Here is a 144,179-nt window from a genome sequence, read left to right as displayed (position 1 = left end):
CCCCTGTGTAGGTGGAACTCCCTCGGAGCGGAACCCCCTGCATACGGCTTCTGAAGTCTACATCTGGAAAGAGAAGTGCCCGACTGACTGAATGTCACACTGACTGACTGACTGACTGACTGACTGACTGACTGACTGACTGACTGACTGACTGACTGACTGACTGACTGACTGACTGACTGACTGAATGACTGACTGAATGACTGACTGACTGACTGACTGACTGACTGACTGACTGACCGACCGAGTGACTCACTGATTCACTCACTCACTGATTCATCAACACACTCACTCATTAACTCACTCGATCACTCACTCACTCATCCACACACTCACTCACTAACTCACTCGATCACTCACTCACACACTTACCCATTCACACTCTCGTTCACTCACTCGCTCACTTACTGAGTCCGTCACAATATACCAGCCGGAACTCCTGGACCTCTCGAGACATGAAATTTTTGAAGTACATTTGTATCGTGGAGTGAGGACTCACAAAGGCTGAAGTTTTGAAAATAATATCCTTGACGGAGTAAAAGCTAAACTATGTTTTTGCGTGTCCCAGATTATCTCGCGTGCTAGTTCTAATATCGATCAGGTTTTTGGTGATATATTGCCACGAACCATGTTTTGGGTTTGTTTATTTATGTTCTGTTTTTCCGACCGGCTGCGTTGGGCTACATTATGTAATCTGTGTTATCCGTGGGCCAAGTGAAGCGCATGTTCCATTCTTTATGCCGCACGTGTTATCTCCTTTGATAGGGAGAGTGTTTCGAACTAACGTCACCAACCTAAAACAATCCCATTTGGTCTACAGTATCCTGGATGCAATTCGACTCTTCGAGGAACCCTCACGCCGAGAGATAAATGCCACAGAGTAGACGCCGCGACATTCGATTAACCGACACTCGCCTGCGCACGTCACTTGATGACTGCTGCTTCGTCGGCCTGTGTATTTTTTTAGTTGTCAGGGGAGCACAAGTTCACTCCAATAAACTTGTTTTTCTTCAAGACAACTGCGTCGTCTTCGGCTTCGTGACATTTGGTAGAGGTGCAGGGTACATTGACCCTCATCCCTCGTCAAACATAAACAAACAAACCCAAAACACGGTTCGTGACAATATGTAATCTGTAGAAACGTTTGAAGAGTAGTTATGGTATGGCCCCAACAAACTCCCATACGGCGAGTGCGGTTGAGTGTGAATCGGTTGTATTTGCGGTTTAGTGATATATGATCGGTACTTCGATATGTTGAATTGATCTATGCTGAGAAATGTTACTTTTACAAATCTGCAAGAAAGATATATCAGCAATTTTCCTTATATTCCTTATAATTTTTCTTATAAAAAGCGTAGGATTTGTGAAATTGCACCGCTAACCGAGTGAAGACTCTTATAGGGGATATCAATGCCCAGCCAAAGTCAAGTCCCTGGACGCTTGAATTTTTGAAATACAATTCTAACACGCTTTTTACCCCCATATGTACGTCTTTTTTTGCACCTCTGAAAAAGCGAAAAGGGACAATATATATCTTTACAAAATCCTCAAAATACAGTGGGATCGTTAAAATATTGATGTGTTTTTGCTGCCGTATATAATACATATGAATGTCTAAAAGCTGGTTTCTAATGTTTTCCCTTAACCAACGCCTAATAGGGCAATCATGGTTTAAGGTATATTACTTGCTTTTGCGGATTTATTAATACGTGCTCAGCCGTTTGATATGTGCAATTGATTTTTGCTTACGAAAGGTACTCGCTAAATTTCCCGAAGGCCTTTGCAAGAATTTGTACGAACGAATGCACAAAAAGACGAGTAGGATTTTCTAAATTAGAACCCTAATCCAAAATGCTGGTTCAAGAGTTATCAAATTTGTTCAATCGGTTGAGGAGCTTAAGCAACGTCTACATTTTGTTACATTTCCGCGCATTTGTGGCCAACTGCCTGGTGGTTGAACATCTAACAAGGACCTTACGCAGAACCTCATTTCAGTGTTCCGTTCGATTATCCGTCTCCTTCCGGATGCTATGTTCCCTTTCTGAAATCCAGGATGTTCTGCCTCTGGCACGGGCCCACTCTCCTATTTGTGATCCGTGCCTAGGCCACGTTTAGTACATGTAAAACAACACTGATTTTCACGTCAATTTGTAATTTGTTATACCGGACGTTCTTATCTTCGCAGAAGCTATTTGGCCTGTGGGACAATCTAAAAATCTATACCAAGGCCTTCCCTGCCGTCAGGCAGTTCTTTGATTTGATTGATTGGGGGGTTTAACGCGCCGACACAACGCAGGTGATGAGGCGCGCCGTAGTGGAGGGCTCCGGATTAATTTTGACCACCTGGGGATCTTTAACGTGCGCCGAAATCTCGTACACACGGGCGTTTTTGCTTTTCGCCTCCATCAGAAAAGCGGCCGCCGCGGCCGGGAATCGAACCCGCGACCTCGTGCTCAGCAGCGCAACGCCTTAGCCACTGAGCCACCGCGGCGGGTCAGGCAGTTCTTTACAACCGCGAAAATATACGAACAAAAAAAAATTTGGCACAGCTTGAATTAGTGGCGCAAGGCTGCAGAAATGGAGGAGCTGGGGGTGACCTACCGTCTTCCGGTTTTGCTACATGTCGGTAGGTTTTGCTAAGCTTTGCTCAGTTTTATTAGGGTTTGCGATGTTCATGCTAGCCTAGGCTAAATGTTGAGATTGAAGCCAGCTTTATCCGGATTTTACAAGGTCGTCACAGTCGGTCCCCCACGCTGACAGCGGATCTCAGGGGGGAAGAAGCTAGATCGACCCCGAGCTGCGTTGTTTATCCGACCTTGCACTACTAATGCAAGCTGCGCCAATTTTAGCGTTTTAGTATTCCAAGAAAGGCTATTACCTTAAATATGTTATCGTGAGGGGTGCGCACACACATATGACCCTTACGCTCACTCCCGAGCACGCGCGAACGACGGCTTCACTGTTATAACACGTATCTGCGGTGGTGCACCCTTCTCAGGCCGCGCAGTTTTTGTTAGTTCTTTTTTTTTAACGACACCGGACCCAGCTCAGCTTAAACGGTTCCGCTGTTGAGAGCATAAAAGAACCCAAATAGGGGAACCGCGCAACACAAACCAAACACAAGAAGAAGAAAGTGGCAACCACGAGCGCCGACTTACAAATGGCTTTATTTTTCGGCTTGTCACATATATATGATAACATTAAAGATGAAAGAAAAGCAGAAATAACACGAAAGCTGGAGATAACCAAACCAGTCGTCACGCTTCACCGACGCCATGGGCCACAAGCACTTGCTGAACTACTGAGGGACAGAAAATTACTCTCTTTCTGCGCGAGGGACAAGGATGGTACGCTAACACATTTTTCTTTGTCGGCGCTCTATTTGTGCGGTTTTCATTATTTATCTAGTTATTTTATCTTTGTGTTTTGAAATGACCTGTGTTTTTGAAAGATTGGTGCGCAGCCGCGGCAATCCCGACAGGGGACACCAAAGTGGCCACTAGTCGTCTTATGTACACCCCGCAGCAAAATAAGCCGGGCCACTCGAGCGCGTGGCAAAATGCATCTCCGCGACATCTGACTGCACTTCTGGTGTCGAGACATCCATATGCGCGTGCGCGTCCAACCACGCTCGCTGGCCTGTATTTTTTTTCACTTCAAGCACCCAAGCTGATCACATTAGGCGTTTGGCCATAGGGGTCACTTTCTTCGCCAACATGCCTTGCTCTCACTCACTTCGAAGGAGCAGTGTGCGTTGCTAGCTCTGCCCCGATTGTTGAACAGATAGCCTGTCTTTCCCGTCTCGGTGACGATCTTGTGCCTCATATATCCCATCGCGTCTTTGTATTTTTTGCCTAGAACATGCAGTGTGTTGGTAACTAAAAATGGGCCCACCAAAATGAAAAGAAAAATTACGCGAGAAGTATATTATTTGAATACTGTGGGATAATAAGTCACCTTTCCAAAGTTCTAAAGCAGGTATGGAGGAAAAAACGCGAGCAGAGATGTGTGTGGTCATGGGTTTGACAACAAAAAAACAGAAATAGAAATAGGTTGTGATACGCGTTGAATTGATTGACACAGACACAGACCGACCGTTTCGCGTTTACACAGCGAAACAAACGCTATCGCCCTTAAAACTAATATATCAACATCTCGTTGCGATGCGTCCTTTATCAGAGCCAGGTAGAGAAAAGAAGGCTGCACTCTCGCTGTTCATTGCCGAAGTGTGTCCCAGCGGGACGTGTTGAGCACGCGAAGTTACCCCTAGCGGCAGGCGCTCAATGCTATCAGCTTCGCCGCTTGAAGCGAAAGCAAAGATATGGTTGGTCTACAGGGGTTGGATGCGCACGCTCACATCGATGTCTCGACACCAGAAGTGCAACGTGAGAAGTCGCGGCGATGCATTTTGCCTCGCGTTCGCATGCCCCGGCTTATTTTGCCGCAGGGTGAACGTTATAGTTACGTTCTTTTAATCGTTCATTGAGGCATCGTCCAGTTTGACCTACGTACGTTTTCTCACCGGTCAGCGGAACGGAATATCAATCAATCAACAAATTTCACCCACAAAGCAAAAAGTACGCTCCGTCGAGCCGGATTCGAACCAGCGACCTATGGATATCAGTTAATGCCTTCTACAGTCCACCGCTCTACCAACTGAGCTATCGACGGGCACGGAGGAAGGTTTTCGCTACTTTTTGCCCGTTTTCGCCGGCGAGGGAGGAAGTATAGCACGAGTCAGTGGTAATCTACACCCGGTGTCCTTGAGGCGGGCGGTGCCGCCACGCAGATTGCACGGCTGCCGGCTGCATAGCGATTCATCGCAGCCAGGTGTTTCTGTTGCTATTTGTGCCTTAGTTTCTTCTGCTACACGCTTGTATCTTGTATTAAGTAGTGTTTTATAGCATATAATGCCTTCTTTATCATTCAAGCGAGCTGGCGGCTTTAGCCACTAAGGCACGATGACGCGCCAAGCGGGAAGATGCGACAAGCATACCCACGCCCTGAAGTCCAGACTTCGAAGAGGAAGACATGTTATAAATAGAAACAGGGGTAATAACAAATATGTAATAAAGATTTTCAATCATTTTAGCGTGATTTCGCAGCTTTCCCGTGAATAATTCGACTTGCCCAACAGAAAATATCATCTGCATTTTCATATGCAGCAAGGAACTATGTTGCTATAAGGTTAAACAAAACTTCAGGTGAGTAGTCGCTAATTATTCATAATGGCGTACCATGTTATTCAAGACATGTTACGCATTTATCATGTTAAAATGTGTATTTCGCATTTGTTATTTCCGAACTCGTTGCCTAAAGAATCGATCTTGCCCGCGCTGCTCTTTTACAATCAATTTAATGAGAAAGGGTGGTAAATAATTAAAGCAAAAAGCAATGGATAAATGCCGGCAGTCATGCTGAGAAGGTTGATAATCCCTCCACGGAAGACGTGGAAAGCCATGGGACTACGAAGGAAATCTTCAGACTTGGAAAACAGCATAACTGGCTTTGCACGACACGTGGTGTATATATTGTTCTTTAAGGTTTGAAATCTTTAGAGATATTCCGCTATAATACGAGCGAACATCTAAAGCAAAACCACAAACTACAAATTACAAGTGAGACTGGATTGACCCGACATAAGGCAGTTCAAAGCACGTTAAAGTCGGAAATGTGTGAAAAAAGAGATAAGAAAGATGAAATAAATACCGGCTTCAATGAATCTCAATACAGTTCACCGCCCCATCGGCTGACTTTAAGCCATTGTGGCATCAGGCATTGTCGTAGCTGCGCCTACCGCAACAGCTGCACTTGATGACGTTTACGGCATGGAGCTGCGCGACGCTTGGCGGCATCCCCGTCCCCGTCGATAGCTCAGTTGGTAGAGCGGTGGACTGTAGAGGTGTCTCGCTGGTATCCATAGGTCGCTGGTTCGAATCCGGCTCGACGGAGGGTGTTTTTTTTTACTTTTATTACTTTCAACGTTAAATTCTAGGGTTACCCTAAGTCGGCACCACGCCGACAGTTTACAGCGTTTTCATCAGATTCCAGTGCCTTTTTTTAGAACAGTGTATCAACGACTCCTCTTTTGAAGACGTTACAAACTTAGCTATCGCAACACGAGCCGCCAGATACACACACTATAAAGGAGCAAGCCACGCCTGTTTAGGTAGGATCTGCGTGTCAGCGGAACTAGCTCCTTCTTGCATTGACTACGCTGTCGACGCGGTTGCTTTGTCGCATCATTGTTTCGTTTCCGTCTGCGTTGGCGGGAAAAAACAGCGGCAACCAAGGCTTAACTGGGATCTTTGGAAAATGAATGATAAGCTGTTAAAATCTGATAAGTTCCAAGCCACAGTTGTTGCAAGAAAAACAAAACTGGTAAATTCCGGCAACCAAAACATCGTGGAAGGGTGGGAATCCTTTAAAGGGACCCTGCAACACTCTTTGAGCAGTGCAAGTAAACCTGCGCGACGTTTAGATTACACTGCCAGGAATACCTGAGCCAAATATTACACGTTCACGTGAAGCGGTGAGCGCACAAATCGATGTGAAAGACGCGGAAAAACCAACCTCTCTCTCTTCAGTTGTCCTCATTATGCAACCCCTGGCATGGCCTAAGGGACGTCACATAGGCCATGGCTGCCCGATCGGCTGTCACTGGTCAACTTCGCGGCTAAATTCTCCCACTTCCTGAGACAGGTCTTCCTGAGACCTGAGACAGACTTCTTCCTGAGACAGACTTCCTGAGACAGACCACTTCCTGAGACAGACTTCCTGAGACCTGAGACAGGTCTTCCTCAGGAATCCTGAGGAAGACCTGTCTCAGGTCGAAACGTTGGAAATAAAATCTCCGAAGAGCGTACTTCTACTTTGTGTGTATATATATATATATATATATATATATATATATAGGGAGTAGTAGAACTTTGAAGATGGTAGAGAACACAAGAGAAGAAAAACTTCGAACAAGGTAAAAGCACCGTTTACCTTGTTCGAAGTTTTTCTTCTCTTATATATATATTTATATATATATATATATATATATATATATATATATATATATATATATATATATATATATATATAGGAAATGAGGGGCTCGTTGAAAATAACACAGAAATAAGGGTTGGCAGTCGAGAAAACCTCGGAAAGCAAAGGGGAGGATGTGGTAGATCATTGAAACAGATTAAGAATTTGGAAAGAAAGAAAGAAAGTGAAGAAAAAATGCCCGCCAGGTGGGATCCGAACCCACGACCTCCAGAATACCGGTCTGGTGCGATAACCACTACGCTACCGGCGGGGCGATTTTCCCATTCACTTTCTGGGGTATTTATGTTAGGTATGTTTGTTTCCTGTGCTTGGGGTGGTAGCCAGCGCCATTCGGACAAATCGGGGTGAAGGGGACCTTCTTTTTAAACCCCGGGTCGTGACTCGAGTGTCTACGACATGTCCAGGTCGTGGGTTCGGATCCCACCTGGCGGGCATTTTTTCTTCACTTTCTTTCTTTCTTTCCAAATTCTTAATCTGTTTCAATGATCTACCACATCCTCCCCTTTGCTTTCCGAGGTTTTCTCGACTGCCAACCCTTATTTCTATATATATATATATATATATATATATATATATATATATATATATATATATATATATATATATATATATATATATATATATATATATATATATATGTGTGTGTGTGTGTGTGTGTGTGTGTGTGTGTGTGTGTGTGTGTGTGTAACTAAACTGTATAAAATAAACAATAAAAATTGGTTAAACTATAACAGAAGTGACGAAAAGTATTTGTCTTGTGACTTTTGGTTGTGACATCACGATCCTCAGCTGTTGTTTGTCGGATAGGGCGTCCAATTCTCCACGCGCAGCCCACGCGCCATCTACTGCAATCTTTCATTACTGTTGAACAAATTGGAATGCCGCCAGGAGCTACAGTTGCGCGGGCGACAGCAGAAGACGGCGTGATTTGTTTCTAGAGTGGATGTAGTATTTAATCTGCTGTCGCGAAAATCAAGCGTCCATCTCATTTTTAATAACGGAACACTAAATCTCCCTTATGTATTCGTTTTGCTCCTCAGATCTCTGTACCATTTTTTTGCTTCAACCATGTGGACAAATATAAACTCTGCCACTTGGTCTAGACGCTTAAAAATTGTTGTGGGTATATACATGTCTCGTTCAACTCGTGCATCACTTTGGCCTAGCAGCTGAATCGAGTGACAGGCAGACAAACAGACATGCAGACAGACCAAAGCTCCGCGTTAAGTAGCCCAAGAAAGACTATCGTGTTTAAAAGCTGTGGTACGCAAATTAATGTTGCGCGCCATAATCACCCGCAGGAAAAAGGTATTCCCAAATTAATTGTGGGCACCGGAATCACCCCCAGAAAAAAAGCTAACAGCGGCGGAAGGGAAGGGTTCTGAGAATGGGTGGCGGGCCGCCGAAAGTACTAGACGCGTCTGCTGTAAGTCGCCGGGAGCGCTAAGCTTTTTTTCGCTTCGCTATGAGTGAGGACGCAGCGGGCGCTAGAAGTTCAAGGGCGAGAAAGTATGGAACAGCGGAAGAAACATGAGCAGCCGGAAACGCCACTCATCGTCACCGTCGTAGCCAAGAGGGGCCCTACGACAGCAAAAGGAAGCTTCAAAAGAAATTTCAGCTGCAGTTTAACAGAAGGCCGAAATGGCCATTCGCACTCACATTTTTCTTCGAGGGCTCTAAGTCTCCGCTGGAATTTTTTGTAGAATTTTTTTTTGTTTTCCCAACGCAAACTTGAAAATAGAAATGGGCGGCTCTCGCCTTGCAGAGAGCACAACATATGTCCTGACCAATCCCTAGGGTGGACTTGTTCATGTAATTAAAAGCGCTCGTACAATGTTACGCAAACTGTCCATGTCACGAATGTTTTTGTGGGAAGCTTTGTGTTATTTAGAATAAATTGGGAGGCGCTCAAGCACTCAAAACTGTTAGTGAGTAGGCTGCGGGGACTACCCCGAAATATCACAGGTATTTTGCTTCCAAACAGTGTTATCATATCGCTTGATTGATTAACGAGAAAAAACCAAGCTATTTTTTTTTTCAAATCATGCTTGCTCTAGATACGGTAAATTTGCTACACCTTTCATCGCTTAACCACTGTTCATCTACAGGGCCTCGCGATAAATAAGAACCTACCAGAGCAACCGCGCTTAAATACGAATAATCTTCACTTGCCTTCGAACAAGCGCAAGTAAACATGACACGTTGGCATTTCGCACTCACACAACGCCACCACAAACACACGCGTGTAATTTCATTAGCGTATCAATTATTTATTGTTCACTTTTACGGAAATACTCACTGAGGCAAGGAATAAACACAAAATAAAATTGCTTACATCGCGCGCAAGCAAAAAGCAACATTATACAATAGTTAAAGATAGAAGCCCAACACAAAGAAACACGCTACATTTTCAAGATGGTGATGGACTACAGACAGCGAGGCGTCAAGGTGATTGGGGGCACACTACTCCAACCTGATATCGTGCGAGCAACTGGGGAGCGGGGATACAAAAACAGTCTATACGTTGTTGGACATTTTGAACTAGGGGTGAAAAATAACCAGCTTTAATGTATAGCCGGTGAAGAGGACACACGTTGTTTCACTTGTTGTTTCGCAGAAGCCAAAAATATTCCGCGAAGAACAAACACACAGTCATGTCGTAAGTGCCCTTGAAACGTTGTAAATCCCAGAAATTGGAATATTTCAACAACATTTTATAGAGTGCGCACAACGGAGTATCCGGGAAATATTTGTTAGCTTTATCAAGTGTTTGATACCCAAAACAGGCCGAGGTATTGTGAAGAAGATACAAGAACAACTCTGCACATGCGCCCAACCTAGGAGACGGAAACCTGTATATATAGTGTCACGTAGCCAAATACGACGCACTTATCTTAGAAAAAAAACAAGTTTATTGGAGCGACCTTGTGCTCCCCTAACAACTCAAAGAATACACAGGCGACGAAGCAGCTGTCATAAAGTCTACGTGCGCAGGAGAGTGTCGGCGAATCGAAAACCGCGGCGGCTGCTCGGGGATATTTATCTTTCGGCACGATTGTTTCTCGAAGCGTCTGATACTACCAGAACACTCAAAATCAAAGATTACTCTAGGCTAGTGACGTCAAGGCCAAACACTTTCCCTATCAAAGTAAGAGAGCCCGTGCGGCATTCAAAAGAAAGGAAAGGGTACGTGCACTTTGCTTGAAACACTGATATCCCAGCCGGGCGCCGCGGGATGGTAAAGACAGAACAGTAGTATACAAACACAGTGCATGGTTCGCGGCAATAGCAGGACAATAAGGCAGGTGTTACTTTCACCGTACCTACAAGAAAACTAAGATTTTAGGCAGTGCATTACGTATGTACAACAGCTATTTAAAAAAATGTCATTTTTATTTCTAACCAAACAACCAAACATGTGCGATCCATCCACCCAGCTGAAATGACTAGGAACAATATTAGGAATAGAAATCAGCTTGTTTATATCGCTAATTGCTGTGTTCGCTTTATGGTACAGTGTGTTAATGATGTGAATTGGTCTGCTCTCCTGTACGACATAAGAAGTCAGTTTTAGAGATGAAAACCAACCTTCACGCTTCGTCGCTGCGGCTCTTTTTTTTATTACTAACTTTATTTACTGAAACAGAGGAGAAAGTTATTTTTGTAAAGCCGAACTTCGTACTCACCTGCCTGTTTCTTCGTCCTCAAGTGATAACCTCCCGACATTTCTGAAGGTAAGCTTGTCCGGCAGGACACTACACAGGCTACCACGCCAAATGTGGTCCTAAAAAACTTGCCTCTTTACTTATTCCATAATATTCCATAGTACACACTTGAGTTTTACGGATTTCAACATTCAATCTTTCTAATTGCGCATGGCCGTCCCTCTGAAAATTGAACCAAGATGGAGGATATATACAGTGGTTTATTTCCAGTAGATATCTTTGTCGATAAGCAGAAGGACCAGTGATTATGCGTGATTGCTTGTAAACTAGAGCAAAAGTCGGAGGAATTTCAAAGGTGACAAGTTTAGAAACTTCCATATATAAACGTAAAACGTACAATTATATCAACGAGACATGAACTATTATATTCGCTTGAAGGTGCTGCGTGATCAGGCGTTCCGAAGGTGGGTAGAAAGCTCAAGCAAAAGTACGTGCACTAAAAGCTGCACATGCTGAGATACTGCCGACGATTTCCCAATGCGTCCTCCTCAATCTTCATAGATAATCTTTGCTCGTCGCCGTTTTTTGTGTCCATTGGAACTCGTGAATACAGGGTAATTCGCAGCGAGTGGACTACAAAAAATTTGAGCACACGTTAGATTATACCCGTAATAAGTTAGGCACACCCAACCACACTACCGATGTTGTATCGAGACAACAATGGCCGCAGCTGCTAACGCGGCAAAAGCCTACAACTAGATTATAACAATGGCTTACCCTAACCGATCTTACCCCAACAATGGCTTACCCCAACTACCGATGTTCTATCGAGAAAACAATGGCTGCAGCTGGTAACTGCAGCAATCGGCCATCTCAAAAGCCTTCAACAAAATTATAACAATGGCTTACCCCAACCGATGTTCGTATAACGTAAAATAAATTGCGGAAATGGTTTAATATTTTGTTCTGCTGCTTTCGACAGCCCACACTTTCTGGGAATGCCCTTAAATGTATTCCCGACAAACAAGAGTTTATTCGCAGACAACCGAGATTTTTTGTGTCGTTAGATCCGTCTGTCAAACCACACTGCTCAGTGCCGCTTAATTTCCCTGGAAATACCGGCTACTGAATATGAAGTTTATTAAATACATGTTATAATAGTTTTTTTTCGAATTCGTCTTCCCATTCTCGGAGTTATTAGTTGTAGTATGGCGATCAATGGTTAGAACGTTGCGGTAACCTTTCACCCTCGATAATAGAGAGAACTTGTTGAGAATAGTCGACCATGACACAGCTGCAACACCGTGGCTAACCTAATAATTTGTGGAAAACCGTTACGCAGCGTTTGTTCACACGTGGTGGGTATTTTGAAACTTACAGCATGTTTCTCAAGAAGTACGGTTGATTACCAATGGATTAATTGTTGCCAAGTGGTCCGCGGATATGTTTTTTTACTAAACGCTATCTAAGTTTAGCTGCCGCATTTCAAGCTGTCATTACGAAATACCCGGAAATTCAAAATTTCAAAACAGAACACGAGTACAGCGTTGACGCATCCGGTAAGAAATACCCACATAACATTGGAAAACGGGCGCGGGATAACCATTTTACCCTCATTTAAGTGTACGGGACCAACTCTCTTCTTGCGCTGAAAGTCCATCCCGGACTCAGAAATAGCCAAAAGAAGCCGGCGATGCTGCTGCCGTTGCGGGAAATTTGGAAGCATTGTAGCGACCCGGTGGTACATCTGTAAACTTCCGCGGCCCTTTACAAGTCCTTGCTGAAAGGCGATGTACTCGTCATAGCTGCAGCATGGACGTACGTAAACGTGCTTTCCTCGGTGAACCAGCCGATAGCACCCATTTTTTCCATCAGCACGAATGCACTCATTTCGACGCGTGTTGGTAATAAACGCCACTTTCTTCAGAAGGGGGGTTTCCAAATGCTCAAAAGCACGCATATAAAAACTGATATCCACACACGGGAGCACCCGCCTTGCATCTAGAAGCTTGTCCAATTCTTGAATGTCTTCCACTTCACGACTAAACCTTGGTGCATAAATATCAGCGGTGATATGTGACTGAAGATAGAAGCCAGCAATGAGGGTCCCAAACATCCATAAACTAAGCAATGCCTTCAAAGTAGCTCCTGTGGCATGAAGCGATTTGGGAGACCGCCCCAAGAACGTTGAGACTAAGAAGGTGATGATTGCTGGCAATCTGTTAGGATGGTCGCGGCTGGGAACGCTAAGACTAACAAAAATGATGGCGAGTGCAAGCACGAAGAACATGAAAATCAATACGACCAGATTGGCGCTGTCTTGCGGAAGCGAAGATCCCTTGCCAGTTACAAAGCGTGTAAAAAAGCATATATGACAAGGTGGGTACATTGCGTAAAAGTAAAAATTGAAATCTCGTCTTTTGAAGAATGGCTTCGGTTCCACGTTAATATCGGCATATCTGCTCATGATCACGTCGTCACCCGCGGGTAGAATACCGTAATCTATCTTGATTAGAGAAGTGTTCAGGACGGCGTACGCCTCCATTAATGCAGCCACCTCCGGAACTGCGTCCACGAGTATGCCAGAGTGTGCAATCGTAAGCTTTAGATTCCTGGGGTACTTTTTGGCATCTCGTTCGCGAAGCCTGAATACTTCCGAGGCAATGAAAGTGTTTCTGCGGGCGTGGCTGCAATCGGAAAATCCGTTCACCGGTTCGTCTACGTACGTGGGTGAAACAAAAACAACCTGACATGCCACCAACGGCGTCTTCGGAATCCAATCGAACGACTTATTTACTTCCTTTGAGATCACCCAGTGAGTTTGAACGGCGTAGGTAGCAATTTTCTGTACAATATCGGGAAACCCTTTGGGAATGTTTAGAAGCCAAGGAAGAAATATGATAACTTTAGAAAGCCGTCTTTCTTGCTCCCAGAGAACGTCCGATAGCGTGAACTGTCCTTGGTGAAATCCAGTCCACAGCCGGATGGGTTTCGGGAGCACAGAAATGTAAGGTGCAAGAAGCTTCGAAGTGTTTCCGAAAGCTGCTATTGCAACATACTCCTGGTCATTGAGGTTGGCCATGACGTCGAGCACAAGTGGGTAAAGCTGTGCGTCCGAAATACTGAACCTCACGCACAGAACAAGGATAATAAAAAGCATTTTACACGCTTTGGCCTCGGTCCCTCGACACCATGCAGCCTTATATTCTGAAGCCATTACCCCCTTATGCATTCCTCCGCCTGTCTTCTCTCAGCGTCCTTGCCTTTTGTGCTGAATATTGAAGTTTGGGACATGTGCACGCTCAGGAAGGAGGAAGGATCGAAAGAAAATGTTTTATTAATGCTCCCCTTTCCTAGCACTGCGCTAGCACTTCGTATTTTTAAGCAAATGAAATGAATCGATTCGGCTGCTTTCAGTGTTTCAGCGCTTTTAGGGCAACGAGAAAAACAGTCCCCGGGAGTGATGGCTTCCACGCACCATCGACCCTCCAGGTTTCAAGACATAATGATGACATTTCCTCGCCAAACGTTTTAGGCGCCCATTTCGATAATGAATTCTTCAATATGTCGTTCCTTGGGGCACCACTGTAGGAGTCTTCGGACGGACATGACATCAAAACTACTTACTGATACCACGCCCTCTGATTCGCAAGTTGAAGTGAAATGCGTTAGCGGGACCCTGGAGTGCGTTAGTTGGTTGATGGTCTTGAAAAATCGTAACACCGCCGACAAAACCGGGTGAAAGAACAGAAAACACGCAGAGTAAAGATTGGCGCGGATTCTAACGGTTTATTTTTAAGCGTCCAACGAATTTAATGCCCAGAACAATACAACCAAATTTGTAGAATATCAAATCCACACGGAAAAAATAATGCCGTTCCACTCAATGTGAAAGCTGTCGGAAGTGCACAGTAGTGATTCGCCATAATGGGATCTAGCGCCGTTATACGTTCACTACTACCACCCAATGCAATTCGAATTTCCCGCCTTCGCAGTGCTCGCGCGCCCCCTGCCTGAAAATGCGCCAGCTGGAGTTCTGTTCTTTTTGTCCTTGCTTTCCCTCCCCCACGTGCCGGTGTTGCACTGCCAGTTTTGTTCGCCTACTCTCGTAAAAACCAACCCAACGACGTCCCTAACTAAATGAACGCGGGCGCTGCCGGTTATTTCGTAAGTTTTGCCCGAAATGTACCTGCAGTTTTTTTGTTTTTTTTGCGCTAAACAACCGGGAGATATATGACAAGCACCAGCGGTTCACCAGTTGCGAACGCTTATGACCATATAAACCGCTGTGCTTTCGCAGCCGCTGTGGGACGCCGCGACGACAGCCGCTACGACGGAACGCCGTGGTGCTCTCCTTGGGTCCAGCGAGCGCGCTACAACAAGGCGACCACCTAAAGTGCTCTGCACTGAAAAGCAGTGACGCGTCTGAGCACTTGATTTTTTTATCACTCAGAGACCATGGTGGTGTGCCTATGCATTTTTCATACGCTTTCTTTATGTAATAGCCTTTTATTACACGCCACGTAATAATATTACACGCCACGTAACAATATTATGTGCGGAGTACCTTGGGACCGCACAATGTCCGTCCGCGTCCTTGTGCATAGCATTTACAATGGCAAAAGATGACACAGCCACCCGCAAGATTCGAGCCTGTGTCTGGCAGACCAGACATACGTAGTGTCTGTCTCGTCGGCTGACGAGCGACGATAAAAGCAACGACGGTTGAAATCTTGACTTTGTTTTGTTCGGTTAGCTTTATCCTTAGCTGTGACTTCGTCGTGTGGCGGCCACTCCGGTTGTAGGGTGTCTGGCATCTTCGGCACTGTCGTTTGATGACGTCGGCCCATTAGGAGCTGCGACGTGCTGTATCCGCTCACTCCTGGCGTGTCGCGGTACACCAGAAGCGCCACGTGTGGGTCCTTGGATTTTGTGAAAAGATCCTTCATGGTCCGCACCATGCGTTCTGTCTCGCCGTTTGACTGTGGGTAGCCCGGGCTGCTCATGATGTGATGAAATCCGTAGGTCTGCGCGAACTCGGTGAACACCCGTGATGAACATTGCGGGCCGTTGTCAGACACGAACACATCAGGTATTCCATGTTGGGCAAACGTGCTCTTGACAGCCGCTATTACAGCTGTGGGGGTAGTCGACGACAAGCTGATTCGTTGCGCTGCTGAGCACGAGGTCGCGGGTTCGATTCCCGGCCGCGGCGGCCGCTTTTCTGATGGAGGCGAAAAGCAAAAACGCCCGTGTGTACGAGATTTCGGCGCACGATAAAGATCCCCAGGTGGTCAAAATTAATCCGGAGCCATCCACTCCGGCGCGCCTCATCGCCTGCGTTGCGTCGGCGCGTTAAACCCCACAATCAATCAATCAATCAATGACGACAAGCTGATTACTTCCGGAAAACGAGAATAGTAGTCCACCACGATTATGTAGTGAGTTCCGTCAAGTTCAAACAAGTCGGCGCCTACACGCTGCCATGGCCGATTTGGAGTCGGTGTTGCGATTAGTGGCTCCGAACGCTGAACTCTAGTCTGAGCGCATTTCTGACACGATGTCACGAGCTGCTCAATTTCGCTGTTAAGGGTAGGCCACCAAACTGCGTCCCTTGCCCTTGCCTTGCACCGTCCAATGCCCTGGTGGCCTTCGTGGATTTGCTGAAGTACCTCACGGCGCAGCAGGCTTGGAATAATGATACTGCGATCTTTGAGCAAGAAGCCATCGCACACTGTGATGTTGCCTCTTTCCTTCCAGGACTCCCTTAGATGAACTGGAACGTTTGAGACGTTTTCTGGCCATCCTTTCTCACAGAAGCGGAGTAGCCCAGAACAGATGCCGTCTTGCGCTTGGTGCTTGCGTAACGCATCCATGCGGGAGGACAAGAGGTTGGCAGCTGCTGTAACGACTTCCCCGACGAATAGCTCGATGGAGTCTGTCTGCCGTTGACTTCGCTCAGGACCGTGTTCATGAATAGGAGCCCTTGACAGCGTGTCTGCCGTGGCAATCAGCTTGCCAGGGACGTAGAGAACAGTGAACTGATAGCGCATGAGACGGATTCGCAAGCGCTGGATTCTGGGTGGAATCATGTCGAGTTCTGCTGATCCCAGGAGCGTGACTAAAGGACGATGATCCGTTTCGACTTAAAATGCGATACCCCTCAGAAACTGATCGGACCTCTCGACACCCCACGTCACAGCCAAAGCTTCCTTTTCCGTTTGGCTGTAGCGGCTTTCAGTGTCCGTTAGAGATCGTGAGGCGTAGGCAACCGCTCGTCGTTCTCCCGATAGTTGATCTTGAAGCAATACGGCTCCGAGACCGTATGAGCTTGCGTCAGCTGACACAACCGTGGGGTACGATGGGTCATATTTAGCCATGCAGACCTCTGAACTGAGCAAGCTTTTGAGCTTGTCGAAAGCAGCTTGCTGGCACGGTCCCCAAAGCCATGAGTTTCTCTTTTGAAGCAATGCCCTGATCGGTGCTGTGATGTCGGAAAGATGAGGAATGAAGCGGCCCACATGGTTCGCCATTCCCAGCAGCCTTCGGGCACCGCTGACATCCGATGGGGTTGGTAGCTTGGCCAAGGCCTCGACCTTTTCTGGATCGGGACTGATTCCTTGTGCGCTAACCACGACTCCAAGAAACTTGACTTGGTTTGCAGAAAACGTACATTCCTTGCGGTTCAGCTTGATTCCCGCTTCTTCCAAGTGCTGTAACACCTGCTTGAGACGTTGTTCATGCTCTTGCTGCGATGCTCCGAAGACAAGAATGTCGTCAATCATGCTCACAACTCCTTCGAGGCCTTTCCAGAATTCTGCTCATCTGTCGCTCAAAATATTCTGGCGCTGAGCAGATTCCTAAAGGTAGCCTTTGGAAACAGAATCTTCCCATTGGTGTTATGAACGTAGTGAGTTCTTGACTTTCTTCGGAAAGCTTCACCTGGTGAAAGCTAGCGGTAGCATCGAGCTTAGAGAATACCTTTGCTGATCCGAGTCGTCCCAGGATGTTGTCGACTGAGGGTAGTATGTGACGCTCCCGAAGCACGACTTCGTTGAGTCGGGTGAGGTCAATGCATATTCGGAAGCCTCCTCCTGCTCTTGGAACAGCCACCATACCGGAACACCATGGTGTGGGACGTTCCACCCGTCGGATGACTCCCTGGGATTCGAGCTTGCTGAGCTCCTCTCGAACTGGTTTGTGAAGCGGAATCGGTACTATTCTCGGCACGCTGAGTGAGAACGGTTTGGCGCCTGGTTGGAGACGTATCACGTATTCGTCTTGCAGCTCGCCCAAGCCCTCCACGAGACTGTCCTTCAAAGTGACGGTAGAATCCGTTACACTGTCCACGAACCGTATAACTCCGAGAGCCTGTATCGCAGGGAATCCAAGAAGCGGCGGGTCTTGCGAAGGCACAACATACACTGTTTGCACTGTAGACCTGCCTTTCCAGCTCAGTTTCGCTTGGAATGTTCCGAGAACGGTGAGGGAGTAATTTCCTGGGCCCGTAAGCTCACTTTCTGGCTTTTGCAGCTGTTTCGGTATGCCTGGAAACGAATCCGGTACCACCGTCACCTCCGCACCCGAGTCAACATTGAAGTTAGCGTTGTGACCGTTGACGGCCACTTTTACGAACTTGGCTCTGGTGATGCCTGCTACGGAGTGAAGTGTGAGAGCTACCATGTTCTTCTTGCTTTTCTTTTCGCAGACTGCTTCGAAGTGTCCAATCCGATTACAACCTTTGCACTTGGCTTGCCTAGCTGGGCAATCTGCTCGAGGATGCGTTGGTCGACCGCAGTATCTGCAGCTCGTGGTAGCGTCGCTTGTGTTGGACTTGGTAACACGCTTGCCGGAGCTCCCTTGAGAATCCGAGCCATGTCGCAGCTTTTGGAAGCGCTTTTGAACTCTGGCCTCGGCGACAACGTGAGCAGGATTCGGCTCTTTTTGACACACCGCTGCACAGGCTTTCACGGCATCTTCGTTGATGCGAGCCTGTTGTCTTGCTTCTTCAAGGGTAAGCTTTTGTGTTCGGCACAGTTTGTCCACAAGGTTAGAGTCCCGGAGACCCACGACGAACCTGTCTCGAACGAGTCGTTCTTCCACTTCCGCTGAGGCGTAGTTGCACTTTTTGACAAGTGTACGCAGCACAGTGTAGAACTCGTCTACGGTCTCGCCTTCGCCCTGGGTTCGACGGTGGAAGCGGACACTTTCGTAGACCTCGTTGACCGGGTGGATGAAGTGATCGGTGAACTTCTTCATGACTGCTTCTAGCAAGCTCCAGTCTTCGCTGGACAATGCTAGAGTGTCGAGAACGCGGCGGGCGTTTTGGGAGCCCATGGCGTAAAGAAGCGTTCTGACCTGTACTTCTCCCGGCGCTTGGTAGAGCACAGATGCATAGCAAGAGCCGTCGAACTGGTAGACCCATTCTTTCCAGGAGCTTGGGTTCCCAAAATCGAATTTCGGTGGCAGTTGAAGCCCGGTGCCGCTGAACTGGATAGAAGGCTTGATCTCTACATCCGCCATAGCGTGCTTTGCAGGCTACGCACCTTAGACTGATTGCTATTAATAATTGATCGATGTGTCGCTAACTTTATCCCACTTTTGACACCATGTCTCGTCGGCTGACGAGCGACGATAAAAGCGACCATTACAGTGTCAGACGCCTTACCCATTGGGCTACAACCATGAGTTAGTACACGAGAGTCAAACGGCTTAATCCCTCGCCTTTAAAGGTGCGGAGTACCTAAGGACCTCCCAATGTCCGTCCGCGTCCATCCGTGCGCACACCACCAACAAGCAAAAATCAGGCAAAGTTCGATTTGAGCCGTGAGTTTCAGTTTCATTTAGCGAATAATCAAGGTGCAACTCACGGCCCAAATCGAATGACGGTCGGGGCGCAAATCGGATGCCACCTAGGAGCGCAACTTGGATGTCATTTTGAGTCACCGTACTCATCACCCTCGCCATAATCCACGGAGTCGAGATGCTGCCATTTTATCTATCTCAGTTCTGTGGGCGGCTGACTTCAGGAAGTTTATTTTTTCGAGTTGCGTTTAACACCCTCATCGTTTACAATAGTCGCCCATGTGACCGCCTCAATTACGGTGTATTGTAAGTCGATGTTCCCTCGCCCTGTCGATGATACCATCACCTTGTCGATCCTTTATAAAAATGGCCGCAACTAAGTGGTTACGTAAGGAACACGTTAAGTAAGCAATCGGTTGAACGGGTTGCGTGTTTTTTTTTTGGCCAACCTTCCCCGGTTTCTTGTAGGTGCGAAGCGCCTTAGGGGCTGGTGCTGTTGGCGCTTCCTGTCGTCCGCGTCGTCGTCGTAATCGTCGTTCGTCTCATGTAGTCATGGTACTAAAACACCGGGAAACTCGCTTACGCCTCGCTCTGGAACGTAAATCGTGCAAAAAAATCACACCATCTCCACGTCGAGAACGATGCCGAAGGTGCGACGCACTGGGACGCAAGTTGTATGTATTGTGTGGATGAGTGTTATCGTCCGTGCACGATAATGCGCTCAAAGTTTAATAAATGATTCGGGTTGCAGTAAGTGCACTGTAAATGACAAACGCCGCACGCAAGAGAAGTCGCGTCCCAGTGCTTCACACCCTCGGCATCGTTCACGGCGTGGAGATGGTGTGATTTATTGGCCCGAAATGAAGCGAAGTGAAACGTCGGTATGCGTGTTTTAAATGTGATCTCGTGTTTGCGCGTAGCGCCCTCTCGTGTAGCTTACATGTAGTCTTGGGGAGACACCGTCGGACGGCGGACGGGCCTTGCGAGGTCTAAAGGTGCTTCGCACCTTAAAAAATTAACAGTGGCTTAGCTCGGCCACGCCAGGATATACATAGCGTGAGCTAATGTTCAACTGATTATTTTTAGCTTTCATGGTTGCCTAGGGTTAGCTTGATTATCATGCTTACTGCTGTTTCAATGACCCACACACGTTATACGCATTACGTGACACATGTATATTTATCAAGCGTCTCCAGCGCAGCGTAGGAGGCTAAGAATCCGTTTCCTTAGATATTTAAAGCCGCATTTCGGATGTATAAAATACGGCTTCATTCACCCCAGTCCCTACCCCTCAAGCCCGGAGGTGAAGCTGGGTGTGAATGCAGCCGGTTTGCTGCATACAATCGCCATGGAAAGGTACTTTGGCTTGAGAAAGCACTCTATCTGAGACCAAGTAATGGAGAAAAGTACTGAGCACAAAAATATCATTACCAGTAAAAACAATTCGGTGGAAAAACCCGTCTTGCTTGTCCCTAATTCGCGCTTTTTGCACACGGGCTACCCTTATGGCCCGATTTGCTAATGTATGATTGTGCACGGTACAATATATGTAACTGCAATGCCCTTAAGCTACCCCCGTTATTGCGAAGCTATTTATAATATGCTCTTCTTTGGTTAGCGATCTGTGCTGATATGTTCTAAGATTAGCATAATTTGTTTTACGCGGCTTTGTTAATTTCAAATTAGTACCGAATTTCCCACTCGAGCGGAATTCTAGTAGCACCAATACAAGGGCCTTTATTTAGGAGAGACACATGCAGTGCAATTGAACGAGATTATCATCTCTCAGACGTGTCATAATTTTCCGCGGAGCGCACGATAAAAAACCTCCATCACATGCCCCCGCGCGAGGGACACGAGTAAATGCAGAGCATTGGGGGTGGTCACGTGGTGTAGGTTGTGGTAGTTGGCGGTGGTAGTTGTAGTTGTTGTTGTCGTAGGGGTTGGGTAGTTGGGTTGCGAGACGAGAGAGAGAGAGAGAGAGAGAGAGAGAGAGAGAGAGAGAGAGAGAGAGAGAGAGAGAGAGAGAGAGAGAGAGAGAGACGAGAGACGTAAGTACGTAACGGCTTCTCGTGCACGAAGTTCGGCGTCGGCAGCGCGCGTCAGACGCTTGCGTTCGGCGTCGGCAGCGGGCCGTCTCGCCGCCTTGTCTTCTGCTGCTGCAACGCCTCTTTCAGCGCCGGAGCACGCGCATGCGCGCCCGCATCTGTTGTTGAGAGCGAGGAGGAGCGGGGGAGGGGCACACGTGCTGGCTGGCTGCGGACGCCGATCGCCAACGGACGGGTGACATTGTGAGTTAAAGAAATGCTCTCCATTTAAAATCGGAATTTTCCGGCACCGCACGGACTCCGAACCCTAAACCGTCTCGAAGCATCTACGTTGACCGCGCCGCTGGAATACAGCGAGTCGACAACGGCGCTGTGAACCAGTACATCGGTACTGTAATACAGCGGAGGCACGCGGTGTCCTCGTGTGCAGCGCTGCAGCGGCGCCTTGAGGCTGAACTACAGCGAAGACGCGTGCTATCCCGCAGGCCCTCGCCGGACTCCAGTCCCCACAGGCCACATGCCTGTGGTTTACAGTGCTTTCAAGTAACCTCCCCGCATTGGTGCAGGCCCGCTCGGCGTCTTCTAGCGTTTGCCGCTCCCTCCAGCGTATCCCGTCGCTTTCCTGACGCTGGAAAACGCGGGATTTTAGGACAGCGTTCCCTTCTTAATTGTGTGAGCGAAATATTCAGTCATGTCATGTGGTTAATTGATTACGGGGTTTCACGCATCGAAGATGTACCTGGGCTAAGAGGCACGCCGTAGTGGAAGGCAAGGAATGTAATTTTTACCAGCTTGGGGATCTTCGACACGGGCTGAAATCTGGGCGCAAGGGAGTTTTTGCTTTTCGCTTCGCTCAGAAAAAGCAGCAACCGTGGCCGGGGATCCAACCTGCGTCCTTGAGCTCAGCAGCACAACGCCTAACCCGCTGAGACACCGCCCGGGTCAAGGCCTGCGGACGCGGTCAATTATTTTTTTTTAAATTCCTGAGCAATAAATGGCACACACCGGAAAAACTCGGCACGCGCATGGAAACAAAGGGTTAAAAAAACAGAGAACAACAAAGCGTACGCCCATTAGACTGAGTGAGTGAATAAAGTTTACTTCCAGCATCAAAAAGTGGGCCGTGGTCCCCGCACTGGGACTCTATTGGAGACACCTGCTGCCACGGCCCCTTCCACAAGTCGAAAGTCGGGACCGGCGCTAAACAGCTCCTTCACCCACGGTAAAGATGTGGATTCTAAAAATCCTGGGGTTTGCCGAATACTCCCATAGCATGCGAAACCGGGTGACCAGAGGAGCGCTGAAGTCGCACCGCGGGAAGTATTGCCTACCAAAAAGCAAGCGGAGTTCGTTCGGGTGAGGAAAAGTATAACAGGTGACACGAAGCATAGCTGACGGTAGGAACGCAACGCCGAAATTCCCTAGATTTTTACCAAATTACCACCAAAGTTCCGCACAATTTTACTGCAGTTCAGAGCAATCAATTACTGACTTGGCGAAATGGCTGTTATTTCGTCTTTGCATAGTACACGGCGCCGAAATATATCGGACCAAACAGACAACCATCAAAAGTCGACATGGGTGAGACAGATCTTTTCAGTTTTTTCATATGTAATACGGAAATCCAACGTGGGCTGACGTTTTTGATAATAGTACACGGAAGCACACCCCATTGTTTTTTTTTTCAAGAGACAAAAAACAAATCTCATGCAACATGCACATCGCACAGACAAAACAAATTTTACGCTGCTGTTGTGAGATTTGTTGAGCTCTCAGGACCGTCTAAAGAAAACTCTCTCCGTGCGTTAAAGCCTTGGGCTCCCGGTGTAATGGATTCGAAGAATTTCCCCAACGAAAACGTCCAGCTCAGCTCGGCTACCCGTTTTTCCGTGCTAGCAGTTCCGAGTGAACCTTTAGCTCTTTAGCAGTGATTGTTTTTTCTTCGTCCCCTCTGGCCTTTTTGAACAAGCATACAGCCGCGAATGGTCAGCTTAAACAGCAAGTGAGAGGAAAAGAAGGGTTAACAAAGAAATGTTTAGTAAAATGGATATAATTTGAAAAAAAAAATGAAAGGAAATAGACAGCGCACATGAGTTCCGAGCAGCGCTAATGGAAGTGGGCTGAGCGAACTCGCTGGGAAAGAAGTCAAGACAAGACGTTTTGTTTACACCTCACACAGACATTGGGGACAGGAAAATATGGCCTTGAATTCGTAGGAAACGCCTAACATGTACACACAGCATGTGTAGTAACCAGGAAAAAAAATCAAATAAAGCAGTAACAACACTCGGTGCACTTGAAATCCCGGATGAAAGCTGCGAGCCCCGTTTTTTTGTGTGGCCCAGTACAAAATCAGCCCTACGAGACAAAATAGTCTTAAGATGTTTACTGGCAGAATGAACCAGAAATTTTCCCCGCATTGTTGATGCAAATTGAGTTTACTACTACTAATTAAATTGCTTCCATGTATTCGCTTTCTGCGGTGAACTTTATTTTATGCCAAATTTCTAATTTTTTCTAGTTATTGTGGCATTTTTGTAACAAAATGTTTCAAATATAATTAGTTTAAAGCACCCATTCACTTAAGAACATTGCAACATGGTGCTCCGGAAAGAAATTGGGACCAGTAATAACATACTAAAATTGGTCTTTGCAGACTGGTCTTTAGGCGACAAACTTTAAAGACGCATAGTACAGCCCGGCTGTGGATTCAAATGGATTGTAATCACAGCTGTGTTGCTCTGTATCCCTGCTGCCCTACTGGCAAAACCAAGCGGAGCTGTTTTTCCTGTTTAGTTGAATTTGATAGCAGTTGAGATCGGCTGTTATATCACTTTGAAGTATTTCCTCTCGCGACCACGGAAAATGTGAAATAGAATATTGAAGTGGCATGGGGTTTTTATCATTGCTCTCTATAACTCTATGGCTCGGTTTCTTTTGACTATTTCGTGAAACTATGAATTGTTTTTTCTCTCTAATTATAAATGTTCAGGAAGAGAATAAGACATTTGTACGAAGATTAGAGCTTACTCGTCTTACGGGCGTCCTCCAGTGGAAGGAAAAAAAATTAGTGCCTTTCGACAATGTGAAGAACGATGACCTGCGAAGCTGGACGCAGTACACACAAAAAAAGAAAACACGTTTGTTTGTAATCTGCGATCGGTTAGTTCGCACTTAGCCCAATGAAATTTTCAAGGACTCGAGATTTCGTCTAGCGGACTACATAGAGCTGTTTGTTGTCCTCGCGTGCCATGGACACCTTAGTGTACGGGTAACACACCAACCCAATTCACTCGACCACCAACGCTACGGGAACGTTCGCATAGGTGTGGTGGACGTACATTAGGCATCGATTTGAAGGTGATCGCTCGGGCGGCCAGGAAAAAAAGCAGCAATGCCATGTCACTGGTTGTGAAAGGGTTGTATCACGAAAGAGACAACGAGGGGACGAAGGCACTGCTACCTTTACCTCCAAAGTTCTGAAAACGGCCGCTGTGTAGTATGTTAAAGGTCCGCTGATCGATTTTCCCTTGATCACGTTCAAAGTGATCCCGACTGTACATACGTAAAGCTCCCGCCAGCACATGGACATGTAATCAGAGGCATGAAATTTAAATCTGCGTCTGCATGCCACCCTCTCGTTCTCCCTTTCCTCCACTCCCACCTCGTGCCTCATGGAAACGGCGGCAGTGGAAATGGCGACGGCAGCGGCTTTCTGTTGTTTTCGCGCCCATTCACGCTTCTGTTCCGCCAGACGATCCTCGGACTCGGAACCGACTCGGACTCCAAACGCGAAGCGACCGTATCAGAAAAACAAAAGCACAAAGGAATAGCTTAAACTATAAAAGAAGTGACGAAACGGCTCGGTCGAGTGACTTTAGGTGGTGACATCACGACCCTTAGAGGTTGTTGGCCGGGTAGAGCGCCCCATTCTTCACGCGTGGTCAACGCGCCATCTACTGGAATCTTTCATTATTGTTGAACACTTTGGGGTGCCGCCAGGAGCTTTAGTTGCGCGGGCGACAGCCGGAGACGGCGTGATTTTTTTCTACAGTGGATGTAGTATTTAATTTACCAACGCAAAAATCAAGCGTCCATGTCATTTTTAATAACGGAACACAAAAACATTACTAATGTATTCGTTTCGCCCCTCAGAACTCTGTACTGTGTTTTTGCTTCAACAATGTTGACAAGTATAAACACTGTAACCAGATCTAGATGTTTAAGAATTGTTGTCGGTATATAAATGTCTTGCTCAACTCGAGCATCACTTTGGCCTGGTGGCTGAACGAGTGGCAGGCAGACAAACAGACATAGAGAGACCAAAACTCTACGTTAAGTAGCCCAAGAAAGACTGCGTGTTGAAGGAACCCCCTTCGAGCGTAAAGGGTTCGCGAGCGAGAACCAGCCCGACGATGTAACGCCGATCCGCATGAGAACAAATCAGCGGTTTATTCCGGGAAAACCAAAACTGAAACAACAAGGGAAGCAAGTTGGGAGGCACTATAAAGAGAGCACAGCAGGCGCGCAGATAAAGCCCGTAAAGAAAAAATTGCGGCCGTTGAAGCCTTGCTTGTCTAGAAAGGTACAGCATGGTGCTGGGCACTCAGAACGACGTCTTCAGTCACTTATGCCGACGTCGGATGAAGAGCGTCCGCCGCAGACGCTGGTTGCTCCTCGCTGTCTGGGCGTCATGGTTGTGGCTCGCCGCCGCCGGCGGCCGCATCCGCTCTCGAGTCTCTCCCTGTGCGCACTCCCCCGCTACCCTTGTGAAGGCCGCTTTTAAGCCACTCGGTTGGTTGTGCACATGTTCCGGGTTTTATCGCACTACACGTGTTCGTTGGAGCTCACTGTTCATTGCACACGCGCGCACGGGCACATGACGCACTGACGCCACTTTCGGTATTCGACGGGCACTCACTGCACTGTAATCTACTAATCACCCTGAGGGCCACGGGCGCACGTAGGGGCTGCGTCCCAACAGTGTTTAAAAGCACTGGTACGCAAAACATCGTGTGTGCCATATTCACCCGTAGGAAAAAGGTAACCGGAAATTAATGGTGGGCACCAGAATCACCCGCTGGAAAAAGCTAACAGCGGCGGAAGGGAAATGTTCTGAGAATAGCTGACGGGCCGCAGAAAGTACTACACCCGTCTTCTGCAAGTCGCAGGGTGAGATAAGCTTTCTTTCACTTCGCTATGAGTGAAGACGCAGCAGGCCCTAGAAGTTGAAGGGTGAAAAATTGGGCCCATCTCCCCGCGAGGGGGACTCGAGTAAATGCGTCGCATAGGGGGTGGGTGTATTGCGTTAACGTTTAGTGTTTGGGGAGTTGGTGGTAGTGAATGCGTTGTATCAGCAGCTTCTTGACGTAGTTTGAATGAGTCAAGGATATAAGGCGCGTTCGTAGCCTCCCATTCTGTGTCGGCTTTGTGGCTCAGTGGGTAGAGCACCATGTACATTGCGTTCCGCCCGCAGGGTCGAGGGATCGAAACCAGGCGCCGGATAGTATTTTTTTTTTACATAGTGTAGGAGGAGGGGTGCGGACAACGATGGTGCGGACTACGACGGACGTCAACGCGGGTGACATCGTGAGTTACTGAAATGCTCTGCATTTAAAAGTAGGCAACAGCAGAAGAAACGTAAGCAGCTGGAAACTCCACTCTTCGTAACCGTCGTAGGCACGAAGCGGCAGTGGGTGAAGGTCTAAGAGGGGCCCTACAACAGCAAGAGGAGGCTTCAAAAGAAATTTCAGCTACAGTTTAAGAGAAGGTCCAACCGATATTCGCGTTCACGTTTTTCTTAGAGGGTGCTAAGTCAGCGCTGTACTTTCTTGTAAAATTTTTATTCTCCCAACGCAAACTTGTAGCGTAGAAATGGGAGGCTCTCGCCTTACAGAGAGCACAACGTATGACCTGAAAAATCCCTGGGGCGGACTTGTTAATGTAATTACAGGCGCTCGTAGATTGTTACGCAAACTGTCGATGTCACGAATTTATTTGAGGGAAGCGTGTTTTGAGAGAAGCGTTTTGTTATTTTGAATAAATTGGGAGGCGCTCAAGCTCTCATAACTGTTAAGGGGTAGGCTGCGGGGACTACACAGAAATGTCACAGGTATTTTGTCTTCCGAACCGCGTTATCCCAACGCTTGATTGATTAACCAGACAACCCAGCTATTTTAAATGCAGAGCATTTCAGTAACTCACAATGTCACCCGCGTTGACGTCCGTAGTCGTAGTCCGCATCGCTCCCCCAACACTATATAAAAAAATAATACTTATCCGCGCCAGGTTTCGATCCCACGACTATGCGGGCGGAACCCAAGGTACATGGTGCTCTACCCACTGCGCCACAAAGCCGATACAGAATGGAAGGTTACGAACGCGCCTTATATCCTTGACTCATTCAAATTACTGCTGACGAGCGCTCTCTCGTCAGCAGTTGCCACAAGTGCAACAACATTAACGTAACGCAAACTACTTAACGTCGTGCGCCCCCGGAAATGCTCTGCATTTTATAGTGCCCCTCGTGAGGGGGATGTTTCACTGCGTCTTCTCTCGATCGCGGGACCCGTGGCGCCATCTGGCGGAGGCGCGGCACAACTCGTAGCACTTTCTTTGAAAAAGCGCATCGAAAGCGCGGCAAAAATGAAATAGGGATGATTTTTTTGCTTCCGTTCGTTTTTGGTTTTGTTTTCAGAACATGCTTGCTCTAGACACGGTAAATCTGCTACACCTTTTAGTGCTTAACTACTTTTCATTTTCATATACAGGGCCTCGCGATAAATAAGAACCTACCAGAGGAACAGCGGTTAAATATGAATAATCTTCACTTGCCTTCGAACAAGCACAAGGAAACATGACACGTTAGGCATTTCGCTTTCACACAACTTCACCACAAACACAAGCGCGTATTTTCATTTGCGCATCAATTATTTATTGTTCACTTTTACTGAAATACTCATTGAGGCCAGGAACAAACACAAAATAAATTTGCTTACATCGCGTGCAAACAAAAAGCAACATTACACAATAGTTAAAGATAGAAGCCCAACACAACGAAACACGCTACATTTCAATATCGTGATGGACTACAGACAGCGAGACGTCAAGGTGATTGGGGGTACACTACTCCAACCTGATATCGTGCCAGCAACTGGCGAGTGGGGATAAAAAAACAGAATATACGTTGTTGGACTTTTGAACTAGGCGGTGAAAAATAAGCGGTTTTAATGTATCGCCGGTGAAGAGGGCACACGTTGCATCACTTGTTCTTCCTCACAAGCCAAGAATATTGCGCGAACAACAAACTTACACTCATGTCGTAAGTGCCTTTGAAACTTTGTAAATCCCAGAAAGGGGAATATTTCAACGGAATTTTATAGAGTGCGCACTACGAGAGATCCGTGAAATATTTCTTACCTGGATCAAGTGTTTCATACCCAGAACTGGCCTAGGTATTCTGAAGTAGATACAAGAAGTAATCTGCACATGCACCCGACCCCGGAGACGGAAACTAATAAATATAGTGTCATGTAACCAATGACGACGCTGCTATGTTAGAGGAAAAACAAGTTTACTGGAGCGAACCTGTGCTCCCCGAACAACTCAAGGAATACACAGGCGACGAAGCAGCTGTCAACAAATTTACGTGCGCAGAAGAGCGCCGGCGAATCGAAAACCGCCGCGGCTGCTCGGGGATATTTATCTTTCGGCACGATTGTTTCTCGAAACGTCCAATTACAACCAGAACACTCGAGATCAAAGATTACTCTAGGCTAGTGACTTCAAGGCCAGACACTCCCCCTATCAAAGTAAGACAGCCCGTGCGGCATTCAAAAGAAAGGAAAGGGTACGTGCCCTTTGCTTGAAACAATGTCCCCAGCCGGGCGCCGCTGGATGGTAAAACCAAAACAGTAGTATACAAACACAATGCATGGTTCGCGGCAATAGCAGGACAATAAGGCAGGTGTGGCTTTCACCGTACCTACAATAAAACTAAAATTTGAGGCAGTGCATCACGTATGTATAACAGCTATTTTAAAACATGTCATTTTTATTTCTAACCAAACAACCAAACATGTGCGATCCATCCACCCAGCTGAAATGAACAAGCGCTCATCTGGACTGGGAACAATCTTAGAAATAGAAATAAGCTTCTTTATATCGCTAACTTCTGTGTTCGCTTTATGGTACAGTGTGTTTATGACGCGAATTGGTCTACTGTCCTGTACGACATAGGAATTCAGTTTTAGAGATGAGCAAAAGTCGGAGGAATTTCAAAGGTGACCCGTTTAGAAATTCCATGTATAAACGTAAAACTAACAAGTATATGAACCAGACAGGTGTATTATATTCGCTTGAAGTTCCTGCGTGAAGAGGGCGTTCCAAAGGTAGGCAGAAAGCCCAAGTAGACGTACCTGCACTAAAAGCTGCACATGCTGAGATAGTGCCGACGATTTCCCAATGCGTCCTCCTCACTCTTGATAGATAATCTTTGCTCGTCGCCGTTTTTTGTGTCCATAGGAACTCGTGAATGCAGGGTAATTCGCAGGGAGTGGACTACAAATAATTTGAGCTCACGTCAGATTATACCTGTATTAGGTTAGGCACACCCAACCACACTACCGATGTTGTATCGAGACAACAAAAGCCGCAACTGCTAACGGCAGCAATCGGCCGTTGCAAAAGCCTCCAAATAGATTATAACAATGGCTTAGCCCAACCGATCTTACTCCAACAATGGCTTACCTCAACTACCGATGTTGTATCGAGACAACAATTGCCGCAGCTGTTAATTGCAGCAATCGGCCGTGGCAAAAGCCTCCAACTAGATTTTAACAATGCCTTACCCTAACCGATATTACCCCAACAATGGCTTACCCCAACTACCGATGTTGCATCGAGCCAACAATCGCCGCAGCTGCTAGCTGCAGCAATCGGCCATGGCAAAACCCTCCAACTAGATTTTAACAATGCCTTACCCCAACCGATCTTACCCCAACAATGGCTTACCTCAAATACCATTGTTGTATCGAGACAACAATGGCCGCAGCTGCTAACGGCAGCAATCGACCGTGGCAAAGCCTCCAACTACATTATAACAATGGCTTACCCCAACAATGGCTTAACTCAACTACTGATGTTGTATCAAGACAACAATGGCCGCAGCTGCAAACTGCAGCAATCGGACATGGCAAAAGCCTCAAACTAGATTATAACAATGGCTTACCCTAACTGATCTTATCCCAACAATGGCTTACCCCAACTACCGATGTTGTATCGAGCTAACAATGGCCGCAGCTGCTAGCTGCAGCAATCGGCCGTGGCAAAAGCCTCTAACTAGATTATAGCAATGCCTTACCCTAACCGATCTTACCCCAACAATGGCTTACCCCAATTACCAATATTGTATCAAGCCAACAATAGCCGCAACTGCTAGCTGCAGAAATAAGCAATGGCAAAAGCTACCAACTAGATTATAACAATTGCTTTCGCCAACCCATCTTGATATAAAGAAAAGAAATTTCAGAAATGAACTTATAATTCTGCTTCTGGGAATGCCCTTGAATGTACCCCAGACAAACAATTGTTTATTTCCAGACAACCGAGATTTCTTGTGTCGTTAGATCAGTCTGTCAAAGCACACTGCTCAATACCGCTTCATGTCCCTGGAAATTCCATCTACTGGATATTAAGTTTGTCAAATACATGTTATTGTAGTTTTTTTCATGTTTGTCATCCCATTCTCGGAGTTACTCTAAGCAGTATTAGTTGTAGTATGGCGTTAAATATTTAGAACCTTGGGGTAACCTTTCGCCCTCGATAATAGACAGAACTTGTTGAGAATTGCCGACCATGACCCAGCTACAACAACGTGGTAAATCTCATAATTTGCGGAAAACCGTTACACAGCCTATGTTAGCACGTGGTGGTGATTTTTAAACTTCAAGCATAATGTTCCTAAATAAGTAGGGTTGATTACGAATGGCTGTAGTGTTACCAAGCGGTCCGCAGATATTGTCACGTGACAACGCAGAGATAGGTAGTCAGGAAGAAGGTGTATTTACAAAAGACACCGTAGTCACAGGGAGAGAGGCGGGTTGATGGCGCGAACCCAGACCAGCGGGGGCTCGGACTTCGTCTACCTTCTCTTGGTTGGTTGGTTGGTTGCCTCCCACCATGGCTACCTTCTCTTCATTCTCTTCATTCCGTTGGTCATCTACCAGCGTCTTTCCACCGGAGCACATAACCAGATAGGGAGAGATTGGCCACATGGATATGCGGTTATGGGGTCCATAAGGGGTCCACAAAAGAGCCAAGGAGCCAGGAGGAAAGCGTGCCGTGCGGTGGCGCTCGTCGTATCGAGACTTCTGCGATGCTTGTGATTCCAATAGTCGTGCTCGGGCAACCTGGCGTGCCAGTTCAGCGTGGGCGATGACGTCACGGGCATATGCAGTGGCCGCCCACTTGAAGTCGGTAGGGTGGAGTCGTACGGTAAAGTAGGCTCACGGCCAAAAATAAGAAAGAAAGGAGAATATGCAGCAGTGTCGTGCCGGGAGGAATTATAGGCAAATGTGACGTAAGGTAGCGTAACGTCCCAATCTCGATGGTCTGTCGAAACTTCCATCGCAAGCATGTCAGTGAAATTTTTTGAGCCGTTCAGTAAGGCCATTTGTTTGAGGATGGTATGCAGTCGTCAGTTTGTGCTTTGTTTCGCAAGAGCGAAGGAGGTCCTCGACAACAAGTGACAAAACGTACCGGCCACGGTCCGTGAGCAACTGTCGCGGAGCACCATGACGTAGGATGACGTCCTCCAGGAGGAAATCGGCGACATGTGTAGCACAGCTCGTGGGGAGCGCACTAGTGATAGCGTCGCGGGTCGCAATACGTTTTTACTAAACTCAATCTACATTTAGTTGCCGCATTTCAAGCTGTCATTACGAAATACCCGGAAACTGAAAATTTCAAAACAGAACACGAGTACAGCGTTGACGCATCCCGTAAGAAATACCCACATAACATTGGAAAACGGGCGCGGGATAAGCATTTTATCTTCATTTAAGTGTTTTGGACCAACTCTCTTCTTGCGCTGAAAGTCCATCCCGGACTCAGAAATAGCCAAAAGAAGCCGGCGATGCTGCCGCCGTTGTGGAAAATTTGGAAGCATTGTAGCGACCCGGTGGTACATTTGTAAACTTCCGCGGCCCTTTACAAGTCCTTGCTGAAATGCGATGTACTCGTCATAGCTGCAGCATGGACGGACGTAAACGTGCTTTCCTTGGTGAACCAGCCCATAGCACCCGTTTTTTCCATCAACACGAATGCACTCTTGTGGACGCATGTTGGTAATAGACGCCACTTTCTTCAGAAGGGGGGTTTCCAAGTGCTCGAAAGCACGCATATAAAAACCTATATCCACACACGGGAGCACCCGACTTGCATCTAGAAGCTTTTCCAATTCTTGAATGTCTTCCACTTCCCGACTAAACCTTGGTGCATAAATATCAGCGGTGATGTGTGACTGAAGATAGAAGCCAGCAATGAGAGTCCCAAACATCCATAAACTAAGCAATGCCTTCAAAGTAGCTCCTGTGGCATGAAGCGATTTGGGAGACCGCCCCAAGAACGTTGAGACTAAGAATGTGATGATTGCTGGCAACCTGTTAGGATGGTCGCGGCTGGGAACGCAAAGACTAACAAAAATGATGGCGAGTGCGAGCACGAAGAACATGAAAATCAATACGACCAGATTTGCGCTGTCTTGCGGAAACAAGGATCCCTTTCCAGTTACAATGCGTGTAAAAAAGCATATATGACAAGGTGGGTACATTGCGTAAAAGTAAAAATTGTACGCTCGACTTTTGAAGAACGGCTTTGGTTCCACGTTAATATCGGCATCTCTGCTCATGATCGCGTAGTCACCCGCGGGTAGAATACCATAATCTACCTTGATTAGAGAAGTGTTCAGAACGGCGTACGCCTCCATTAATGCAGCCACCTCCGGAACTGCGTCGACGAGTTTGCCAGAGCGTACAATCGTAAGCTTTAGGTTCCTGGGGTACTTTTTGGCATCTCCTTCGCGAAGCCTGAATACTTCCGAGGCAATGGAAGTGTTTCTGCGGGCGTGGTTACAATCGGCAAATCCGTTCACCGGTTCGTCTACGTGCGTGGGGGAAACAAAAACAACCTGACATGCCACCAACGGCATCTTCGGAATCCAATCCAACGACTTATTTGCTGCCGTTGAGATCACCCAGTGTGTTTTAACGGCGGTGGTAGCAGTATTCTTTACAATATCGGGAAATCCTTTGGGAATGTTTAGAAGCCAAGGAAGAAATATGATAACTTTGGAGAGCCGTCTTTCTTGCCCCCAGAGAACGTCCGGTAGCGTGAACTGTCCTTGGTGAAATCCAGTCCACAGCCACATGGGCTTAGGGAGCACAGAAATGTAAGGTGCAAGAAGCCTTGAAGCGTCTCCGAAAGCTGCTATTGCAACAAACTCCTGGTCATTTAGGTTGGCCATGACGTCGAGCACAAGTGGGTAAAGCTGTGCCTCCGAAATACTGAATCTCACGCACAGAACAAGGATAATAAAAAGCATTTTACACGCTTTGGCCTCGGTCCCTCTACACCATCCAACCTTATATTCTGAAGCCATTACCCCCTTCTGCATTCTTCCGCCTGTCTTCTCTCAGCGTCCTTGGCTTGTGTGCTGAATATTGAAGTTTCGGACACGCTCAGGAATGAGGAACGATCGGAAAAAAATGTTTTCATTAATGCTCCCCTGTCCTGGCACTGCGCTAACACTTCGTATTTTTAGGCAAATGCAATGAATTGATTCGGCTGCTGTCAGTGTTTTAACAATTTTATATCAACTAGAAAAACAATCTTCGGGAGTGACGGCTTCCACGCATTACCGACTCTCCGGGTTTCAAGACATAATGAAGACATTTCCTCACCAAAACGCTTAGGGACCCATTTCGATCCTGAATCCTTCAATATGTCGTTCCTTGGGGCACCACTGTACGAGTCTTCGGACGGACATGACATGAAAACTACTTACTGGTACCACGCTCCCTGATTCGCAATTTGAAGTGAAATATGTTAGCGGGACCCTGGAGTGCGTTAGTTGATTGATGGTCTTGAAAAATCGTAACAGCACCGACAAAACCGGGTGAAAGATTAGAAAACACGTAGAGGAGAGACGGGCGCGGATTCTAAATGTTTATTTTTTAAGTGTCCAAAGAAATTAATGCCAAGAATAACACAACCGAATTTGTAGGATATCAATATCCACACAGAAAAAAAATAAAGTCGTTCCACTCAATGTGAAAGCTGTAAGAAGTGCAGAGTAGTGATTCGCCATAATAGGCTGTAGCGCCGTTATACGTTCAATACTACCACCTAATGCAATTCAAATTTCCCGCCTTCGCAGTGCTCGCGTGCCCCTTGCCTGAAACTGCGCCAGCTGGTGTTCTTTTTTTTATTGCGCCATTTTGCCACAGGGCGTATGTAACAGGAAAACGATGGACAAAACAGGACAGGGGTACGACAAAGAACGAAAGCAAAAAAAAAGAAAAAAAGAAAGACACAGTGTGAGGCCGGCGCACTACAGAAAACTATAGAGTCCAGTTTCGGAAACGAATTCCAGCAGTTTCTTGTAAAGTGGACCGTGCGCCCACCGATTAATATCGTAGGTCGGCCTGTGTTGATTGAAGCCCTAGACACGTCCCTAGCAAGTGTTCCAATGTCGCCTCAGCAATAGGGGCAGGGCAGTAGGGGCAGGTCGGGGAGGGATCTGAAAGACTAGAAGTCCACGTTGGTGCGCCAGCTGGAGTTCTGCACTTTTTGTCCTTGCTTTTCCTCCCGCACGTACCGGTGTTTCACGTTTTGTTCGCTTACTATCGTAAAAACCAACCCAACGACGTTCCTCACTAAATCAACACGGGCGCTGCCGGTTAATTTCGTACATTTTGCCCGAAATGTACCTGCAGTTTTCTTTGCGCTAAACAACGGGGAGATGTATCACAAGCACCAGTGATTCACCAGTTTCGAACTCATATGACCATATAAACTGCTGTGCTTTCGCAGCTTCTGTGGGACGCGGTGACAACAGCCGCTACGACGGAACGCCGTGGCGCTCAACTTGGGAGCAGCGAGCGAGCTACAAAAACAAGGCGACCACCTAAAGTGCTCTGCACTGAAAAGCAGTGACGCGTCTGAGCATTTTATTTTTTAAATGCAGAGCATTTCTTAGGCTCGCGATGTCACTCGTCGATGTTGTCGGCGCCATCCACACGCTCCCTGAGCACGCTCTTCGCGTCGAGGCGCAGGTGCGCGTGTCTCCCCTTACCCTCCTCGCTCTCAACAACAGGTGCGGCGGTGGGGGAGGAGCGCGTGTACCAAGTGCGCTCCGTCGCTCTCAACAACAGCTGCGGCGGTGCGGGGGGAGAGCGTCTGTGCGCGCATGCACCGTTGCTGCCCGTGCGCTGCGTCGTGCTCAACAGTAACGGCGGCAGGGCGTGTACACGTGATAACGGCGTGGTGGGTGCGTGGAAAGTTCGCGCGCTTGTGTACGGAAGTGTGCGCATGCGCGTCTCTCCCCCGTACTCCTCTCCCTCGAACGCGGGCGGTGTGTATATAAGCGGCGGAGCGCGCGTTCGGAATTCAGTCAAGGGCGTGTTTGCTTGGCTTTCGCTTGACTTGACGCTTTGCTTGACCGCACCAAGCAATAAAGACAGACTTTAACTTTACACTCCTTGTCTTCGCTTCTCCTTTATTCAATAAATAAGAATAATAAAGACGAAATAACAATTAAGCATTCCCAAACCATACCCAATTACGCAACATTCACGCGATACCCCTACCACTCTGCGACGCATTTACTCGAGTTCCCCCCTTGGGAAGATGCGGGCTAGATTTTTATCACTCAGAGGACGTGATGGTGTGCCTATTCATTTTTCATACGCTTTCTTTATGTAATAGCCTTTTATATTAGATGCGGAGTACCTTAGGACCGCACAATGTTCGTCCGCGTCCGTGTGCATAGCATTTACAATCGCAAAAAATCACACCGCCACCGGCAGGATCTGATCCCGTGTCTGGAAGAGCAGACATAGGGAGTGTCAAGCGTCTTACCCATTGGGCTACAACAGTGAGTTAGCACCCGAGAGTCAAACGGCTTAATCTCTCGCCTGTAACGGCGCGGAGTACCTAAGCACCTCCCAATGTCCGTCCGCGTGCATCCGTGCGCACACCACCATCAAGCGAAAATCAAGCCAAATTCGATTTGAGCCGTGAGTTACAGTTTCATTCAGGAAATAATCAAGGTGCAACTCACGGCTCAAATCGAATGACAGTCGGGGGGCAAATCAAATGTCGCCTAGAAGCGCAACTTCGATGTCATTTTGGGTGACCGTAATCCGCACCCTCGTCATAATCCACGGAGTGGAGATGCTGCCATTTTATCTATCTCAGTTCTGTGGGAGGCTCACTTCAGGAAGTTTATTTTTTCGAGTTGCTGTTCACAACTGCATCTTTTACAATAGTCGCCCATGTGACCGTCTAAATAACTGTGTATTTTAAGTAGATGTTCCCTCGCCCTGTCAGTAAAGCATCAGCCTGGCGATCCTATATAAAAATGGCCGCAAGTGAGTGGTTACGTACGGAACACGTTATGTCAGCAATCGGTTGAACGGGTTGCGTGTTTCTTTGGCCAACCTGCCCTAGTTTCTTGTAGTGGCGAAGCGCCTTAGGGGCTGGCGCTGTTGGCGCTTCCTGTCGTCCGTGTTGTCGTCGTAATCGTCGTTCGTCTCATGTAGTAATGGTACTAAAACACCGAGAAACTGTTTACGCCTCGCTCTGAAACGTAACGCGTGCTCAAAAATCACACCATATTCACGCCAGGAACGATGCCGATGGTGCGAAGCACTGGGGCACAAGTTGTGTGTATTGTGTGGATGAGTGTTATCGTCCGCGCACGACAATGCATTCAAAGTTTAATAAATGATTTGAGTTGCAGTAAGTTCACTGTAAATGACAAACGCCATACGCAAGAGAAGTCGCGTCCCAGTGCTTCACACCCTCGGCATCGTTCACCGCATGGAGATGGTGTGATTTATTGGCCCGAAATAAAACGAAGTGAAACAACGGTATCCGTGTTTTAAATGTGGTCTCGTGTTAGCGCGTAGCGCCCTCTCGTGTAGCTTGCTCTAGTACTAGGGAGACACCGTCGGACAGCGGACGGACATTGCGAGGTCTTAAGGTGCTTCGCACCTTAAAAAATTAACAGTGGCTTAGCTCGGCCACACCAAGATATACGTAGCGTGAGCTAATGTTCAGCTGATTATTTTTAGCTTTCCTGGTTGTCTAGGGTTAGCTTGATTATCATGCTTACTGCTGCTTCAATGACACACACACGGTATACGCATTATATGACGTATGTATATTTATCAAGCGGCTCCAGCGGAGCGTCACCAATCGCCCCAGAGTTAAGCTGGTTCCACAGGCGCACGGCGGTGTTGCTGCGATGCACAAGCCATCGGTTGCACACCCGGCATCCCCTCGCATGATTATCTAGTGGACCGGGCCGCCACGTGCGGAATGGAGGTCGGCGAAGGCGCAGGGCGTGTGGGGTGTGTGAGAGACGCCGGGCAGCGAGCAACGTCCTGTGCGCGGTGTGACGTCACTGCTCCTCGCGCATGCGCCGCAGGGCTCTCCAGGAGCCACGCGAAACTGCTCAACCTCGGCCAGGGTACCTCAGGCTAAAAAACACCAACGGGACACTCGTTTACGCTTCGTTACGCGTTGTAAAACAACACCGAGATACAAAGAGAGAGAGAGAGAGAAAACGAAAGAAAGAAAGAAAGAAAGAAAGAAAGAAAGAAAGAAAGAAAGAAAGAAAGAAAGAAAGAAAGAGAGAGACAAAGGCAACTTTATCGCGTAGTAATGTCAGAGTGGTTCCTCTGAACAGGAGCCCATGTGCTGTTGAAGCTGCCATAGCCCTGGGCACAAGCAGGACCTGGTCCTTCGGTCGACAGCTGGACAGCCGTATGTCCTACTACTCAAAGGAAGGCGACCGGTTCAAGGTTGGAAGGTCTGTATTTTTTTCTGTGCAGTCGTATAATATATGTGTCAGAGTTCCTGGTTCCTGGCAGAATTTACACTTAGAGTACTGTGTAGGAAACAGTAAATGCATACGGAAGGGGTAGGGAAAAGTGCCTCCAGGAATTTGGCAAAGTGCGATTTCTCGGCTTATGGACACAGATGTGTGTACGGCGAAGGTCTGGAAAATCTCGGTGTCGTGGTTCGGTGGTGTGCGGGGATTTCTTGGTAGGTGAGGAGGGGTGCGGAAACAGCCCCGGTCTCATCGGCCTGTTGAGGGAGGTGAGGTGTCGCGCCCGTCGATGAGCAAAATTGTTGTCCGTAAATACAGTGGGCGCACTGTTTTACGCCTCGCGATAGAGAGATTTGTGCTTCAAAGACAAGAGACTTTTACAGTAAAGCTCTATACCTCTACCCCCCAACGGATTCATCTCCGTTGGCATAAACGCCAAGCTGCCAAAAATACACTTATACACTGCATGTTTCACCTTGCCCCAGTTTCAAATTAGTACTAGAGTGTGAAGACGGGCTAGTTGGTTCATACTGAAGGCACAAAACAGCGCAAGGAAACGGCACGGAAGACGAGAAAGAGACAAACACGGGCGCTGACTAACAACTGGATGAGAGTTATTGCGCGCAGGCAATATAAAAAAATCAAGGAAGAATACTAAAACAAGATACAGTTAAGATTGTAGAAATGCTAACTCCTTGGGAAACAAGTCGACAGAGGGTTTGCTGACGCATGCGCCCGCTCGCTCGTGCATAGAAAAAGCTTCAAAGATCTCGCGTGTTCTCTGGTCACCGTAGTGCTTAAGTAGATGACAATGATCAAACAGGGGCTCGCATGAGGAATCGCTCGCGCATGAGGCAACATGGGTGGAAAGGTTACTACCGGTAGCGGATTGGATGGTGTTAGCGTGCGCGAGTGGCTCGTATACAGGACAAACTGGACGATGTGTGAATGATCGTCTTCGTGTGCCATAGAGATGGTTTCCGCAAATTTAGGCAAGCGAGTCGGCCGCATTTGTGGAATCTTATTGCCAAGAACGCATACCTGGCGGTTCTGTGCCAGTTGAATGTAGCCTGCAAGGCGAACCTTAACTACACAGATTTGAGGTTATAGAGGGAGCAAGAAATGCAAGTTCAGATGTTTTCATGAATGAAGAATTATTAGCAGGGCCGCGTCGTGTTGCGATTGGCTGGAAGAATAAGATATAAAGGAGGCGTATAGGCATGAATACTTACAGTCTATAGGCAGATGCGCCTTACGCGGTATAACCGAAGCTATACAGCACGATTGAAGACATGGTATCTCTTTTGCGCACCTGTAGAAGTTCTTGAGACAAGAGGTAACATGAGACAACGAATAAGAATGCGCGTGTATTAACACTCAATGTACCTTTTTATCCCGATCTATGCACCATGCTACAAGCGGAGTGAACTGCTCATAAAGAACTCGATGCTGGAATCTCAAACGTTCTTCTGACACCAATGTTTAAATCAGAAATATGGCTACGATGTTCTAGAGTTAAAGTTGTGTGCTCCTCTTTTGAATACGAACGTGTAAACCCAGCCTATTGTAGCCGCATTTTAGGCGTTCTCGTTTTGCGGGAACCACAATTGGCGCATGCATAGATGGCATTGAGGTTCAGAACATCAGGCTGTTGAAAGGGCGAGCGCTCTATTTTCTCTGGCAGCGCACTTGGCGCGAGGGCTGATCATGAGCTCTATGAGGGGAAAAAAGGCATTTTCAGCGCTTTCGTCGCGACAAAAGAGCAGCAGAAAAAAATATGGAAGTGGAAGCAACAATAAGTAAATTCCGTGCGGTTTCTGACCATGACAATGATTTCTCCAGAGCGATACGTTTAATGAGCGGCAGGGATACTGAATCAGACAGTGACGAAAGCCTTTTGTCAGAAGAAGACAATAGCTCTGAAAGTGACAACATAATTCTCGTGCACCATGAACAGCCCAAAGCAGGTGACTGGGAAGAGGGAACTAATTACCCAGCCAAGCCAGCCCTGTCATCATCTTCAGCCCGAAACACCAGTTCTAGAAGTGCGTGAACAGGTTGGTGACTACTCGCACTCGCAAGTCAAGATAAGACGTTTTGTTTACACCTCACGCAGACATTGGTGTCAGAAAAATATGGCCTTGAAAACGTAGGATATGCCTAGCATATGTACAGTGCTCACGGATGGAAACGCTACACTGCGAGCGCGTGGCCTGCGGTACATGCAGCGCCGCCCGTGGATGCCCGTGGAAGCTAGGTGTTGCATTGTGGTATATCGCGAGGATGAGAGTGTTTTAACCGTAGGCTTGCTGCTTCCGGTTGCCAACAAGCGGGGCTGTGGTTCCCCGCAGCGACAGCGGTGCGCTGCGAGCCTGGAGTGCAGGAGCGCGTTTCTGCGCCGGTGGTAGCCGCCCGGCGGTCCGCGCAGCCAATTTCGCTACATCGTCTGCTCGAAAGCTCTTGTTACGAGGGCCCTTCCGATGCGACACAGATAATGTGCATTTAAGGCACGGTCATCCTTATCTGAATAAAACAAGCGTCTGCATGAAGGAACAGCCAATTTTGTTCCATGATATAAATTAAAAAACGAGGACAGCCGACGAAGTACTAATGCTCCGCACCACACGCGAACGTGCCTGCAAAGGCGTCTTTCCTTTTTTTGTCGTTTACATCGTGGAATAAAGTTTGCTGCTCCTTCGTGCAGACGCTCGTTTTATTAAGATAGGCCTGAACGTGCATTACATGAACATTACCGTGTCGCATCGGAAGGGCACGCGTAACAATAGCGCGCGCACACGATGTCGCGAAATCGGCTGCGCGCACAGCCGGCTACTACTGTCAGCGCACAAACGCATTCCAGCGCTCTAGAATTCCTGTATATAGCTCCCGCAGGGAGCTAAGAGTTGCGCGACCGACCGCCATCTTTGTTATCCGGATTGCTGCGGAAAAGCCGCCCGTCGCGAGTGAAGGAGCCTCGCCGCCACGCTTCCGACGGCGGCCGACGCGCGGTGGGGGCGCTTCGGTTGGCGGCGCCTTACGGCGGCTACGCCGGATTCCTGCGGTGCCGCCCGCGTCGGCGGCTGCGGCGCAGCCGTAGTGGGGGCTTCTCTGCGCGGCATGGATAACCGGAGTGTCGCAATCACGGCGGCGCGTGGAAAAGGGTCGCGCAACTCTTAGCTCCCTGCGGGAGCTATATACAGGAACTCTACAGCGCTCCAGGCTCGCAGCGACCCGCTCGTCGCCGCGGGGAACCACAGTCCCGCTCATTGGCAACCGGAAGCAGTAAGTCTACGCTCAACACGCTCTCGTCCTCACGGTATACCACAATGCAACACATAGCTTCCACTGGCGTCCACGGGCGGCGCTGCATGTACCGGCGGCCACGCGCTCGCAGTGTCGCGTTTCAATCCGTGAGCACTGTACACAAAGCATGTGCAGTAACCAGGAAAAAATGTCAAACAAAGCAGTAACAACACTCGGTGCACTTTTAATCCCGGATGAAACATGCAAGCCCCGTTTTTTTGTGTGCCCCAGTACAAAATCAGCCATACGAGGCTAAATAGTCGTGAGATGTTTACTGACAGAAAGAACCAGAAATGTTCCCCGCATTGTTGATGCAAATTGAGTTTACTACTACTAATTAAATTGCTTCCATGTATTCGCTTTCTGCGGGCAACTTGATTTTATACCAAAGTTCTAATTTTTTCTAGGTATTGTGGCGTTTTTTACAAAATGTTTCAAATATAATTAGTTTAAAGCACCCATTCACTTAAGAACATTGCAACATGGTGCTCCGGAAAGAAATTGGGACCAGTAATAACATACTAAAATTGGTCGTTGCAGACTGGTCTTTAGGCGACAAATTTAAAGATGCATGGTACAGCCGGGCTGTGGATTCAAATGGATTGTAATCACAGCTGTGTTGCTCTGTATCACTGCTGCCCTACTGGCAAAACCAAGCGGAGCTGTTTTTCCTGTTTAGTTGAATTTGATAGCAGTTGAGATCGGCTAACGATATCACTTTGAAGTAATTCCTCTCATGACCATGGAAGATGTGAAATAGAATATTGCAATGGCATGGGGTTTTTATCATTGCTCTCTAGAACTCCATGGCTCGGTTTCTTTTGACTATTTCGTGAAACTATGAATTGTTTTTTCTCTCTAATTATAAATGTTCAGGAAAAGAATAAGACATTTGTACGACGATTCCAGCTTACTCGTCTTACAGGCATGCCGCAGTGGCAGGACAAAAATTAGTGCCTTTCCACTCCGTGAAGAACGATGACCTGCGAAGCTGGACGCAGTACACACAAAAAAAGAAAACACGTTTGTTTGTAATCTGCGATCGATTAGTTTGCGCTTAGACCAATGAAATTTCCAAGGACTCGAGATTCTGTCTAGCGGACTACATAGAGCTGTTTGTTTCCCTCGCGCGCCGTGGACATCTTAGTGTACGAGTAACACACCAACCCAATCCACTCGACCACCAACGCTACGGGAACGTTCGCATAAGGGTGGTGGACGTACAATCGGGATCGATTTGAAGGTGATCGCTCGGGCGGCCAGGAAAAAAGCAGCAATGCCACGTCACTGGTTGTGAAAGGGTTGTATCACGAAAGAGACAACGAGGGGACGAAGGCACTGCTACCTTTACCTCCAAAGTTCTGAAAACAGCCGCTGTGTAGTATGTTGAAAGGTCCGCTGATCAATTTTTCCTTGATCACGTTCAAAGTGATACCGACTGTACAGACGTAAAGCTCCCGCCAGCACATGGACATGTAATCAGTGACATGAAACCTAAATCTGCGTGTGCATGCCTTCCCCCCGTTCCCCCTTCCCTCCACTCCCACCTCGTGCCTGATAAACCGGCCACCAGATATGAGCTCGTGCTCAGAAGTGAAAGGCACCGCCAAAATTGTCGCTCTGAAAGCCCTTCAAGATGAATGAGGAATATTCGCTCACGTCGACGTTGCTGTTGACTGGGAGAGAATCCCAGCTACTCGGCGAGCTGGAACTAGCGGTGGAAACGGCGGCGGCAGCGGCTTTCTGTTGTTTTTGCACCCATCCGCGATTCTATTCTGCCAGACGCTCCTTCGATTCCCGCTGTTCTTCCTCCGAGCGAAGGACACGCGTCTGTTCATAGGGAGTAAATCCTAGAAGGACTCGAGCTTTATTCTAGTGGACAAACATGTGGCCATCCATTTCTCCCCGGCGTCATAAGCATCTCACTTTCTGTGTAACATACCAACCCAAACCCAAACCGCTCGACTATTAAGGACAGCTGTTATGTTGCATTGAACCGTGAGAGTTTCAGGTTTAAATTTCTCTTCAGCACAACGCGCAGGTCATCGTCAGAGGCACGAAGACTAGCTGTGCATGCACGCGTCTCTGCTTCTACCCACAAACAGTGCACGGATAAACCGGCAAAAGGTGATGGGTGCGTGCTTAGGCGTGAATTACTTGGACGAGATCTTAGTTTCATGAATCCTAATGAAAGGTAGTCTTGTCTTGGCTGCTCGAAAACTGAACAGGTTCTTTTACGTAAGATATGATCACCACACCATGTCACTGACTAAATTACATAAAAAGATGAACTATGGAAATATACTCTGAAATCTGCTCTTTTTGAGTGACCAATATATTAATATTTTATTTCCTTTCAGATGAAATTATGCTTTACACACCCAGGGTGCACGACAAGCGATGCAAATGCTTATCTATTTAGGCCGATTTGGTTATCGGTTAGCTAAAAGTCTCTCCGCTGCAGGCGCCCCGTCGTGATAACCAGGCTATGGTGGCAAAGCGGACCAAGTCCGGAAAAGCACCCGGCAAACACGTATAGAAAATACTACAACCCCATGACGCCCTGCATTTGCGCAGAATGCATCATTTGCAGAAGCAGCAAATTCATTCGCCAGAAAAGCGTAAATTGAGAAAATTGGTCCAACAGAGTTTGTGAAACCCAAAAGTACACAAATAGAAAACGTATATACTTACAACAATGAAGCCGCAAAATAAAAACTACGCACCAAAGCAACCATCGGCCCTCAGCCCCTAGCAACTGTACAGCTACCGATCACGGCGGGGTCAGGCCAGAGATACAGGAGAGGGTGCTAATATTCTCTAGCTGCGTACAGGCCCTCTTTGCCACTTGAGCCTTTCAACGTACAACGTGTGAACACTGTCTAGCCAAGGAAGCTTATCTGTACGGATAGAGGAGCTCTCGCGCATTATATTGGATATTACGGGGTTAAGTGAACTGAAGGGTTAAGTGAAGCAAGCAGGGAAAAGTTCAGTGGGGAATTTTGGAATAGGAAGTTGTAACAGTCGAGAAGATACAGAGGCGGGACTGGCAGAGATGAATACTCTGGGGATACTGAACACAATCTTCCTCAAATGGTCCAAAAGAATTAGATTGCCTTCATATTAAGCAACAACCAAGCTGTTCCGCCGAACGTAGTGACGCTAGTCAAGATTCCTAGTAGCAGACATAGGATGGTTGGATGCAAAGTAAGGATGTATCTCAAAAACGAAACTAGGAAACTTGTGAAAAGTAAGAAACCTAGCATGAATCAGTCAGGGACAGGATTCCGTAATATGAAATCCCCCTTCAAAAAAATTTGCGCCTCTAAACGAAAGTAACAAGGACAGCGTCGACTGTCTGCATGACCACCTAAGAACGGCAATCACAGAATCGGCAGCAGCTGTGGGAGAAGAAACAGGGAGAAAACAGAGTGTAAAACCACCCCAGAACAAAAGGAAATAACTAATTGCGAAACTAGGGAGCATAAAAGTGTCGAGTATGGCGGATCAAATTAAACTAGCAGAGCTGTCTACATTTGTTAAAAGACGTAAAACAAATGTCATTCGTGCGCACAATATCGCAATGAAAGAGCAAACGCTGGAAATACGAAGCTTAAAAGCAGCTAAGAAGAAGCTAGCTACCCGTAAAGACCGGATGTACGCACTTAAAGACGAGCAGGGCTACATTACGCACACTATGGAGGAGGTAATAAAAGGAGCGGAACGATTCTACATCAAGCTATACGCCAGCGACGTAAGACAATGGCAACATTTTCACTTGGTTGAGCACAGGAATTATCCCAACTAAGAGCCCACCCTCCTTGATATAGTTTTCATATCAAGACAGTTCTGTGCTTGTGATGTCAGGTCAAAAATGAGACCGCCTTCAGTAAAACTTCACTGAAACAAACATTGAGATAACGTTCTGGTCGGATATCGTCTTGCACTCGATACTAACATTTTTTGGTAAATTTCAGTGCAATAAAGTTTTTTCCCAAACAGCCTCATATTCTTTTCAGTTTATTTCGCTTTATAGCTTTTATCTCTGGCTGGCTAATGTTAGTCGCACTTGTAGGTTATGGTCTAGTTAGTCTGTGAAGTACTGGATTTGTCGTGTGGCCTTTTTGGCGAGTTTGTATTCAATTCCCCACATGTAAAGCACAAAATTTGGGTGAGATACAGGGAGGGACGACATAAGCATGTACTAGATCCGACTAACCTTTATTGTTAAAGTACCCTTACATATATACAGGCAAAATTTGGACGACAGAAAAAGGAGGATTACATGAACAAGCCAAGGAAAATTGATTGGTAAAGCTGAATCACATACACACAGAAACCGTGTGCACATCAATAATAAGGCATAATTTCCAGCATACAAAACCAAGTTATGCATGAGCGCATAAAATTTGCGACACAGCTCTTGCCCTAGTGTACAAAATTTAATAGAGATAGGAACCTTAAGCAAAATGCCTAATTTTTCCTGGAGTCCCGAACAAGTCTTTTCAACCCAATGAGAACGAACTGCAGGGATTAAAGCATATCAAGTGGTGATCATGCCTATAAGTGGCTGTTGTTGGATTCATGCATATATAGGCTTTTTGGTGTTTGAAAATGCTTTCCTCAGGCTTGTTGGGTCCGTGTTGCGCAATGATGTCCCAAAATATATCCTCAGAGTCTACTCTTCAGAGCCTAGGCCTGCTATTATGTACAATAAGAACTTCAGCTGTTCACAACCGAGAAATGTCAGGACTCGGTGAATCATACATATAAATGATACTGAACACAACAGATGCAACCGGAAGAGTAGGTTCTTATTTTGTAATTGAAAGCTTGATGGCGAACGGTGAACAAAATTTCTCTTGAAATGCTAGAAGTGAGAAAAAAACAAGTATTTAGACTATCGCCTAGTTTCTGAACTCGGCCGTTAAGGTATTGCACGATTGCGAAACCCATGGCACTTTAGTTTGGCTGCTGTACACAGATGTGGCAACTTATGTTTACAAGGCTGCTGCACTTAAGGTTTTTATTGGAAAACTTTTAGCCTCTCATTGGTTGAGAATTCTCATGTAGTCTGTGTGCGGACAAAAAGTGAACGTGAGTTAAAATGCCTAGATAAAAAAAATTACCGAAAACCGAGGACCCTTAAAATGCGTCAGTATCACATCCCACATTCCTGAAGTTGTGTCATTTTTTTCTCGCCTTCGGTATGTAATCTGCGACGTGTCACTTCGTTGCTCTATGAAAGGTTTGAATGTTTATTTGGTTTGTTCCACTTCTAATGTCACCACTGACTCGGTTTGAGGTCTTTTCTTTGCGCACGAGCTCATTGGTTATACGTTCTTTCTTTGGTCTGTATCCACAGATTTACAGCAAAAATTTTTGCTGGTGTACCACACGAATTGCTAAGTCAATTAAAAGACAAGCAAAGAGAATCACGCGAACAGCCGATCACGTGCCCCTCAAGGGCACATGCAGTTCGCGGGAAACTCCGATGTGAATGTCTGTAACACTAGCTGTGAACCCCTGCACAGCCAGCCACTGATCATGGTGAGACCACCAGCAGGAAATCACTTGTAGCCAGAGGTCGGCGAACTTACTCATGAGTCCACTCACTCAGATTCATTTGGACTCAAACTCACGCGTGAGTTTGAGTTTGAGTGAGCGCGAGGCTAGTGTGGCATGGTGAGTTTGAGCTTGAGTGAGTTTGAGCCGAGTGATCCCGACTGAGTTTGAGTCCGATTGAATTTGAGTACGCCTGAGACCTAGTGAATTCTGAGTCCATTTTGAGTTCTGAGTACATTTTGAGTTTGAGTCCATTTTGAGTTCTGGGTACAAATTTGAGTTTCAGTCCATTTTGAGTTTGAGTACATATTGAGTTTTGAGTACATTTTGAGTTCTGAGTACATATGAGTTTTGAGTCCATTTTGAGTTTCAGTACATATGAGTAGCCTAGCAGGAAGCTATGGTTGGCTGTTAAGTTTCATGCGTCACTGTGGGCTCGGAATTCAGGTTACCTGCGGGTAAAGTACCAATCGCGATCTGCATGATCGGTTGTGAGGGAGGGGGTGTCTGATTTTTTTTAGTTTCTTGTTGAATTTTCATGGCCAACAGCACTTGCTCTATACCTAATTTTCGCGGCTGGGCGCGTGAGTGATAATTGACTGGTGAAGTCATAAAAAAGGGTTGCCTTAACTTTTCCTCCTGACGGATCCACTAAGAGCGTGGGAAAGGGTGGTGGGAAAGCACACGGCGGCGCTGGCGTGCTGGTTGTTCGCCTGCTACTGTTAACGGCTTGATATACTAGGGGTCGCAAAGGAAGAGGTGAGAGCCAGGGGGAAATGGGGGCGGGGGCTGTCCATTCTTCTGTTTCAAATGAATTAGCTGAATTGACTGTGCAGCGCCCCTTAAGACAGAATAATGACCACATTAGATTGGGTAAAAAGTGAAACTGATGAGGCTAAGGCGTGTAAGGTATAAAATGAAAGGTCCGGATTAACGGAATCACGCGGGGTAAATAAAAAAATGCTTCCTGATTGTAGTCAATGAGTCATAGATAGGGTTAAAATTCAAAATGACGCTGCGAGGGCATGTGGGGAACCAAATTGAAGGTCTCGATGTGGGGAATCATTCGGGACGAAAATGCGTTATGGATATATCATGACGTAGTCATGGTAAGTCATAGATTAGGTTAAAATTCAAGTTCATGACGCTAGGGCGTGTGGCATATCAAATTAAAGGTCTCGATGAGGGTAATCACGTGCTTCCTGATTATTATCATGACATAGTCAAAATGGGTCATATATTAGGTTAAAATTCACAATGATGCCACTGGGTGTCCGGGCCATCAAATTGAAGGTTTCGATAAGGGAAATCACGTGGGACAAAAATGTGGTAGGGCTATATCATGAGATAGTCATGGTTAGTCATTGATTGGTTTAACATTCAAATTGATTCCGCTAGGATGTGGTGGGTATCAAATTAATGGTCTTGATGAGCGGAGTCACGTGGGAGAAATACAGAAATGCTTCCTGGTTATAACCATGAGATTGTCATGGCGAGTCTTATATTGGGGTAAAATTTGAAGTGACTCCGCTAAAGAGTGTAGGGTATCAAATTTACGGTCTTGAAGAGGGGAATACGTGGTACAAATAAAAAAAGGCTTCGTAGTTCGAATCATGAGATAGTCATTATGAGTCATAGATTGGGTTAAATTCAAGGTGAGGCCGCTGAAGCATGTGGGGCGTCAAATTCAAGGCTCCAGTTAGGGGAATCACGTCGAACACTTAAATAATGCGTCCTGGTTACAGTCATGAGAGTCATGGTTATTTTGACTGTATTCCATATGAGCCTGCTAGGTTGTGTGGGGTATGAAATTAAAGGTCTCGTCGAGGGGGATCACGTGGGACAGATATAAAAATGCTTTCTGGTTATAATTATGAGGATATAGCAAAAGGTATATAGCAAAAGGTACACACTCACACTCCCACGCTCACTCACTCACTCACACTCACTCACTCACATTCACTCACTCACACTCACACTCTCACTCGCACTCACACTCTCACTCTCACTCTCACTCTCACTCACACTCTCACTCACACTCTCACTCACCATCACACTCACACGCTCTCACACTCTCACACTCACTCACGCTTTCACTCACACTCACACTCTCACTCACACTCTCACTCTCACTCTCACTCACACTCTCACTCTCACACTCACTCTCACACTCACCCACACTCTCACTCACACTCTCACTCACACTCTCACTCACTCTCACTCACTCACACTCACTCACACTCTCTCACTCTCTCTCACTCTCACTCACTCTCACTCACTCACACTCACTCACACTCTCACTCTCTCACTCTCTCACACTCTCACTCTCACTCTCACTCACACTCACACTCACACTCTTACTCTTACTCACACTCACACTCACTCTCATTCTCACTCTTACTCTCACTCCACCCACACTAACTCTCACTCACACTCTAACTCACACTCACACTCTAACTCTCACTCTCACTCTTACTCTCACTCACACTCTTACTCTCACTCCCACTCACACTCACACTCACTCTCACTCTCACTCACACTCTCACTTTCACTCACACTCTCACTCTCACTCTCACACTCACACTCTCACACACTCACTCTCACTCACACTCTCACTTTCACTAACACTCTCATTCTCACTCTCACACTCACACTCTCACACACTCACTCTCACTCTCACACTCTCACTATCACTCTCACACTCTCACTCTCTCACTGTATCAATCTCACACTCTCACACTCTCTCACTCTCTCAATCTCACACCCTCACTCTCTCTCTCACACTCTCACTCGCTCACACTCTCACTCTCACACACTCTCACTCTCACACTCAAACTCACACTCTCTCACACTCTCACTCTCACGCTCTCACTCTCACACTCTCTCTCACTCTCACTCACTCTCTCACTCACTCTCACTCTCTCACTCACTCTCAGTCTCTCACTCTCTCACTCTCACACTCTTTCTCACTCCCACACACTCTCACACACTCTCTCTCACTCTCACACACTCTCACACTCTCTCACTCTCACACTCCCTCACTCTCTCACTCTCTTACTCTCACTCTCTCACTCTGTCTCACACTCTCTCACTTACTCTCTCTCACTCTCTCTCGCTCACTCTCTCTCTCTCACACTCTCTCACTCACACACTCTCCCAAACACACACACACACACTCACACACGCGTGCATGCTGGAAGTTAACAGCTGGGTACGGTGGCGGTCATTGCTTACAACGACAGCTTGGTGTTTTTCCGAGCTACGAGAGCTCATCCCATCTAGCAAATGCTAATAAAAACTAATAGCCTCAGCAAACAACGAGGCACTTTTTTGTTTGTCCCGCAAGATTTCCCTCCTCGAGACCCTCAATTTGATACCCGACATTCTTTAGCGCCACACCTCTCTGCATTTTTACCCAATCTGAGACGATCTATGCCTCCCGTGTTACACGGTTCGCCATTTCCGATATTTTTCCTATTTCTTTTTTAGATTTTTAATATTTATTTTTATCAATTCTCTACATTTACGCTTTTATAATGATTACAGGTTGAACTTCCGTGATATCTGCATTTTTGTGTGTATGCAGAGCGTTACAAGATGATGGCGGGGATAGGGGGATGGGTGTACTCGGCAAAGAATTCTACGCAATAAAACAGCAAAGGTATATCGATGAACGCCTCGCGCTTCAGAGATTCGCGGGGACAGTTCGTTTTGACACAAGGCGTTTTTTTTTCAGGATGCAGAGCAAGAATGCACGGAACCGTAACCCTAAACAGCTTCGACATAAATGAACGGAGCAGTGAACGCACGTCCCCTCACCCAATCTTGCATGTTTCGACCTGGGGACCCAGCACACCATCGAGCCTGGACCGCCTCTGTCATAAACACGAACACGGAGCCTACATCAAGAGTTTCGTATCCTTCCAACCAGCGCTACTCTTCATGGGCAGCAGGTATAGCTGTATTAAATCTGCAACGAAAATTGTTTCCGACCTCACAGGAGCTACGGTGTCATGTCGTGACGAATGCAAGAGTTTGAGCTCACGAATTTGCACCCGTAATATTTTTACCACGCGTGAATTTGAAAACACTGACTGCTAATGAAATCAGAGTCCATCGGACCCCGAATTATTTCCTAGCATGAGAGAGTTGTGAGGCCATCTGAGTTTTGAATTCATTTTGAGTTCTCAGCCCATTTTGAGTTCTGAATTCATTTTGAGTTTTGAGTACATTTTGAGTTTTGAGTCCATTTTGAGTTTGAGCACATTTTGAGTTTTGAGTACATTTTGAGTTTTGAGTACATTTTGAATTTGAGTACATTTTGAGTTTTGAGTCCATATTGAGTTTGAGTATATTTTGAGTTTCAGTACATTTTGAGTTTCGATTACATTTTGAGCTTGAGTACATTTTGAGTTCTGAGTACATTTTGAGTTTTGAGTCCGAGTGAGTTCTGAGTTTTGCGCTCAATGTGAGTTTGAGTTCGAGTGAGCGCAGATGTGCTGCTCAGCATTGAGTGTGACTTTGAGTGAGTGGTGATTCGAAAAAAAAATTGTGAGTGAGTTTGAGTCAGCCGCGCCAACTTTGCCGAGGTATGCTTGTAGCACGAAGACGGAACGGTGACGGAGTTATGGACCGAGCAGCTCAGCACCTTACCAGTAATCTGGTTGTGACGGCGGTTGTGCAGGGTAACTTTCCAGGACGTTTCGCAACCTAGTTCTAACGATTAGTTGCAGACCCTTCTGTGCTGTCTAATATTGTTACCCTGTATACAGTTACTGAATCGTATCATTACCAACAGCTTCGCTGGTCATCCAGTTCTGTAAGAGGTGGTTACTCCTCAATTTTTTTAGCTGGAACGAACCAATAGCTCCAGGGACGGGTGCAATCTCTAAGGTGCATTTGTGTCTTCAAGGACGTCCTGGAAAGGTCGGCTGAGGTAGCAGACAGCCTTCACACACTTTTCTGGTACTAACATCGCTGTAGCCGATCAGAGCATCGCAGCCAATATGTCAACACGCTATACATGGAACGTCACTTGGCACATTCGTGTGCTTAGTACACACATCTGGCAGAAAGCATTTACAACTTCATACTTCGGCAGCGCTCTGCAGTCAGAATTCCAGCTTGTTTAGAAGGAGCAAGAAAGTTTGCTACCATCCCTGGAGTGGTTCCAGACAGAGGAAGTGCCTCGAACTTAAATCTTTCCTCGATGGCATTCCTGGATTTCATGTTCTAAAACAACTGTATCAGGTTCTGAGCAGCAAACATTCTGAAATTTCAAGTTTAAGTATATTGAGCGCTCCGCAGGTAAAGTACGGTCGGCGAACCTCAGTAGACCTTGAGCAATCTTTTTCCGCCTACATCTACTGAAAGAGGCACACCTTCCTAAAAGCAGACTTCGTCACTTTTATTTAATAAGGAAAAATTTAAGCGACAAATAAATATTTGTAGTTTTACATATACGCTTCAAGTTGACTCACTTGCGTAACACGCTGGTCGGGCTCTACAGTCTCATATTAACTGCAGATAGTCCACGGTTTCTCTGACGATTCTCGAAACCACAGGAATGCATGAGAGCTACGAAAGCAAGATATCTTTTCGGGGAGATTGCGGGGAATCCAAGACTATTAATAAATCGAAAAACTGCACTGTTTTTTTTTTTGTTTTTTTGTTGTTGTTTTTTTTGCTGAACGACTTCAGTTGAACACCGTTTAGGGTCCAAGTTTTTCTGTGCTCTTGCCTTTTTTTCTTTTTTCGCAGGCAGGAGACAAAGAATCTGATGGAGAGAAAATGGTAGGAAGAGAGGGTAAGAAGGAAAGAGTAATGATTATTGATAGCAGCAACGGACGGACTACAAGCGGTGCGTTCTGCAGTCTAAGTCGCACAGGTCATCAAGCAGTAGAGCACCTCCACAGGACATGCTGCCACAAATTATCTTGGCTCCACGGTAGGTGATCAGCATCCTCCTCAGCCATGAGGGCTAGCCATGGGCAGCAACCTAGATCATACTGCATGGGCCCTTTAAGGCCAGATTGCAAAAGTGTGAGGGTGACCCCCCACAAGAATTTGGAAGGGAACTTCCTTCTCCCGGAAACATTTCAAGGAAGGGAGCAGTTGCATCAGCAAATCACAGGACAGACATTTTTGAGCCAAAAAAGTGACATGTCCAGAAGGCAGTGACTTGGCATAGATTTAGTTAAGGCGGGCGGAAAATGCGGCTGGCGAAGTGATGACCAACATTCAGGCTATGTTCTTGCAACCACTGCATAGAAATCTCAAACTATGAGCATGAATATGGTGGCAGACTCAAAGCATATTCCTGTTCTAGTGCTTCAGTGGCTGATTGAACTAGTGTACACGTGTGACCATGTGTTGTAGAGCATTTACAGTTTTGACAGCACAACCTACAAATTGGAGTTCCAAATCAATTGCATTGCCGATTGAATGAGTACAGCTGTGATCTTTGACATCTGAATTGCTCAGGCTTGCGGTAATGACTGTTTCTTCCGTCAGTGGAATGGCTGTTTTTGTGCAGCACGAAATGAGCATGAGAAACAGTTGTCGCGGGTGCATGACACCATAGGAGAAGGTGTTTTGGCCAAGAGAGGCTCGCCGTAAAAGTCAGTACACAGCTACGACCACTCACAACAGGATGAACTTCCCTTCTTTGCTCTGCTTTACGAACTCCGTTATGTCTATTAGCTGGGAGTGTTCCAGAAATAAAGGGGCACCAAAGTACAGCGTCAGTGCACATGGCTCATCTGTTAGTGCCCTCGTCTTGTGCCATAACAGGGTGTAATTTGGCCAGGTAAGGCAGTCACGGCTGCAGGCTGGCTCACCACTTGCTGTAGCAATCCGCCCTGCGAAACGTGCACCTGTCAAACTGTACATGTCTTCGTGCTGTTTTGTTTTGACATTTTGTTTTGTTTTGTTTTACAACTTGCGGCCGTTTTGTTTTAAAATTCACGCTGTTCACAAATTGGGCGGTGTAAAAGTGAGGCACTTGCTTTTGGAAGTCCGCATCACAAGGCTGCCTGTAGTAATCGCTGTCCATGCGGTAACCGGCCCCGACAACGTTATCACAGGCATAGCTTCTACGTTGAGAGAAACCGACTCAGAGGCCGAACGCCGAATCGACCGTACCAGGAAAACAAAAGCACAAAGCAATAGCTTTAATTATAAAAGAAGCGACGAAACCTCTCTGTCACGTGACTTTTGGCGGTGACATCACAACCCTTAGTGGTTGTTGGCTGGATAGAACGTCCCATTCTTCACACGCGATCAACGCGTCATCTACTGGAATCTTTCGTTACTGTTGAACAACTTGGGGTGGCGCCGGGAGCTTTAAGTTTAGTTGCGCGGGCGACAGCAGGAGACGGCGTAATTTTTTTCTACAGTGGATGTAGTATTTAATTTACTATCCCAAAAATCAAGCGTTCATCTTATTTTTCATAACGGAACACTAAAACTATTACTTGTGTATTCGTTTTGCTCCTCAAATCTCTCTACTGTGTTTTTGCTCCAACTATGTTGACAAGTATAAACACTATTACCAGACCTAGATGCTTAAGATTTGTTGTGGGTATATAAATAACTGGTTCAACTCGTGCATCACTTTGGCCTGGCGACTGAATCGAGTGGCAGGCAGACAAACAGACATACAGACCGACCAAAGTTCTGCGTTCAGTAGCCCAAGAAGGACTACGTGCTGAAGGAACCCCCTTCGAGCGTAAATGGTTCGCGAGGCCGAACCAGCCCGGCGATGTAACGCCGATCCGCAAGAGAACAAATCACCGGTTTGTTCCTGGAAAACCAAAACTAAAACAACAAAGAAAGCAATTTGGGAGGCGCGCTCCCCGCTGCCCTTGTGAGCGCCGCTTTTAAGCCACTCGGTTGGTTGTTCCCATGTTCCGGGTTTTATCGCACTACACGTGTTCATTGCCGCTCACTCTTCATCGCACACGCGCGCACGTGCTCATGACGCACTGACGCCACTATCGGTATTCGACTTCCACTCACTGCACTGTAATCACCCTCCGCAGGCGGACGTAGGGGCTGCGTCCCTACAGTGTTTAAAAGCTGTGGTACGTAAAACATTGTGTGCGCCGTATTCACCCGCAGGAAAAAGGTAATCGGAAATTAATGGTGGGTGCCAGGATCACCCTCTGGAAAAAGCTAACAGCCGCGAAAGGGAAGGGTTCTGAGAATGGGTGACGGGCCGCGGAAAGTACTAGACGCGTGTTCTGTATGTCGCAGGGTGAGCTAAGCTTTTTCCACTTCGCTATGAGTGAGTACGCAGCAGGCCCTAGGAATTCAAGGGCGAGAAAGTATGCCATAGCGGAAAAAACATAAGCAGCTGGAAACTGAACTCATCGTAACCGTCGTAGGCACGAAGCGGCCGTGGATGAAGGTCTAAGAGGAGCCCTACGACAGCAAGAGGAGCCTTCAAAAGAAATTTCAGCTGCAGTTTAAGAGAAGGTCCAACGGGACATTCGCAATTCACATTTTTCTTAGAGGGTGCTAAATCACCGCTGTAATTTTTTGCAGATTTTTTTACTTGAAGCATAGAAATGGGAGGCAGAGAGCACAACGTATGCCCTGACCAATCCCTGGGGCGGACTCGTTAATGTAATTACAGGTGCTCGTAGAATGTTACGCAAACTGTCGATGTTACGAATATTTTGTGGGAAGCGTTTTGTTATTTAGAGTAAGTTGGGAGGCGCTCAAGCTCTCATAACTGCTAGTGGGTAGGCTGCGGGGACTACCCTGAAATGTCACAGGTATTTTGTCTTCCGAACAGCGTTATCCTATCGCTTTATTGATTAACCAGAAAAACCCAGCTATTTTTTTAAAGGATGCTTGCTCTAGACACGGTAAATCTGCTACACCTTTCAGCGATTAACCACTTTTCATCTAAAGGGCCTCGCGATAAACAAGAACCTACCAGAGGAACAGCGGGTAAATACGAATAATCTTCACTTGCCTTCGAACAAGCGCAAGGAAACATGACACGTTAGGCATTTCGCACTCAAACAACTCCCCCACACACACACGCGTGTATTTTCATTTGCGTATCAATTAATTTATTATTCACGTTTACTGAAATACTGATTGAGGCCAGGAATAAACACACAATAAAATTGCTTACAACGCGCGCAAGCAAAAAGCAACAGTATACAATAGTTAAAGATAGAATCCCGACACAAAGAAACAAGCTTCATTTCAAGATGTTGATGGGCTACAGACAGCGAGACGTCAAGGTGATTGGGGGCACACTAGTCCATTCTGATATCGTGCGAGCAACTGGCGAGTGGGGATAAAAAAACAGTCTACACGTTGTTGGACATTTGAACTAGGGGGTGGAAAATAAGTGGTTTTATTGTATAGCTGGTCAAGAGGATACATGTTCAGTAAAAGACGTCGACGTGTCACAGCGTCGTTGAAGACTCCAAAGTTCCGCAACCAATTCAACCGTATCGCTCTTCCGCCTCCATTCTAACTTTCCATAATTGTATGTCTTCACGTGTAACGAGAGGGAAGTAGAGGTTCTACATACAACAATGCGAAAACCGAACATGTTGAAGGTGTATCGAATCCGCATTAAAATATTCATGTAAGAGGGGTCGAATTTCAACCAAGAGAACAAGTCTAAGTACTCACTAACATACAAATAAGTAACAGTATGACCCATTAATTTGTCGCTCGTATGCAACAGTAAGTATAAGTTAAAGTTAGTTTTTTGCCTGAAACGAGTTGCATTATTTGTTTGTATACGGAGTCAGCTAGCTATCTTGTGCAGTAGGTACAACAGATTCTTCCGGCACCATGATTGACGTGTTGGTCTTTGTCGTCATTTGAGGCTCTCCTTCTTCGCCTTCACGAACCTCTGAATGATTACTTTATAGGGTGAACTAATGGAGCAACTTTTCAACTACAGAACACCTCGGCTTTACAAATTTTGTGCTCACTGCGCTTTTTCTCCAAACAATTGGAGATCTTGTTCGGTCACTGTACACTCCGATATGCATTATTTTCACCAAAATATGACATCAAACCTCCCAGATGCCTCATCAAGTGTCCACTTTTTTTATGTCTTGGAGCCCCCCGAAGCTTGTGCATAGCACATTAACAGAGGAGGTAGAGTTGTTTTCAGTTAGGCGACACGCAATCATCACCACCGCTATTGTTGCGTAGGTTTGACATGGAATAATATGCTCAATGAAGGGAAAACCCCTGCGTTGTGTGCAAATAATGGCAACAAAATTTCACAATCCCGAAGCCTTCAGCTGATTAAAGGCAGCCCGCTGAGGGAACCAAGCCGAGGCACGAATAATGACGGGTACGTGACACACTTGCTACTCTTGAGATACCACAGCAAAGATAAGACTGGACGAATTTTATTGGATTAATAGGCTACCAAGAAAAGAACGCAATGCTAATTTAGCGCGCGGAATTTGATTTGTTATGACGCACCAGGGGAAGCGGCAATCCTTTCGTATCCGCAACAATTTGGCCTATGTAATTGCCTCGCGCATTTTTTTGCTTCCTTCAGGCCCGACGCCAACTGGATAATTGTATTGTTTCAGAATTCCAGCCGGGTTCTCATAAACAAACGGGATGATCACGATGCCACTTCATTTTCCAGATACATCGTTTGTACCACGTATACACATAGTGGCATAACGCAGCTGTGCAACGGCATGGGGCAAATACAAAAAATTTAGAGGAGAAGCAAACATGATACGCTGAGCGTAATATACATAAAAATACAGTTTGCATCTAAACAGCCAAAACGCCAAAGAGGCCTTTTTAAAATCATGACTTTAGGACTGCATAGGTTAGCATGCGCAGTAAACAGTTCAACATCAGAATCTTCGGAAACAGGCTATCGTCCAGTCCATCTTACACGTCGTCCCGGAACGACCATCAAGGTTTATGTCCAATCGTGTCGCAAAGACATGTTTCAGGATTCCTTTGTCCCCAGTACTTGTGCAAGTCAGAATAGCCTTCCTCGGTCCATAGCTGAAATCGGCAATGAGATTGCTTTTGGTTAAGCCATAACCAACCTGTTTTCCTAACAAGCTGTTATTTATAATGTTTATTGTTGTAGTTTCGCTGCTTGTATCTGTATTATTGTCTGTTTCCCATTCCCCTCTGTAACGCCCTCAGACCCTGAGGGTAATACAAATAAATAAATAAATAAATAATACTAATTATTTACTAAATAAATAATTATTCAAATGGAACCTACTGGTTTGGGAACACAAGTTACGGGACTGCGTACGGAACAGAAATATTCGAACGAAAAGTTGGCTGCTTCTTTCTTTTGTAAGAGCTAGGGTATTTTGGTTACGTCCAGCATTAATAGACTACGGGCTGCGCTTTTTTCAGAAAAAGAAAGCCAATTCTTGAAGAAGACATGAAAAAGTGTTGTTATGGGTGTTTTACATTTATTGATGAAATGTGCAATTTAATTTTTTTCCGCTTTATTTACCCAAAGCATAAACGGGAATCTTTTGGTTCAGTGAGCGACAGTTAAAGAGGGCAGCCAGTTGTGCCGCGGTAGGGGCGAAAACTTCCGTAGTGGAGCTCAAACTTCTAGTGTTCGCATGCGGAAAGCTAGTAGAGAGAGCCGTGTGTAGTTTTACACCTTGACCAAACAATAAGCAGAGCCAACATTTCTTTCGACAATAGAAAAAACCCATTGTGTATACCCCACTCAGGAGGACACAACTTAGTGTGGCGTAACATTCGGTCATCGTGACTCACGCAGTGGATCAAAAAATCTGGGACGGCCATAAAAATTATGCAAAGTCCAGGCAGTCAAGACGTTAAATATATAGAGATGCATTTTGTGGGTCAGCCTGCCCACGTCTTCATTGGAAATTTAATCATGGATTCGCTTGCTGAAGACACAAAATGATCAGGCTTGGGGAACAAAAGTCGGCCGGTGTTATACTATATACACCTGTTGTTTCGCAGAAGCCAAGAATATTGCGCGAAGCGCAAAGTTACACATGTCTTAAGGGCCATTCAAACTTTATAAATCGCGCGTACGTGTCAGTAAATCCCAGAAAGGGGAATATTTCAAAAAAAAATTTATAGGCTGCGCACGACGAGGGATCCGGTAAATATTTATTACCAGCATGAAGTATTTGATCCCCAAACGAGGCCTAGGTATTGCGAAGTCGATACAAGAATAAATCTGCACATGCCTCCAACCTCGGAGACTGAAACTTGTATATATAGTGTCACGTAGCCAAAGACGACAAATATTTTGAGCACATATCACATTATACCGATCAGGTTATAGGCGCACCCAACCACACAACCGATATTCTATCGAGACAACAATGACCGCAGCAGCTAACTGCAGCAATCGGCCGTGGCAAAAGCCTCCAACTAGATTATAAGAATGGCTAACCCCAACCGATCTTACCCCAAAAATGGCTTACCCCAACTACCGAAGTTCTATCGAGACAACAATGGCCGCAGCTGCTAACTGCAGCAATTAGCCATGGCAAAAGCCTCCAACTAGATTATAACAATGGCTTACCCCAACCGATATTACCCCAACAATGGCTTACCCCAACTACCGAAGTTGTATCGAGCCAACAATGGCCGCAGCTGCTAGCTGCAGCAATCGGCCATGACAAAAGCCTCCAGCTAGAATATAACAATGGCTTTCGCCAACCGATCTTGATATAAAGAAAAGAAATTTCGGAAATGGATTTATAATGCTGCTTCTGGGAATGCCCTTGAATGTACTCCACACAAACAAGAGTTTATTCGCAGAAAACCGAGATTTGTTGTGTCGTTAGATCAGTCTGTAAACCACACTGCACAATACCGCTTCATGTCCCTGTAAATTCCATCTACTGAATAGTAAGTTTGTCAAATACATGTTATTGCAGTTTTTTTTCATATTTGTCATCTCATTCTCGGAGTTACTCTACGCAGTATTAGTTGTAGTACGGCGTTGAATAGTTAGAACCTTGGGGTAATCTTTCGCCCTCGATAATAGACAGAACCTATTGATAATGGCCGAACATGACCCAGCTGCAACAACGTGGTAAATCTCATAATTTGCGGAAAACCGTTACACAGGGTATGTTAACACGTGGTGCTGATTTTTAAACTTCCAGCATAATGTTCCAAAATAAGTGCGGTTAATTACGAATGGCTGTATTGTTACCAAGCCGTCCGCAGATATTGTCACGTGACAACGCAGAGATAGGTAGTCAGGAAGAAGGTGTATTTACAAAAGACACCGTAGTGACAGGGAGAGAGGCAGGTTGATGGCGCAAACCCAGACCAGCGGGTGCTCGGACTTCGTCTACCTTCTCTTCATTCCGTTGGTCATCTACCAGCGTCTTTCCACCGGAGCACATACCCAGATAGGCAGAGAATGGTAACATGGATATGTGGTTATGCTCCGTGTAAGTTTCTCAGGAAGCTGGCCAAATTCTGTGACACAACTCCCCCGCCGCAGAAGCACCGTCCCGGTGCCTGTTATGAAGGAGGAGCAGTAGCATGTAGATTCCGTCGGTGGTACGGCTTTAGGCGGCTCACGGGAATGAGCTGAGGTGCTGAGTGCTCAGACGAGGTCGAAGGCAATACAGGCACGATTTCGTAGGTGACTGGGGTGACGGCACGTTCGACGCGGTAGGGGCCAGTGAAGGGGGACATGAGCTTCTCAGACAGTCCAACTCGGCGAGAAGGGGTCCACAAAAGAGCCAAGGAGCCAGGAGGAAAGTGTGCAGGGCGGTGGCGCTCGTCGTATCGAGACTTCTGGGATGCTTGTGATTCCAATAGTCGTGCTCGGGCAACTTGGCGTGGCAGTTCAGCGTGGGTGATGACGTCACGAGCATATGCAGTGGCCGCCCACTTGAAGTCGGTAGGGTGGTTTCGAACGGTAAAGTAGACTCACGGCCAAAAATAAGAAAGAAAGGAGAATATGCAGCAGTGTCGTGCCGGGAGAAATTATAGTCAGATGTGGCGTAAGGTAGTGTGACGTCCCAATCTAGATGGTTTGTCAAAACGTACATTGCAAGCATGTCAGTGAGCGTTTTGTTGAGCCGCTCAGTAAGGCCATTTGTTTGAGGATGGTATGCAGTCCTCAGTTTTTGCTTTGTTTCTCAAGAGTGAAGGAGGTCCTCGACAGCCTGTGACAAAACGTACCGGCCACGGACCGTGTGCAACTGTCGCGGAGCACCATGATGCAGGATGACGTCCTCCAGGAGGAAATCGGCGACATGTGTAGCACAGCTCGTGGGGAGCGCACGAGTGATAGCGTCGCGGGTCGCAATACGTTTTTACTAAACTCAATCTACATTTAGTTGCCGCATTTCAAGCTGTCATTACGAAATACCCGGAAACTGAAAATTTCAAAACAGAACACGAATACAGCGTTGACGCATCCGGTAAGAAATACCCACATAACATTGGAAAACGGGCGCGGGATAAGCATTTTACCTTCGTTTAAGTGTTCGGGACCAACTCTCTTCTTGCGCTGAAAGTCCATCCCGGACTCAGAAATAGCCAAAAGAAGCCGGCGATGCTGCCGCCGTTGTGGAAAATTTGGAAGCATTGTGGCGACCCGGTGGTACATTTGTAAACTTCCGAGGCCCTTTACAAGTCCTTGCTGAAATGCGATGTACTCGTCATAGCTGCAGCATGGACGAACGTAAACGTGCTTTCCTTGGTGAACCAGCCCATAGCACCCATTTTTTCCATGAACACGAATGCACTCTTTTGGACGCGTGTTGGTAATAGACGCCACTTTCTTCAGAAGGGGAGTTTCCAAATGCTCGAAAGCACGCATATAAAAACTCATATCCACACACGGGAGCACCCGACTTGCATCTAGAAGCTTTTCCAATTCTTGAATGTCTTCCACTTCACGACTGAACCTTGGTGCATAAATATCAGCGGTGATGTCTGACTGAAGATAGAAGCCAGCAATGAGAGTCCCAAACATCCATAAACTAAGCAATGCCTTCAAAGTAGCTCCTGTGGCTTGAAGCGATTTGGGAGACCGCCCCAAGAACGTTGAGACTAAGAATGTGATGATTGCTGGCAACCTGTTAGGATGGTCGCGGCTGGGAACGCAAAGACTAACGAAAATGATGGCGAGTGCAAGTACGAAGAACATGAAAATCAATACGACCAGATTGGCGCTGTTTTGCGGAAGCGAAGATCCCTTGCCAGTTACAAAGCGTGTAAAAAAGCATATATGACAAGGTGGGTACATTGCGTAAAAGTAAAAATTGTACTCTCGTCTTTTGAAGAATGGCTTCGGTTCCACGTTAATATCGGCATATCTGCGCATGATCACGTCGTCACCCGCGGGTAGAATACCGTAATCTATCTTGATTAGAGAAGTGTTGAGAACGGCGTACGCCTCCATTAATGCAGCCACCTCCGGAACTGCGTCGACGAGTATGCCAGAGCGTGCAATAGTAAGCTTTAGGTTCCTGGGGTACTTTTTGGCATCTCCTTCGCGAAGCCTGAATACATCCGAGGCAATGGAAGTGTTTCTGCGGGCGTGGTTGCAATCGGAAAATCCATTCACCGGTTCGTCAACGTACGTGGGTGAAACAAAAACAACCTGGCACGCCACCAACGGCGTCTTCGGAATCCAATCGAACGACTTATTTACTTCCTTTGAGATCACCCAGTGTGTTTGAACGGCGTAGGTAGCAACATTCTGTACAATATCGGGAAACCCTTTGGGAATGTTTAGAAGCCAAGGAAGAAATATGATAACTTTAGAAAGCCGTCTTTCTTGCTCCCAGAGAACGTCCGGTAGCGTGAACTGTCCTTGGTGAAATCCAGTCCACAGCCAGATGGGTTTCGGGAGCACAGAAATGTAAGGAGCAAGAAGCCTTGAAGCGTCTCCGAAAGCTGCTATTGCAACATACTCCTGGTCATTGAGGTTGGCCATGACGTCGAGCACAAGTGGGTAAAGCTGTGCGTCCGAAATACTGAACCTCACGCACAGAACAAGGACTATAAAAAGCATTTTCCCCGCTTCGTCTTCGGTCCCTCGACACCATGCAGCCTTATATTCTGAAGCCATTACCCCTCTTCTGCATTCCTCTGCCTGTCTTCTTTCAGCGTCCTTGCCTTTTCTGCTGAATATTGAAGTTTAGGACACGCTCAGGAAGGAGGAAGGATCGAAAAAAAAAAGTTTTCATTAATGCTCCCCGGTCCTGGCACTCCGCTAACACTTCGTATTTTTAAGCAAATGAAATCAATCGATTTCGCTGCTTTCAGTGTTTTGGCGCTTTTAGGGCAACGAGAAAAACAATCTCAGGGAGTGACGGCTTCTGCGCACCACCGACCCTCCGAGTTTCAAGACACAATGAAGATAACTCCTCACCAAAGTGTTTTAGGCGCCCATTTAGACCCTGAATCCTTCAATATGTCGTTCCTTGCGGTACCACTGTGGGAGTCTTCGGACGAATATGACATCAAAACTACTTATTGGTACCAGGCCTTCTGAATCGCAAGTTGAAGTGAAATGGGTTAGCACGACCCGGGAGGGCATTAGTTGGTTGATGGTCTTGAAAAATCGTTACAGTGCGAAACAAACGGGTAAAAGATAAGAAAACAGGTAGAGACGGTCGCGGATTCTAGTGGTTTATTCTTTGAGCGTACAAAGATATTAATGCATAAAATATTAGAACCAAATTTGTAGAATATTGTCGTGAAGACAAGGACGATGCAGTTGTCTTGAATGAGAAACACGTTTATTGGAGCGAACTTGTGCTCCCCTAACCACTCAATAGAATACAGAGGTGGCGAAGCAGCGGTCAACAAAGTGACTTGCACAGGCGAGTGTCGTCGAATCGAATGCTCCGGCGTCCGCACTGCAGGCTTTTTATCTTTCGGCGCGCGTGGTTCTCGAAACGTCGATTCACATCGAGAACATAGTAGATCCAAGAAGATTATTCTGGGCTGTTCACGTTAGATCGGAATGCTCTCCCTATCACGACAGATAACACATGCGGCACAGAAAGAAAGAATGGAACACGCGCTTCCCTTGGCGCAGAGATAACACAGACCGGCGCAGCCGGGCGGTAAAAGCAAAACACAAATAAACAAACCCAATGTATGGTTCGCGGCATTACCCCCCCTCTAAGAGTGCATCGACCCGATGCTACATAAGCGACAGTCCGAAAATAGAAATAAAATTCGTTATCGACCGTAGAAAGGTTTTAAGCGAACCACGTGGACGACTTCGGGCCGCCTGCATCGTCGTGATGTTCCGGAATCACCACTGGGGATCACTTCGTAGGTCAATTGGCCAACACGTCGTAGAATCTGGTAGGGTCCGAAATACCGTCGCTGGACCTTCTCACTGAGTCCGCGTTGTCGGATGGGAGTCCAAACCCACACACGATCCCCTGGTTGGTACTCGGCGTCTCGGCGTCGGAGGTTGTAGCGGCCCGCATCCACCAGCTGCTGGTCCGTTATACGAACTCGATCGAGCTGGCGAGCCTCCTCCGCACGTTGAAGATATCCGTGGACGTCGGCGTTGAGGTCGTCGTCTTCTACATGCGGAAGCATGGCGTCGAGCATCGTAGTCGGCCTTCTACCGTAGACAAGCTCGAACGGCGTCAGCTGCGTCGTCTCCTGGATAGCCGTGTTGTACGCAAACGTGACATACGGGAGAACTTCGTCCCAAGTCTTATGTTCAACGTCAAGGTACATTGACAGCATATCTGCGATTGTCTTGTTCAGACGTTCTGTTAGTCCGTTCGTTTGGGGGTGGTACGCCGTCGTTCTTCGGTGATCCGTGTTGCTGTAGCGTAATACTCCTTGCATCAGCTCCGCAGTAAATGCCGTTCCGCGGTCGGTGATTAGGACTTCCGGGGCTCCATGTCGCAGCACAACTTGGCTTATAAAGAACTTTGCCACTTCTTGTGCAGTCCCCCTCGGAAGAGCCGCGGTCTCTGCGTAGCGCGTCATGTAGTCTGTCGCTACGACAATCCACTTGTTCTGTGATCGTGACGTAGGGAACGGGCCTAAAAGGTCCATTCCAATCTGTTGAAATGGTCTAGAAGGGACGGCGATCGGTTGCAGAAGTCCGGCGGGTCTTGGCGGCGTTTTTCGTTGCTGGCAGTCACGCCAGCTCCGGACGTAGTGGGTGACGTCAGAGGTAAGGCCGGGCCAGTAGTACCTCGCCTTGATTTTTCCAATAGTGCGGGCTGTGCCGAGATTTCCGAAAGACGGGTCGTCGTGGCACGCTTCCAAAACTTCGTCACGAAGGTCCGCGGGGATGACGAGAAGGTAATTCGCTCTTGTTCCGGGGCTGAAATTCTTCTTCACGAGGACGGAGTTTCTGAGGCTGAATGCTGGTAAGCTGCGTTTGAAGGTCCTAGGAACGGCAACGTTGCATCCCTCGAGGTACTCGATTATGACGCGTAAGTCGGGGTCGGCACGCTGCTGGGCGGCTAGGTCACGATCCCGAAGAACGTCACGATCCCGAACGCGATCACGATCCCGAAGAACGCGTCACGATCCCGAAGAACGCGCTGTCTTCATCAGCGTCTTGTGGTGGTGGGTCGACGGGGGCGCGGGACAGGCAGTCGGCGTCGGAGTGTTTCCTGCCGGATTTATAAACGACTGTAACGTCGAACTCCTGCAGGCGCAAGCTCCACCGCCCAAGACGGCCAGAGCGGTCCTTCAAATTGGCGAGCCAACACAGCGCATGGTGGTCTGTTACAACCTTGAATGGCCTTCCATACACGTATGGGCGAAATTTTGAAATCGCCCATATAATAGCCAGGCACTCTTTCTCAGAGGCAGAATAGTTTTTCTCCTCCTTCGACAGACAACGGCTGGCATAGGCGATTACCCTTTCGCAGCCGCTTTGCTTTTGGACAAGGACAGCACCCAGGCCTATATCACTGGCGTCCGTGTGCATTTCCGTTTCGGCATTTTCGTCGAAATGAGCAAGCACGGGCGGGCTTTGCAGGCGTTTTTGCAGCTCTCAGAATGCATTTTCTTGGTCGTTTTCCCAGCTGAAAGGAGTGCTATCTTTCGTCAAGCGCGTGAGTGGCTCTGCAATGCGTGCGAAGTTTGCGACGAAGCGCCGGTAGTATGCGCACAGCCCGAGAAATCTTCGCACGCCCTTCTTGTCTTTCGGCCTTGGGAAGTTCGCAATGGCTGAAGTTTTTGCCGGGTCAGGTAGGACTCCCGCGGCGTTGACGACGTGGCCCAAGAACTTGAGTTCCCCGTATGCGAAACGGCACTTTTCAGGATTCAGCGTCAACCCCGACGTACGAATGGCCTCGAGTACAGACTCCAACCTTGCAAGGTGTTCGTCGAAAGTCCGGGCGAATACCACTAAGTCGTCGAGGTATACGAGGCAGGTGTGCCACTTAAGGCCAGCTAGCACTGTGTCCATGACTCTTTGAAACGTCGCTGGTGCTGTGCACAGCCCAAACGACATCACCTTGAACTCGTATAGGCCGTCTGGGGTTATAAATGCAGTCTTCTCTCGGTCTCTCTCGTCCACTTCAATTTGCCAGTAGCCGGTCTTCAGGTCCATCGATGAGAAGTACTTCGCGTTTCAGAGGTGGTCGAGGGCGTCGTCGATTCGGGGGAGGGGGTACACGTCCTTTTTCGTGATTTTGTTCAGTCGCCGGCAGTCAACACAAAACCTTAATGTGCCGTCTTTTTTCTTTACGAGTACGACGGGCGCAGCCCAGGGGCTTTTCGATGGCTGTATAATTTCGTCGCTGAGCATGTCGTCGACTTGAGTCCGGATGGCTCCCCGTTCGTGTGAAGAGACGCGGTACGGTGACTGTCGGGTGGGTCGGGCTCCATCTTCGGTTATTATTCGGTGCTTCGCTAGAGGGGTCTGACGTAGTTTTGCGCTCGACGAAAAACATTCGCTATAGCGACGCAGCAAAGACAATAATTTGTTCCGTTGTTCTTGCGGTAGCGCCGGATTCACGTCGAAGGGCTGCGGGAGCTTGAAGGTTTCTACGGGTGTGCGTTCAAAGTCGGCGACCGCGATCACGTCACTTGCTTCTTGCGCTTCTTCGAGGAATGCAATTGCCGCGCCCTTGTTTAAATGCTGGTACTCCTCGGTGAAATTCGTAACCAAAATGTGGGATTGGTGTTCCTTGAAGCGCGCAATGCCTCTTGCGACCGACACACCACGGTCGAGAAGCACCCTTTGATCAGTGTCTACGATAGCGTCGACGTCAGGGGCAGCATCTTCACAGTAGACTGCGACCATCAAGCTTGCGCGGGGTGGCAGGGTGACATGATCATCGGCAATCCTTACAGCAGCCCGTTGTTCGGGGTTCGGTTCCGGCGTCATGGAGTGATTGGGGGAAAAAGTTATTGACTTGGTCTGCAGATCGATTATTGCACCGTTGTCCATCAAAAAGTCCATTCCAAGAATTACGTCGCGGGAGCAGTTAGGCAGAATGACGAACGCCGCAGGGTACGTTGTGCCATCTATGGTGACGCGCGATGTGCACGTTCCGCTTGGCGTCACGAGGTGGCCTCCTGCTGTGCGTATGTGCGGACCGTCCCATCTGGTCATAACTTTCTTCAGTTTAGACGCAAATGGTCCGCTCATTACCGAATAGTCAGCTCCCGTGTCTACGAGGGCGACTACGTCAAAGCCGTCGATGGACACCTTGACGTCAGATGCAGTCTTCCTCGAGTTCCGGGTTCGTCGGGGCGTCGTATCTCTGCCTGTACGTGTTGACGGTCGGGCAGTGTGCATCGTCGTTGTCGTCTTCTTCTCAACGGACGTCTCGGTCAGGTCGGGTACGCGTCGCGCCGTGTAGCTGTCGTCGTGTTCAGGAGTCTCGTTAGGGCTAGGTCGGGTCGTCGGGATGAGGGCATGTCGTGAATGATGGTCTTCAGTGAGTCGCTGCGTCGTTGGAGGGTTTTCATTTTTCCGCCGTTGTGCAACTTTACCTCCAGAAGTTGCTGCTTTTAGTTTCCCCCGCGTGGGCTGGGGGACCTTCCACGTGAGAAGTCAGCAGTGCTGTGGCGGTTCGGTGACTGAGACGGGTAGGGCGACGGTGAACGGTTGAAGCGGCTGGTCCTTGGTTGGTGTTGGAGAGGTATTCTTCGATCTCAGCAGGGCGCTGGCCGTATCGGGGGCGTTGGGCGTCGACGGAGAACCCTCGCAAACCGAGCCTCTTGTAGGGACAGCGACGGTAGATGTGGTCGGCCTCTCCGCAGTGGTAGCACAGCGGGCGATTATCGGGCGTTCGCCAAACGTTGGTCTTCCTTGGCGTCTGGTATTGGTCTACAGGGCGTCGGGCGGGCGGCATTGGACGGCGGTATGGCTCGGCCTCTTGACGACGGGTTGGAGCAGGGCGGGGTTGACGAACACCCGAGGAGTAGGTTATGGCTTGTGGTTCGCGGAGTGCTTCCGACGGCGTAGAAGTTCCCATTGGGTTTTGGACTTCTTCTCGGATTACGTCGGTCAGGGAAGCCACTTGAGGTTGCGGCGTCGTTGGAAAAAGCTTCCGAAGCTCCTCCCTGACCACTGCTCGGATGGTCTCTCGCAATGTATCGGAGCTTCCATTTGCGGCACCGATGGTCTCCGAGAACAGCGCGTTGACAGGGCGGTCTTACTGCCTCGTTCGAATTTCTAGCGTCTTCTCCATCGCGGCCGCCTCAGACGCGAATTCCGCCACTGTCTTCGGAGGGTTACGGACTAGACAAGCAAAAAGCTCTTGCTTCACTCCTCGCATTAGAAACCTGAGCTTCTTTTCCTCGGTCATTTCAGGGTCCGCACGACGAAAAAGTCGCTTCATCTCCTCAACGAAAATCACGACTCCTTCGTTGGGGTGCTGCGTTCGAGTTTCAAGCAAAAGCGCAGCTCGCTCTTTTCTCACCAGGGTAGTGAAGGTCTTAAGGAACTCCCTCTTGAATTGAGTCCAGTCGGTCAAAGAGCTCTCATGGTTCTCGAACCAAGTTCGAGCAGCATCTTCTAAGTAAAAGAAGACATGCCGGAAAGTTTCTTCGTCGTCCCACCTGTTGAAGATGCGGACGCGCTCCAGCTTCTCCAACCATTCTTCGGGGTCTTCAGCGGGGGCTCCCCGGAACGATGGCTGTTCTCGGGGCTGCTGCAGGATGATTGGCGACGTTGTTTCTTGCACCATGGTGTTGGTTGCAGCGTTCCTTCTCTTGGGCCCTTCTGGCAGAAGACCGAACTCGGGTAGGAATCCTTGCAGTCGGGGGCTTTCTCTGGTTGGACTGGCTTGGCGGCTTCGAGATGTCGTAGAGAGCATAAAGGCTTAGTACCCAGCACCTCCACCAGATGTCGCGAAGACAAGGACGATGCAGTTGTCTTGAATGAGAAACACGTTTATTGGAGCGAACTTGTGCTCCCCTAACAATCAAAAGAATACAGAGGCGGCGAAGCAGCGGTCAACAAAGTGACTTGCACAGGCGAGTGTCGTCGAATCGAATGCTCCGGCGTCCGCACTGCAGGCTTTTTATCTTTCGGCGCGCGTGGTTCTCGAAACGTCGATTCACATCGAGAACATAGTAGATCCAAGAAGATTATTCTGGGCTGTTCACGTTAGATCGGAATGCTCTCCCTATCACGACAGATAACACATGCGGCACAGAAAGAAAGAATGGAACACGCGCTTCCCTTGGCGCAGAGATAACCCAGACCGGCGCAGCCGGGCGGTAAAAGCAAAACACAAATAAACAAACCCAATGTATGGTTCGCGGCAATATCAACATCCATACGGAAAAAAAATTAAAGCCGTCCCGCTCAATGTGAAAGCTGTCGGAAGGGTAGAGTAGTGAGCTGCCATATTCGGCTGTAGCGCCGTTATCCTCTCACTACTACAACCCAATGCAATTCAAATTCCCCGCCTTCGCAGTGCTCGCGCGCCCCCTGCATGAAACAGCACCAGTGGGAGTTCTGTTCTCTTTGTGCTTCTTTTTCCTCCCGCACGTCCCGGCATTGCACTTCCAGTTTTTAAAAACGATAGTCTTTCTTGGGCTACTTAAAGGAGTACTGACACCAAATTTTGATACCTAAAAAATGATATAATTAGCTTCAATAGCTTGTACAGACGCCTCACAGAAATTTCAGCAGCGATCCGAGGCCCGAATCACGTGTAAAATCGATTTTGATTGTCCCGGCCGTGAGCTTCCACAAATCGGCAGCATAAGCGAAATCACTTTCGGCGACACGAAATATCTGCCTGCGTGTCTGGCCGGTTCAGGGTGACGTCATATAGTCGTTTTCGGAACCGGAAACGATATCCTGCGCTGCTGTTGTCGGTGGTATTCGTTTGGGCAGGAGACGTGGGCGTAGCTGTGTGAGCAATGCTTGTAAACTTTGCGTGTTCGACGTCTTTGCTTTTCAGTTCGTGGCCTGCGCATGGTGTTCCCTTGACCTGGTGCCGAAAACTGCGCGGTGCCGGCACCGCGTGGTGCGCGATGTCGACGCGCACCGCGGCGACGCGGCGGTGCGCGTCGCCAAGCTCGCCCAAGTTGTGCTATGGCAAGCTCGCGGAATGCGAAGTACTGCTCGTGGAAGCCTGTCCGAGCAAATCGACGACGACGCCAAGATGCATTATTTTCCACGCGACGACATGCAGCGCTAAACGTGGACTGAGTTCGTGCGCGGCGGCGGCCGCAAGAACTGTCGCACAAGTCAGCGGGCTCGGCGTTGCTCGGGTCAGCTTGGGTGTTGGGAACTTTAGGCTTAGTATCGTGGCGACTATTTGATCGCTTGTATCTGTACAACTGCGAATGACCATCCCTTACACAACTTTTCACCACACTATCATCCCTTTTTCGCATATGGAGCTTTATTTTGGCGATAATTTCCGTTTCAGCGATCGGTGACCAAGACATCTGCCGTGGCCTGTTTTTATTCTAGCGTGCAGGTGGCGCCATCTTTCGGCTGCTCGCCGCACCGCGGTGCCGGCAGCGCTGGGTCGGAGCGCCGAACACCTCCGCTGCCGGTCAGCATAGGCTTACCATCGCTGCAAATATCTGAACGCCGCTTTTAAATGCGAATGCATTTCTTAGTCGAGCCATGTCAGGCGCCGTGCGGCTTCCACGCGCCCGCAGGTGTTATCTCTCCGCTCTCACCCCCTCTCCCATAGCAACAGCTGCGAGCGCGCGCGCTCCTCCTCTCCCCTAGCAACAGGAGCAGGTGGTGCGGGCGGATCAGCGGCGAGTGAGTGGAGAGGAGGAGCGCGCTCGGGCGTGTAAGGGCGCTCGCATCGCGGGAGCTCGCCGGAGCTCCCGCGTGTGTGGGAGAGTGTAGGCGAGGGTAGGCGCGGTGCTTCGGTGCTTCTTCTCTCGACGCTCGCCCCACTCTCCCGTTCGCTCGGTCGATCCTCAGGTGAAGAGGCGCGAGGCCGAGACCAAGCGGCAGCGGCGCCGGGCCGATCCCGGTGCATTCGCATTTCCTCACGATTCCCTTCGGGGAGGTGGGGTGAATTTTTACATTCAGCGCTAATAACAACCCCTAGCACAATTTTTCAACACACTAACATCTACTTTCTAGCATGTGGAACTTCTTTTTCGCGATCAGATTGATTAGAAGAGTGGCGACAAGCTGTTGCTATCACGGTCTGCGCCGGTTCGAGCCGCAGTGATATTAAAAAACGTACGACGGCGAAGACATCGCCGGCCTAATCGCCTGGCTAAATAAAGTTCTGTCTGTCGGGTGGCAGCGACTCATCCGAGTCTGACGATTAAGACGATATGTCAACTGCGCGGGCGAATGCGGACCATGTGCAATCGTAGCAGACGACGCGGCGAACGTACCTGACGTCACGTGTGAGACCGTGACGTAAGACTGGCCCGCTTGCAGGCTGGCCTTCGAACGGCCATTTTCCCGCGCGGCGACCAAATTTGAAACTGGTTGCAATAAACGTGCTATAATTAATTCAGTGTTGGCGGCTGACGGCTTTCGGTTCGATTTTCGTAATTACTGGGCCAATAGGTATTCTTTACAGCATAAAAAGTGAAAGCGAGAAATTTCGTGTCAGTACTCCTTTAAACCCAGAAATTTTGGTCTGTCTGTATGTCTGTCCGTCTTTTTTTTCTTTATTGCCTTCTTTGACAGGATGACAAAACAAGGACACACGTAACTGATAATCTGTACACTCAATACTCAATACACACACTAGAACTGCAGCCTTTCTTGGGCAAGCGGGGTGATTTCAATATTCTTTCATTACCAACAATGCTTCAATTGTGGGTAGCCACTCGGGTTTAGAGGGCTGAAGTTTCAGTATCTGCAAAAAAGAACCTATTGAATCTTTGAAGTAGTGTCTGATGAGCCTGGCATCTGGGTCGGAGTAGCGTACCGCCATCCTGTTTCTCCAGATGCTATGTAGTCCATACAGCATAATTTTGTTAAGCGGCACACCGTCCTCATTTTCAACGTTCAAAAACCTAATACCGTGAGCATCGACAGGCAAATCTTTTTTGAGTGTTCGCTGTAGGATGTCCCAAAAGAACACCGCTCTCCAACAGTCCAAGAACACGTGCTCAATTGTTTCTGGCTTCTGTCTCTCTGTGACTCGATTCAACCCCCCTTTTTTTTTCTTTATTGACTCGATTCAACCACCCGGCCAAACTAAAACAATGCCGGCGCAATAGACTTATATAGTCACAGCTAAATCTACCCGTCTAAGTCCGGTGTAATGTTCATACCGGTCAACGTTGTTGAAGAAGAACAAGACGTTACGCAAATATAAGAGAACAAATTAATACAGAAGTGATGTTTGCAGTGTTCCTTTATAAAAAATTATACATGCTTGACTTTCGCGAAATGAAATACTTCATCAACTCCACAAAAAAAAATTCACCTTGCCGTCGCCTGCTGTCGCCCGCGCCACTATAGCTTCTTGCGGCATTTTAAGGAATCAACCGGCAACAGTTACGAAAGGTTCCTCTAGCTGTCGCCCGCGCCACTCTAGCTTCTTGCGGCATTTTAAAGGGACACTGAAGTGAATTTGTCAAGCTCCCGTTTTTGCTTGCACTGCGTAGACTGGCGCAAATTAGCACACTTTTCATCGTTTATCCGGTTGACAAATCGGTAATTATTTTACAAAGCGCGAAAGAAAAAAAACTACCATGCGCGGTTTGCGGCGGCCTCACCAACTAAAGCTGTGACGTTGGGAGGAGCGGGCACCGTGATTGGACGATGCCCAAGGTGAGCAACCAAACAAGTTTCGGTTTCGGTTCTGTAAAACGCAACCGGTGGCGTTGTTGGGTGGGCATTCTCAATAACTCAGTAATCATCGTACCGCGCTTCTGCCATGTTGTCAGCTGTAAAAATGCATAAAGATAAGCCTCCCAGGACGGCTTGGAATCGTAGCATTCACTAGCCGAGGCCTACGCAGTGCATGGACGCCCTCCGCGTACCCGCAGAGCACCAAATGTCATGCGCTTTTCCCCCATATTTGGAGCTTGCCTCACTCATGCCTGTACCGTAAAAAGCGTGTTCGCACCAGGCCAAGGGTCTGTTCATTCTGGCCTGTGCCCACTGCCCGCAAGCAGTCGGTGCTTATGGCAACAGCACGCCAACGAGAACTCGGTAGCGCACCAGTGCCAACCTGCGCGCGTTCTGTGAACTAGTTCGTGGAGCCATGAACGTTGCGGCCCAAAAAAAGGTGAACTCAATGTAGAAAACATCGTGAGAAAACGAAAAAGTTAACTTAGAAAAAAAAAAGCACGTACCCGCGGGGACTCGAACTCGTGACTTGCAAAACAAATGCGGCAATATACCTAGCGCCCAGACCACTCGGCCACGGGACGGGCTCTGTCGGCCTTGGTAATAGAAGGTATATATTGTACAACAAGTTTACACTTTTATTTAGTTTTGGCATTTCAAGCAGCTTAGGTGACTATCTGTTGTATTGCGCTCGTGCAGTAAGCGTCCCCCGAGTTTCCACAATAGCTCACGTCTAGCAATTGCATTTCGTAGAAGGAAAAGCGTTCGCAGATTCGTAGTCGTGCTGCTGACCACTGTGCTTGTTCGCCCAGCGCAAAAAAGTGCTTCCCGCACCCTATTTTTACGCTGTACGGTAAAAATATCAGTTTATTTTATTTCCTTAGTACCTATATTGACTTCGCTGACTCTCCTCCCGCCTTCAAGAGGCCTTATAATTTCCTACTGGCGTACCCAGCGAAGCGTCGCATGTGCGCTTGTGCAGCGCTTGAGTGAAGCGACCTTGACTTGGAGCTAGATACAGTGTACAAACTAACCAAGTAAAGAAAGGCCCATTCTTCCATTCACAAACGTGTCCTGGCTTCGTTTCAACTGAGCGAACAAATCGCGACGACCCGTCGGCGGCCGGCGGACGAAACGCTGGGCCGACTGACTCTGTCTGAAGGCCGGGGAGCCGTGCAGTAGCGCAGCCAATTGCGAGCTCGGCTCCTCGCGACGTCACACGAAAACGCCGCACAAAATGGGCGAGCGTAAAGAGAGAACAGCATTTTCGAATTAATTTTTCTACTAAATAAAATCGCGTAAACGCGCCCAGAGTGGTCGTAACATGGCCTGGGGACTCCGGACTACAATTTGCGCAAGTAATCCCGCAATGTTTACATATCACTTCAGTGTCCCTTTAAGGAATCAACCGGCAACAGTTACGAAAGGTACCACTAGATAGGTTCCACGTTATGCTTGCAACGCACGTGGAGTAGGGAAACGCGGTTCTATAAACGTTGAAGTAAGGCGCCGCGATTCACGCGCGTCTTCGCCGTACGGCAGCGATGGCATCGAGACACCCGGTTGGGAGCAGTGGAACCCGGGAAATTTAAAATGATTTAAAGGAGTACTGACACGAAATTTCAAAGCTGTGATAACTATGTAAAACGCTTCCTTTTGATCAGGAGATATCTCCCAGCAAGTTTCAACAGCAACAGTTCAGCGAAACATATTTAAAATCCATTTTAATCTTCGCCCGGACGAAAAAGCCCAGAGCGGGCCGACATGACATCATGTGCTACTTGCCCCAAACTGCCGACGTCGGGGCTCCCGTGACAAAGCCGACGCGCTGGCTGTGGTTGGCACGCGCTGCTCGGGCGTGTGTACACGTCATGGTTTTGGGACTGACGTCATGCTGCCCGGGCCTGTGGGGACGGCGAAGACCTCGGCCGGTCTGGGCGCGCGCGTGCGCTCGCTCGCGCGCGCTTCCAGAGAGGCAGCGATGCGGCAAGAATGGTGACGTCATGTGATACATCCTGTTATGGCGGCCGCTCGGCGTTTTTCAGTCGAAACCGAAACTGGCACGAATAAACGACGCCGTAAATTAATGTTTACGCTGCGCTCGACCGTCTAATTTTTCATTCTATGATTAGTGGGCTGGTAGGCACGCATAGCAGCGAAAAAAACGTAACACGAAAATTTCGTGTCAGTACTCCTTTAAGCAAACCTTTGGCGTCTTTACCTTGGGACTAGCGCGACGCAAGAGGAACAACATTAGAGGTGAGCGGGAAAGCGAAGGGAGGCATTTACTTGGGAAAAGTCAATAAATACTATCGTCTTTTGACGATATTTGCAACGAAAGAAGCAGATACGGGGCCAATTTTGTTCGCTTACTGTCTTCAAAAACCAACCCAACTACGTTCCTAACTAAATGAACGCGGGCGCTGCCGGTTAATTTTATATATTTTGCCTGAAATGTAGCTGCTGTTTCTTTTTTTTTTTTTGCGCTAAGCAACGGGGAGATGTATGACAAGCGCCAGCGGTTTACCAGTTTCGAACGCTTATGAGCATATAAATCGCTTTGCTTTCGAAGCCTCTGTTGGACGCCGCAACGACAGCCGCTACGACGGAACGTCGTAGTGCTCTACTTGGGCCTAGCGAGCGAGCTATATTACGACAAGGCGAGCACCTAAATTGCTCTGCGCTGAAAAGCAGTGACGCGTCTGAGCACTTGATTTTTTTATCACTCAGAGACCATGGTGGTGTGCCTATGCATTTTTCATACGCTTTCTTTATGTAATAGCCTTTTATATTAGGGGCGGAGTACCTTAGGACCACACAATGTCCGTCCGCGTCCGTGTGCATGCATAGCACTTAAAATCAAAAAATCACACAGCCACCGGCAGGATTCGAGCCTGTGTCTGGTAGAACAGACATATGTAGCGTCAGGCGTCTTACCCACTGGACTACGACCGTGAGTTAGTACCCGGGAGTCCAACGGCTTACTCCTTCGTCTGTAACGGTGCGGAGTACCATAGGACCTCCGTCCGTCCGCCCGCGTACATCCGTGCGCACACCACCCTCAAGTGAATATCAAGCGAAATTCGATGTGAGCCGTCAGTTTCAGTTTAATTTAGGGTATAATCAAGGTTAAACTCACGGCTCAAATCGAATTACAGTGTGGGTGCAAATCGAATGTCACCTAGGAGCGCAACTTGGATGTCATTTTGAGTCATTGTTCTCCGCAACCTCGCCATCATCCACGGAGTGGAGATGCCGCCATTTTATTTATCTCGGTTCTGTGGAAGGCTCACTTCACGAAGTTTGTTTTTTCGAGTTGCTGTTCACACCCGCATCTTTTACAAGAGTCGCCCATGTGACCGCCACAATTACTGTGCATTTTAGGTCGATGTTCCCTCGCCCTGTCAGTAAAGCATCTGCCTGTCGATCCTATATAAAAATAGCCGCAACTGAGTGGTTACGTAAGGAACACATTATGTAAGCAATCGGTTGAACGGGTTGCGTGTTTCTTTGGCCAACCTGCCCCGGTTTCTTGTAGGGGCAAAGCGCCTTAGGGGCTGGCGCCGTGGGCGCTTCCTGTCGTCCACGTCATCGTCGTAATCGTCGTTCGTCTCATGTAGTCATGGTACTAAAACACCGGGAAACTCGTTTACGCCTCGCTGTGGAACGTAACGCGTGCTAAAAAAATCACACCATCTCCACGCCGGGAACGATGCCGAGGGTGCGAAGCACTGGGACGCAAGTTGTGTGTATTGTGTGGATGAGTGTTATAGTCCGTGCACGATGATGCGATCAAAGTGTATTAAATGATTTCGGTTGCAGTAAGTGCACTGTAAATGACAAACGCCACACGCAAGAGAAGTCGCGTCCCAGTGCTTCACACCCCCGGCATCGTTCACGGCTAGGAGATGTTGTGATTTATTGGCCCGAAATGAAACGAAGTGAAACGACGGTATGCCTGTTTTAAATGTGATCTCATGTTTGCCCGTAGCGCCCTCTCGTGTAGCTTGCTGTAGTCTTGGGGAGACACCGTCGGCGGGTGGACCGACATTGCGAGGTCGTAAGGTGCTTCGCACCTTAAAAATTAGCAGTGGCTTAGCTCGGCCACGCCAGGATATACGTAGCGTGAGCTAATGTTCAGCTGATTAATTTTAGCTTTCCTGGTTGCCTAGGGTTGGCTTGATTATCATGCTTACTGCGGCTTCAATGACACACACACGGTATACGCATTATGTGACACACGTATATTTATCCAGCGGCTCCAGCGCAGCGTCACCAATCACCCCAGAGCTAAGCTGGTTCTATTGTCATGTGGACGCTTTTGCCCTGGCAGTCATCAACTCACCCGATTCTCCCCCACTCACGACCCTCACCATCCGGACCCGTCACCCTCAAGTGGTGGAAGAGGCGGCGATAGCACTTGCACTCACACATAGGCCAACACCACGATTCATCTTCTCAGATTCGAAAACGGCCGTTCTAAACTATGCCAGAGGTCAGATCTCGCCTCAGGCCCACCAAATTCTTAATCAAAAACCACCTAGTGATCCTGTAGAATTGATCTGGATCCCTGCCCACACGGGTATTGGAGGAAATGAAGTGGCACACACCGCAGCCCGAGCTCTCGTCTCCAAGGCCTGTGGTGCCAGCACTGCCTCTCATGGAGCCAGATCAACCCGTGATACCTTACTCACGTACAGAGAAATCACGGAACATTACCGCCTCTCCCGCCGCAAATACCCTCCCGCCCACCCATCCCTATCAGTGGAAGAGGAACGCCTTTGGCGTCAGCTTCAAACTGAATCCCTCCCCTGTTTAGCCGTACTTCATCACATTCACTCCTCACTGTACCCCACAACACTCTGCCAGCACTGCGGAGAACGGGCCACATTACATCACCATATGTGGGCCTGCAAGTGTGACCCCTACCCTATCATCACCTCCTTCCTCGACCAGTGCCAGTGGGAAGCAGCGCTGGGATGCTCAAGCCTGGATCTCCAGAAGACACTCATGGGTCGGGCAGCCACAGTCGCCGAAGCTCTACGATCTTCGGCCACCAAGCTGCGCTAACCCTTGGTTAAATAAAGTGCTCTCTCTCTCTCTCTCTCTCTCTCTCTCTCTCTCTCTCTCTCTCTCTCTCTCTCTCTCTCTCTCTCTCTCTCTCTCTCTCTCTCTCTCTCTCTCTCTCTCTATCTCTCTATCTCTCTCTCTCTCTCTCTCTCCACAGGTGCACGCCGTTGTTTCTGCGACGCACGAGCCATCGGTTGCACACCCGGCCACCCCTCGCATGATTATCAAGTGTGCCGGGCCGCCACGTGCGGAACGGAGGTCGGTGAAGACGCAGTGCGCGTGGGGTGTGTGAGAGACGCCGGGCAGCGAGCAACGTTCTGCGCGCGGTGTGACGTCACTGATCATCGCGCATGCGCCGCAGGGCTCTCCAGGAGCCACGCGAAACTGCTCAACATCGGCCAGTGTAGCTCAGGCTACAAAACACCAACGGGACACTCGTTTACGCGTCGCGCTGGGGCGCTTCGTAACGCGTTCTAAAACAACACCGAGAGACAGAGAGAGAGAAACAATACCGAGAGAGAGAGAGAGAGAGAGAGAGAGAGAGAGAGAGGGGGGGGAGGGAGGGAGGGAGGGAGGGAGGGAGGGAGGGAGGGAGGGAGGGAGGGGCAACTTTATCGCGAAATAATGTCGGAGTGGTTCCTCAGAACAGGAGCCCATGTGCTGTTGAAGCTACCATAGCCCTGGGCACAAGCAGGACCTGGTCCTCAGGTCGACAGCTGAACAGCCGTATGTCCCACTATTCAAAGGAAGTCGACGGCTTGAGGGGCGGAAGGTATGTGTTTTTTTGTGCAGTCGTATATGTGTGTCAGAGTTCCTGTTTCCTGGCAGAATTTGCACTTACAGTACTGTGTAGGAAACAGTAAATGCATACGGATTGGGCGGGGAAAAGTGCCCCCTGAAATTTGGCTAAGTACGATTTCTCGGCTTTTGGTCAAAGATGTGTGAGGACTGGCGAAGGTCTGTGTCGTGGTTCGGTGGCGTACGGTGATTTCTTCGTAGGTGAGGAGAGCTGCGGAAACAGCCCCGGTCTCATCGGCTTGTTGAGGGAGATGTCGCGCCCGTCGATGAGCAAAACGGTTGCCCGTAAATGCAGTGGGCACACTCGTTCACGCCTCGCGATAGTGAGCTTTGTGCTTCGAAGACAAGGACTTTTACAGTAAAGCTCTGTGCCTCTACCCCCCAACGGATTCATCTCCGTTGGCATAAACGCCAAGACGCCAAAAACACACTTATACACTGCATGCTTCACCTTGCCCGAGGTTTCACATTAGTGCTAGAGTGTGAAGACGGGCTAGTTGGTTCATACTGAAGGCAAAAAACAGCGCAAAGACACGGCACCGAAGATGAGAAAGAGACAAGCATGGGCGCTGACTAACAACTGAATGAATTTTATGGCGCGAAGGCAATATAAGAAAATCCGGGAAGAATACTAAAACAAGACACAGTTTAGATTGTAGAAATGCTATCTCCTTGGGCAACAAGCCGACTGACGGTCTGCTCAAGCATGCGCCCGCTCGCTCGTGCACAGAAAAAAAAATCCCGCGCCTTCCCTCGAGGGGAACACGAGTAAATGCAGAGCATTGGGGGTCGTTAACGCCGCGTAAAGTCGCGTTAGGGTGGGTAGTTGGGTCGTAGTTGCGTTGGTGTTAGTTTGGGGTAGAGAGAGGAGAGTAAAGTCGCGTTAGGGTGGAGCGAGCGTCAACCAAGGAAGGAAGGAGCAACGCAGGGACTGAAGCACGAGCGACCGCTAGCCGCTTTATATTTGCAGCGCGCGCAGTAGAGGGAGAGCAGTACGGGGGGGGGGAGAGAGAGAGAGAGCGCATGCGCAAGCAGCGCGCGCCCTTCCACGCCTCACCGCGCTGCTATCACGCACCTGTTACGCCGAGACCGCGACGGAGCGAACGGGCTGACTACGACGCATGCGCGCGCCAGCTGCTGTTGAGAGAGAGGAGAAAAGGAGGAGAGGTGCACCTGCTGCGGACGCGGAGCTGTGGACACCGTCCGACGCAGGAAGAGGCGAGGCTAAGAAATGCTCAAACAAGGGCTCGCATGAGGACCCGCTTGCGTATGAAGCAACATATGTGGCATGGTTACTACCGGTAGCGAATTTTACGGTGATAGCGTGCGCACGTGGCTCGTATATAGTACAAACGGGACGATGTGTGAATGATCGTCTTCGTGAGCCATAGAGATGTTTTCCGCAAATTGAGGCAAGCGAGTCGGCCGCATTTGTGGAATCTTATTGCCAAGAAGGCATAGCTGGTGGTTCTGTGCTAGTTGAGTGTAGCCTGTAAGTACACAGATTTGAGGTAATAGAGGGAGCAAGAAATGCAAGTTGAGATGTTTTGATGCATCAAGAATCATTCGCAGTGCCGCCTCGTGTTGCGATTGGCTGGAATAAAAAAAATTCCCCCGCATTTCCCCGAGGGGGAGAATGTGAAAGTGCGAATGCACGGTTGTCGGCCCGCTTGCGGCGCTTGCGCTCGGCCCCCGCAGCCCACCGCCTCGCCGCCTTCTCTTCCATCTCTTCCATCGGGTTTGTAGTATCACGTGTACACCACGCAGTTATCAAGCCGCTATAACGCCGCTGAGTCGCCAACGCACGCCGCTGACGACGTAGTTTGAATGCGTTAAAGATATAAGGCGCGTCAATAACATTGATATCAGCGTCGCGTCCGTGGCTTGGTCGGTAGAGCGTCGCGTTGCGGCCGCAAAGTCCTCGGATCGAAACCTGGCGCCGGATGTTGTTTCTTTTTTAAATATAGAGGAGCACTGCGGACGCCGCCGCCGCCGCCGCCGCCGGCGGTGGGTGGTTTGGGGTCGCTTATAAAGTGCACTCGAACTTAAAAGATATAAAGGAGGCCTATAGGCATGGACATTTATAGTCTATAGGCAGATGCGCCATACGCGGTATATCCGAAGCTACAGCACGATTGAAGACATGGTATCTCTGTTGCGCACCTGCAGTAGTCCTTGATACAAGAGGTAACATGAGAAAACGAATTAGGATGCGCGTGTACTAACACTTCCTTTACCTTTTTATCTTGATCTATGCACCATGTTACCAGCGGAGAGAACTTCTCATCAAGAACTCTATGCTAGGATCTCAATCGTTCTTCAGACAACAATGTTTAAATCAGAAATATTGCCACGATGTTCTAGTGTTGCAGTTGTGTGCTCCTCTTTTGAATACGAACGTGTAAAACCAGCCTATTGTAGCCGCATTTTAGGCTTTCTCGTGTTGCGGGAACCACGATTGGCGCATGCACAGATGGGGTTGAGAAAGGAGGCTGTTGGGAGGGGCGAGCGCTCTATTTTCTCTGGCAGCGCACTTGGCTCGAGTGCTAAGTATGAGCTCGCTGAGATGAAAAAAGGGCGTTTTCAGCGCTTTCGTCGCGCCAAAAGAGTAGGAGAAAAAATATGGAAGTGGAAACAATTACAGGTAAATACTGTGCGGTTTCTGACCATGACATTGATTCCTCCAGCGCGAAACGTTTGATGAGCGACAATGATACTGCGGTCAGACACTGCGTCAGACTATTGTCAGAAGAAGACAATAGCTCTGAAAGTGACAGCAGTGTTCTCGTGCACCAGGAACAGCCCAAAGCAGGTGACAGTGAAGAGGGACTAATTATTCAGCCAAGCCAGCCCTGTGGTCATCCTCAACCCGAAAATCCAGCTCTAGAAGTGCATGAACAGGTTGGTGACTGCTCAGCGGGCGCGCCCAAAGACTTTAGAGCATGGTTGGATGCACCACTCGCCATGCAGTGCCTTTGGTGGCCGTCTCTGAACTTCTCAGGAAGCCCCATATGAATACATGGGAAAATCAAGCGCCGAATCGTGTCTCGGGCAGTCCGCGGACGATCAGGTACTGATAGTCTATGAGCCAAATTTTTGCTTTACACAGACAGATTAACCCTCCGTGTATTCGCGTAGGACCTTCGAGGAACAATCGCGGGGAAAAATAGAGGAGCTGTGGTATTCGAGACGAGACAAGGCGGCGAAAAACTGCCACTGGAGATTGCAATCGTAAAATACTACAATACCACATTAAACATCCCTGAAGTCGAAGGAGAATACCGCAAAGGAATGACACCTAAGCACGATGCAACCTAGGAAGGAAAATTTTAACTAGAAAATATCTGAGGACTGTGCTGTGTATTTTAAACCGAGCACACACTCTAAGTTCCACAATTATAGTGGGACTGCGCACAACAGGAGCACCTGCTATTGCTACGAATAGTCAATACGATCGCGTTGAAAGTCCCTGGGGTTCTCTGGTAAGTCCAAGAACTCACGTTCGGTCTACGACTCTGTGGAATCATGTGGCAAAGTTCAAGCTGCTCAAATGAGCAGTGCCGCATACTATGGACTAACGTGTGCCCTGAGTATTCCCATCCATTCTTCCAGAAAAGTAGACTCGCCGCGTGCGTAACAAGACCGCACCGGAAAGCATGCTGTCGCTCTCTGTTCGGTGTTGTCTCCAGAATCTGTCGACTTCCAGGGTACTCGCCAAATTTTCCAGGCCTCCCCAGGAACCGGGTAGTCACTCATGATGCACTTTATGTCGTAGATGGTTGGAAAATACATGTCATGCAGCTCGAGGAAGTCAGTATTCTTCGGTGGCAAGTCCTTTTCAATAAGCCCTTTGAGCAGGTACCCGAAGTCGTACGCTCGGTGAAAGGCCAGGCACTTGACACGACCCGAGATTATAACGCCGAATGTTGTGCACCGCTCAGCAAACTCGTTCATGCCGATGCCATCTCTTTGATGTCTGCCAAATGTGATGCCTTATGCACTTAGAAAGCGGATGGAGTCTTCCTCCGAGATGTTCTCTTCGAAGTTAAACTGAGGTTAAATTGCCACGGGCAGCAATGTGGCGCTCGCTGCCGTTCTGGTCAATGAAACTCAATCCCAGCTGGACGAGCTCCATCCTAATCCCACTTTCCCGCCCCAAGAAGTAATGGTAAGCCGATGGTTTCAGCCGAGTGTCCGCGGGCCTCACCAGAACGCCGGAAAACTCCGTGTACAGTGCTGCGTAGTCGTTCTGCTGGACGAGGTGCGTGATGACGTCGATCTTCTCGTCCAGGTTCGAGGCACAGACTTGCCTAATAGTGCAGAGATCGGTGGGATCTCTCGGCACGTTATTCACCTCATTGCCGTTGGGTCTGCGCCGCCGGCATCTGGGAGGGCGCATGGAAAAAGGTCGGGAGGCGACCAGTGGCTGTTCTGGGGGCCCGACTTGCAGCTGGTAGGTTGGTTGATGATGGTGATGATGAGGCACTGGATGTTTTTGGTACGTACCTACAGGGGAATTGGCCACGGCTAAAACACTTTTTTTTTAATTCAATAGGACATTAAAACACTCATTTTTTTCCAGAAAGAAGGCCGAGAAATGAAATTTGCGTGTATATAATTGAAACCCCAATAACCCATTAATTAAGTATCCTTTAGTAATCTAAACGACCTGCAGCCGAAAGGTAAGCTTAAATATTATTATATAACTCCATTTTTGCCTACCCCAAATTTGTTGCCCGAATACATAAGTGGAACCTGTAGGGTCAACCCCAATACTCTCAATTAGCTCCTTCAAAAGCAGCTGTAAAGCTGCCCAAAAGCGGCGACAGGTGAGAAATAAATGTTCCACTGATTCCGGGACATGGCGGCGCACACATAGTTTCGTAAAGAAAAACCCTGATCTAAAGATATAAATTTAGCCTCGCAAACCTGCAGCACAGCTCGCTAAAAGCAGAGGGGGGTGAAGGTTCTTTCTTAGGAGGGTTCAGCTTTTATCAGTGCTGCTGCTTCTGATGATGATTATTATTATGATTATGATAATGGGGGTGGGGGGGGGTCGTGGTGGTGAACGAGGAGGATGAGGAGGATAGTGGCTTTTTTTTCACCGAAATTTTGAGAATACAAGAAATAGAAAAAAAAACATACAGTTGACTTTATCCACGACTTCAGTGGTCATGTTCTTGGCAGCACAAATTCAAAAATTAAGGGAGGGGGTGAGGGTCAGGACATACGGACCCCTTCTAGATCTGCCAATGGGTGAAAGTCACTTCACATTGCCACGAACCAGAAACGTGAACATTCAATCCGAACTTTATGTTTGTACTCTGAATGAGTAGCGTCTAGAGGGCAATATCTGCATAATCTTGAGGATCCAAAAAGATTCTGATTAGGGATGCCGAATTGAACAAGAGCTGTGACAGCGAGATTACCAAGGCTGTCCGCTAACTCGTTGCCCCTCATGTCCGTATGGCCAAAGGCCCATTCCAAACGTACCTCCTTCATGTGCCACGGAACAAAAAGCAGCAATGTGCGGTACAATGGTGAATCAGAAGAGCGAGTTAGTGCTGATGTAACTGACATTCGATCAGATAATATGATGATTTCTGACACATTTTGCGGTACTTTACATAGAGCGAGAGCTGTTGCTAAAAATTATGCCATAAAATTCGGCGTGTAGTCCGGGATCCGTAGCGACTAACTCCATACTAGAGGTTGAGAAAACATACCAATTCCAGCTTTCTCGCAATTTCAAGATGCATCTGTATGAATCACAGAAGACACAGGATGCTTCAATAAATACTCCGTTAAAATAGCTGTTAACAGAGAGCACGGGAGGTTGGTTGAGCCATGACGTTGGTTGGTGGTGGTGGTTCCACTGAAATGGCGCGTACACACTCAGGTGGATTGGCCACGAAATGGGCACCCTATCGAAAAAAATTATGTAATTTTTGTGAGGAAAGAAAAATATTTAAATATTAGAATGGATTGGCAGTAGATGACTAGAGAAGTAAAGCTAATGAGATTATAGAAAAAAATAAAATACGGTAAAAACGAACACCATTGATTGAAACACGAAGAAAGAAAGTGGTACAGACGAAGCAATGAGCTAGGCGCGCATATACTTGACAGAGGAATCCAGCCGGGCCAAATGATGTCTAACACGGCAGACGGCCTGATACCAGGATGAATGAGTGAAACGTACGGCAAAGACCCCCTGGCAGAATCCCAGTTCCTTCGCCCCGAATGACGAAAAGTAAGAACGAGAAGTAAGAACGAACTATGGTGAGCAATCCTTCCTGTGCCAGTCAACTGACATATCAAATAAATTTGGAGAAAAATTAAACTTCGACGCCAGTGAACTTACGTTTAAAAAACAGGTCAAAGGAGTGTTACTTAAGCAAAACGCTTGCAATACTGATATATAATTAACGGTTTGAAATATATGTGTACATGTTCCCCTAAAAGTAGAAATGAAAAACAATTACAAACAAAAATACATTCATACGTAATTTCGCCATAGTAGTGTAACTGATGAAACTTCACGCGTATGAATTACTGCGTTTATCTGTACACTGTGATCCTTCTGTGAATTTTAGACCTACGCTTTATATAATACCGGAGTCCTTCATTGCTTTACTGGTCAGGAAACTGCTCCGTAACTCAATGGGAGAGCTTCATATGCTGCGTTTGGTCGCCGCGCGGTGGCGCCACCATCTCACTGAGGTCACTCCTCGGTCGGCGTTGTGCACTTCATTCTTGCTGTGCGTGGAGTTTCGAGGTGCGTTGTATCGTCGGTGAACTCGTTTAGTACCATGCCCGGCGGGCACGGTGAACTACGGGACGATGCTGCCAATGGTTGGAGCGGAGCGCTTTCCTCGGTACCTACGGAAACGATGTGCTGACAAGGTTGCAACAGCAACTCCCGTACGCCTGGCGTTTTACTGCACCTTGTTCCTCTCATTTCCACAGGTAACGCGAAACTATAGGGACCGGGCAGCTGGACGAGTGGCGCCACCACTCGGCGCTCCCCTCGTCAGTGGAATGAGCCAGTGTATTGGACTACACAGCCTCCCGTTGTTTTTGTCGTGTTTGCTTCGGTGCTTTGAATGTTCTGGCGAAGTTGTGAGCGGACATGTGAGATAAACGCAGTCTAGACAGATGTGTTGGGTTCTTAGATGCAATAACGACTACGTAAACTTGTCGGACGCTTCTAAAGTTGGGTATCGGCTGCAATGGCATGAGCGCTTTTTGCAGTGATTTGCGCTTGGTTCCACCCGTTCTGAGTACGAATAAAACTTCTATTATTAATATTCATTTCTTCTTAAATGCACTAACGGCTACGCAAACTTATTGGATGCTTCTAAGGTTGGGAATGGGCTACATTGACATGAGCACTTTTTGCAGCGCTCTGCGCCCATGGCTCCCCGCGATCTGAGTAGGAATAAAACTATAAGGTATATTAGTATTCATTTCTACCACTTTAAATTTTCTTCACTGGTTTCAATGACTACGGTTTCCGCGTCAGCCTGAGCGCTGGAATACCTCGATACGTGTGCTTTGAAGAGAAAGGCATTTCTGTACGATATGGATTACCGTGTAGCCGTAGAAACGTTGCGGTAGTTTACGCTTTCTGAAACCGCGAGCTTTGTGCCTTCGGTTTGGGTGAGCGACACTGTGACAGCATGGGAGCCTGAAAGCCGAAGTGGAACTCCCACGTTTGTGGTGGTGTGGTGGTCATTTTATCAAGTGCCAAAGTTATTCACCCACCCAGCAGCCCAAGCCACAAACCATCCCTCCTCTCCTTTCCGTTTTACCACCTGCGTAGCATAAAGGCTGGCACCGATAGTTAAAAAATTTGGCAGTTTTAACTTCAGCCGGTGTTTTTTAATGCTTAAGCATTCTTTACAGAGTACCTAAAAAATCATGTAATGCCTTGTGACGACACCAAAAACGCGCGATTAGTTGCCTCAAATATCGGTCCATCAGCTCGAGTCCTCCAGCACAGACACATTTCCGATACGCTGGAAAAAGTTTAGGTTTGGAGAGGGGTGCATGGCAGTTCAAAATTAAACAGCAAAATCATCTAGCCCCTCGTCTAAAGATTACGATGGTTGAACGCAAAGCTTTCTTCGCGCGAAATGAATGGAAAATGGTAAAAGTCAAAGACGCTGCTATCAAAAGACCAAACTGCGTGCTGGTGAAATTCGAATCTCTACTAGTCAAAGTTTAAATCCAGAAGACAACCAAGGAAACCCATACGAGAAAGCTTTGCGATAAACCATCATCGTCGTTACACGGAGGAGTCCATGATTTTTCAAGCGTAGGTAGCAGCTTGTAACCGCAGCATTCAAATGTGAATCTGAGTACAGGCTTCGGGCACCCCCCTGTCTTGCGTCCCTCAGCCACGCAGGAATTGGTCTTTGAAAAACCATTTTCTTACTAGCCAGCAACCATTGCAATTCTTATAAATCAATGCTTCTCCACGACAAGCAATAACGTTCGACTATCATGCGGTATTTATTCTATCAATGATTCCCGATGGCTGTAGTAAGAGCATTTCTGTGAAATTAAACACGTTTTAGCCGTAGGTAATGAAGTTACGGAAACATCGTCCATCAAAATTTCTATTTTGAGGTCAATCTTAGAAGGCACCCCCCAACTTTGCCTTTCGCTTGTGCACGACGTCGACGCCGTTTTGTCATCAACTGCCAAAAAAAGGAATGCCAGGAAGGCCAGCGCCGCAGCATTCCTGGATCGGTTGCACACACCGGCTTTGTGGGAGCATTTCTGCAATATACTCCTCGATACGCGAAACTGCATGCAGGCAAGAAAAAATTGCACGAAGCAACGAACTTTCACTTCCAGCTTGACTTCCAGCTTGGCGCATTGAGCGTCGTCTGCTATTTGTAAATACTGAGTATGGGCGTAAATAAAACACATGGCATGCCTCGTAAAGGTAACATCCACGCTCAAGATTTACCGATCTGATAAAAGTCATTGTGGTTATGTACGCTTTGCAAGCCGCATCGCAGAAAAACGACAGAAAGCCATGCACAATAACGCTGCGCCGACCGCCACCGGCATTCCACTGACGAGCGGTTCCCCACGGGCGGCGCTGTTCGCTGAAGCGACGGCGGTGCCATACAACGGCCGCCCGATCCCTATAGTACTGTTAATACGTGCACGGGGGTTGTGTAAGGGGACGTGGTGGTGCTTCGAAAAAAAAATGGGTCTAAAGCTTTGTTATGTCACAGTTATCTCTTGATTTCACCTCAGGCTGGCTCGGAGCAAGTGGTGTCAATTACTCTAGGACTTCTCAGCGTAGTACCACTCGAATTTAAACGATTCGCTTTAATTGTCTATCTCAGTGTCCTCTTAATTATTGCATTACAATGCATGTAGTGCTCGTTGCATCCTGCACTTGTATGCGCAAGCATTATTTCCATCGCAGTACTGTGTTTTGCTGCTCCGTGCTGCGCTGCTGCCAGATCTTTCCTGCTATGTGCTTTTAGATACTGCCGTCGCTTTCGTTTGCATTGATCCCTTTTTCCTCTTTTTACTTATCTGTTTCGACACTTGCCTAATAATGCAACCAGGAAATTGCAGGCCTGAATGCTGAGTGATCTTCTGTAGAAACCCATGTCTACTTGATAAGACGCTGGTGCAGCTGCGGTGTGGTCGCTGCACTTTCGTGAATCGGCATTCCTGCGGCCCGGTTTTCTGCGTCAAGATGCAGTGCCTAGTTCTGTCCTCTTGTTTCGAAGTAGTTCTGGTGTTGACGCTTTCATTGCTCATTATGCTATGTGTTACGGGTAAAGTCAATTTTTCGGCGACTAAGGAAAATCATAATGCATGTAGTGCCTACGAACATTTTGTACTTATGGTATACGTGCTGATTTTGTGCAGTGTGGTAAATTTGTTTTATGTTTATCCTGGAATAAAATTCAAATGTCTTGATTATAGCATGACTATGCGTTATTTCTTCTCTTAGAACAGAAGTACACAAACTGAGCAAGCATTATATAACCTTGATCTATACTTAAGGTACGCACGCAACCTGCGTATGTGCGACGCAATTAAACCCAGCAGTGGCGTTGGTAGAAATCGGTATCGGGGTAAGGAGTGGGCGCGTTTTTTATATGAAAGGGGGACCGGGGAGAGGTCAAGTGTCATTTTGTGCTCTGTGTCCCAAGGCAGAAAACAAATTGTGGTCGGGGAAGGGGGGGGGGGTTCGTTTGCCCCCCACTGCAATCAAAATAAGCAACTGATTGCTTTTATACAGCAGTGGAAGGCATGAATACAGAATAAAGGTTCAGAGAAGATGCAAGATGTTTTTACAAACAGCGAGGCGAATCATACGACAGTATGCTAAAGTACGTTTCTCTAAAGCACACACGCCAAGGCCTCGCCAACTTGCGTCAGATGGCAATGACATGAGCCCTCAGCGATCAGAGGCCTCCTAAGGCTATTTTGAAGTCAAATTTTTCCGCTAATGCCACCAAAATGACGTCATTTTCTGACCGGATCTTGCGTCACATCCTGTTTATTTTTTGTTCCGCCGGAAGTGTTCCCTCCTCACACAAATGGCGCTAAGCCCCATGACATAGAGATAATATACTGACTCTAGAGGGAAAGCGCGCCGCTGAGCCAATGCATTGGAACCGTACGACACATAGTGGCAGACATGATACAACGATTTGAAGGTTGCCAGCTGAGCTTTTGCTTACTAAAAACGGCGAAAGCGATGGGTTGTAATCTGGCAACGTGCTACTGTGTCGTTTCCGCGTCCGGCTAGCGAAGCATGACGGGATTAATTGTAACATGGCGGACCGCTGGCCAGGCGGATGCAGGCGGCGTCGACAGCATTGCGTGGTTTTATCTCCTGTGGGTAGGTAACCGACGTGTTCTCGGTTCAGCGTGTGACTTATATGTACTGAGACTATTTGAGCAAGATGTGGCAACGCTCACACAACACTTGCGCGCAAGCTTGAATGCGACTGATCGCATGCGCGAGGACGCCAAGGAATCAGCTGATCCGTACTGGGGCGAACAGAAAAATGAATCTCCGTCATGATCTCCGAGCATTTCTTGCGCTGTGCCGCTTTACTTGCCATTCTGTGACATTTTGCGCGTCGCTGAATGCTTTTCAAATGAAGTAAAGTGAACTGTGACTTCAGCTGAATCTAAAACCTTTATTGACACACACACACACAAAATCCGTTATCGCATGGGCCAACGCTGATATTGCCGGTGAGTCGCGGCCCTTTGAAGCACAGGAATGAAAGAGTGCGATCGATCGCAGGCCAACGGAGTGGCAGAATGCATGCCAAAGAGTATGCGAAATACAATCAGCGGCGTGTCCCGTTTTCCTCTCTGTCTGTATTCGTCAAGCTCTAGCTGCTTTCCACCACTTCAAAGGGAAAGCTTGCGGGACTGAATGGGCAGTAATTTGCTGCACAGAGCGCGCGGGGAGAGAACATTGACTTATTGTCTTATTGTGACTGATTTAAAAAGAAACCGCATTTCGTTACCTATTTTTTCGTTCTACCTTTACGAACGTTTGCGCAAAAGATCGAAGCACGGAGAGCTGTAAGAAGTTTCATGAATGAAACAACTGGAACGGAACGATTATAAAAGCTCCTTTTATTTCTCTTCCAACGGGAACGATCGCTGCCACTCCGTAGCCTGTAGTGAACTTGCGGTAGTCAAGGTCAGATCGGAATCGCTGTTCCGGCGTCAGTGCAGGGGCAATAGATAGGGTGCTTAACGTGAAGAAACGAATGACAGCCTCGCGAGCGCCCGGGAAGGCACTTGCTCAGCGCGTGCATCCGAGTTGTTCCAGTTGTACACGTTTTGCACGCACGCAGATCTGAGCTGGAGACTGCACACACAAACTTCGCAAGTCAGGCGCAAGGGCCTCGCCCCTTCCTAGCACACTTAACGAAAATCGAAACCAAAACTGAACTACGGACTTACTCTTTGTTCGCTAATTAAAGCTTAATTACAGTAAAAGTTTTTTATAGAGCTAGGTTAATTACTGAGACAATTATTTATAACTATTTTGCTTCAGTTCTTTGTTTTAGTTAAATAATTATGGAACAACTGTTTAGAAGACTGAATAAAACTGATCAGGCAACCTTGAGAATTGTATCATGTCAGCGCACACGATTCGTACGGTCTCGGAGCTCGCTTTACCCCCCTGCCCCATGAGAAGCTAAGAGCCGCCATTTTCTGAACGTATGGGCTTCTATGGAAGCTTCGCTACCAGTTATATTTACCTTGCCTAGTGCAGCAGCACAACTTGGCATTTCAGTCAAATGAAATTTGGTTCAAATGATATTCGGACGCTAGTGTAGCAGGGGTATAAGTCCTTTTTGGTAAGATGACACATCATCACCCTGCTACCACGGCCGCTGGATCAAAGCTTTGATCCAGCGGCCGTGCTGCTACAAAGGGGAAACCAATAGCAATCATCATCATCATCATCGGTGCCGTTCTTAAAGGGGCAGCTGACACAAAAACTTTGCATCTTGTATTTTTTGTTGCGATAAGTAGCTAGTGACCTACTTATAACCTGTAGAAACCTCATTTGCTTCAGCGTGCGACGGTTGTTTAACTACAGGCATTTTCAATGCGGCCAGTCGCAGTTTCGGTTTCAGCGAGTGCCGCAAAACGATGGATTTTGTGGATTTTGTGTGAACAAAGCTGACCACGTGACCGTCGGAGGGATATCACAGAGCAGAGCTGCCGTACCACTGTCGAATCCGCATCGACGGCAGTTTCTGCGAATGCCCTCACGTACTGATCTAGTGAGGCGCTTAATTAAAAAATTGCCCCCACCTCCCCGAAGGAATCGTGAGGAAGTGCGAATGCATTTCTTGCGCCGAGAGTACACGGCGTAGTAATTCTGCCATCGCCTTGAGAGGCGCAGTACCGGCGAGGGGGAGCTGTCAGGCGAGGGGAGAGGCGCGCGCCGAGGGTGAGTGCAAACCTAACGGGGGGAGAGGCGCGCCAGCTGCAGAGCATGTGACGTCACGGCGCGAGGAGAGGGGGAGCAGACGCAAAGGCGCCAGCGCGCGGTCACGTGGGAGTGTGACGTCACAGCGCGAGGAGCGGTGCGGGAGCCGGCGCGGGCACGCGCAGCCACGGCGCGGGAGGCGGAGCGCGCGCGGGTCACGTGGGGTGTGACGTCGTTGCGCCGTTGCTACAGACGCTCCTCTCCGCTCCTCGCGCCGTTGCTAGGGGAGAGGAGGAGGAGCAATGCGGACGGCGGAAGGTTCGGGGTCGCTTATAAAGTGCATCGCACTTAAAAGCGACCGTGGATGTGACGCAGGCGCTGCGAGTGCAAATGCTACCGCGGCTAAAGAACGACGCGCGACGCTCGAGACGGTGGGTGGCAAGACGCGCTTGGAGAAGCCGGCCGGTCTGCCTACAGGTCCGCCTACAGATGTGTTCGGCTTAGCACTGCGGCGGATATTCGAGTGCCGCTCTCGCAAGCGGTGCAGATGACAATTTTTAATGTAACCCGCCATCGCATCATTAACTCCTTTCTCATGTAAGCCACCATGGTCGGGACTTGGGGACAATTTCGTGCAGCAGTAACAAGCTATCACTCGAGCTACCTGCGCCGGCCTGGGCCACTTCGCGGCCGTGGCCGCCGCCTGCACAGCGACCGTGCGGCTAGCTCAGTGGGCTTTTCGTGCCTCCGGCGCGTTTTCGCATCCAATGGTAATAAAAAATAAAAGAAACAGAGTGCCTGGAATCGCTGTAGAACTTTGGTCGCGGCCAGCTGCCCGATTAGCTGACGAAATCACGGCGCCTGCGCCGCCAACGATCGGGTCGTTCGTTCTCGAGAGCAGAGGCTGCGCCCTCCGGCCCTCCGATTAGAGCGGCGAGCCGGGCGAGCCGGCGAAAAACGCCGGCAGTGCGGAAGCGGCAAACACAAACTCGTGACGTGTTTGTATGTTGTTTATTTGCACAATACCCTCGGGATGTCGATTGCGCGTGGTCCTCTGCTGGCTGCTCGGTTGCGTTTCGCACACTTTAAAATTGATTTTAAATGTGTTCTCGGCTGTATTCGCCGCTGATATTTTGCAGATGATGTATACATGTGTTCCCACCAATCTATCTCCGAAGTTATCTCGCCTTCAAAATTTTGTGTCAGTGGCCCTTTAAGTTGTACCAGAGTCCTTCGAAGGACCCCGTTGTACCATATATGGGCGCCATCAGCGCCTCCGTGCTCCGAGCTAAGGGTGCACCCTCCATGGTTAACCATGGTTATGTCTTATCCCAACCATGCGGCAATGGAAAACAACGGCGGCACGTTACTTCGAAAGGCGTAGGCTACGAGTCATACGTAATGCCGAGGAGAAGGCAGCTTAAAGAAAAGAAGGCAGCGAAAAGAACGGGAATGAAAGAAAACGCCACAGAGACGCAACGTATAATTAAAAATTCTTTATTGAAACATTTAAGGACTACCACATGCTTAAACACTGGCCCCACGCTACAGCCTCGCTGGTTAACCGACTGAGTGCATGGACGTCGTTTTTTTTTTAAATTAAGAGCACGTTAAAACTTTATTGCACGCTCTTCGATTGGCGCTACCAAAACAATATCGGTTCCTTGTGGGTCTGCAGCCGTCACGTTTCCATTATTTTCGATGAGCAGCGCGTGTCGTCCACCTCAAAGTCACAAGGACCCAGTTATTTGTTTCAGTGCAGTGTTCTTGTTTATTTCTCCTTTAATCGCGGCAGTGTCTTAAAGCGTCGCATTTGCAGTTACGATAGCGTGTTCCTCGCTGTCCACGACTACAGCAACCACTCGAAAAAAAAAAAAGGACCAATGACAAAAATGCTTGCAAGGTTTTTTTTTTTTTTTTTTTTTTCGGTACCAAAAATTTGATCGAAGTCTGTACCACACGACACGGGAGGTGATGTTGCGAGCGCGGAGTGGCTTCACAGATTAAACTGAAGAAATGGATCACATGTCGGCGTGAAAAGTTTGCTGAAAGCAAGCACCCTTTATAGCAGGTAGGATGGTCCCTTGCGGGTGCAATGGAAGGACAATGTGTGACCGGTAAAAAGCGCAAAGGCTCACGGGTGCGTCGTCTGCTCCCCGCCACTTCCGGTTCGAGATCTCTCCTGCCTTCTCGTACGCCGGCGGCTTTTAGGCGCGCGTGTGCGTGTTGTTTATTAGATGCGACGCTGATAGCATCTCTTGTCGGTGGCCCTGTCCTTCCTGCGTGCGTCCGTTGTTGTCCGCAAGGCTGCGTCTATCCTCCACTCTCCCCCTCTCCTCTCCGATAGCGAACCCTCTCTCGCGAGGGGCATTGGATTGGATTCGATTGGTTTGGCTTGGCTTGGATTGAATTGGGTTGGATTGGATTAGATTAGATTGGATTGGATTAAAGTGGATTGTGTTGCGTCATAGCCGCGGTAGACGCACTGGCGCCGGCGCGTGCCCAGGTGAGAGCGAACACTCTCTCTCAACATCTGCGGGTGTGCGGCCCAGCGCGCTCTCACTCCGCCGGTGGGCGGCGCTGCGCGCGGTGCTGCGCATGTGCAGTGCTCTCTCTCTCCACGGTGTCCTCTCCTTCGGGCGCGCTGCGCATATAACCGGTGTGCTGCTCTCCGGCGGCCTTTCGGTCGACGGTTGCTCTCCGTTGCGCTTGAACCCCCCTCAGCGTCGCATCACACCAGGGTTCCCGCGAGGGGAGGTGGGCGTAATTTTTTGTCACGGGGTTCTTACCTGTAAGATGAACGCCAAGTAGGGTCAAGCGTTGTTATTTATGGAATTCCCGATGCATGAGCGTTTTTTTCCCCGGTGGAAACAGATAAACAACAAGCACACATGGCCGACGGCGTACGGGAGGCCAGGAGAGCTCCCCAACCGGAAGTGGCGGCACTCCGCTGGAGAAAACAATGTACCCATGAGCCTTTGCGCTTTTTACCGGTCACCTATGCTTCTCCGTCTTCTTCTCGCTAAAATATTATGAATGACAGGCGTCCGCACAGTTCAAGAATACTGACCTGCGCACAAATCAAAAAGTCGTATTAAAGACATGAGACGCACAATGTTGAACTATTAGGACTTCCTCAGTGCCAAGTTCATAAAATTCACTGGTTCCGAACACCTTTCGTGTAACAGCCGACCAGCGCTCGCGGCCAGAACTACCCGCGTGTAGTTCATCCACTGCGAAGCATCTCGTTTTCCGACGCTAAAAGGGGCTATGGAACAAATAACGCTTTCTAAATGTACGCCAGCCGTATACCATCGGATGTCGGTGAACGTCAGTGCCAATTCCAACGGACCCGCTGGTCGACAAACTTACGCCCAAACCATGAGCGAAAACAGAATTTTTCTCTTTTCTCTTTCTCTTTTTCACAAGAAATATAATATATAATAATATATAAATAAGAAGATCGCAGTAAATATACATACAACTAAATATTATAAATAAATATAAAGAATAAAAATAAATGAAGAATATAAAAGAGTATATGCATAGTTGTCGAGTTTTTCTTATTTTTCACACGAAAATATTAAGCGTCAAAGCCGCCGCAATAAAATATATAATTCGCCTGCAGGAGGAATATAATAATGGACACACCTTTACACAACAACTAAAGATGACACGGGAAGCCTTTTTGCTATTTCCCGAAGCGTCGGTCCCGAGTTTGGAAGTAGAATGGGAAGGAAGGGATGATCAGGGTGGCAGGGAAATACAAATAAAGCACTCCTGAATACCTTCTTTTCGGATGAAGTCAAGCAAAGCGTAAAACCCATGCGGTCTCCTCGTGACCCTCCTCGTGACCCTTAAGCAGAAAGAAAAAATAAACTTTGCAATACAGTGGACCATTATTCGCTGCTATAGCAGATACAAAAAAAGTTTGTTCCCTTGTCTACCAACTGTACAATATGGTTTGCACGGCAAAGCCAGTGTATAGAGCAAAAAAGATAGAGCCGGAACTCTAAATACGTCTAAATGCGAAATTTTACTCAAATTCTATCTGCCTGCAAGTGACTGAAGGCTGGCGCGATGCGCGCTGAGTAGACAAATTAACCCATATTTCCGAAAGCCTATTCAGCACGACATCATTTCTGTGTTCGCTAGTTTTCCTGACTGCGCACGAAGTGTTGCCGCTTTCCTCGCTATGATGTTTTAAATTCAGGCGATATACACAAAGGAAAACCGAACCTTTTTTATTTAACGGAAGAGAGAGGGTTATTTCAGTTATTTCATTTCATTTATTGTCACCTTAAACGCCCGAAGCCATTACATAAGAGGAGGGGGGGCAATAATAACAGGTTGAACAAAGCACACAGTGAACACGCACACAGTGAACACCGAAGAATACAAGGAACAGCAAAAATGCTAACAAATTTTCAAAAGAAAAAGAAAAAAAAATCTGCGTACAGGGTACACAGGGGCGAGCTGAAAGACAAAGTGAGCATACACGAAGGCGAGCATATACAATAAAAGAGCAGCAAGGGCAGCAGGGCAGACACATATGCATTCGTTTACTAGATGGAGCAACAGAAGGATAATTTACGGAGTACATAATTTTGGAGGGCGGAGTGGAGGTGATTGGCGAGCGATGAAATAGGGAAAGGAGTTACTGTATGTAGCGATTTAGTTTTTCCAGAAAGGTTCAGCGGTTTGAACAGGTAGCGATTTCGTTAGGCAACGTGTTCCAAAGTATGATAGAATGTGGAAAAAATGAGTTATTCATAGCTGAAGTGCGACCAGCGATGCGTGCTATTGGGTGGCTGTGGTTTAGGCGGGATGCCGTTCTCGGTGGAGGTTTTAGCAACGGGTGCCTCAGCCGTGGGTGATAAAAGAAACAATGAAGTAAGCAAAGACGGGAGATGGTTCGACGCGAAGCTAGCGAAGGCCCTTAATGATTGTTTGAGGGCACTCACGCTAATGTTGTTAGAATATTGATTACATGTAAAGCGGGCAGCTCGGTTCTGGACAGCTTCTAATTTGTTTGTAAGGTTGGCTTGTGAAGGGTTCCAAATGGAAGAAGCGTATTCGAGTTTGGGTCTGGTGAATGTAAGATAAGCTAGTTTTTTTTTATATCCGGAGGTGCCGATTTTAAGTTCCTACGTAAGTAGCCGAGAGCCCGTGAGGCGTCTGCGCAGATTGTTTCCACATGTTTAGTCCAGGACAGGGAGGAGGTCATGTGAACACCGAGATATTTGTAAGTTGAGGTCCGGTCGACAGGAACAGAATTAATTTTGTAAGGGTTAGAAGAAAGGCTCTTTTTTCCGTGTGAATGACAATAGTCTGCATTTAGTTAGATTTAGAGGCATGAGTGAGGATTCGCACCAAGATGAAATCGTATTAAGATCTTGCTGGAGGGTTTCGGGCTCTTCCGGGCTGTGGATGGTCGAATAAACAACGCAGTCGTCCGCAAAAAGACTTAATTTTGTTATTATGTTACGTGGAAGGTCATTTATGTAGATAAGGAAGAGGAGAGGGGATGGACATGCACCCTAGGGGACACCCGACAAAACATTCGCGAGTGGAGAGTTGCAGTTATTGGCGGTGGTGAATAGTTTCCTGTTTTCTAAGAAATGTTTGATCCAAGAGATAAGGTTAGGGGGAAGACCCAGGACGGATAGCTTAGCTAGAAGATCATGTGGAACACGGTCAAATGCTTTGGCGAAGTCCAGAAAGATGGCATCCACTTGGAGGTTGTTATCCATTTCGTGGAGAACGTCGTGGGTGAACTCTGCTGGCTGGGTTTCGCAACATAGTAGTTTGCAGAAGCCATGTTGATGCGGGCAAAAGAAGTTAATATAGTCTAGGTGAGTCATATAATACTAGTGGCTATGATATGCTCAAGTAGCTTGCATGGAATGATGATGATGAAGTGGTTGTTGGGGGGGGGGGAAGAGGGGACAGAGGCCGGTAACTGTCTGGCGTTACGCCGACACCTCAACCGGCCGAACGGAAGCGAGGAGGGTGGGAGAGACGAAAGAGTAGGTAAAGTGGGGGGGGGGGGGGGGGGGAAGGAGTAGGGAGAAGGTGAATGTCAGGTAACAGGGGTCGCACACGCAAATTTCGCAATACAGTGGGGCAGTCGGGGGTTACAGCGAGGTTGGTGGGTGGCAATGAGTACAGAATAAGAATACAGGGGGTCACACCAGAGTTAGCTGGTGGCATATGGAACGGGAACATCGGAAACATAAATAATAACAGAGGGATACTACAGGATCGGCAGATGACATCTGAAACAGAAAATAATAACAGGGGGATACAACAACATTAGCGGGTGTCGCCGGAGTAGAATAACAAGGGGGGACTCAGCAGAGAGTGTTACTAAAAAGAAAACAGTGCAAAGTGGGACATAGGGTTCTGCCTGGGTTAACAGGGGCCACAACGGGGGTTGTGTACGAGCAGCAGATAGATTCGACAACTGGGCCCTTGGCACGACCGGCGCTGCGAGGGAAGAAAACAATAACAGCAAATGATAAAAAAATGCATGTCAGTGAAATCGGAGGGGATTGCACGATCACCTGACTTCAAGGTAGGAATAATTTGGGCTTTTTTCCAGTCGTCTGGTATGTCACCTGTTTTTAATGATTGAGTGAAAATTATGCAGAGGATCTCGCTAGAGAATACTATGGTACCTTTAAGTAGTTTGCTATTGATAAGGTCACAACCGGCCGAGGAGGAGAGCTTGAGAGAGTTAATCAATTTAGATATGCCCTCAGGAGAGATTAGTATTCGAGCCATTGGCTGGGGCGAAGGATGCGAGACTGGTAGGGTGGGAGTGGTAGGATGGTCCGCAAAAACCGACGTGATATAGTTAATAAATGCTGAGGCACACTTGTCTGGACTTACAGGATTACCATCTGAATTGACTAGTTCGATTTGGCTGGGTTGAAATTTTGATGACAGGGTACGCCAAAATTTGTTGGGATTAGTTTGGAGCATTGAGAGCAGGTCTGTGGAGAAAAATTGGCGCTTAGCAGCCGCCACTTCGTTGAGGTACTGTTTGGAACTAATGTAGTATTTATCCCATGCCTCAGGGTTGTTGTTAGACTTGGCTCGCCTATAAAGACGGTTAAGCAGGGCTTTGAAGTGTTTGTTAAACCATGGGTTGTTGGAATGTACGAGTACGAGTTGTCAGCTCGTACCGGGCTGGGCATTAAAAGAAACAGTTTTATAGCTTTTAAATGAAATAAAATAAATTCTGCCTTATCTTATTGCATATGATTTGAGCTCGAAAGCAAGCGGTCGACCAGTCTGGGTGCCGGCCTATGGGAAATTTCGGCGTCATTTTTTTAGAAGTCATTGAATGATTCAAATCTCGTGACTGCGCGCAAAAGTTCAGAAAGTAATATAATGTGACCCTGCTAAAATTGTAATTGCGGTTTAACATGGGCTATGAGGCGTGCCGTAAGGGGATGAAGGGGGGGGGGGGGGTGGCTACGGATTAATTTAACGCCCCCAGAGATTCTTACGCAATTAAAATTTCCTACGCACGAACACCTTTTCTGTTACTAAGAAATTTTGTCGTTATTTTTTTGTTGTTGTTAAACTACTTCAAGTGTAATACCAGTAAAACAATATTCCTTTTCGAGATTTAACTAGGAATGTCCAACAGAAGCATCCTGGACTGCATTAACTCCGCTCGGGCAACTTCGGTTGTCGTTTCGGTGGAAGAAGGCGGAGGGGGATTAGGTGACAGACCCCTGGAGGGGGGGGGGGGTTACAATCCCCTACACCCCCCCCCCCCCAAGTGCGCCACTGCGCAAAAACAAAATAATCATTGAGACCTATAATCTAGTTGAAGGACCAACTAACCATTTAAATGTCAAAAATAAAAACGAAGAATCCAAAATGGGAATCTCATGCACTTACGCCCTTTAGATCACAAAGATGTGTAAGCGACGACCGTCGCGGAGAAGCGCGACTACGTCAAGTTGAGGCTACTTCAAGTAACCACGTGGGAAACACGCGAAAGCCTAACTACCAGGTAAAATCATAAAAAGAAACATGTTCAAAATCCAAGAGAAAAAAAAAAGAAAAAAGTAGCGCCCAACGTGGGGCTCGAACCCACGACCCTGAGATTAAGAGTCTCATGCTCTACCGACTGAGCTAGCCGGGCGACGATTTGCGAGTCCGTTAACGTCATTTATAAACCTGTCACAATGTGCTTCCAGAGCCTTTAAACTTTGGTTACTGCTTTGAATGGCTGAGGCGCAAATTGGCCCCGAAGGTTACACGAATACAGCCACGCTAGAAAAGCCATTCTCAAACAGGAACTACGTACCGCACATGAATCCGTGAATCTTAAGAACCGAACTCTACACATTTCGTGCTTTGCTCCTCTGAAGGATTAGTTTGGAAAGCTTTGGCAACTGTAGCCGCCATCAGCATATGCCATCCTGCAAAAATCTCTGTAAACGTTCTGACTACAGAACAGCAAATATTCTGCACTCGTCGCGTCACTCGTCGACGAGTAGTCGTGCCACGTACTGGAACCCGGAACTTGCAACAGTTGGATAATGCAAACAGCAGGTCCAGAGTTTATCTCTTACTGAGAAACACCGCATTTTTAAAACTAACGATTTTTTTATTCCTTTTTTTACGCGTAGTTGAGACACCGCAGATAAATTCAGCCAGTCACGTGACAGCAACAGCAGCGTCCAAGAAAAACGCCGAGTAGGCCTATCTCTTCATCACCGAAGCCGTCACCGTTGTCTGTATGCGGAAATGGTGTAGATACCTCGCTCAAAAAGGTCAGAAAATTTAACGCTATGTGCCTCAACTGCACCAAATATTGCCTCACGAGCGGGACGCACCGTGCGCGTGCCTTGCCATTTTTTTCCCAGCAGCAACCTAATGGGGCGATGGCAATGCGCTTGCTGAAATCATGTCGGCATTGTCCTTGCTGTCTTATCCTTCGCGTGGAGATAATTTATTAAAATATAATCCTTTGGCGGTTCCAAAGACTGTCAGTAGGCGTAAATTAATTTCCCAAACAGTTCGCGCGTCGCGGAAGGGTAAAATTAACGAATGTTGGCATTTGATCTTCAACCACCTCTTCGTCGATGAAGAGAAAACCGAACGTCCCTTTGCCTCGCAGCTGCTCCACGGCCTGAGAAAGCGTTAAGTACCTGCCTCTCAACTAGCTTCGCTTTAAATTGCTGCGTATCTGTTGCACCGTCGTCGCCGCCCGGTGCCAGGACGCCAGTGTTTCCGCTGCGCAGCTTAGCCGCTGAAAAATTCATCGACACCAAGAGATTGGTAGCATTGGCGATCTGTGTTAGGGCGGTTGAATTGACAGCGAGCATTGCGGCCGGCGCTCCGCAGGCGCTTCGTTTAGATAAGATTTCAACGTTGCATTTGGCAGTCAGGATGGCGGCTGTGTCAATCAAAACTACGTATGTAACTCGAAGATAGCTTTTCAGCGGATGTCCTGCGGGAGATCTCTAGTGGCGAACTCGGGCTAATTCATCCGAAGGGTGCAGCTTGCGCTGATCGTAACGCGAACGGGAATTGTAATGCCTCAGCTTCTTGCGGTGTTCGTTGTGTCAATGCGAGCTTCTATTTTAGCGTTATTAATTATCTGTGGCAAGCTTGTATCGTATTGTAGATAGCCTGTTCTTACGCTCTGTTGAGACGGAATATCTCTCGGTACCCACGTACAGTCGGAAGCTTTATGACAGTAAACACGGGAACGCGTGCCGCTCAGTACATGCAGAGCTGTTTAGCGATGGCACAGGCACGTTGCAGCGCAGAGAGGCCGCTGTGAGGGCAGAACTTTTCCTGCTAAAGTTACCTATAGCGCATGCTAGGGCACCTAGTAAGGAGTGGCCATTTCTGGTGCAGTTATCGCCCACCGCCTGCAGCATGCCGTGCCAACGATCTATGGGGTTGACACTGAGACATGGTGTAAAGAAAGACGGCTGTTATGAATGCATTGGTTCCTCTTTACTATTTGTATTATCTGCAATCTGACTGGTCTGCTGCAATATCAACAACTAACGTATTTTCGTCTGTGCCACTTAAACTGTTCATTCAGCTCTTCCTTGTTATCATGACGTTAGCTTAGATTCCTTGTTTGTGTGGGCGCCCCTGCTTGACTCGTGATACTACAGGCTGTTGGTGTCTCGAACAGGGTGCCGACACTTGCGTAATATGAATGCTACGAACCGGGCCCGTGATATGCAGGGCATCTTTCCTACAAGAAATGACGCCCCGAACCACGAGGATATAGGAGATGATGGCACTACTGCTTGCGAGGCAAACATCAGCTCAACGTGCCTATGGCACACTTTCACAGTTCGTGCGTTTGGAGGATTCACTTCCTAACTACGGTTGATCGCGCTGTTTTCTGCTGTGGCAGCTAAGTCATGATATCCGGAAGCTATTCCTGGGAAGATGTGCAGTTGTGGGTCATATTATCAAGTGGCAAAGAACAGCGAACACACTCAAAGATTCGTTTTTCGCTGCCCGATTGGGTGGTAAACAACGCTTTATCTTCAGTCGTCACATTCCTAGATGCTGTGAAGTAACTTGTGCAACAGCAACTGTGCGATCTAAAGCGTTTTCAGGGAGTGCGTCCGCTAAATGCGCAAACTGCGAGAGAGCACCAGCCTCTCACCAAAGCGCACTGCGTGCACTGAGCAGCACGCGCTCCTGTATTTACTGTCATAAAGCTTCCGATTGTACAAGGATTGGTGCATCACCTGCAAGCTGACGCTAGAAAGGCCGTTTTACTAGGAATGCAACATGAACGTTCAATTAAGAACCGTAGTGTCCAGTGTGGAAGCGCGGGCTAAAACCCACTCCTCAAATGAGGAAGGGGGGGGGGAATATAAGAGGAAATAGCTGGGTTAGGTAGCAGTGCACAATATCTGCATGCAGACACCTCTTGCTTGTGCGTAGATGCAGTGCCCTTCACCAGTACCTTATTGTCGTTGCAATCATTCTTACAGGCCACCATGGAGGAGGAGCAGCTGGATTACGACACGGTTGTCTACCAATGCGGGGCCTGCGACGAGCAGTTCTCCTCGCTGGAGGAGATCGAGCAGCATCACAGTGGCGAAGGAGGCAAGATGTGCCCGTTCATGGTGGCAGCTGCCATTCAACCTCATCTCGACAACGACAAGTCAGAAGTCGTCGTCGTCTCTGAAGATGTAGCCCTCTCTGAAAATGTGGTTGTGTCGGGAGACGTCATCGTGCCCGACGACGTCGTTCTTTCCGACGATGTCGACGAGCCAGAGCCAATTGTCGTTGAAGCCGTGCCGATGGCTCCCCACGGACACTCGTGCTCGACTTGCGGAATCAGCTTCAGTTCCAAGTTCCTCTTGGACGCGCACATACAGTCGCACCAGAGCACCGAGCAGAAGGTTTATGTCTGCGAGCTGTGCAAGCAAAAGTTCTGCGACTCCAACGAGTACGTAACGCACTTGGTGTCAAGCCACGCCAAAAAGGACCACTGCTGCACCATCTGCAACAAGTGGTACACATCGCGCAGCAACCTCAAGACGCACATGATGATCCACGCGGGCCGCAAGCCCCACCAGTGCGACATATGCGGCCGCCAGTTCACGGTGTCCAGCAACCTGAAGGCGCACCGGCGCATCCACACGGGCGAGCGCAAGTACGTCTGCTCGGTGTGCAACAAGGGCTTCATCACGTCCACCCACCTCAAGACGCACATGGCCGTGCACACGGGCGAGAAGCCGTACCAGTGCGAGATCTGCTTCCGCGAGTTTGCCGTCAACAGCAACATGCGCGCCCACATGCTCACCCACACGGGCGAGAAGCGGCACGAGTGCCAGGTGTGCGGCAAGCAGTTTGCCACCTCGAGCCACGTCAAGACCCACCTGCTGTCGCACACGGGTCAACGGGACCACAAGTGCCCCACGTGTGGCAAGTGCTTCACGGTCGCCTCCAACCTCAAGGCCCACATGAAGATCCACCTGGGCCAGCGGGACCACGCGTGCGACCTCTGCAGCAAACGCTTCTACACCAACAGCGACCTCCGGGCGCACAAGATGATCCACACGGGTGAGCGGCCGTACCAGTGCGACGTGTGCCTCGAGCGCTTCACCAAGCTATCCAACCTCAACTCTCACCGCACCACACACACGGGCGAGCGCCCCTACGAGTGCGACGTGTGCCACAAGCGCTTCCGCAAGGCCGTCAACCTTCGCATGCACTTGCAGACCCACCAGTCGGACAGGTCCCACCCGTGCCTGCTGTGCGACGAGGCCTTCCCGAACATCACGCGCCTCCGCACCCACAACAAGAAGTGCCACCAGGAGTGTTTCGGCTGCGGCGACTGCGGCCGCAGGTTCCAGTCGCGCACTGCACTGGACGCCCACAAGAAGTTGCACTCGGACGCCTACCCGTTCTTTTGCACCGTGTGCGAGCGCTCGTTTGCCAAGGAGCAGCACCTGCTGAAGCACATGGAGGGCCACGACACCAAGAAGAACGAGTGCCCCACCTGCAACCTGCGGTGCACGTCGGTCAACCAGCTGGAGATCCACATGCGGACGCACACGGGCGAGCGCCCGTACGCCTGCGAGTACTGCTCGCGGCGCTTCACGAAGCAGGTCAACTTGAAGCGTCACCTTCAGGTGCACACCAAGGTCAAATTTGAATGCCAGGTCTGCCTGAAGAACTATATTTCGGCAAAGACACTGCAGATGCACTACCAGAACGCCCATCCAGACCACGTGCCCAAGCCTAGTGAGGTGGCTCTTATGAAGGAGATAGAGATACACGTTGTGGTTAAGCAGGAGTTTCCAAACCCTGGAGACTTAAACGGTGCAGGAAATGACCGAGAAGGAGGAGGTGAGGGGGAAGAGTGTGAAGAAGAATTGGATGATGAAGGTGAACTTGAAGAAGGGCAGGAAGAAGATGAAATTGAACTCGAGGAAGAGCAAGAAGACGGTGAAAATGGGCTTGAAGAACAGGGAGAAGACGAGAATGAATTAGAGTGTGAAGAAGCTGATAAAGAAGAAAATTTGCCGAGCAAAGACACTGATGGCCAACAAGAGACAGATTAAACTGCAGAATAGGTTTTTCCAAGTGAACTGAGCGTCAGCTCGGGCAAGATACAGCTGGTTAAACCGCAAATCGGCTTTTGAAGTAAACTGAGCATTGCCTCAGGCGAGAGGCAAATAAAACTGAAAACTAGGCTTTCTAAGTTGACTGAGAGTTGCCTGATGAGTTGGTTGGGGACTGGGTCGGGGGCATGAATGATGTAATAAAGAGTACGAAAGTCACTGCAAGTACTGTTTGTCCTTTGTTGCTTCTGCGTTACACGATCTGCTTTCACGCCAATGAAATTTCCTCAAAAATACCTACATTTCAACCTGCCAGGAGTTTTAGAAAAACACAAGTCGTGTATTTGTCTATGTAGTTGATTTGAGTTGACGAAAATAATAATCCCTAGCTGCCAGAAAGTTTTGTGCTGTTAGCACGTACGGAGTGCAGTCGTGCGCCAGTACATTCTATGCAGAGGGCAAATTTGCGGTAAGTCAGTACCACTGTGTATTATCGTAAGCATGAAATTACCGTTAGCTACGCCGTTAGCATGGCTGCACCGCTGCTTACAAGTGGCGTCGCTGCGATCGCAACCGCGGTCATTGGCTTTGCCTCTGGCTCCCGGCGCGAGGCGAATCGCACGCTGCAAGTCGTCGAACATGTGAGTGTTTGGGGCTAACCGGTAATCGCTAGTGCTCCGTCACGCCCCTATTTACTTGTCACATTCGCCCAGAAACGGTAATTCTCCCTCTTATCCCCAACCTTTTCAAGCCTCACGCGCGCTAATATCGTCGGCTTGTGCCGCGGCTCGAACGGCGGGTTTCTAAACGTTCTAGAACAGCCGACAGCGGCCACCGACCCTCGTTGGACGTCGCCTTCTCTTCAATCTCGTGCGCGACCGCGACTTGGCATTACAATTTGTTTCGTTTGCCGCCCCATTTTTTTTTTTTTAGAAAACACCATGCCTGTGATCACGGAAGTGTCTGACGACGACGCAGCGTTGCGACCGGGCCCGAAAGGAGACTTCGTCGAGGAAAACGCGGATGGGAAGAAAGATGTGCCGTCTCGGGTGCCGCGAGCTCCGAAACTCGACGGCTCCGGCGATGACGAGGATGACTCGTCGTGCGCTGACATGCCGCCCCTGGAAAGCGTCGGGGACGAGGAAAAAAGCGTCGCCAAGCCTAAGAAGGAAAAGAAAATCGTCATCGAAGATGAAGAGCCCGACAAGGAGGTTGACGAAGACGGCTGGCTTGACGTGCTCGGAAGTGGCGAGCTCAAAAAAAGGGTGAGCGTAGTACTCTGGCGTCGTTAGCGCAGGTCGCTAATGACGCTTTGAGAGCGAACATTGGGAGAACGCGCTACAGTTATCTCTTTCAAGAGAGATAACTGTAGTGCGGTTTTGTAGGTTGCAGTTGCGCGCATTTGAGAGCGGTTTCAAGTGAGAAATGGTGCCTTCGTTTTACGGGCGCCCTAATGCAATTTGGGGGGAAAGCAAACGCAAGCTATGAGCTGCAGTCGCCGACGCAAATTACTGCACATTTTCCGTGGTTTTCGTTTCGTTTCTTTTTTTTTCGTTTTTTTTTTTTCTGTAACAGTCCAGCAGGTGTTATGTTCCAGTGTCTTCTACGAGGCCACAAGTGTGATTTTTTGTTGAATTAAAGGTGTGTTTTCGAGCTTGAAGCCAACCTACAGACGGATATGGTTTATCATGGCTGCGCCAAGGGTCATGTACAGCAAAATCTCTTAGCTTCTCGATACTTTTATCTTCTCTGTGAGATTGACCCCAATCAATATCTAACAGTCTAGCGTTAGTCGTGCTGTACGCAAGGCATATTTCTGGATTAAGGTTCCCATGCATTGGTGACACGACCTTAATACTGCTTGTGAAACTCATTTTTTTCACGCATCGATGAACGGCATTGTTAAGGCTGACAATGTTCAGGCAATGTTCAGGCTGACATTTTACCAGTCTGTGTTAATTTTGTCATTTTCTTTTTTCATTTATTAGTAGATACAATTATCTACCTCACTGATCCCCTTGGCAGTAGAAATAGCGGACACCGTTCTCTACATCGATTTTGTGCTTGGGCACAAAGGAAGACGCAAACTACAGGGCATTGGATTTACTCGGCAACAGCCTTTGATTGCCTCAGCTACAAAGGATCGAGCGCATCAATGTTATCCTTTGTATAAGTCTTTCTTGGCATTTGGATGAAACCTTAATTTTCCCGTGACGCGTTAAAGAAGTTTCAGAATGGTTTCATGCAGCGACAATGTGCAGAAATTATGGTGCATGTTTTTTCGTTGCATGCAAAAGTTGTGTTCTCTAACAAATCAGAGCGCCAAAGGCACAGAAGAAGATTGACGGGAGAGGCACTCTGTCGTCGTGCTTCTTCTGTGTAGTTGGGTTTTTCGTGCTCTAATTTTTGGGAACAAATACGCACTTACTTGCCCAACAAAGCGTCTCACTGGAGCTGCATTTCATTCACTTAACATTGGTGTGGCTGGAGTATCCGCAGATGAGGTGCTAACGAAACATCAAAAATTGAGGAAAGGGAAAATTTCTGTAGTTTTTTTTTGTTTTTTGTTTCTGGTCACAAACGCAGCAAATGTTGCAACACTGTCCAGATCAAGGCGGCACCAATGTGGGTTGTGCTTCTCAAGGATTTCGCGTGATGCAAACACAGTCCTGGCGATAGTTTACAAGTGGCAATGGCCGTCGACGAGAACCCTGTCTTTTCTGGAAGTTTTCCTCATGCCATGCTAATATTGCACAGTACGTTGCCCTCTGGGCTGGCATAGAGGACAATAACTAGTCCAGGAGAAGAAAAAAGCTGCACAACAAAGACAAGTCCCCTTTGCAGTTGTCTTGTCTTTGTTGTGCAGTTTTTTCTTCTCTTGAAATGCAGTACCAACTAGCCCAGCAACATGCTGCACTGAGAATAACTAGTCCCTTGGAGGACCACCAAATCCCAATTTGTAAGCCAAAAGCTAAATTCTGGTGTAGGATGTGTATGTCTAGTTTTCTCTTTTATGTCTTGAGTTTTCACGCTTCTGGTGTTACACACGCCATCGACAGTGTGTTCCCACCTGATTTCAATGCAGTTTGGTGATATGATGCTGAAAAAAAATGGCAACTTGTGCGTAGTTATTTTCCTTTAGTAGAAGGGAGTTCAGAGGCATGTCAGTGCCAACCTTTCAGTTTAGGTACAATAAAAAGGAGGGTGTGGGCAAGGGCGTCCGCAGAACTATTTGAAAGGGGGGGCATCCATCAGCGGGGGGGGGTACGGTTGGATAGCACCAAAACGGCGTTATTTGTGGTTACAAAAATTACAAACAGCGAATTAGAACCAGACTTGGAGAATATACATTGGATTTTATTACTGAACAAAGCAATAAAGTTACTAAAGAAAATGCGAAAAGTTACTCTCACTTTGTAAAAGAGTGTGGCCAGTCTTGCTGCGGGAGGGTTCTCGACTCACACCAATTGCACACAGCACAATACGTTCACATACACACAGCTGCACTCCGTCAATCTTCCTTAAATAGCAGCTGCAGACGCCTCGGGTTTTTCTGGGCAAATTGCGAGATGGCATCTGTGATGAAGTCAGTTGAAATGGTTTACAAAATGAAGATACTACTGGTCTTCCTGACTTTCAATGCAGTACAGGCATACAAGCGTTTTGAGGGGCTTATTTATAGGTTTTGTTTCGGGGCTTGGGTGGTGCCGACATTTCGCTATTTCGAAGGAAATGGTGTACTATAATAGGTGCAGGGATGGCACGGGAGGATGTTACACTCTCCCTACTAAGTGTAGTGGCGACGATAGCTGCAAATTTGTCCGAAAACTGAAGTTCTTGTGGTAAGACTGCATAAATCCAAAGTTTAGAAGAAAAAAAAAGAAAAAAAGAAAAAAACGTCAAACCTTTCAGAATTGTTCGCTAGCTTCAATAGCCAGCACAAGCAGTCTGTTTTACTGCCGTCATATGACCGGCAATGTTAGTCAGTGCCTAAAGTGCAATGTTGAGCGCAGTCCTGAAGGGCGTTCCGTACGGATACGCAGGACCTGGGTGTGCTAATCATTTGAGTAGCGTGGATTGTTGGGCTAGTTGGTTCGCGTACATAATTGGAAAAACTTTGCGCTAAAGGACGAGACAACGGAGGGAACGTCGGTGTCATTTTCTCCTCTCTTCCGTCCTTCAGGTCAAAGTTATTTTAAATATGGGCCAACCAAGCTGCGCAGCTTCTTTGTAGTGCATAAAAATATCCCAATCTCCAGGGAGGGGCAGTTGCCCCCCCTTGCCCCCCCTTCCGGACGCCCATGGGTGTGGGTGATGTACGTAATAGAGGGAACTGGGAGGGGCAGTACTTGGACTGTGTGCAGCCACCACCACCACACATCCCTCCCCCTCACCCTTGGATCCCCCACTTAGAGGAGGTATGTTGATGAGATCATGAATACACTGTACATGCTTGTTTTGTTCAAAGACCTTACCTTGATAACTTGTTCAACTTCATCCTGGCTACGAAGGATGTTGCTTTCACCCAGCGGAGGACATATTATGTTGCCTGATGTCAGCAGTGATGTCAGTAGTGAGGTGCCAGAAATGTCAGCACCATTGCGTTCTATGCTGGCGTATTAACGGTGATATTGAGAGGAACCAGAAGCACCATTGCAATCATACAGTTGTTCTTATTGGTGGTGGCAGCGTTTGTTGGCAGCTACGAACTGCACAGGATAGTAGTCCCTGTGAATGTCTCGGGGGCAGTGCAATAGAGTGGTCAGTAGCCACTCTGTCACCCTTTTTGAAATTTGTGCTAAAATCAGTATTAATGGTAACTCTGGTATGGTAGCATCGCAAATGGGCCCAACTTGTTTCTTGTCTTCAGGGCCCCTTTAAAAGTTGAACGAGCTCTGCAGAAACTTTTGTTGCACTCTGCGTGCTATGGGTTAACACGCACCGTGGTCTTCCAACCCATTGAGGCTTGCCATGGCTAGCCTTCGGAAAAGTGTTTGCTAACCCGTTTGAATTTCCCGCCGCAGGTGATCAAGCCAGGCCAGGGCAAGGACACGAGGCCGCAGAGGTCGAACTGGGTTGTGGTGAATCTGAAGGGCACCTTGGAGGATGGCACCGTGTTCGAGGAGCGCAAGGACTGGCACATCATCCTGGGAGACATGGAGACAGTTTGCGGTAAACACCGCCAACAACTTTTTCCGTGCGAGGGTTGTCGTTCGTTCCCTGCATTACGAGACCATCTGGCCCTTGGTGCCTTGTAGAGAGAGGACACCGGAGGAAGTTCAAAAGTTGTTTAATTACATTACCCAGGTACCCGCTGCGGTGGCTCAGTGGCTAAGGCATTGTGCTGCTGAGCACGGGACCGTGGGTTTGATTCCCGGCCACAGCAGCTGCTTTTGTGATGGAGGCGAAAAGCAAAAACGCCCGTGGGTACGAGATTTCAGCGCACGTTAGAGATCCCCAGGTGGTCAAAATTAATCCGGAGCCCTCCACTACGATGCACCTCATCACCTGTGTTGCATCGGCGCGTTAACCCCTACAACCAATTATACTACCCAGTTAAGGTCTTGGCTGCCAAGGTTACATTCTAAATTTTTTAGACTGATTTGGACCCCCCTCTTTGTTTGACGGAAGAAGTGCATTTATAAATGCCTTTCTCCCATTTACTATCCTCCTTGGCTTGTAGTTCATTGACATCCCCTGTGACAAAAGTGTTAAGTGCTCGCTGTTGATTTCAAGCACGTTTACGCACATGAACTGTGACTTAATGTACAAAATGTTGTCAGAAACTGGGTCATAGCTGGTAAAGATTAAGTAAGCTGGGATAACTCTTAATAATGGAATCTCAAACCGACGTGACGTCGTTGCAGTTGTCCAATTGGGGTGAAAAGGTTGCTCCACTTCCTTAGCATTGTGGGTGAAACTTAGTCTCTCGACTTCTGCTAAATTGTGAAGTAAAAAAAGTAGTCAGAAACGGCCTCAAATCAGCAATGTGCTCTCTAAAGCGTCGCAGGTGTGCGGCATTGACGATTCACGCTGTCACAATTTTTTCCGTGTTATTTTCTGTACTTGTGTAAGATCATCCGGACGGGCCCAGCAGTGTCGGCGATGCAATCACACTGACTACAGGGACACCTTGAGAAAGAATGGCCAAACTTTGAAGAACGCTAGGAAGGGTGTACAACCTTTTCAGCAAGGTTCTGAGTTGTCTGGTGTGCATAGAGCAATAATAGTTGCCTCCGATACAGTCGAATCCTGCTACAACGAAATTGACGGGACGTGCAAAAAATTTTGTTGAAGTGAAAATTCGTTGAGGCAAAATCTTCCCCAACACAGCACGGAAAGGCAAGAAAAACGGCCCCTGATATTTCCGCATCATTGGCAGCATAATACAATGTTTAGAAAAAGGAGTGACGTGCAGTAACGTCGTGTTCTTTTAGATAACAAACATACCAATGGTTATCTTTTTTTTACCAGCACGCAAAGAGTGCCATACTGAAAAGGAGGGGAAAGGTGAAAAAATGAACAAATGCAGGCGCAAAGACGTTTCCACCGAGCTGATGACTTGCAGATAGCTGCTAGGCGGTTGGAAGCCCCCCTCTTGCTTGTGGCAGGAACGGCGCCGTTATCTTGTCCTCTGACTAGGCACGGCAGCAACTGACCTTGGCAGGAAAGCCGCGCGCGCGTGCATTTAAGGCGACCGCGCACTCATGACTAAGATAGGATAGGATGACGCGAGGTCAAGACTAAACACGAAAACATTATTTTTGCTTTTGACTTGGAAGAATTGTAAAAGGAAAACTGCGAGGACAGCTGCTCACAACACATACATGACGCGCTGCGCCATATTCGCGCGATTTCAACTGGATACGGATTGGCTATAGCTCTGGCTTGGCAAACCCGGCTTGCGCCTCATGTAAAGACAGATCGCTCCATCGTTATCACCATCAAACAATGGCGTCCACCTATGAGTTTGTTTTTGTTTTGAGTGGCTGTCTGGGCGCACCGCGCAGGTTTTCGGTAAAAGTAAGCGTCCTGAATGTATAATAAGTTACAGATAGCTGGCGCTATGCTTTTTTTATTGTAAAATAATTGTTCAAACCAAGCACAAATCATCAAAAATTTCATTGAAGCGAAAGCAAGCCAGATAAATGGTTCATTGTGGCGAGGACTTTGTTGCATTGACTTCTATGGCTAGCTGGCAGGGAATTGGAAATATTTCGTTGAAGTGGAAATTTCGTTGAAGCGGACTTCGTTGTAGCGGGATTAGACTGTATACCGTCTTAGTGACCTTATCTTATTCATCGTGGGCCAAAAGAGTTTCAGGTGTGGCAGAGCACTGTTTCTCTAAATACCTCTAAACAGTGCCTCCTAAATAGAGTGTAAGAACCGTAGGTTAAAGTTGAAACCTTTTTGAAAGCTGAAGCATACTTCTGTAAATCTTTTCATCTATCTAATGGCAGGACCACACCCCCTTTTTCTTTTTTTTTTACATCATCTTTTCCTTTTTCATTGCAGAACGGAACTTAAAAAGGTTGTCGTTTAAATTTTGCTCAGTAAAGTATCCTAAGCTATTTTCCCAAGACACTCGATGGGCATCTGGCTCTACGACCTAGCAACATTGTGAACAGAAGGCTGTCATCTCTTACTTTGGCCGTTAAAGATCCCCAGGTGGTCAAAATTAATCCGGAGCCCTCCACTACGGCGCGCCTCATCGCCTGCGTTGCGTCGGCGCGTTAAACCCTACAGTCAATCAATCTTACTTTGGCAATTCAACTGAGTAAGCAGCCATTTTTATTTATTTTTGTTTTCAGGCTTCTCAACATTTGAACTTGCAAATCAGTGTATGTATGTTCGTGAAATAATTTTACTAATTTCCGATTGTTGCCAGAAGGCTAAAGAGGGCTTACTGATACACCACACCTCCCAGAGATGTGTGGTTCACGCGAGAACTACCTTTTGTGTTAGGCACAAGTAGCGAATAGTAGCAGGGTAATGATTCCCTGGGGTATTCTTGTAGAACAAGAAAATTGAAACCTATAATGGCCACATTCATTTTGGCAGTAGTGTTACTTTTTAGCTATTTTGCTCGCACACGAAGAATAATGTATTCAGCAAAGTTCAGTTCATCCATCATCATTGCTTGAGCAACGATAACATTTCGCTCTTGAGTGCTACCCCTTTTGTACGGGTGGCGTCAAAAGTAATTGGAATGTGGCCTCGTAAATTTGCAGGAATTTCTTCTTTCGGAAGCTGTGCCTGGCTACAGTGTTGTGCATTGGGGGACATGGCTCTTAAAACAATTTCTTGTCATTTTTAAGTAAACTCTACGAAACTTGTCAGTCTAGCTGCTTTCCGTTTCGTTTTTTTTTTTTATGCACTGCTTGGAACAAATCTTACAGCTCATTAAACTTTGGTGTTTGAAATGGGAATTCAAAATCTTTCCTTGCTACCGGTGCCACCAAGGTTTAATGGGCTTTCAAATTTGTTCCAAGCAGTGCATCAAAAAATTTTTCTTATTGCACTCACCAGGGTTCACAGTATTGGAAAATAGGAAGATTACAGTTCTGTGACTAGCACTATTTTGTCTATTGTTCCTCCAAAAATGACTGATTATCTAATTATCTTGGTAATTAATGGACTTACTCAAAAAATGCCATATTTAAAATAGGGGGGGGGGGGGGGGAAGCAGCAAAACTAACAAGTTTCGCAGGGTTTACTTAAAAATTAAAATTGTTTTAAGAGCCATGTCCCCCCTAAAAGCAGTCCCCCCCAATAGAAAAAAGCTTCCTGGAAATGGGTAAGACAGTCATAAAGCCAGTAAGACAAATATTTTGATATTCACAACTCCTTGTTCCAATTACTTATGACAGCAGCTGTACATAGTAGTGTGACAGTGAAGCTATCGGTAATCTGCTTTTCCCTGTACTTTCCCCCTGGCTGGTTTTTCGTCCTCTTTTCATGGTGGTCTGTTCCGATTGGTCATTGCTTGTGCTATTATTCCCCTGTGCAGGCCTGGACATCACGCTGGCCCTCATGGAGAAAGGGGAGGTTGCCGAAATCGTGATCCCTCCCAGGCTGGGCTACGGAGACCTGGGATGGTGAGGAGGGGCGCATCCCAAGACGTCTTCATCTTCTCTTGGCACTAGGCTGCAGTGCTGCAATGGCTGGGGCGTTCGCCTGCTGTTCCCGACTAGGTCACTAACTAGTTGGGAACTGGGTTACAATACCCTGATTGTGCTTGGGCGTAGCTGAGACTTCTTTTTAGGTTTTGGCTTTAAGGTTGGGCTTATACCCATGCTACACGAGTGTTTTGAAGGCTTTCAAATCGAATGTCGTTTGTCTCAAATGACACCTTTGAGCTGCTACATGACGTTTTTCAAAGGCATTTGGTTGAAATGGTATTTGAATCAAACGAGCATGACAGCCGAACTTTGAAAACCACAAAGGCCCCTTTGAAAACGCGAATGCTTGTACAGTTGAACCTCGTTATAAGAGACATGGATGTAAGAGACAAATGGGTATAAGAGACACCATTGACCCACATGGTTGGCTGCCCTATCTTTCCCATTAAATTGACCTCTTTTATAAAGACATCGGATGTAGAAGACAGTTGGTTATAAGGGACAAGCCATCCTTGAACTTTAATCAACAATCTCGCTTGTAACAGACATTTTAACTTCAGATGCAGTGCAGTCACTAATTGCAGTTACTTCCATTTGAAAACACAGGTGGACGACAGACGCCTGCAGTCGCTATTTATTATAACTTCAGCAAACACAAAGTGGTTCAGTCAGCTATGAAATGACGATGAGACGCCCTGCCAATGGAAATGCAACTTACAGAAGGGATTGAAGCCCACTGCCATCCATTGCATGGAGTGCGATCGCACGTGCGGGCTCTCCCACTCGCGTAGCTCCCAATCAAGAAGCATCGCAGATGTTGGGTCCTGCAAGCGTAATGAATAGCCTGAGCACACAGCAGAACAAGCTGTGCTCTCTGACTATTCATCAGGCTTGTGAACTCAACATCTACGATTCATCTTCCACAAACAAGGAAAGGAAAAAAAGCTTGTAGAATCGGTTGTAAAAAACAGTGTAAATACAGTCATGAAGCAAACAAAGATTCAGAACTGTTTCATAAATTTTCAGGGCCAAACATAAATTAGAATGAATCTTTTGAAACATGCTGTAGCGTTCTTTTGAGCTTATTTTAGTCATACGATGCCAACATTGAACTAGGATCTGATTAGTAAGTGAAAACATGGTTCCCTGCTTATAAGAGACATCTCATATAAGAGACAGAAACTGCTCCCCGGTATGTGTCTCTTATAAAGGGGTTCAACTGTACATTCTACGCCTGTTACAATAGACCCTCTTAATCAGGAAAAAAATGTCCGCTATGTCCAAAGTATGCAGTATCTGATTGAGGGGAGGTGGGGTGTATGAGTGTAAAGCGGGAACTGTGACAATTGTTGCATATACATGGTACGAACAGTTTCTTCTTTGTACATGCCTTGTTCACGCGGGAGAGAAGAATCGCCGAATTCTGTTTCCGAAAATTAGCACCAGCACTTGTCAAAGGCTTAGAACGTGCAGTCGAGTGAATAGAGACACACGCTAAGCTGAGCAAATGAGGCGACGATGTAACTAGGAGCAATTACTAACCAGCTGTAAAGATCATTCAGGGCAGCAGAATTAACCAGGCACTTTTTAAACCCTGCAGGACAAAGCAGGCCTACCTGAAACCATTCATCAGACAATTTGGATCGTTGCCTGACGTTCCCCTAAGGCAGCTTCCACATTTGCAATGATCTTAGCCTGGTCACTAAGACAGCTGATACGAAATAATCTGATGGACAGCTGTGAAAATCGAAAGTTAGACCAGTTGGACTCCGCAGAGCCAGCGGCAGTTTGCACACAATGTATCGGAACCGTCCCCCTGCTTGAGGCATTTCTTACCTTTTTCATTGAACGGAACGGGAACGATGCATGCGTGGGACTGATAAATGCTGAAATTTACTGAACCTGGGTTCTTTACTACGTAAAAAAACTGTTGACGAAGGCAGACTCTACCTCTGGGTGTGCCACCTAGCGTATTCGAAAGTGTTGTTCTTCAATCTTATTAAAAGTTGTGTTTTCTGGCAGCGTCCTTGTTCATGACGGCCGAGAAAACCATCTGCTTAGACAGGCGCATACTTTTGGCGATGGCTGCCTATTTCTTGCCATGTTCAACAGCGTTAATTGTGCTTAGTCACCCAAACAGTGAAACCAACTACCCTGCCGCTGGTCACAAAAGAAACAAAAAGAAGGCTACATGGCACTGGCTTGGCTTGGCTGCACCAAGGACCCGTTCTACGCCCACAATTTTGCTAGAAATGCTAGTTTTCTCACCAAAATAAACAAAGAAAATGCAAATCAGGTGCAGGCACCGGGGAGGTCCGCTATTAACATTCAGTCAAAACAATTTCCGCCCGAAATTTAGTGTGTTGTAGCCAATAGTCTGCTGTAGCCGCATCCATTATGAGCGGAGTGGATGCCAGTTAAAATGCATGGTGACCAAACGGACCAACAGAAATGGTCTATTGTAACCGGAAGTTTGTTGTTACTGGGTCTGCTGTAACGAGTGTAGACTGTACTCTCTCATGCAGTTGGTGCATGCCGTATTACAAACATAATTATTTACGAGTAAAACCTGGTTATGAGGTGCACAATCGTTATAATTTTTCACTCATTTTTTATTTCTATCAATGATTGCAAAGTAACTTTGTACTCTCACCACCGGTGGTGTGAAAAATAAGAAAAAAGACTGCCTGTTTTGCGTATGTTTTATGCGTTTTGTAGGTTGTTATCAATTTTATCACTAATAATTCTGTTTTTCGGTCCAGTATAACTCTAAAATTAATTTTATCAAGTTACGGGAATGAAAGCGGACAGCAGTGCCAACATTAAAACATGGCGTGTGAATGCGGAAACTTTCAACTGCCTTTGAGAATTGTCATATAGATAGGCTGCTTCCAACTTCCAACTACTTCCAGTGCGAAAGCCATTCAATGCAAATGCCCTTTAAAATGCTGATGTAGCACAGGTTTAACTTGGCTTTAAATCAAAGGGTGACATCGGAAAGCTGAATGTTTTCAAAGTAATCAAAAGAAAGTGCCGATGTATTGTTATCATTAACTCTTTCACATGAAATCGTGCATTGTTGAAACACGTGTAATTTTTTTGGATTCGAAATTTGACAGTTAATTCTCACAGTTTGGTGTCTGTGTCCACCAGCAGCCAAATGGTGAACGTGCTGTGTTTAATCTGAACGTAAAATTTGCGTATTGGTACCAAGCGAGGTTAACTCTGGGTGCCCTTAGTACCGTATTTTCGCACGTATAACCCACACCAAAAGTGCAAAAATTTTAGTGGCAAAGCAGGGGTGCGGTTAATACACTGAGTTTTTCCTTTAGTGCAGCTTCACGGCAATGCACGTTGTGCCGTGAAGCTAAAACACAGTAACACTGTCTTCACTTGTGCAATCGCTTGTGCAACACGTGTGCAATCGCTGCCTTCCATGGCAGCGATTGCACAAAACGTATACAAGCACATGGATGAAAAAGCAAGGGCGAGTGCACTCTAACAACTGAATTTTATTAGTAGTAAATTGTGACTTTTGTCTTGCAGTCGGTGTATTCTACTTGCTAAGTATATGCTTTTTCCGTCTACACAGTATGTGATGTGTTGCTTGAGCAGTACTTTTGGTGCAGCCTTTCCTGTATTAAATGTGCGAACAATACGCAAGAATTTTTTTTTTGTATCCAGCGGGCTAAAAATGGGTGTGCGGATTTATGCAAGGGTGGGTTATACGCAGGAAAATACGGTAAATCAGCCCGCTTGCACGAAAGTTTGCACACAGACTCTGAATGACTGGGCAAGAGCGCAGAAATAATGGCGTTCCTTGGACAGTGTAAGCGACCGTGTTCGATGTGCTTGTAAATGCTCCCGCTAGTGCTCTAAACTCGCAAGTCTGATGTTGTGGGCCTCCTTTTTCTTGGCCTGTCCCAGTGAACCCACGGTGCCACCCAAGGCTAAGCTGCACTACCATGCCGAACTCGTGGACACCTACAAGGCCAAGGAGGAGACCGAGCTGCCCTTCCAAGAGCGCCTGTCCATTGGGTGCGTGAGCCTTGCACTGGCACATAGCTTGGTGCACTTACACGCAACTCGTGGTAGTTGTGGAGGAACCCACCTTGTTAAAGTGAAGCTTTCTACCTCTACCCCCCAAGGGTTCTGTCGTGATCGTTGGTGTCGACATAAAATTCCCGCAAACAAATACAAGAAGTTACTGCTGGCACCGCCACGAATCGAACCTGGAATGAATAGAGGAACAGAGCGAGAACCCAATGCCTTACCGATTGAGCTGCGAGCCCACGCGGAGACTGGGGAGACAGACGGCGCACTCACTGAGCACATCGACGTGTTTACCCCCTGCGTTCTTGCTGAATGCCACGTGATAGCGTCATGTGACCTCTCGTGCCGCTGTGCGCTCCGCCTGTGGCACGTGTAGTGGCTGTGTGCGTGCCTTGCACAAGTGCTAGGAGTTATAAAAATTAAACGAAGCTCACACGGGATCGGTGTCTCTGCCGCCAATCCCGTCGCTTCCGTTGCTGGCGGCGGAGACGGAGGAGTAGTGATGTTGAGTAACACCAGGTTTGAGATTCTGTGATGCTGCCCGAAACGGGGATGGCGTCACACTACTAACTAGGTGGGTCCACGCAGAGTTGAGGGGAAATGAGACAACGCAGGCTCAAATATACCATTTAATTAACAATAATTAGTGCTGGTGCCGGTGCACTCACCCGTTGAGAGGCTGGGACTCGGTAGAGGTGGGTCAGGTGGGCGGCTGGCGCCGGGTCGTGGAGCCGGGAACTCTTTCACATGCGGCATTGCGGTGTGCACGTGCTCGTCTGGGCCGTTGAGTGGGTACCGGAACTCTCGTTCCGGGCAGTGCAGGTGGTCCGTACTCCGCTGGACCGTGGACGCAGTCCTGAGATGAGGCCGTTGGCTGGCTGGTCAACGAAGTTCGGGAGATTCAGAAGCCGGAGGTCCCCTCGTCGCAATCTCGGCCCGGGTTGGGGAGGGAGCGCGCGATCGGATGACTCCTACGGGCAGCTTCCTCGTTCGGCCTGGCCGGATGGTGCCCAGTTGGGAGAGAGTCTCGGGGGCCTCATTCGCTCGCCTTCTTATACCCACCTTGGGTTGCTACAGGGAGGGCAAGGACGAGCTCGGTGGGGAATACTGGGAACCAACTGGTCATCGCCCCGCGTGCGGGCGCGCCACCCTGCAAGCCTTCCGGGCGCTTCAAGGTCAACATTTCTGAATACGCGGGGGGGGGGCACGTTCCGCGCGCGCATGGTCTTTCCTCGCGGCAGCACGTGTTTGTCCGCGCACGTTGTCTCGCCACGTAGGAGCACGTTTTTGCGTGAGCACGTGTTGTCCGCGGCAGCCAGTGGCGACGTCCGACCGTCACAATTCGTTCAATTTTATAAAAAAGGAGTTTCCACTCATGTTTCACCAATACCGCTCAACCAACCACCGCTCATGAATCATGCTTTGATTTAACCTTAGCAAAGAATATCTCTTGTGAAGTTCTAAAGGGTGTGGTTTAGTGCATTTCACTTGTCTCTGGCTTCACTCTTGGTAGACCCACATGTGTGAATTCAAGCGACATCGCATGGGTAATCGTTGTGGGAGTCGTTTACATCTTCGCTTCCCAGCCACCTCCACGGGGTGGATTTTCGTGCCTTTTTTTATTGTACTCTGCTTCTCATAGCTTCAGGTTTTTGTCGGACTTGTTGATTGTTGTGTATTTCAGCAGCCCTAAAGGTGTTAACATAAGAGAGGATAATTTATGGTAATCTTGGGGATGCATTTTGCGATACGGAAGCACGTTAGTAGTCAGCCAAGAAGCGTACAGTTAAAGGGTACATCGGAAAGTCATGCAAACAGCAATATTTGTCAGTGCGGTTGTTGTACATTATATGCGAAGGATGGCTATATGTTGCAGCTTATCAGCTTCCGTGGAGGCCGGTGAGGCAGGTTGATAAGTGGCAGGCTTTGTGAGGCAGTGGGTAGGTCCTTCTGCTCATTTATTAATGACGCTAGACAAGAAAACTGGTATTTCTTTTTATGCCTGTGGGAGTGTGTTTGATCTTGTCTGCTAGGCCAATGTTTGTGGAAACAGCTGAGCAAACTTACATACTGCAGGTATGCATATACAGTAGAGAGTCTCGATAAACGAAAATCGCTTAATAAATGGAATTGCCACTTAAACGGATCAGTATCCTGTAAGTTGTTGGTTTTGTATTATATAACAAAAAAAACTTCCGGTAATCGGAACTAACATTTCCGTGTCACCGTGTAAACGGAATACAAAATGGAACTTCTTGTCAGACCCATTACCATGAGCATCAGCTGCTGAAGATCCTCATTCTGGATGTGCAGTTGCAAAGGCTGAAACAAACAAAAAATTGACGCATTTTTTAGTGCAGAGTGACCAATTGTTGCCAAGTAGACGCCGTGAATGCTGTGCTTAAATATTTCGTAGTTCTCTTGCTTTCTGAAAAAATATCTTGTACATTCACCTTCTAGTGCTTAGAGTTCCATGAAATGGTATTAAGAGAGTGTACTCTCACAAATTTACACTATTGCACATTTCTCGCAGTAAACAGAGCTCCTGTTAATTAAATGGAACTAATTTTTTCGGTCACTTGAAGATCCGCTTATCGAGAGTTTACATACCACCCAAGTCTTGCCGCTACTCCCATGTAGCTCGGGAAATGATTCCTCATATTTATAGTGCATAGTCTCCCCATCAGTCAAGCCACAGCTCATAAAGTAAAATGTTGTATCATACATCAGCATTTCTATTTGCCCTTTCATTTCATTATACCCAGCAGGCAATTGGCACGATGGCTGAACAGCAGGGGCTGTTATCTCGGGTAACTGGTGTGTGCTTTAATAAGGAACTCCTTCTTGTTCTTCTCTTCTTTGCTGACATTCTGGCTGTTCGCACGTGTAACCAGCCCTTTTACTCCAGATTTGCCAAATAATTGGTGAAAGTTATGTGCCCACAAATGTTGCACCACATGGATGGTAGCCCTGTGCACTCTTTACACTTGTCTGGCTATCTCTCGAGCTGGCTGGTGGTCTTTATGCATAAGACCGTACAACCCTCAAGAAAGGCATGGTGGGTTTAGTCTCAAAATATAGACGTAGATGGTGTTGGAATACATATAGATTTGGGACGGTGGGTACACAGGTCTTATGGGAGCATTTATGGTGGCTTTCACTAGCAAAACAGGGCTGCAAAGCGTCTGTTGTCAAGAGCCTCAGTAGCGGGCTTTGCCCTAAGCATATCAGCACATCTGTCAGTGGGCTTATTACCCGCCGTGGTGGCTTAGTGGCTCTGGCATTGTGCTTCTGAGCCCAGGATGCTGGTTCGATTGTGGGCCACTGCGGCTGCTTTTCTGATGGAGGCGAAAAGCAAAAACGGCCGTGTGTTATAAGCTTTTGCCGCACGTTAAAATATCCCCAACTGGTAAAAATTAATCCAGAGCTCTCTACTACGGCGCGCCTCACCGCCTGTGTAGCACTGGCGCGATAAAAACCACAATCAATCAGTCATCTGTGGGCTTATTAAACGGGGTCCAATTTAATAACCAGTAATGAGGTAGCTGAGTAACTGCATGCTGTCTCTCTTGCTCACAGGGACGCCAAGCGAGAGCGAGGGAACTTCTGGTACAGCAGAGGGGACTACTCCAACGCTGCTCACTGCTACAGGAGGTGAGAAGAAGGGTAGAGTGACTCTGTGAAGGGGGATATTGTTGTACTCTTTCTTTGAAGTGAAGGCTCTTTGTGGCCCTTCCTAAGGTTGCCTTGTGCGGGCAGAAAATAACATGGATTCGACTGAACACAGCACATGTAGCTGTGTTGTACCCCCTGGTGACATGCCTTTGACGGGATTTTGAATTTGCTTAATTGCTCACAAAAAAAAAATTGGCAAAGCTTAACGTCGCGCAAGGCTTAACCCATAGCGAAGCTGGATGATTTCTTTCTATGTAAGCACTGAAGAACACACCACCATGCATTGTATTAGGCTTGAAATTGTGTATTTGCATGTTCCGTCGTCGCTTTTCACTGTGGTGGTAGTAGTCATCGTCATATCCATCTATATTGTCGTCTTCCTCATGCATGACTGGTGGGCCCAGATCGTTTTGTCCGCAGCATTTAACATTTTTCCCAAAGTGGATCACGTCAGCACATGCTAGAACCGGCGGCAGTCGACTTGGCGAACTGGGCGTCTGTAGCGCAAGCTGTCTTGTGCAGCTCACCCCTTGAGTCGCAGATGCGCATGAACTGTTAACTTGGTATTCTTTACGAGCTCCAAGCGGAAGCCTCGATGACGTTGGACGCTCCTCGTAAAGCGCGTGCTCACGTGAGTGGTAAACATTAGGAGTAACTATGACACAGGGTTTTTGATGACATTGCACACATTGCGGCCAGCAACAACAGCTCCCCCGTTAAAATGTTGAAACTACAGCTCACGTTCCCTTCTTTGCACTTATTGGACCCTGTATTGCATCACTTATGGAAGCACCGAGGGCATGTGACATTACAATTCCTTCAGGTTTGGTCCTTTGCGTCATGGCAGTATGCAACTTGACATCTTGCTTTGTTTTTCCTTTGCCCTTCAGGGCACTTGACTTCCTGGATGACATGGGCCTGGTGAGTACAGCCTGTGCCTTTGTTCGCTTCACCTTTTATGAGCCCTTCTTCATCGTTCCACGCTATTATCTTGCACTGCACAAGCAGGCACCCTTGCATACTTTAGTGCAACTTTTTCACATTCTGCCATTCATTGTGTATGAAATATTGCTTAGCTCAATCGCCTGTTGTTTAGGTTAGTGCATTGCTCTTCACTTGTGTATACATTAAAGCCACACTTGGGAAGTGAATGCGGTTAGAACGAATGTTTCAGTTCAGCAAAATCTCGGAAAATTCTCTGTTTAAGCTTTTTCACTACTGCACCCATTCAAAATCAATCGTGCGGGTCAACGATTTCAGTGCCCAATTTAAAGCGTTCAAGTAGTTCTTTTTTCAAGGAATATCTTCATATGCATGAGTATAACATGCGCAACATAACATGTTGCATATGTTATGTTATGCAACATTTGTGTTGCGCACCATTTAAGCAACACTTATGCTATGGTATGCGACATAACATAAATATAGCATATGCATGAGTGTTTAGTTTTTGTTGTGGAGACAGCAACGGTGAATCGGTAGACAGTTTTGAATCGTCCAGTTTTTGCTCTGACAGTAATAATCTGTTACATCAGCTGAAAATGTCAACAGGTGTCCGTTTGCAAGTGCAGTCACTGATTAGAAGTCATTTTATTACTGTTTGCACCTTGCTGAAGCTCCTGTCGTAGTGCTGAATACCATTAGGGTCATTTTCAAACAGTTTACAGCAGTTTTGGGGCTTTGTTCCTGTGCTGCAAATTTTGTGTGCGTTGCTACTGCACGTTTTATTCAACTATGACTCATGGTTCTTTAGCCCACACCGCTGTTTCTCAAAAAAATGCTTGCTTCTCGTAGTTTTCTAGCGCCCGTTATGAGCTCTATGTCCAAGTGAAAAGATAACACCCAGTTGTCGTTTGTCAGTTCAGGCAATCAGTCGGGAATGCCACGACACAGGCATTTCAGTTTCATGCGAGGGTATTTCTCGATGTTGACAAAGTCCGCAATGGCTCCAGTATTGTTTCTTTAGAGAAAATTTAGGTGTCACTGTAACGCAGGAAGCTTTTGTTAGTGAGGTCTTTTTATTTCACGTTCTCAGCAAAAGCACGCTGGCTTCAATCTGGACACGTCAGAACTCACTTCTGCAACCACAGAGCTCCAGTTGTGAGTCATAAGATCGCCGTGAATTTCTGGCAGCTAAAGCTCATCAAAAACCAGCTGTGAACGTCGGCGGGTGTTCATCACCAGGCCTGTTTCCTTCAACTCCGAGCAGATATATTGGCCTCGCATGCTGATCAGGTAGTCTTTGTGCAGGCCATACACTGACAAGGTTTTTACATCGTGCGAGAAGGGTTTGTAGCCACCAGTAGCGGGGAAACTGCGAGATTTCTTCGAGAGTACCATCCAGAATCGTGATGCTTGAAATTGGTGACCTGATTCACCACATGGTGCACCCAGTCAGGTGATGTGGTGCCCAATGCTGTACGAATGTCGAAAAAGTGCACGTGGGGTGGTCTGCTAGTGGATTGTAGGCACATGCTTGCCACCTTTATGTTTTGCTGCCTTAACTTCTCAAGTCAACACCAGGGGCAACCCCCAAAGTGGGCAGTAACATTCTTTTTTCCTTTTCTTCCAGAACCTTGCCGAGTCACCGGCTGACTTGCAACTGCTGCTGGACACGCGGTTAAAAGTCTACAATAACCTCACGGCTACTCAGATGAAGGTGACCAGCCAGTCTTTTGCTGAATTAGTTCTTAGACCTCTCTGGCTTTTTATTACTATGAGAAATACTGCTACAACGAAGGGGGGGGAGTCGTGTATTTGCTTGCTACCACATTCGAGGGCTAGCACACGCGTCAGGCTAGGCAGGACGCAGCAGTTCTCACCCAAGACGCTGAGCGCGTGCATCAGGACCCAGCATTTGCCGCCAGAGAAGCAGAGTGCAAGTGACAAGCCCAGCCAGACAATGAGGAACATTTCACGCCGTCCCCCTCAAGCATGTGTAGTGGTTTAGTACAGCTGCGCTGGACATCCACTTTTGCAGGGCAGGGTGGTGTCCATTCTTTTTTTTTTCCTTTAAGCAACCCTGCCGGGACCTAAACCCAAGCAAGTGATGCCAGATTCTGACACTGAGTTACATTGAAGGACTGCGTGCTTTAAGGGGCCATGCAGACAAAACGCAAGTTTAATTCATTTGAAAGATTTAATTTGTGTTGAAAAAAAGACGCCATGTTTTTGTCATGCAGTGCCATTTAATGTACCGTTTTCCTAGAGAGAAATCGACATAACCTTTGTACTGAAAGTGATTTAGAGCTTGGTTATTGCTCTGTATGTGTTTCACTGAAAACTAACCACAATTTCTGACCGCGGCGGCAGCATTTCCTTTTTTTGTTCCTCCCTTAGGTCCCCCTCCATCTCAGGCGGCGCGTTCGCCTACGTAATTTCTCTGCTCGTGTGTCTTTGCGCAGCTTGTCGACACATATTTATCGTCTTAGTTGTTGAATTGACACCTATAAAATGGCAAAACGGGCATACCGTAAGTTGTTGAATTGACACCTATAAAATGGCAAAACGGGCAAACCGTATTTACACGATTGTAAGTCGACTCGAATGTAAGTCGACCCCCCAAATTGCATCTCTCAAAAAAAAAAAGTGAACGCCGCCTAGAAAATCGCATCACTAAGAGAAACTCTTCCGTCCCACACAGCGGCTCTTCCATCAATGATCGATGCTCCCAAAAGAGCCGTGCACTCGTGGTATGCGCGGCAGATGTTAAAAAAGAAAAGCTTTTGTATAAGCGGGAAGAACACATTCGCTGCGAGATGATAACCATTGAAGCAACCGGCAGCGGCCACTGCCGCGCAATACCAAAACAAACAGCATGGCGGCTGACGGAAGCGGCCACGCGCGATTTCCTTTTGAGCGACTAACCTCCCACCATCGCGTGCGGAAGTGTACAGAAAAATGTGCTATGATTGTGGCTACGTTAGCGCCGCGCATTGAATCAATGAATTCGTTAATACTTTAGAGACGAATAAAACGCTTCTTGACACGTTTTTGCATGCGATTCGTGCGCGTCGACGTTGCGTGGGCGATTTTTTCACGCACGCGTCGACGATTCCGCGCTCGCGCGCAGCAGCTTCTGCTTCTAAGTTCTACTGGTTTTACCTCGGTATGACGCGTGACGAGCGCGGCAGTGGGAGAAGCCTGACGACTTGCGGCACTTTGAAAGCACTCGGGACAGCCAGCTGGCGCCGCCGGAGATGTTTAGGCTTACCACGGTAGCGGATATTTGATTGGCGCTTTCCCTAGCGGCGCGGATGGTGCTTTATAGTGTCGTTTTTGACCACATTATCAGCTCCTTTCCTGCACAAATGTATTCGTTTGTGCCTTCAGTGATATCTTAGAGTGGTTAGAAGCGGTCGCTGGAGCTACGCGCACCTCTTTGCGGCTGGTGACGCCGCCATGTTACCGTCTCCAATCGCGTAGCGCGTAACATGCGGGTGGTATTCGCGGCAGCGTCAGCGCGGCTGTGTCGTGCGCGGCGCGTTTTCGCGAGCAGAAAACGTCCCATGCGGTTCACACTTTACACTATAACCATGGGAACGAGGGTGCAAAGCTGTCCCCACCTCGTAGCACTCCCGATTTCTCATTTCTCTTTTCGTTACGGTAGACGGTTCGATTTTGATTCGAAGTCGACCCCCCAACATTGGATTGTCAAATTTGAAAAAAAGGGTCGACCTACAATCGTGTAAATACGGTAATCACGTCACAAGGGCCAAAAATCCGGCCAATGACGGCCGGTTTTAAGTATGGACCGGCAACCGGCCCGCTGTTTAAAAAAACCGGTCGGGCCGGTCCAAAACCGGGAAGGTGGCAACCCTATCTGCAGTCGATTGCGGGGCCTCGTTTGCCTTTAGTCAACCTAGATAGCACCACCATACCACGAAGTGCCGTTTTCTGCCTTTGAATTGTTTTTGACCGTATTTGTACCTGGCTTGTTTTTGTTCGGGTAGAAAATTGTTTTGGGAAATATGGTGTTTGCTTGGCAAGTATGATCACATAAGACACCGTTGCTTGCGTCAATCGGCCAGTGTCATCTGAGACAACCCCAAAGCGCCGCAGTGCTGTGCAGCTAAAACGAGTATAGTGCGCGCAGTACCAGCAGCAGTATGCATTGGTGCTTATATGTTTACGTGTACTTTCGTAACTTCCACTGTTTACCCCACCATTCCTGCTGCTATAAAAGAATGTGCCCTAAATTTGAGCGCAAATAGCTCATTTGGCGAGCTTACAAGCCCTGCCTAATTTCCATTTGCTTTTTCTGGCCTCAGAAAATCGCAGAGCTGGCACTTATGGCATCATAGGTTCTGTTGCGGGAAATGAGCTAGTGAGTCACATGGCTATTCCCTTTTTTCCTAGTTGCATAGCTTATTTGAGCGAAGTGTACCTTAACTCTTTCACGACGGCGCCATAGGCAATCGGAAGCCGGCGTCTGATGATTTTAAATCTCCCGCAAAATCTGAAACCCGCGCTCCACAGACAACTATTGCCATCTGGTGTGTTCATTGGCAACTTCTCTTTCAATTTCAGTTTCGTTTGTTTATGTGTCTCGTGTGGTGGCGGCGTAGCAAGAGAAATTTGAACCGAAGGGGGAGGGGCGGAGGAGGAAAAATGGCGTCGGGTTCGCGCCGCGCTCCGCACAGTCGGACTGCTCTAGCAAGCACTTCGGCAGCTCCTGCTGTCGATTTTTCTGATTCCAGAAGCAGTGAGGGGTCAAGCAATGATGTGGGATCTTCAGATTTTAGTTAGGACGACGAAGCTCCGGTTCAGGTGCCTCGCACTTCAACAAGCGCTGGCAGGTAATTTCGTTGTAACTCCGCGCTGTGTTTATAAACAAAACGTGCTTCTTATCTGACGACTGCGGTTTTGATTTTGAGTTTAGGGTCTCGACAACGTACGGCCAGGATATTTTGCCAAATGCGCCGTGCCATATCGCGCTGTCACCTTCAAGATAACCTGGCGCTAGTGTCAGGTTAGTGCTGCAGCGTTCAGGTGCGACGCTTGTCGAGAGCGCTCGATTTTTTTTTTCTTGTTTTTTACCACCGAACTGATAAGGATTTTGTGCGAGGACACAAAAGAGTATACCGTAATTACCCAATTCTAACACGCACCCGATTTTCCTGACAAAAAGACGAAAAAACTTGCACCTCCGATTGTAACGCGCACGGACTCTGTGTGAGCAAGAAAAACGAATGCGAGAGAAACGGGTGATTTATTTACCGAAGTAATTTCACTCATCTCTCTCCTCGTCGCTCTGCACTGACCACAACATCTCGTCCTCGGTGCCGTCAAGCACGTTCGCGATGCCACACTTCTGAACTAACGTTGCACCATGGTCGATGGGATCGTGGCCCACGCCTCACACGCCCATCCCTCGAGCTTCTCCAGAGGCGCACGCTTCAGCCAACTGCTTGTTTTGAACGCGTGAGAGCCGCTGCTGCCATTGCTCTTATCAAGTGCGCAAGTGGAACGATTTGACGATTTGTGTGAACGCCGATAGAAAAGCCTAGGCGCCTATGCCTTCTGCGTACGAAAAATCGTTGCTAAAAGCTTTGGCGCCATCTTGACATGGTGATGGCGATGGGTGGGACGAAATTTCCGCTGTTTCGGTTTCGGTTTCGTATCTGATTCTAACGCGCATGCAATTTCTCGACCTATTTTTCCGGAAAAAAAGTGCGCGTTAGAATCGGGTAAGTACGGTACTTGGATGCACATTTTACAGAGACTCACTCACCCTTGAGTGCCCTCACGGCGTGGCACAGCCGTCAGTTGCGCTAGGTTGACGGGCCCTCAAAAATCCAAAACCTGGTGTACACTGTTGATTTATATATTGAATCATAGCCAAGGAACGTAGGAACAATTTGTATATCTTAAAATACCTGAAATAATTTTTAGTCTCGGTAAAAGTGCCGATTTGTGTTTTTCGTATACTTTTCTTGGGGGCTTTTTTCTGATTACTTGATGAATAAACTGTAAGTAATTGTACCTTTAACAAAACTGCTGCTTTGTGTTTGGAAGAGCAATCTATAAGCTACAATTTCATGCATAGCAAGGCTACGCGTGTCCAGTAGCTCAAGAGAAAAAAAAACGTTTTTGTGGAAGCACCTAAAATCGGCCGTTTTTCCGCCGTAACGAAAGAGTTAAAAGTGGTGTCGGTACGATTCTATTGAGGCAACCTTTCGAATGAACCAAACTTGTGTTTTGTCTGCGTGGCCCCTGTGAGCTTCTCGGATGGCTGATATTTCTTGTTCGTAGGTTGCTTGAAAAAGCACTGCGTATAAAGGAAGAGTTGTGGTGGTTCTGAAGTGGCAATATGTGCTGTTCCGTAACCCTGGTCTCCCACCTGATGAGCGTTCTAAGCAAGTTTGGGTGCGGTGTCTCCTCTCCTCGTCCTGCAGATGGAAGCCTATGAGGCGGCACTGAAGTCGGTCGACTTTGTTCTCAAGGTGCAGCCCAACAATGTCAAAGCCCTCTACCGTAAAGGAAAGGTCAGTGCTGCGTCTTAGCCGGCCTGTGCCTGACTTAAATGCAATGCCAAAATTGTGGGAGGCCTCCTGAAAATATCTGTGCTTGTTACTATTGTGCAGAGTGTTAAAATGGTTTATACCAGTTGTGTTTGTGTATTGGAGGGCATGCGTGTGTGTGTACAAGTGCGTTGCAGTTCGACGTACACACCAGCTGAAAAGGTATCTATTCTGTAGGCTCTAGATGCTTTAGTAAATCCAATTGCAGTCCAACCCCGTGATAACGAAATCCCACGGGTACGAAATTGCCATGGCAGCGAAAAATTTCTGATCACCAGTGAATGTCCGTAGAAGCACATGTATTTCATATCTCGCAGCAACAAAATGTTTTTGGGAAGTGATCCCACTGTAACGAAATTCAATGCAAGTACAGTCGGCATTTTATGTACCAATTTGCGGTTAACAGTGTCCAAAAAGTGCTCAAATGCCGCTTTTTTTTTTTTTTTTTTTTTTTTTCGGACTCAAAGTGCGTAAGCTTCTGCCACAGCACATTTGCACGGCTGCCGCCATATTTGTTTAGAAAAAAGGCCGCGCAGGAGGCGACCGTGGGGGCAGCTTCGCGGCGATGCCACCAGGGGGCGACACATGGTGACTTACGGGACGTTTTGCTTTGGCTTAGGCTACACTAGCCGGCTACCGCTGAACAGAACGCATGCGTTCGTTGTGTCAGCAGTTGTGTGCGGGGTGATCGGCACGTTTGCTATCAATAAGCTGCCTCCGCCAGCGCAAAAGCAGGAGTTTTTATTGCTACAAGATAAGGTGGTCACCATTGCCCAAGTCAGTAGTGGCCCAAATGCAAGAAGGGAGCCGATGAGTTTGGAACCGCATGCAACTCGTTATGCATTTTTGAACAGCAAGGACGCCATTTTTAACGGCGCACGTGAGCAAAACAAAACAGTGATGGCTGCAACCTTTTCAGACGTAAACAAAGCAGTGCTCAGTTGGTTTTGTGAACTGCATTGGAACAACGAGGTGCCAAAGTCTGGCAAGGTTCGTCAACACAAGAAGCTGGACCTTGCTGGAATGCGGCTTTTGAAGGGGGTTTAGCTCGGACATGCTCGGTGCCAACGGTCAAAGGAGCAAAATCTGCGGAGAAGGCGAACCTGCGGGATGTTTTAGATGCATTTGATATGGTTTGGTCGTACTTAATCGCACGCGACGACTAGTAATGAACCACACCTTGTAGTGAGAGCTGAGCTGTGAAGTTGCTGCAATGTAAGGCTTGCAAAGTAAAATTTTTATTCTTTATTCTTTATTCAACGTATACCTGGATCGCCCGAAGGCATTATAGCAGTGGGGTTACAGGTTCGGAAAAAAACAAGTTTTCATTTACAGCAGACACTTGTGCATTTGAGAGCCCATTCCACTGATGTATCGTTTTAACAAACTGAATTCGCAAAAATTCCAGTCCTGGGACTGTATTCCCTGAGTTTAAAAAAATGATCAATTCGATTTGACAAATGATATAGCCTCTGTAAATGCGTTCCAGTTTCATTATTCTATATTAAATTTTTAAGTTTTAATAGCAATTTTCTTTTACATGATGAAAGCAGCTCCCAATTCATTTCTTGTTTCATAGAGGTACAACTTTCCCACCATTGATACCGTCCCAGGACAAACCTTCTCGACTTTCGACTTTTGGGAATAATCGACTTCCGGAAATAAATTTTTGGTTTGTGGGCGATTTTTCTGTCTTTGTTTCATTCTTGCAGCAACGAAATTCCTGCAAAAGCAAATTTTTTTGGCTTTCCCCGGTGGTTTCGTTATTGCGGGGTTCGTCTGCATTAGAGATTTTGCAGCTCATTCTATGCTTGCAAAGTTGGCGCATCCAGGCTGTCAGAATTTTACGGTTTGTGATATATTTTTTTCCATAAATTCAAGGGTGCAACTCAAAACTGAACTTCTGCTGTTTACGCCGTGCTGACTGCTACTGTCAAATGCAACGAGCCACAATGGTTGTGCCTCATTTGGCGTGGGTGGCAGTTGTAGTTGCTGCCTCATACTATCGTTTGTTTCGCATGGCCTTGGCAGTTTCGCAGTCTCGCCTTTTCCCCTCTCAATTTGCTCGGTCGCGTTAGCCTTCCCAGCTTATCTCTCGTACGCGAGGCGTGAGGCGCATGGCTGGCGAGCTAGCACAGAAGCTGTGGTAGGGAGGGGACACAAAATAGGCGTTTATTCTTTTAGAAACTTAAGGTTTTAGCTAAAGGTTCGCAAACTATGTGAGAGCGTGCTCAATATAGTAGTTTAAAGGGACCCTGCAACACTCTTCGTGCAGTGCAAGTAAACCTGCGCGACGTTTAGATTAAACTTCCAGGAACACCCGAGCCAAATATTACACGTGCACGTGAAGCGGTAAGCGCACAAATCGCCGTGAAAGATGCGGAAAAACCAACCGCGCTCTCTTCAATTCTCCTCATTATGCACCCTTGGAATGGCCTCTGTGACGTCAATCGGGCCATGGCTGTCCTGGTTGTCCTATTGGCTGTCGCTGGTCAACTTCGCGGCTAAATTTTGGCATTTCCTGTGACGATCAGCCGTCGTCTTCAATTCTCCTCATTATACACCCCTGGCATGGCCTCTGCGACATCAATCGGGCCATGGCTGTCCTGGCTGTCCTATTGGCTGTCGCTGGTCAACTTTGCAGCTAAATTCTGGCATTTCCTGTGACGATCAGCCGTCGTCGGCGCTGTGTATGAACCTCTTCTATGTCTGAACCTGTCCTCATGCTTTTGGTGTTTTGTTTGTTTTGAGTGCGCGCAGAATTTGAGTGACGAACTCAATACTCGACTTTCAATGAGCACACTCGACAACAAACGTTAATTGCTCCAAAAACGCCCTACCAGCCTGAGCGCTTGCTTGCGAGTAGGCCACCATGCCTGCTTTTTTGTGGCACCAGACCGGAAATAGACCCGTCCATGTTGCGGGGAAAAGGACGAAACTCCCCGGCCTGTGACATATTGAAGGCCGGCGAACAGAACGTCGTGAGCCGCCCCCCTCTCCGGGAGAGAGCGCGCAGCTTTCGTCGCGTTGTCCGCGGTTGAGTTGAGAGGGAACATTTATGCGTGATTTTTCATCGCGCGTAGTTTCGGTAAGAGTGAACGGATTTTCTTAATTCTTGCGGGAGGAGATTGCTGGGACAATAGACTTTACCCCAAAATACATTCCGAGTAGTCGATGGTAAGTGTTGTAGGGTCCTTTTAAATAAATTCTTAGCCCACCTGTTGCATGAGACCGTCTACTAGGCTGTACTGATCATGCGACACCCTGGTACTACAACGCCTTCATGCAGTCCCTTGAAAGTCGTATTACCGGGGTTTCACTGTAATAAAATGGGTTTTAACATAGTGATAGATATAACAATGCGATATTTTTCCTTTGTCTTGTCATTGGTGCATGTAGATAATGGTTGTAATAAAGTAATGCTTACAACATCTTTCAACCTTAATTTACTGAGGTTTAACATTGTTGTCCTTGTTTTCTTGTGGTTTTCTGCAGCCTTCACATTTTTTTGCCGAAGAAATCCTGCTGACAGGTCTCTTGTTTAGCTTTTAATTATGTAGAGGCAAGTGATAAAAATACCGCGATATTTAAATTTCAAGAATTTCTCGTTTCCATTTACCTTTCTCGGCTGTTACTAGAGCAGTTGTAAATTGCCTAAATTTAATAGCTTGTCCATTAACTAATAAGAAATATTCAGTCCCCTTGGTTAAATCTCACGGCAATATTTCTTTCAAAAGCTAATTTGAGGAAATGGATGTGTGAAAAAAATTGGAGAAATGTTAAATAAGCTGGGTCATTGAAATGTTGGAAGCAAGCATTCACACTTGGGGTGGCAGCACTAGGAAAGCTTGAAACCAATTTTGTTGTTACAAGATTTTAGAAGGAACCTGCTTCACTCACTACAAATGGTACGAGGGGAAGTGATAATAGTAATCTTCTTTCCTCTTGTCCAGATCCTGGCGTGCCAAGGGAACGTCTCTGAAGCCGTGTCTGTGCTCAAGAAGGCCCTGAAGCTGGAGCCTGAGACCAAAGTATGCTTCCTCGAGTACTTTTATGAATACCATTAGAAGGGGAAGTGGGCATTAGAAACTTTCTTGCTTCATTGCTTTCTTTATGCCAACATTGGTAGTGAGCCAAGTTGCAAAGAGTGCTACGGTTAACACAGGAGTGCGTACACATCATCATTCCTGGTGGGAGAAAGTTTGGCTAGTGAACTGTTGGCCTTCGTATTTTCTTCAGGAGAGAGAGAGAGAGAGTAAACGTGTTTATTGCGAAAAGCAATGGGGAGGAGTCCTCAGTCCAAGACCCCTTGAGCTTTCCCCGCCTCAACAGCCCTCAACACCAGCAGGCGCTGGTCATTGAGGTCAGAGCTGGTCAGAGCTCTCTCCCAAAGCTCGCAAGAAGGAATTGAGGGATTTCGCGAATGTAGTGGGGAGTGCGCGCAGCCCCATACCATATGAAAGAGCGTCCCGGGGGCTCCGCAGAAGCGGCATAGCGGGGAATATACGGTGGGGTGCAAGATATGGCATTTAGTGGGATGGGGGAAAGTATTCGTCTGGAGTGCACGGAGCTGCCGTTCCTCCTCTTTCGTTAGGTGTTTATGCGGTGATGGGTAGGTGATACGTCCCAACTTGTAGTGCTGCGTTATTTCCTGATACGTTATCAGCGGGGTTGGCCTCTCTTGCTCGTTTCCCGGGGCCCGGAGGGATAACTCTCGGGCCAACCGGTGGGCGGTTTCGTTGCCCGGGACGGCAGAGTGGGCGGGTGCCCATTTGATCATGATAGATCTGTCTGGTGGACGCTGGCAGATGATTTGGTGGGTTGTGCGGTAAATTCGTCCGCATGAGAAGTTGCGGCACGCTTGCTGCGAATCTGTGATGATTACGCTGGCAGTAGTTTGCGTTATGGCGAGAGCGATGGCCGCTTCTTCCGCTTGTAATGGGTCGTATCCGGGTAGGGTTAGGCTGGTGACGTGCTTATTGTTCTGGACAACCACGGCTGCCATTGCTCTTATGCCGGGATAGGAAGACGCGTCCGTGTACACTGTGGTTGGTTCCCTCCCGTAGTAAGTGTGGATGGCCTTGGCTCTTGCTTCCCTGCGCCCAGAGTGATGCACAGGGTGCATGTTTCTAGGGAGCGGTGAGACGTACAGCTGTTTCCTGACATTGTGGTCGAGAATTCTCATTTGAGATGTCTGACGCTGCAGAGGGGATGTGAGCCCCAGACGAGAGAGAAGAGTCCTCCCTGCGCTTGTAACTCCCAGCCTCAACCTTTGGCTCGAAAGATGGGCTTCTATGAGCTCGTCGGCTGTATTGTGCAGGCCCAGCTTCAATAGCTTGTCGGTGGCCGTGCTGACGGGAAGTCCGAGTGCCTGTTTGTAGGCCTTCCGAATGATGACATCCAGCCGTTCCATTTCTGACTTGGAGAGAAGAGCGTAGGGTATGGCGTATGTAATTCTTGAGATTATGAATGCTTGGACGAGGCGGAGGGTGTCCTCCTCGCGCATTCCCCGTGTTTTGGTGGTCACACGCCTGATCATATGTGTGACTTGGTCCGAGGTATGTTTCAGCCTATTTATTAGGATGGAGTTTGTTCGATCGGCTTGAAAGGCCATACCGAGGATCTTGATATGCGAGGAGGGAACGATGGTGTGGCCCTCCATGTGGATGGTGACAGTGGGTGGCCTCTGGAGGAGTTTCTTTCTTGTACAAACAAGGAGGAGTTCCGATTTTTGTGGGGCACATTGGAGGCCGCAAGACTTGGCGTAATGAGTGACCGTGTTGGCTGCAGTTTGTAGGCGCTCCTCTATCTCGCCTAGGGATCCTGTCAGGATACCACGCATGGATCGAATTTAGGCGGGTACTTTCACTGGCGTGGCGCTTATGTGGAGTATTGACACAGTTGAATGTGGAAAAATACCTGCTTTTTTGTGTAGGAAAAGCTCGACTATGACAGTTTTGGACAGTAAATTAAACATTCACCTGAAAGTTACCCATAGTAAAGTTGCGGAAAAATTCATCCTGGTCTAGGATTTCAACCTGGGACCACTGCCTGCCTAACTAGGGCACTCGCTCTGCCCTATCCGACAATTGGGCCTCTTTCAAATGTGCGAATAAAAAAAATTCCCCCGCATTTCCCCGAGGGGGAGAATGTGAAAGTGCGAATGCACGGTTGTCGGCCCGCTTGCGGCGCTTGCGCTCGGCCCCCGCAGCCCACCGCCTCGCCGCCTTCTCTTCCATCTCTTCCATCGGGTTTGTAGTATCACGTGTACACCACGCAGTTATCAAGCCGCTATAACGCCGCTGAGTCGCCAACGCACGCCGCTGACGACGTAGTTTGAATGCGTTAAAGATATAAGGCGCGTTACTAACACTGATATCAGCGTCGCGTCCGTGGCTTAGTCGGTAGAGCGTCGCGCTGCGGCCGCAAAGTCCTCGGATCAAAACCTGGCGCCGGATGCTGTTTTTTTTTATATAGAGAGGAGGACTGCGTTAAAGATATAAGGCGCGTTACTAACACTGATATCAGCGTCGCGTCCATGGCTTAGTCGGTAGAGCGTCGCGCTGCGGCCGCAAAGTCCTCGGATCGAAACCTGGCGCCGGATGCTGTTTTTTTTTATATATAGATAGGAGGACTGCGGGCGCCGCCGCCACCGCCGCCGCCGGCGGTGGAAGGTTTGGGGTCGCTTATAAAGTGCATTCGCACTTAAAAAAATCCCCGCCGCAGTGACTGGTTTTTAGTTGGAGGCGAAAAGCAAAAGTGCCCGTGTGTAGAGATTTCGGAGCGCCCAAAATTTTGAAATTGCCACTAAAAAGAATGTACTGCTACAACAACAGAATAATGAAGTCTGAACCTTCGCTAGCAGTCTAGCAGTGCTTTCCCCCCCCCCATTGTGAGCAACAGTAGCCGACCATTTTTTCGAACCCCGGAAATTCGGTCTTGCTGCGTATTTTGAACTTTCCCGAGAAACCGCCAGCTGTCCCATAGGAGTAATGACTCATGAATTTTTCGGACTGCTCTTTTGTTCTGACTATTTTTTGTTCCCCTCCAGGTCCAAAAAAATCCGTTGGCTACTTAATCATTTGCTTGTCTGTTAACTGTGCCTCCTTGTCCGCAGAGCTTGTTTTGTTGTTTGGGCATTTTGCATGCAGGAGTCTCCGAGTAGCACTGCAAGGCAAGGCCAGCATGGCTTGGTGGTATTTATGGTTAGTCTTATTGAGAGAAGGTTGCAGGGCCCTTTTAATGACTCTCCGCAAGCTAATGCCTATCCGTTAACGATCGCAGGTGTCAGATTTAATCTGGAGCGAAGTCTCCTGCCCTTGAACCTGCCTGTATTCCCCTCCCTTTCCCCGGTGCAGATAATCCAGCAGGAGCTGTCGCGGCTCCTGGTGCGCAAGCAGAAGGAAGATCGAGCGGAAAAGGCCATGTACAAGCGCATGTTTGGCGGCAGCTCGGCTGGCGGCGGAACGGCACAAAGGGGGCGGTCCCGGGGCGACAAGGTACAGCCACCGCAGCCCTAGAAACTGGGCCCCCCGCCCCACTGTATACGAAGCCTTAGTTTGAATAACCCTGCTCTGCACCCAAATCCCCGCGCCTCCGTGGGTCATCACGTTGCCATGTAGCTTGCACTTGTGGGTCATTAACGCAAATGTGTTGAGGGCGCTAGTATGCACATGTCATATACAAATGTCGCATCACTTTTGAATTTCAGGCATCATATTGTCAGATGTTGTACACACGTTTCGCACTTGCTAGTCGTAAAGAACACGAGGTAGCAGAGAAGATGCACAGAATGCCAGAGCAGCGTGCGCACAGACTAATCTCATTTGTCTTGTTACATCTTGGGCTAAGCACAGGTAATCCATCGAGCAACAGGGCCGTTTAGTCATGTTCCTTATTTTGTTGATCGCATTTGTCTTGGGTTATGATACGTAGTATACAAGTATCGCATCATAGGGCACTGATACGCAGACAAAACATATAATATTATGGTGTATCGTGATTGCAATGTCGTCGTACATGCCTTTGCCACGAGAGTAAAATGCTGTCCTTTAAATGGGACATGAAGGCAAAATGCAAATTTGTTTCAAACAATTGGTGTATTTTAGTTCGCCAACGCTTGTCGGGCAGCAAACGTTGCTTTATTCACTGAGAAGCTAAACAATTTAAGACAAAAGATTAATTCTCCCGCTAAATCGTGTGTTTCGGGAGATCAGTGATGATGTCATCAGGAAGAATACCTAACAGAAAAGTTAGTACGTTGACTGCAGCTGCTGCAAATGGTGAAACAGTCCTTTGAGTTACCTTGTTTACTGTCCACCATCATAGATAGCGCAGCGATACCACTCTCCGCACTTGCTCATTTTTATTGCGGTTGATAGTAATGTTTCATGAAAGATTGGCCGAACGGGGTCATGTAAGTGGAGATGTTATGCCAGTTGGCCAGTGTCGTGGCAGTCAAGCCCAACGCACCCAACAGCAGTGCAGCTTCGGCCAGCAGAGTGCGTGCCGTACGCACTGGTGCTTCTATGTTTACATGTTCGTTCTTAACTTCCATTTTTTATCCCACCATTCTTACTGCTGTAAAATGATCGTGCACTAAATTTAAGCGCAAATAGCTCATTCTGCAAGCTTTATAAGTCCTGCGTAACATGCGTTGGATTTTGTCGACGTCAGCCAATCGCAACAAGCTGCCCATAACACATCACGAGTTCAGTGCAGAAAAGTAGCTGTGGTGTTGCATTCATTATGTAGCTTAGTTTAGTGAAGTCTGTGTTAATATTGGTGTCAGTGTTATTCTAACGAGGCAATCTTTTGAATGAACCAAACTTACATTTTGTCTTCATGGCCATTGTTGAAACTTTAAATAAGTAAAGTAGAAACTTTGCATAAGTGGTGGCATTGAGGGCACAAAAAACAAAAGGACAGTATATCTCCTGTCTTGCTTTTGTTGTTTTGCGGCCATCGCCACACGCCATCCAGTTTTGGACAAGGACTGTTCCTTATACAGATATATTTTGTTTGGTTCAGGTTGTCTCTAATCCGTTTTGCAATAAGAAACGTTGCTTGCAAGGACTTACACGCAGTATCAAGCAAGAATTTGTGAAATACATGCGGATACAAGTAATACCCACTTTAATTAAGCAGCTCCGGGGGGCATTTTTTTGGAAACACTCGGCTTCTCAACAATGTGGGAGGGTGCAGTAACGAAGCGGCATGATTTTGCAGATTGTGCATGCTAAGGAATGCATTCAACACTGTGAACTTTGTTTTGTTTGTTTGATTTTATTTTTCTTTCAGCATGTCTGAAAGTTTCTTTTAATATTTTGGCACACAGGGGTGTTAGTGGTAAATTGTGGTCCAGTTAATTAACTCGGTTAATTAGCCCACGCAGACCGGCTTGGGGATTTCTGTCCCTGATCAGTGCGAAGAGTGTGGGAACAGGCCGCCAGTTTAGATGCACGACGAACATCATCTTTCTGGGCCTGTCTTCTTTAGGAGTTAACACTAACGGGCCACCATTTCAGCGCACTTGTTCAGAGCTCCAGGCCATTAATCAACTTTAAAGAGAAATCAAACTATAATTGATTAGCCAAATAGTCAGAATACAAATTACCTTGTCTAGCATGAATGAGTATAGTGAAGGTCATTGAGTATCTCATGATACATTTGTACTTTGCGCAAAAACTTACAACAGCGTAACACGTACGTTTCTGCATATTTTTTGTCCTTAGATTTTCCCGACCCTTTTTTTTTTTTTTTTTTTTTTTTTAAGTCGGAGCAGAAAGCTCAAGCGTGTTGGGTTGGCCTGGGGCTCTCGCAGATCCGTAACTGGATGTTCGTTGCCGGAGCCGTGGCGGCGGCTGCGGCGGCCGTTGGCGTAGCCGCTTATCGCCACCTGGGCTCCGTATGACAGGCTGCTGCTGTGTGGAGTGGGACCACAGCCCCTTCAGATGAGAGGGGGGGAGGCTGAGTGACCGACCGTTGGGCCTGCACGCGCCCGCCCCAAGAAGGGCTGTTTCTTGGCGACGAAACGGCACACCGCCTTCCTTTTCCAAACCTCCGCATCCTCCGCACGTCACGTGGTCGGTGCATGCTCGCCGTTTATTTTTTTAGTTATTTTGTTTTGTGAGGTTTTGTTCTCTGTGTTTGTTTGTTTTGTTCTAGTTTTTTTTATAATGCCTGGCCTTTCTCGCCGTGTTGTGTGTGCCTTGGCTTTTTGAATGTAGAAGTGTTGAACCCATGTTCGGTGATGCACGCTGTGCAAGCATCTGGACTGAAGGATGTGAACGCAGTGTCTGGACGGGATGTTCATTTCTAATTGGCCTTTTCTAATTCTTCACTGTTTCTTTCGGTGCTGACGCATTGTTTTTTTTAAAAGTCGCGTAATAAATGCTGGACGACACGGCCGTCAGCTAAGCTTTGCTTGAGAGCCACTGAGATGGTGATGAGAGCCACTGTGATGGTTTTGCGGAGTGTACCAACCAGCTCTTGAACCTGCTCAGCGGGGAACAGCTTCATGCAGTGTGAGTGTGAGACATCGAAGCAGAATACTGCGTGAGGTGGTATACGCAGAATCATGTGTGCTGTTATGGCCAGCATGTGACTGGCATGGTTTTTTAAACTATTTCTCAAAGTTGAGCTAACGGGGTCTGAAGAAGGTGTTCCTTTGTTTTGGAGAATATGCCGCCATCATTTTTTATGTTGTTTTAATGGCGGCTTTTTACGATGTTCGTCACTGTTAAAAAGCATTACTCAGAATGTCGCTGATCCACCCTTTCGTATCATCGCCTTTGTAAAAGGGAGCGTTTTTGACATGGTGATGAGCGGGAACTACTTTGAAGCAATAGCTGCCGATTTCTGAGCCGTGCAAACTCTCGCAACTTGGAAAGACGAGAGTGGCATGAAAGAGTTTGCAGATTTAAAGTGGAAACGGTAGTGGCCTCTACGTGTTAATGATAGGAAACATAAGTGCAGCAGTGAATCCTCGTTTTTTCCGTCTCTTGGAAGATCTAGGATACTTTGGTGAGGGATGTTTGCAGTTGGCTGAGGACTGAGGTGCAGGATAACATGAGAAGTTCCACTTGTCGAAGTTAGAAAGTTTTGCAAGTGTTTGTCTTCTGGCTGGTTCTCAGAGCCATGACAAGCTGTCTGCAAAACCAATTTTGTTAAGAATGCAAGATTTGGAAGTATTATCACCTGTCACCAAAAAAAAAAGGAAGTGCCTCCGAGATCATGATTGGTTGGATGTTTTTCACAGTGTGAAAGCCTGGCGCGATGTTACGCGTTTTTAAATGAGAAAATGGGATGCGTTTTACTTGGCGAAATGCAGGCAGCCAGCATAGCACGTCCTTTTCGTATGCGTCTAAATGTACTGTGGCTGAAGGTAGGCTGTGTTGCAGTGGCACGGTACCTGTTTTTTTTATTTGAGGTGTGGTCAGGTCACCTATTCACAAAAAAAATTGTGTGCCACACTGGTGGTTTTTCTTTTTTTCTGAAAAAATTTGGAACCATAAACAGACAGGAGAGCAGAATAAGGTAGAAAGAACCCCCAACGCTCAGCGCTATTCTCAACTTGTGAAATTTGCTGCGAATTCATCATCTAGACACGTTCAGTAGCCCAAAGTTTGTGGTAAACCTTGTAGTCATTGTGGTAAACCTTGAGAAGCTTTTAGTCGAGATGGCAAACTCGCTGCAAGTTTCACCAGTTGGGAACAACATCCACAGTCGAACCACCGCTCTTTACCTCGCATGGCAGCTCTAGTGCTGCTATGGTGTCGTTGCCTGATCCAGTCGACACTACACTCAATATCTGTCAGTTGACCACAAAGAAAGGGGATGCTGTGTGAATACACCAGAGTCGGTTGTTTCACAACAGCCCGTTTATGGACTGTTGTTGCTAGCAGCACTACATAGCAACCAAGCTGCAAGTTTCGAGCTTCTATTGCCAAGAGTTCGCCGAAAATGCATTGGATGACAGCATAGAACACTACTCAGCTTTTGCAGTCGTGTAAGCTTTAGGGATTTTAGGGATCCTTTCTTTTTACACCTTTCCGTTTCCCTTTTGTACATTGTGCGTTTCTCCCTGTGTTAACCTTGATGCCACTGTGCATCTTTTTGCCAATTTTATGACAGCTGTTTTTCAAATATATGGCAGCTCGGGACATGTCTTCTGGATTGCAAGCCACTCCTGTGCCAGAGGCTTGAGTATCATAGCTGCCCAGGGAAAGATCTTTGCAATAAATTGGGAAGCGAAGAAACCGAAGGCTTAGTCTGTTAAAAAATGAACGAGGAAATGTCCTCTTTGTACTGATTTTGACCAAGTTTGTGTCGGTACAGTTCAGTGCGTAGTCTTTCAAGTAAATGTGTGCTCTTTAGTTTTCAATTATGTTGGGTGTTGTAGCCTGTTCATTAGATTGCAGCTGGTGGAGCACTTTTTTCGACGTGCCTGTACATCCGAACAAATAAATGTTATTTTTTGGTGAACCGCGTGTGAAGTACATTCCATATGTGGTGTTGCCGCTTGTACCATGATGCTGTTTTTCATATAGTAGTGCGTTATTTGAATGCCGGCATTGTCGGCTTGAAAGTATATATATGCGGTCGCAACCCTCTGTGCTCTGGTGATGGTCATGACCGAAATTACTTTGCAATGGCCCAATCGTGTTGTAAATAACACATTTGCCTGAAAGAGTCTAAATAAAAATGCTTAAATCCCTCGTCAGTGTTCATTCTTCTTCTGATTCATCTCCCTAATGTGTCTAATGTAGGCAAGGAGTCTGCCGTGCAAAGTTTATCTATTTGATCTTTGCGGCTTTGTTTTTATTAATTCATTGTCCTCCTCTGGATGTATATACATAGTCACTTCCTCGTTGTAGCAGACCAAAACCAATGCAAAGCTAATCAACAGAACGTCGGAGACATTTTAAAGCTCCGAACCAGTTTCTTATGTTAGCAGTTAGAACTAAGCAAGTGAGGCTACGTTTCTGTGAACATAGGCGATATGGTTGTGTGTTGAAAGGGTTACTTGAAACAACCATTTTCTCCGGAATATCAAAGGTATAACTTGTACAGAAATTGTGGTTTAGAGGCATGGAAAAACAGAGTTGAGGGTGCATATGCATGTTAAGGCCGGGTGCAGATTTCGGGGCACCTGCCAGGTGGGGGCCATTTCTAGACTGGCATAGGTACCTTGCCCTTACGTCGTGATCTAGGCCCCTGTCACCAGTTATTGTTGGATTCTAAGATTGATTGATTGTAGGGTTTTAACACGCCGACGCAACGCAGACGATGAGGCACGCCGTAGTGGAGGGCTCCGGATTAATTTTGACCACCTGGGGATCTTTATCGTCCGCCGAAATCTCATACACACGGGTGTTTTTGCTTTTCGCCTCCATCAGAAAAGCGGCCGGGAATCGAACCCGCGACCTCGTGCTGAGCTGCAAAACGCCTTAGCCACTGAGCCACCGCGGCGGGTGTTGGATTCTAAGGTCCAGCCTCGTCACACCCACTGTTCGTAGGGGATGGATGGTGTTGGGCATGGTCTGGGAAAGGATGTATTATTTTACTTTTCTGCGGTGTCATCCTAAGGAAGGTGAATTGTGGGAATCTGGGGATAAAGTAAATGAGGAATGGGTTTATAATTTAAAATTGTCTCGACATCTGTCGACAATTTATAGCGGAGGTACTTTTGCTGCTAAAGGGGAACATGCATCGTTCCTTCTGGAAGTAGAGGGCGGGTGTGTGTTTCTCAGAACGCTGACTCGCTATAGCAATTCAGTGCTAGCACTTGAGTGAACTGGTTGACTCTTAGTCTACTAGCAACAGTGTATGAAGCATCAAATGCCTACGTGTGGTCCTGGGAGAGCAGTATTGCAGCACACAGTGAAAAAAAGGCCAATTCATGGGCGGGACCGGAGGAGCTGGTGTAGCAGGGCATTTATGAGTGCTGCCACCTACGGGTGCTGCAGTTTCACTTGCACCATGGCGCCGTCACAGTCATCCGAAGGGGATGCGGGCCCACAAAGTAGCAACCGGCTCAAGCAAAAGTTTTTTTCTCCTCGCCTTCTCGCTGTACCCCTGCGCCATACTTCTCCACTTTCTCCCAATGCTACTCCTTCCCATGCCCTCC

At 47.7% G+C, this 144,179-nt stretch overlaps 2 protein-coding genes and 3 non-coding genes across 8 annotated transcripts; 3 read left to right on the top strand and 2 right to left on the bottom strand.

The window, feature by feature from the left end:
• Positions 1-4,583: 4,583 nt before the first annotated feature.
• Trnay-gua (transfer RNA tyrosine (anticodon GUA)) lies at positions 4,584-4,671 on the bottom strand. The gene is given in 2 exon segments: positions 4,584-4,619; positions 4,635-4,671. It is a non-coding gene; the product is annotated as a tRNA-Tyr (tRNA).
• A 1,192-nt stretch (positions 4,672-5,863) lies between these two features.
• Positions 5,864-5,951, top strand: Trnay-gua (transfer RNA tyrosine (anticodon GUA)). The gene is given in 2 exon segments: positions 5,864-5,900; positions 5,916-5,951. It is a non-coding gene; the product is annotated as a tRNA-Tyr (tRNA).
• Positions 5,952-100,684: 94,733 nt separating this feature from the next.
• Trnak-cuu (transfer RNA lysine (anticodon CUU)) lies at positions 100,685-100,757 on the bottom strand. Its single transcript has one exon. It is a non-coding gene; the product is annotated as a tRNA-Lys (tRNA).
• A 485-nt stretch (positions 100,758-101,242) lies between these two features.
• On the top strand, positions 101,243-105,900 carry LOC144146172 (uncharacterized). 3 transcript variants are annotated; one of them, XM_077678139.1, is made up of 2 exons: positions 101,243-101,391; positions 103,594-105,900. In XM_077678139.1, the coding sequence occupies exon 2, from the start codon at positions 103,600-103,602 to the stop codon at positions 105,673-105,675; it is 2,076 nt and encodes a 691-aa protein (XP_077534265.1). In that variant the 5' UTR covers positions 101,243-101,391; positions 103,594-103,599; the 3' UTR covers positions 105,676-105,900. The 3 variants fall into 3 exon arrangements, with proteins under 3 accessions (XP_077534265.1, XP_077534266.1, XP_077534267.1); XM_077678140.1 differs by lacking the exon at positions 101,243-101,391 and adding an exon at positions 101,486-101,760; XM_077678141.1 differs by lacking the exon at positions 101,243-101,391 and adding an exon at positions 101,889-102,036.
• A 260-nt stretch (positions 105,901-106,160) lies between these two features.
• Positions 106,161-142,768, top strand: LOC144146171 (peptidyl-prolyl cis-trans isomerase FKBP8-like). Of its 2 annotated transcripts, none has more exons than XM_077678138.1 (12): positions 106,161-106,316; positions 106,609-106,940; positions 110,700-110,847; positions 114,686-114,773; positions 118,725-118,835; positions 122,430-122,504; positions 123,416-123,446; positions 125,098-125,184; positions 129,923-130,012; positions 134,002-134,079; positions 137,407-137,547; positions 139,872-142,768. In XM_077678138.1, the coding sequence occupies exons 2-12, from the start codon at positions 106,617-106,619 to the stop codon at positions 139,959-139,961; spliced, it is 1,263 nt and encodes a 420-aa protein (XP_077534264.1). In that variant the 5' UTR covers positions 106,161-106,316; positions 106,609-106,616; the 3' UTR covers positions 139,962-142,768. The 2 variants fall into 2 exon arrangements, with proteins under 2 accessions (XP_077534264.1, XP_077534263.1); XM_077678137.1 differs by having other exon boundaries at positions 106,244-106,393.
• The last annotated feature ends 1,411 nt before the right edge of the window (positions 142,769-144,179 follow it).

This window comes from Haemaphysalis longicornis, unplaced genomic scaffold, assembly GCF_048455015.1.
Source record: "Haemaphysalis longicornis isolate Haplotype H1 unplaced genomic scaffold, Haemaphysalis longicornis Haplotype H1 scaffold_7, whole genome shotgun sequence".
Classification (NCBI taxonomy): Eukaryota; Metazoa; Arthropoda; class Arachnida; order Ixodida; family Ixodidae; genus Haemaphysalis; species Haemaphysalis longicornis.
The sequence above is the reverse complement of the archived record's forward strand: the minus strand, read 5'-3'. Positions and strand labels throughout refer to the sequence as shown.

What these genes read in the sequence shown, in the direction of transcription:
- LOC144146172 (XM_077678139.1), top strand. Translation starts at nt 103,600, where the DNA reads ATGGAGGAGGAGCAGCTGGATTACGACACGGTTGTCTACCAATGCGGG.
- LOC144146171 (XM_077678138.1), top strand. Translation starts at nt 106,617, where the DNA reads ATGCCTGTGATCACGGAAGTGTCTGACGACGACGCAGCGTTGCGACCG. An exon ending in AGACATGGAGACAGTTTGCG is followed by an intron (nt 110,848 to 114,685) that starts GTAAACACCGCC and finishes TCCCCTGTGCAG; the next exon opens with GCCTGGACATCACGCTGGCC. An exon ending in AGCTGGAGCCTGAGACCAAA is followed by an intron (nt 134,080 to 137,406) that starts GTATGCTTCCTC and finishes TCCCCGGTGCAG; the next exon opens with ATAATCCAGCAGGAGCTGTC.